The 144,179-nt window shown below is 46.6% G+C and overlaps 2 protein-coding genes and 1 long non-coding RNA gene across 3 annotated transcripts in view; 2 read left to right on the forward strand and 1 right to left on the reverse strand.

Moving 5' to 3' along the window:
- Nucleotides 1-9,110: 9,110 nt before the first annotated feature.
- On the reverse strand, nucleotides 9,111-12,186 carry LOC134345860 (uncharacterized). Its single transcript, XR_010017781.1, has 3 exons — nucleotides 12,010-12,186; nucleotides 10,626-10,702; nucleotides 9,111-9,467 (listed from the first exon to the last, which is right to left on the reverse strand). It is a non-coding gene; the product is annotated as an uncharacterized LOC134345860 (long non-coding RNA).
- Nucleotides 12,187-14,115: 1,929 nt separating this feature from the next.
- On the forward strand, nucleotides 14,116-119,140 carry LOC134345859 (rab11 family-interacting protein 1-like). Its single transcript, XM_063047175.1, has 6 exons — nucleotides 14,116-14,757; nucleotides 85,333-85,802; nucleotides 89,214-89,859; nucleotides 101,416-104,094; nucleotides 111,567-111,747; nucleotides 116,964-119,140. The coding sequence occupies exons 1-6, from the start codon at nucleotides 14,402-14,404 to the stop codon at nucleotides 117,183-117,185; spliced, it is 4,554 nt and encodes a 1,517-aa protein (XP_062903245.1). The 5' UTR covers nucleotides 14,116-14,401; the 3' UTR covers nucleotides 117,186-119,140.
- A 17,079-nt stretch (nucleotides 119,141-136,219) lies between these two features.
- Nucleotides 136,220-144,179, forward strand: part of LOC134345861 (sideroflexin-5-like) — a 271,312-nt gene continuing 263,352 nt past the window's right edge. Inside the window, exon 1 of the mRNA XM_063047176.1 lies at nucleotides 136,220-136,373. Coding sequence (XP_062903246.1) covers nucleotides 136,320-136,373 — 54 coding nt within the window. The 5' untranslated portion in view covers nucleotides 136,220-136,319. The remainder of the gene's footprint in view (nucleotides 136,374-144,179) is intronic.

Genomic DNA, 144,179 nt, shown 5'->3' on the forward strand with positions numbered 1-144,179 from the left:
CCTGTACACCAGCTTGTTAATGCAAATGTCTAACCAGCCAATCATGTGGCAGCAACTCAATGTAGATATGGTCAAGAGGTTCAGTTATTGTTCAAAGTGACTTTGACCATGGAATGATTGATGGTGCCAGACGGGGTGGTTTGAGTATCTCAGAAACTGCTGATCTCCTGGGATCTTCATGCACAACAGTCTCTAGAGTTTACAGAGAATGGTGTGTGAAACAAAAAAAAATCCAGTGAGTGGCAATTCTGTGGGTGAAAACGCCCCCCCACCCCCTAATCTTAACTGCATTTTGCAGAAGCACCATTGAGAGCGTTCTGACAAGCTATGATCTGCATCTGGTGTGGGAGCAGCAGAGCATTGGACTGGAAGTCCCTAAAAAGGACCGTGAGAATGGCCAAGAGGATCATAGAGGTCTCTCTACCGTCCATCCAGGACATTTATCAGGAGTGCTGCATATGCAGGGCCCTCAGTTTTATTAAGGATCCCACCCATCCGTTCAGCACCCTCTTTGACTTTCTACCATCGGGCAGGAGACTCTAAGGCATAAAAACAAGAACAGTCAGGATGGGAAACAGTTTCTTCCCTCAGGCCACTAGGCTCTGAACTCCCTGCATTGCATTCAAAGTGTTACTGGTTAATCTGTTCTGTACCAGACAATATTCAATTTATGCACTTTACCACACACAACAAAGCTTTCATTGCAGCTCAGTGCACGTGACAATAATAAACCAATTTACCTCAAAGACTTGGTGCTTGGTTAAATGGAACAGAGAACACTACAACACAGGAAGAGGCTCTTCAGTCCACAACGTTTTGCCAAACCACAAGCTATTTATCTGTGCTGTGTACTACATGCCCATTTTTGTATAATATTTTATGAACTTATTCGTGGTAATATTTTGTTTTATGAGCTGTGTATGATATATGTTTTGTGGGTGCTGCAGGATCCAGTGGAACATTGCTTTGTTTGGTTCTATATACACTACTGTGCAAGCATCTTAGGTACAGGTAAAAACATTCTGTAATGTGAAGATGCTTTCAAAAATAATGAAATAAAACGTTTCTAAATATCAAAATAACTTACTATAAAGAACAGTAAACAGTAAAAAACTAAATCAAATCAATATTTGGTGCGACCACCCTTTGCCTTTAAAACTACATCAGTTCTCTTGTGTTCATTGTTGTGCAGTTTTATATGAAAAGCGTCTGGTGGGTTGTTCCTAGCATCTTGGAGAACTTGCCACAGTTCTTCTGCAGAACTTGGCTGTCTAGCTTGCTTCTGTCTCTCCAAGTAATCCCAAACAGCCTCAGTGATGTTCAGATGTTGGATCTCTGGAGGCCATACAATCTGAAAACCATATAAAAGAAAACTTTTGCACAGTACAGTCGGATGACAATAAATTTGGACTTGAACTTCAAAACACCATACCTTGTGCTCCAGTGAAACAGGTTCGATCTCAACCATAGAGCTGTCTGTTTGGACGTTGATTTGATTTTTTTTTGTAATTTATTTCTTATTGAAGTTCATCTTCAAACAAAACTTTCCATAAGATCTATTTCAGATACTGTACGTATATATCATAGTCGTATTTGTCACAAATCTCAACATATCTGAGGTATACACTCAGAGCCAAGCCCATTTAGTCCACAGAGTAAAAGAGTGTTACAGCACGGATACAGGCCCTTCGGCCCAATCAGTCCATGTTGGCAACATTATCCACCTGGCAAGTCCCAACTTGGAGTCCATTATTGAGGATGATATTTTAGGATACTTGGACGCACATGATAAAATAGGATGTAGTCAGCATGGTTTCCTTAAGGAAAAATCTTACCTGACAAATCTGTTGGAATTCTTTGAGGAAAAAAACAAGCAGGATCGACAAAGGCATGTTAGTGGATGTTGCTTATTTGGATTTTCAGAAGGCCTTTGAAAAAGTGCTGCACATGAGGCTGCTTACCAATAAGAGCCCATGTAGTAGCATGGATACAAGATTGGTTGACTGGCAGGAGGCAAAATTTGGGAATAAAGGAGACTGCCAGTGACTAGTGGTTTCCCACAGGGTTCACTTTTAGGACTGCATCTTTTCACATTATACATGAATAATTTGGATGGTGGAATTAATGGCTTTGTGCCCAAGTTTGCAGGCAATACTAAGATACAGTAGGTGGAGGGGCAGGTAGTGTTAAGGAAGCAGGGAGTTTGCAGAAGGACTTGGACAGATTAGGATAATGGGCAAGGAAGTGGCAGATGGAATATAGTGCTGTGAAGTGAGAGGAAATAAAAGTGTAGACTATTTTCTAAATGGGGAGAAAATTCAAAGATAAGAGGTGCAATGGGACTTGGGAATTTTGGAGCAGGATTCCCTAAAGGTTTATTTGCTGGTAGAGTCAGTAGTTGGGAAGGCAAATGCAAAGTTAGCGTTCACTTCGAGCGGTCTAGAATATAAAAGCAAGAATGCAATACTGAGGCTTTATAAAGCATTGATCAGATAGCATTTCAAGTATTGTGAGCAGTGTTAAGTTCCATTATCTAAAAATGATATTCTGGCACAGGAGAGGATCCAGAGGAGGTTCACAAGAATGATTCCAGGAGTGAAAGTGTTAACATATAAGGAATGTTTGATGACTCTGGGCCTGTTCTTGCTGCAGTTTAGAAGAGAGAGGGAAGATCTCGTTGATGCCTTATCAAATATTGAAAGGCCTAGACAGGATGGACGTGGAGAGGATGTTTCCTATAATGAGAGAGTCTAGGACCAAAAGATGCAATGTCAGAATAGAGGGACATCCATTTAAAACAAAGGAATTTCTTTGGACAGAGGCTGGTGAATTTGGAATTCAGTGTCACAGCAGCTATGGAGGGCAAATCATTGAGTATATTAAAGTCAGAAGTTGATAGGTTCTTGATTAATCAGTGCATCTTAGTTTACAGGGAGAGGCAAGAGAATGGGGTTGAGAGGGATAATAAATCAGTGACACGTACAAATAGTACATTATTTACAGGCAGTGCCCTTGGAAGGGACAAAGTTTGCAAGTGATCACCAGATATTGTATGACATTTGTGAGAAGGTTAGTGGGACAGCAGGGTCCCAAGGGCAGGCCAGTGGTCACAGACCTGTGGCTGTGTTTGCAACAGGTCCCAAGTGTCAGAATTCATTCAAGGTGCCAGCAAAGAGTGGGACAGTGTTCACAAGAAGACCTTGCAAATGTCCTTTTCCTGACTCATAGAACATAGAAATCTACAGCACATTACAGGCCCTTCGGCCCACAATGTTGCACCGACCATGTAACCTACTCTAGAAGCTGCCTAGAATTTCCCTACCGCATTTATATTCTTCCCTTCAATATTCCACTTTAATTCCCAATTATTTAAGGTTAAATGAAACTAGGAAGAATAGTTTAGGACCCCTTGGTGGCATGGTGGTTAGTGCAATGCTGTTGCAGGGGCATTCCGGAGTTTGGAGTTCAATTCTGACGCTGTCTGTAAGGAGATTGTACATACGCCCTTCTCCAGTTTCCTCACACAGTCCAAAGGCATACCAGTCAGTAGGGCATTGTAAATTGTCCTGCGATTAGGCTCGGGTTAAATGGGGGAGTGCTGGGCAGTTTGGCTTGTTGGGTCAGAAGGGGCCAAGGGATGGCAGGAGGAACTTAAATGAAACAAGTGCAACTTGATAGATTTTGGGAAGATAATAATAATAATAATGTTTGCACAATCAAATGGTAAACATGAAGGGATATCGTCTTATCATTCACCAAAATCTTGATTTAAAATACAAACTCATAAAAGACACCATATCTTACTATAAATACAAGCCTGATCCAGTTTTAGAGACAAAATCCTACATCCTCTGATGCCAATCAGGAAACGATCGACTTCCACCATTAATATACGCAGGGACCTGGCCTCCTCTGCAGTCTGTGACAGAGCTTTCCACAGGTCCACTATTCACTGGTGAAAAAAAAAATTCCTTTTTACCTCTGTTCGAAAAGGTCACCCCTCAATTTTGAGGCCGTGCCCTCTAGTTCTGGATGCCTCCACCATAGGAAGCATCCACCCAATCCAGTCCTTTCAACATTTGGTAGGTTTCAACGAGATCCAACGCATTCATCTAAATTCCAGTGAGTACAGGCCCAAAGCTGCCAAACACTCCTCATATGTTAACCCCTTCATTCCCGGAATCATCCTCATGAACCTCCACTGGACTCTCTCCAATGATAACACATTCTTTCTGAGACACGGGGCCCAGAACTGTTGACAATACTCCTCTTGCAGCCTGACTAGTGGCTTATAAAGTCTCATTGTTGCTTTTTATATTCTATTCCCCTTCAAATAAATGCCAACATTGCATCTGCCTTCTTTACCAGAGATACAACCTGTAAATTAACCTTCTGGGAGTCTTGCTCGAGGATTACTAAGTCCCTCTGCACCTCTGATGTTTGAACCTTCTCTCCATTTAGATAACAGTCCGCACTATTGTTCTATTTACCAAAATGCATTATCATACATTTCCCAACACTGTATTCCATCTGCCACATTTTTGCCCTTTCTTCCAATTTGTCTAAGTCCTGCTGTAATCACATTGCTTCCTCAGCACGACCTACCCCTCCACCTATCTTTGTATCATCCGCAAACTTTGCCATAATGCCATCAAATCCATAACCCGAATCATTGACAAACAATGAGAAACATAGCGGTCCCGATACTAAACCCTGAGGAACACCACTAGTCACTGGCAGCCAACCAAAAAAGGCCCCTTTTATTCCCACTCAGTGCCTCCTGCCTCTTAACCATTCCTCTCTCCGTGTCAGTATCTTTCCTGTAACACCATTGGATTTTATCTTGTTAAGAGCCTCACGTGTGGCACCTTATCAAATGCCTTCTGAAACCAAGTAAATGACATCTACTGCCTCTCCTTTGTCCACCCTGCTTGCTACTTTATCATTAGTCTCCAAGTACCCCGAAATCTCTTTCACAACCACCAAGGTTAGGCTAACTGGGCTATAATTTCCTCTCTTTTGTCTTCCTCCCTTCTTAAAGAGTGGAGTAATGTTTTCAAATTTCCAGTCCTTCAGGACCATGCCAGAATCAAATGATTCTTGAAAGATCATGACCAATGTATCCGTTATCTCTTTAGCAACCTCTCTCAGGATTCTGGGATGTAGTCCATCTAGCCCAGATGACTTACCCACTTTAAATCCTTTCAGTTTGCCTACCACTTTTTTCCTTTGTAATAGCAATGGCACTCGCTCCTGCTCCCTGACACTCATGGACCTCTTTCATACAGCTGGTGTCTTCCACAGTAAAGACTGAAGAAAAGTACTTAATAAGTTCATCTGCCATTTTTTCCCCCATTATTACCTCACCAACATAATTTTCCAGTGGTCCAATATCAACTTTCACCTCCCTTTTATTATTTATAAAATAATAAACCTGAGGAGAGCTAAGGTACTGGTGACCCCAGTTTCCATCCGGGGGTCAGTGTGGACATGGTGGAGGATTACAAATACCTGGGGATACGAATTGACAATAAACTGCACTGGTCAAAGAACACTGAGGCTGTCTACAAGAAGGGTCAGAGCCGTCTCTATTTCCTGAGGAGACTGAGGTCCTTTAACATCTGTCGGATGATGCTGAGGATGTTCTACGTGTCTGTGGTGGCCAGTGCTATCATGTTTGCTGTTGTGTGCTGGGGCAGCAGGCTGAGGGTAGCAGACACCAACAGAATCAACAAACTCATTTGTAAGGCCAGTGATGTTGTGGGGATGGAACTGTACTCTCCGACGGTGGTGTCTGAAAAGAGGATGCTGTCTAAGTTGCATGCCATTTTGGACAATGTCTCCCATCCACTACATAATGTACTAGTTGGGCACAGGAGTACATTCAGCCAGAGACTCATTCCACCGAGATGCAGCACTGAGCATCATAGAAAGTCATTCCTGCCTGTGGCCATCAAACTTTACAACTCCTCCCTTGGAGGGTCAGACACCCTGAGCCAATAGGCTGGTCCTGGACTTATTTCCTGGCATAATTTACATATTACTATTTAATTATTTATGGTTTTATTTCTATTTAATTATTTATGGTGCAACTGTAACGAAAACCAATTTCCCCCGGGATCAATAAGGTACGACTATGACTATGACTATAACTGAAAAATCTTTCAGTACCCTGCTTTATATTATTGGCTAGTCGGCCCTCTTATAACATTTTTTCCCTCCTTATAGGTTTTTAAGTTGTCTTTTGTTGGATTTTAGAAACTTTCAAGTCAGTCAACTTTCCACTCACTTTTGCTACGTTATATGCCCTTTCCTTGGCTTTTATAGAGTTCTTAACTTCCCTTGTCAGTCACGGTTGCTGAGCCCTGCCATTTGAGAATTTCTTCTGTGGGACATATCTATCTTGCACCTTGTGAACTATTCCCAGAAACCACAGCCACTTTTGTTCTCCCTAGCTCTCTAAATTCTCTTTTCAGGACCTCATTGCTTTTCTTTCTTATTTCATTGGTACCAATACATCTGGCTGCTCTCCCTCCAGTCCACCTGGGCAAGTTCATCTCGCATGCCTCTATAATTCCCTTTATTCCATTGCAATACTGATATATGTGACTAATGCTTCTCCCTCTCAAATTATAGTATGAATTCAATCATATTATGATCATTGCATCCTAATGGTTCCTTTACATTAAGCTCCCTAATAAGGTCAGGGTTATTACACAACACCCAATCTAAGATGGGCTTTCCCCAAGTAGGCTTGATCACAGGCTGTTCTTAAAAGCCATCTAGTCAGCATTCAACAAATTCCTTCTCTTGCAATTCGACACCAACCCAATTTTCCCAATCTCTTTTGCATATTGAAGACTCCATTACAATGATGACATTACCCTTACTACATGCTCTTTCAAGCTCCCTTTGCAATCTCAACCCTGCATCTTGACTACTATTTGGAGGCCTATATATGATTCCCATAATGTTTTATTTTACCCTTGCAGTTTCTTAACTCCACCCACAAAGACTCAACATTCTCTGACCCCATGTCATCTCTTTCTAAAGATAGAATTCCATCTCTTACCAACAGAGCCACACCACCGCCTATGCCTTCCTGTCTGTCCTTACAATACAAAGTATATCCTTTGACAGTACGCTCTCAACTATGACCTTCTTTCTGCCATGACTCAGTGATGCCCACATCGTCATACCGACCAACCTGTAAATGCACCAAGAGTTTGTCCACGTTATACTGAATGGTCAGTGCATTTAAATACAGCACCTTCATATTACATCATCTACTTGTAAACCTGCTGGCTCATCCTCAGCTCTGTCATACTGGCTCCCATCCCCCTGCTGGATTAGTTTAAACCACTCCCAACAGCTCTAACAAACCTGCCCTCAAGGTATTGGTCCCTCTCAGATTCAAGTGCAAACCTTCCCTTTTGTACAGGTTACATCTGTCCCAGAAGAGGTCCCAATGATCCAAAAACCGGAATCCCTACCCCCCACTCCAATTCTTCAGCCACGCATTTATCTGCCACCCACTCTATTCCTATCCTCACTGTCGTGAAACGTGTTGGGTCTGTTTTTACCTCCTTCTGGGTTGTCTTTGGGTATGAACAGTCTGAGTTCTGGAGTGTGCTCACAGTTCCCCCAGCATGGGAGCTGGGCAGGAGGGTAAAAGCAGCTGGGTATGTTCAAAACAGAGGCCACGCCTGAAGGCATTTTCCCCGAAATGTGCCGATGCTTCCATTCCCCAACTATCCCACACACCAGTCACTGGGAGCTGATGTTTCATCCAATCCAATCACTGTTTGCTCTGGAGTTCTGGTCCAATCAGCACACCTTACCCTAAAGGAATGGCATCAGCTGTCACCTTTGGCACTGTGGGATAGAATGGGAGGAAGTTTCAGGCTAGCGATGGGTGTCACAGTTCTGTCTGGTTGCTGGTCAAGGGATGGGACAAGAGGCACCGAGACAAGGCTCTGATCTCAGACGGAGAAAGTGGTCACTGAGCACATCACCTACAATATTGTTTCATTGTGATTTTAAAATAAAGTGGAAATGGCCATCTCTGGGGAGTGTTTGCTGATTTGAGTCCAGAGGGGTTGTGGGCAGCAGGGACACACACAACAATGATCAGTAGGCAGGGTAGCCAGGTAGCATAGTGCTTAGGGTGACGCGGTTACAGCTCGGGTCTTTATGGACTTCGTTCCATTCCAGTGCCACTACAAGGGGTTTGTAAGCTCCCCCCATGTGACCCTGTGCGTTTACTCCGGGTGCTCCAATTTGCTCTCACAGACCGAAGACATAGGTTGCAGCAAAGCAGCGTCCATGATCAGGGACCCCCTCCACTCAGGTCATCCTCTCTTTTCACAGACACCATCGGTAAGGAGGTACAGGAGCCTCAGGGCTCACACCAGCAGGTTCAGCAAACAGTTACTACCCCTCAACCATCAGGCTCTTGAACCAAAGGGGATAAATAACTTCACTGGCCCCATCACTGTACAGTGGGAATGGGCAAACTCCACTCAGACAACAGTGGAAGTCGGGATTGAACCTGCATCTCTGGAGCTAGCTGCTCCTATGTATTTGACTGATAATCGTGAGATTGATAAACTGATAAATGGTTTATTTATTAAAATACTATTTTACAAAAACGTTGTTTTGTATACCATGCATACAGACCGTTTCATCATACCAGTGCACTGAGGCACAAGGGGAAACAGGGAAAGGTCCAAAGTTTTGCTTTAGTTTTGTTGCATCCACACGGAAAGACACACAAAATACTGGAGGAACTCGGCAGGTCAGGCAGCATCTGTAGAAATGAACAAGCAGTCGATGTTTTGGACCGAGACTCTTCAGGACTGGAAAGGAAGGAGGAAAATGCCAAAATAAAAAGGTGGGGGGAGGGGAAAGAGGACAAGCTAGAAGGTGATAGGTGAAGCCAGGTGAGTGCGGGGGGGGGGGTGATGTAAAAAGCTGGAAGGTATTAGGAAGAAAAACCTCCCCCTCCTACCTGATTGCACCTATCACCTTCCCCACCCCCACCATTTTGTTCTGAAATCTTCCCCATTCCTTTCCTGACCTGATGAAGGGTCTTGGCCCAAAACGTCAGCTGTTTATTTCTATCCATAGATGCTGCCTGATCTGCTGAGTCAGTCAATGGGTCCTGATCCTGTTGCCTGTCGACGTTTCCCTCCCGAGATGCTGCCTGACCCACAGATCCTCCAGTATTCAGTGTGTGTTGCATGAGACAGCTCTCTGACAGATGGCAGAGGACACTATCTGCCAGGTAATTAAAGATGGAAAACTAGATTTATTTGAAAATAAATCAAATGGACTACCAGAGACTTAACCGGCTGGTGGTGTAGTGGTATCCATACCGGACTTTGGGTGGTCCTGGGTTCGAAACCAGCCAGCTCCTTGCACGTTTTCCATCTGTGCTGGGTTGAGTGTCGAGCTAGCAACTCGGCCTAGTAGAAAAAACAGACAAAAATGCTAAAGAAACAGCAGGGTTGCTGCCTAATGCACCAGAGGGCACGGAAAGGGACAACAGCAACTACAGACTTACTCCCAGGACAAAGTGGCTAGTACGAGGGGGCGTAATTTTAAGGTGATTGGAGGAAAGTATGGGGGGGGGGATTGTCAGGGGTAAGTTTTTTTAAACAGAGTGGTGGATGTGTGGAATGCACTGCCGGCAGTGGTGGTAGAGGCAGATACATTAGAGAGACTCCTAGATGGGCACATGGATGATAGAAGAATGGAGAGCCATGTGGGACAGAAGGATTAGGTTGATCTTTGAGTAGATTAAAAGGTTGGGTCAACATCCTGGGCCGAAGGGCTCGTACATGCTTTAATGATTGATGATTTACAAATGGCAGATGGAATTTAATTCAGACAAGTGTGCAGTGATGGACTTTGGGAAGTTAAACCAGGAGTGGGAGGGTCTGTAATGTTCTATGTTTAAGCCCTTTGCTGGTGGAAATGTGCACATGGGTTTACAATCACAGACAAGTGCAACGTGTTGCAGTTTGGCAGGACCAACCAGGGTGGGTCTTACACAGTGAACGGTAGGGCACTGAAGAGTGTGGTAGAACAAAGGGGTCTGGGAATACAAGTCCATAGTTTGTTGGAAATGGCGTCACAGATAGATAGGGTTGTAAAGAAAACTTTTGGCACATTGGCCTTCATAAATCAATGTACTACTGGGTACAGGAGATGGGATGTTATGTTGAACTTGTATAAGACGTTGGTAAGGCCTAATTTAGAGTACTGTGTGCAATTTTAATCACCTACCTACAGGAAAGACGTAAACAAATTTGAAAGAGTACAGAGAAAATTTACAAGGATGTGCCGGGTCTGGAGGACCGGAATTATCAGGGAAGATTGAATCGGTTAGGACTGTATTCTTTAGAATGTTGAAGATTGAGAAGGGATTTGATAGAGGTATACAAAATTATGAGGGGTACAGATAGGGTAAGAGCAACTAGGCTTTTTCCACTGAAGTTAGGTGGGACTATAACCAGAGGTTGTGGGTTAGGGTGAAAGACGAAAACCTTAAGGGCATGGCAGAGAAGATGCAACGGATTGAATGGCCTAATTCTTCTCCTATGTCTTACAGTTTTACTCACCTCCCATCAGAATGCCCTCTCTCTGATTTTCTGTGCTCTCTCTATCACTAGTCCTACTCGCTCTGTTTTACACATTCCTGCAAGACAAAGGTTTCCTCTGTATCTCAGTACATGTGACAAGCATAAAACAATTTCAATTGCAGCTCCGTCTGTTACTCAACCCCTTCCATTCATCAACGACTCTCCTTCTCCACCAGTCAACACTCACCCATTTCTCTATCAGTATCACACATTCACACACTCACGCTCTCTCTATCTCCCACTCCCTGTTTTTGTCTTTATCTCCCCCCTCTCTCCCCATCTGTTTGTCCCTCTCTCACACTCTATCTCCCTGGCAGCTTCCCCTGTTCCTTTCTTCTCTGCCTCTGCCTCTCTCCCTCCTTGTCACTCTCTCCATCTTTCTGTCTCTCATACTCTCACCCTCTCCGTCTCTCACATACACTCTCTCTCCGTCTGTCTCTTTAACCTCTCACCCTTTCTTTTACACCATCTCTCACTTCCTCTCATCTACTGTATCTCCCTTTCACTCTCTCCTCCTTCTCCCATCCTCTCTCTCCCTCTTTCTTCCTCCCTCTGACCTTCTCTCTCCCTTTCCTCTCTCCTTCGTTGTCCCTCTCTCCATGTCTTTCTCTCTCTCTCTCCTTCTGTCTTTCTGTCTCTTTCTCTCACTATGTGTCTCACCCTCTGTCTCAGAGAGTCTTTCTCTCTCCCCTCTCTCCCTCTCTCATTCTCCCTCCCTGGACCTGGAACAGCATTCTGCTGAAGAATTTAACAGGTGAAGCAGTATCTCTCTCATTTCTGCCATCGCTATTATAAACTTCACTCCCTCTATTCACTCTGTTTCTGTTCCCGCCCCCCCCCCATCATTCCCAAGGCCTGTTTTACTAAACTCTTCCCAACTGACTCTGCCCATTTGTACTCCATTGGATGGAGCACATTCCTGCACCCTCTTTTATTAAACCCTCCCTTCTTCACTGTATTTCCTCTCCCTTCTCTCATCCTCTCTCCCCTTTTTTCTCATCCTCTTTCTCTCATCCCCCCCTCTTTATTTCTCTCTCCCTCCATCTCCCTCTCTCTATCCCCCTTTCCCTTTCTCCCACATTCTCCAACCCCGCCCCAAGATCCTCTCTCAATGTACATTTTGTTCTTTTCTGATCACATTCCTGTAACGTCTCTCAACTCTAACCCTCCTTTCCTCCCCTCACTCGCTTCCTATCTTCCTCTCTCTCTCCCACATCCTCCTTCTCCTCTCTCTCTCAATCATTCCCTTCTCCCTTTCAGTGTGCAATTCATTTTTTCCTTCACCAATCAACTTCCCAGCTCTTTGCTTCATCCCTCTCCCTCCAAGTTTCACCCATTGCCTGGCGTTTCTCTCTCCCCTCACCTTTCAAATCTACGCCTCAGCTTTTGTTCTCCAGTTCTGCCGAAGGGTTTTGGCGCAAAATGTTGACTGTACTCTTTTCAATAGAACTCTGCCTGGCCTGCTGAGTTCCTCCAGCATTTTGTGTGTGTTGCTTATTTTTTTCTGATCACATTCCTATGCTCCTGTCATTAAACTCGCTCTTTCCCACTCTCTCTCTCACCCACCCTCCACCCCCTCTCATTCCCTTTCCCTTCTCACTATTATTTTCTGATCACAGTCCTGTGTTCCCTGTCATTAGACCCTCTCTCTCACCCTCCCTATCCCCTCCCTCCCCCACACTCCCTCTCCCCACCCTCTCTCCCTCCCAACCTCCTCTCACACTCTCCCTCTCCCACCCACGCTCTCTCCGTCTTCCACTCTCCCTCTCCCGCACTCCCTCTTCCACTCTCCCCCACCCTCTCGATCCCACACTCTCCCTCTCCCACCCACGCTCTCTCCCTGTCTTCCACTCTCCCTCTCCCACACTCCCTCTTCCACTCTCCCCCCACCCTCCCTATCCCACACTCTCCCTCTCCCACCCTCCCTCCCTATCCCACACTCTCCCTCTCCCACCCTCCCTCCCTATCCCACTGTCTCTCTCCCACCTTCTCTCCCTATCCCACCCTCCCTCCCTATCCCACTCTCCCTCTCCCATCCTCCCTCCCTATCCCACACTCCCTCTCCCTCCCTCCCTCCCTATCCCACACTCTCCCTCTGCCACCCTCCCTCCCTATCCCACTCTCTCTCTCCCACCTTCTCTCCCTATCCCACCCTCCCTCCCTATCCCACTCTCCCTCTCCCATCCTCCCTCCCTATCCCACACTCCCTCTCCCTCCCTCCCTATCCCACACTCTCCCTCTCCCTCCCTCCCTATCCCACTCTCCCTCTCCCTCCCTCCCTATCCCACTCTCCCTCTCTCCCTATCCCACTCTCCCTCTCCCTCCCTCCCTATCCCCCTCTCCCTCCCTCCCTCCCTATCCCACACTCCCTCTCCCCACCCTCTCTCCCTCCCAACCTCCTCTCACACTCTCCCTCTCCCACCCACGCTCTCTCCGTCTTCCACTCTCCCTCTCCCGCACTCCCTCTTCCACTCTCCCCCACCCTCTCGATCCCACACTCTCCCTCTCCCACCCTCCCTCCCTATCCCACACTCTCCCACTCCCACCCTCCCTCCCTATCCCACACTCTCCCTCTCCCACCCACGCTCTCTCCCTGTCTTCCACTCTCCCTCTCCCACACTCCCTCTTCCACTCTCCCCCCACCCTCCCTATCCCACACTCTCCCTCTCCCACCCTCCCTCCCTATCCCACACTCTCCCTCTCCCACCCTCCCTCCCTATCCCACTGTCTCTCTCCCACCTTCTCTCCCTATCCCACCCTCCCTCCCTATCCCACTCTCCCTCTCCCATCCTCCCTCCCTATCCCACACTCCCTCTCCCTCCCTCCCTATCCCACACTCTCCCTCTCCCTCCCTCCCTATCCCACTCTCCCTCTCCCTCCCTCCCTATCCCACTCTCCCTATCCCACTCTCCCTCTCCCTCCCTCCCTATCCCCCTCTCCCTCCCTCCCTATCCCCCTCTCCCTCCCTCCCTATCCCACTCTCCCTCCCTATCCCACACTCCCCCTCCCTCCCTATCCCACACTCCCTCCCTCCCTATCCCACTCTCCCTCCCACCCTCCCTCCCTATCCCACACTCCATCTCCCTCCTTATCCCACACTCCCTCTCCCTCCCTGCCTATCCCACTCCCCCTCCCTCCCTATCCCACTCTTCCTCCCACCCTCCCTATCCCACTCTCCCTCCCACCCTCCCTATCCCACACTCCCTCTCCCTCCCTCCCTATCCCACACTCCCTCTCCCTCCCTCCCTATCCCACACTCCCTCTCCCTCCCTCCCTATCCCACACTCCCTCTCCCTCCTTATCCCACACTCCCTCTCCCTCCCTCCCTATCCCACACTCTTCCTCTCCCTCCCTCCCTATCCCACAGTCTCCCTCCCTATCCCACAGTCTCCCTCTCCCTCCCTCCCTATCCCAGTCTCCCTCTCCCTCCCTCCCTATCCCACAGTCTCCCTCTCCCTCCCTCCCTATCCCACACTCTTCCTCTCCCTCCCTCCCTATCCCACAGTCTCCCTCTCCCTCTCCCTCCCCATGTCTTTCTCATCCCCCTTTCCCTCTCTCTCAGTGTGCACTCTGTTATTCTCCTGTGCCCCTGTCATTAAACTCCCCACCCTCAGCCGGCCAGAGCACCTTCCCCGCATGTAGTGTCCGCCCGGTGCGGTCTCCCCGCCCCGCCTGACGTCAGCGGCCCCGGGGTGGGGGCGGCTCCCGGTGCGGCAGCTGGGACTGGAGCGCGGGTAGCGGACACTCCGGAGGCGATGGCCGGTAGCCCGGAGGCGTCGGCGGGCCAGTACTGGCCGCCCAGCCGCGTCCAGGTGACGGTGCTGCGGGCCAGAGCACTGCGAGCGAAGGGCAAGCAGGGCAGCAGCGACTCCTTCACCATCATTCAGCTGGGCAAGGAGCGGTTCTGCACGGGGGTGGTGGAGCGGAGCCTGGAGCCGGTCTGGAGGGAGGAGTGCTGCTTCGATCTGCCGCCCGGCTGGCTGGAGACCGGCGCCGCCCTGCAGCTGCAGCTCACCGTCCATCACCGCTCGCTGATGGGGCTCGACAAGTTCCTGGGGCAGCTCACTCTCCCACTGGCCGCCGCCTACGAGGACAGCAGCAAGAAACCCAGGTGAGTGACTGTATCCCCCCCCACCGCCCCAAGCGTCCCAAGACAGGGGGAGGGAACGATCCCTCCCCCCCGAGGGATCTGCTCATCTCCCAACCAGGGATGGGCTCGCCCCACAGAACATCGAACAAAGTTACCCCAAAACTTTCCCTAGCCATCTTGCAACTTTTGCCCCAACCTGTTTTGAGGGCTGCTTCACCCCCTTCCACCCTCTTCTCAAAATATTTAAGGTTTGGGGGGGAAGGGGGTCTTAATCAGGAACATGGACCATGCCTCTATCAACACAGCTGCTCAGTATTTGTTCCATCTGGCAGGTTGTTGTTTATTCTGGGGGTGGGGTGAAGGGAGGGAAGGGTGTGTGTGGGTTTGGATTGTGAGGACAGCGATTACTTGCCCCCTCTCCTTTCCTCAATTTCCCCCCACTCTCTGCCCTGCCCCGATTCCACTGCCTCCCCTGTCCTTCACCCCTCCATGTCCGCCCACCCCTTCCACTCTCTACCACGTACTGCTCAATCTCTTCCTCCCTCCCCACACCATTGATTACCCCCTACCCCATCTCTGCTCCATCTTTTCCCTCCCCCACCCCACTCTTCCCCTCCACACCCCCTCCTTCTTTACTGACCACCTCCCATGTTGGGCACTGACCTGAAGCACTTGCCCTCTCATCCGGGCAACAGCCTGGTGAACTGCCTCTGCACCCTCTCCAGAGCCTCCACATCCCTCCTCCAGCGGTTAACCAGACTGTCCGTGGTGTTCGAAATGTGGCCTAACATGGGTGGGCTTGGGTCCAGTCAGATGGGCTGGGAGAGGCAGGACAGGGTGGGTGGGGAGCCAGGCTGCCAGGGGGTTTTCCACACTCTTGCCCCGTGTGCGCGGATCAGCTGGTTGTGTTCCACAGATGCTGTAAGTGAACATGTGAAGGTGACAGTATCAAGCAGTGTGCCACATGTAGGCAATGCCGAGCATAGAAACAACATGGACACAGGCCTTCAGCCCATCTAGTCCATGTCAAACTATTGGTCTGCCTAGTCCCATCGACCTGCACCTGGGACCATACCCCTCCCGCCCAGGTACCTGTCCAAATTTCTCTTAAATGTTGAAATGGAACCCGCATCCACCACCTCTGTGCTTCCAGCCTCTGAGTGAAGAACTTCCTGCTCAGATTCCTCTTAAACATTTCACTTTCACCCTTAACCCATGACCTCTGGTTTTAGTGCCACCCAGCCTCGGTGGAAAAAGGCCTGATTGCAGTCACTCTATCTACACCCCTCTATTTTGTGTACCTCTGTCCAATCTCCCTTCATTCTCTTACACTCCAGGGAATAAGGTTCTAAACTAATCTTTCCCTATAACTCGGGTCCTGAGTTCTGGCAATGTCCTTGTAGGCAGGTACTTTAATGCTGTGTTCACACACCGGGCGAGTACAGAAGCAGCCTGTAACCCACACCTCTGTCGACCTCGATCACCTGAGTCCTAGCCCTTGCCCGTTACTCCCTCTCTGGGTAAGATACATACTCACACACCTCTCCGAACTCAACACAGGGCTGTTGCGTCCAGTCCCACTCCATCCTCCCCCCTCTGTTCCAAAGAATTTAGAGGGATGTTGGTCAAAGGCTGGGAAGTGGGATTAATTTAAATCTATCTTGGTTGGCATGGGTCAAAGTTTATGCCAAAGGGCCTTTTTCCATACTATAGAACCCTGTGACACAGGACTCTGTGTCCCAACCCTCATTATTTTTCACTACCCCCCCCCAACCTCCTAGCCTCCTGCTTCCTCCAGTTCACTTTCTCTGTTCCCCCGCTCCCCCTTCCCCTTCTCCTCACTGTAGGGACATTTAAGAGACTGCTAGACGGGCAAATGGTTGGTAGGAAAATGGAGGGCCATGTGGGAGGGAAGGGTTTCAGGGGTTCCCAATGACTTTTTTATGCCATGGGCCAATACCCAGGTTTATCCTCGAGTGGGTTAAAGCTCGGTGCAACATTATGAGCCAAAGGGCCTACCTATGATTTTGTTCATTCTCCGGGATGTGGAAGGAATAAGGAGGCAGTGCTCAGGGGTTCGTGGGCTGGTCAGAAATGGGAGGGGAGGGTTAGATTGATCTGAAGATTAGGTCAATAGTCGGTGCAACATTGTAGACCTGTGCAGTACTATACTGTGAGGTGGATAGACTCTCCCTCACTGGAGGTGGTCATTGCTGGCATAACACTTGCCAGCCCATGCTTGAACGTAATCTAGGCCTTCCTGCATGCAGTCAAGTTCAAGTTTATTGGAGCTGCACAGTAGCGCAATGGTTAGCACAACACTTGAAAATACAGATGACCCAGGTTCAATTCCTGCCGCTGCCTGTAAGCTGTCCCGGTGACTGTGTGGGTTTTTGTCCGGATGCTGCGGTTTCCTCCCACAGTCCAAACGCTTACAGGTTGGTGGGTCAATTGGTCATTGTCCTATGATTAGAAGAGGAATAAATCGGTGGATTGTTGGGTGCCATGGCAAGAAGGGCCTGTTCCGCGCTGTATCTCAATTAATACAAAATAAATCAATCTGTCTGTACATATGTACAATCAAATTCCTCCAGGCCACGGTGCACCCACAATGCATATATCACACACAGCACAGAAAACAAAATATTACCATAAATAAGTGAATAAAATTCCATTCAAAGTACATGTAGTTCACAGCACGAGTAAACAGCCCTCATGTGCTTCATCAGCTGAGTTTTTGTAAATGGAATTGAACAGCGTGCAGGCATCAGCTCTTCTGACAGAGGGAAGGTCACATCCCCCGTATTGGTTTGTTATTGTCACAGGTGTAGCAGAAGGTCATCATCATCATTATGTGCCGTGTCATATGACATCATCATTATGGGCCTTGTCGTGTGTCATGGACAATCATGGTCTTTCCATTACCATGATTGTTCCTGGCAAATTTTTCTACAGAAGTGTTTTGCCATTGCCTTCTTCTGGGCAGCTTCTTTACAGGACTGGTGACCCCAGCCATTATCAATACTCTGCAGAGATTGTCTGCCTGGCGTCAGCGGTCACATAACCAGGACTTGTGATGTGCTCCAGCTGCTCGTACGACCGTCTGCCACCTGCTCCCATGGCTTCATGTGACCCTGATCCGGGGGGCTTAGCAGGTGCTACACCTTGTCCAAGGGTGACCAGCAGGCTAGCCGAGGGAAGGATCTCCTTTCACGTTCTTTGGTAGAGACGCATCTCCACCCTGCACCCCAGTACAGAAGGCACACAAGCCAAAAAGCTTGTACGACCAGGCTCAAGGACAGCTTTTATCCCACTGTTAACAAGCTCTTTTAGACTCTTGGCGTCGCAGTTTACCTCCTTATGACTTTGCACTTCCTGCACTGCACTTTCTCTACTCTCCAATCAGATTCCTTCTTCTCCAGCCCTTTAACTTCCCCTTTAACTCCCAGCTTCTTACTTCATCTCCCCTCCCCCACCCACCTGGCTTCACCTATCACCTTCAACCTGTCCTACTTCCCCTCTTCCCACCTCCTTATTCTGGCTTCCTCCCCTCCTTCCTCTCCAGTCCTGACGAAGTGTCTTGGCCCAAATTGTTGACTGTTTATTCACCTCCATAGATGCGGCCTCGCATGCTGAGTTCCTCCAACATTTGTGTGTGTAGCTCTGCACTTTTTTGGTAGCTTTTACCCTTTATTCTGCATTGTTATTGTTTTACCTTGTTCTAGTTCAGTGCTCTGTGTAATGATTTGATCTGTACGAGCAGCGTTGCAGCACCATCTCCATTGCGTATGCATGTGGTTGCCAGATTTAGCAATACGGCCTAACTTAATCTTGCAGCATTTCCCTTGAGTTGTTGCTCTACTCAATACTGGAACTCAGTGCCGCCCTCCTGGGGAAACCTGCGGGTGGCCGGTGGTAAGGATCAGCCAGAGAGACTGAATAGGATGCCGTGGTGGCGTAGCAGCTACCACGACACTAGTGCAGCTCGGGCCATCGGAGTTCGGAGTTTAATTCCAGCGTCCTCTTTAAGAAAGTTTGTACTTTCTTCCTAAGTGCGTATGGGTTTCCTCCCACAGTCCAAAGGTGTAGTGGTTCGTAGGTTAACTGGTGATTGTAAATTGTCCCGTGATTAGGCTGGGGTTAAGTAGGTGGCTTCCTGGGGGGTGCAGTTCGTTGAGCCTGAAGGACCTGTTCCGTGTTGTATCTCTGAATAAGTACTACGTAAATAATGAGACTGCGATGATCTGCAAAGTGCTGCTTGGAGGGGCGGTGAAAGCAGGCTCAAGAAGGAAGCAGAAAGGGCGGTCTACTTCTCTTGTGTGGTTTGGTGATGGGTGTACAGTACACCGATTACGCAATCGAGCTTTCATTCTCCAGGCACACACACTTGAGGAACGAGCCCTTGGGTGAGTCACAGTGGAGCAGTCAGTAGAACTGCCATCTGGCAACTCCAGAGACTTCGGTTCGAACCCGACTTCGGGCGCTGTCTGCGTGGAGTTTGCACGTTGTCCCTGTGACCACTTGGGTTTCCTCCACGGGCTTTGGTTTCCTCCCACGTCCCAAAGGCTTGTGGGTTTCCACAGTAAATTGGCAGTAGTGTATCCTGGTACGATAAGGTGGGCACTTCACCTTGCAATCGACCTCATCTTGACCACTCACCATTCTGTCTGCCTGCACTGCACTTTCTCTGTAACTGTAACACTCTATTCTGCATTCTGTTACTGTTTTCCCGTGTACTACCTCAGTGCACTGTTGTGACAGAATGATCTGTATGAGTAGCAGGGAAAACAAGGTTTTATTTGTTTACTGAGATACAGCGTGGAACAGGCTCTACCAGCCCTTTGAGCCACGCTGCCCAGCAAATCCCCTAATTTAATCCTAGCCTAATCTTGGGACCATTTACAATGACCAATTAACCTATCAACTAGTAGGTCTTTGGACTGTGGGAGGAAACTGGAGCACCCGGAGGAAACCTCCGTGGTCACGGGCAGAAAGTACAAACGGCTTACAGGCAGTGGTGGGTACTGTAAACCGTTGTGCTAACCGCTATCAAGTCAAGTCACTTTTTATTGTCATTTCAACCATAACTGCTGGTACAGAACATATTAAAAATAAGACAACGTTTTCCAGGACCATGGTGCTACATGAAGCAATACAAAAACTACATTTGACTACAGACCTCTCCAGGACTGCATAAAGTGCGCAAAACAGTGCAGGCACTACAATAAATAATAATAAATAATAAACAAGACAATAGGCACAGTAGAGGGCAGTAGGTTGGTGTCAAGCCAGGCTCTGGGTATTGAGGAGTCTGATGGCTTGGGGGAAAAAACTGTTACATAGTCTGGTCATGAGAGCCCGAATGCTTCGGTGCCTTTTGCCAGATGGCAGGAGGGAGAAGAGTTTGTATGAGGGGTACGTGGGGTCCTTCATAATGCTGTTTGCTTTGCGGATGCAGCGTGTGGTGTAAATGTCTGTAACGGCGGGAAGAGAGACCCTGATGATGATCTCAGCTGACCTCACTATCCGCTGCAAGGTCTTGCGATCCGAGATGGTGCGATTTCCGAACCAGGCTGTGATGCAGCTGCTCAGGATGCTCTCAATACAACCTCTGTAGAATGTGGTGGGGCTTGGGGGTGGGAGATGGACTTTTCTCAGCCTTCGCAGAAAGTAGAGGCACTGCTGGGCTTTCTTTGCTATGGAGCTGGTGTTGAGGGACCAGGTGAGATTCTCCACAGGTGAACAGCAAGAAATTTGGTTCTCTTAACGATCTCTACGGAGATCTATGCTACAGTGCTGCGCCGTGGTGCATGTGACAATAATAAACCAATTTCCCAATTTGGAATCAGGGTGGAGCGTAGTTGATAGGGACACTTAATGATATCAGAGATGAATGGGATAGATGTACAATTAGGGTAAGTGGGTGATAGATGGTCAGCATGGCCCCAGTGGCCTGGTGGTACGTGCTATCAGGCTTTTCTATCTTCTGCCTGATGGTGGGGAAGAGAGAATATCTGGGATGGGATGGGTCTTTGATTATGCTGGCTTGTTTACAGAGGCAGCAAGAAGTGTAAGACAGAAGCCTTGGAGGGAAGGCTGGCTCCTGTGATGAATGGTCACTATCTGAAATGTGTTACTAGTGGTAATGGAATCTGATGTAATTACTGTGGTTAAGAGACAATTAGACAGACCCTTAAAATAGTCAACACGTAGAATTGTACAGTGCTGACAGAGGCAAATGGGATTAGTGGGAAGAAGGTCATCATGGATGTGTGGGCTGAATGGCCTTCTGTGCTGTATGACTGAGGACTTGTGGTGTGTGGACAAACTGTGCTGTGGAACAGGGCAACGGGTTTCCGGGTCCAACAAGGAATGCTAGAAAATAATCAGATACCAAGTTGGCGGATTTGTGCTCTTTGCCCTTTGCCCTTCCACCCCCCCATGACCCTACTGAAGGTTTTGAGGTCAGCTGTAACACCCCTTTCCAGAAAGTGCTGGATATACTCAGCAGGTCGGGCAGCATCTGTGGAAAGAGAAACAGTCCACGTTTCATCAGAACTGGGGAAGAGAGAGAGAGAGAGAGACAGACGCACAGAGCAACACTCAAAATGCTGGAGGAACTCAGCAGGTCGGGCAGCATCTGTGGAAAGCAAAACAGTCCACGTTTCATCAGAACTGGAGAAGAGAGAGAGGGACAGACACACAGAGCAAGACTCAAAATGCTGGAGGAACTCAGCAGGTCAGGCAGCATCTGTGGAGGGCAATAAACAGTTAATGTTTCGGGCCGAGGCCCTTCATCAGAACAGAAAAGAAGGGGAGAAGAAGCCAGAATAAGAAGGTGGGGGAGAGAGTGTAAAGAGTACAAACTGGCAGGTAAAAGGTGAAACCAGGTGAGGGGGATGGTGGGTGGGTGGGGGAGGAAGATACAACAGCTTTCGTTGGTACAGAAGAAGTGGGGATGTACAGTAGCTCAGTGGAAGATTGCATGATTTGCATGTATGGGGCATCAGGTTCAATCCCCAGCATCTCCATGCAGTTGGTCTTGAATTTTTTATAGATAGTGAGTGCACGGAACACCCTGCCAGGGGTGGTGGAAGAGGCAGAAACGTTAGAGACTTTTAAACGAGTCTCAGATAGGCACACCCATGGTAGAGAAATGGAGGGGTATGTGGAAGAGAAGAGTTAGATTGATCTTGGAGTGGGTTTGAAGGTTGGCACAACATCATGGACTGAAGGATCTGTAGTATTCTATGTTCTAAGATGGTGGTTGGGTGTGTAGAACAAAGACGTTATCTATGATAGGATGGACGGCATGTCAGCATTAACCAATCTCATTATCACTTCCTGGTGTTCTGTTTGTCAATGATAAGGCGGTGGGATCTCCTTGTTGGGTTGGACTTGTGCGAATAGACTATCACGTTGGCTCACTTTTCCTTATCCTGCCATTAAAGGTTTCCTGCAATTGCGTTTAATGCTACTTATCTGTTTTTGTGCTCTTGTATCTTTAAATAAATCCCAACATCAGGCTCTTGAACAAAAGGGATAACAACACTCATTTGCCCATCTGTTGAGATGTTCCCATAACCAATGATCTAACTTTAACGACTCTATCTTGTTATTTCATGTTCTCATTATTTATTGCTATTTATTTATATTTGCATTTGCAGTTTGTTGTCTTCTGCACTCTGGTTGATCTTTCATTGATCCTGTTATAGTTACCCTTCTATAGATTTGCTGAGGATGCCCGCAGGAAAATGAATCTCGGGTTGTATCTGGTGAGCTATATGTACTTTGGTAATTAAATTTTCTTTGAACTTTGACCATTACTCTCAAAATCGGTAGTGGAGCAGTTAGCATAATCGCTTTACGGTGCCAGCTGTGAGATCAGAGTTCGATTCTCACTGCTGTCTGTAAAGAGTTTGTACGTTCTCTCTGTGACTGTGTCAGTTTCCTCCCGGTGCTCTGGTTTCCTCTCACATTCCACAAGTGTAGTGGTTAGGGTTAGTGAGTTGTGCGCATGTTATGTTGGCACCGTAAGTGTGGCAACGCTTGTGGGTTGCCCCCAGCACATACTTGGCCTGTGTTGGTTGTTGACGCAAAATGACACATTTCACTGTATGTTTCAATGTACATATGACATCATGTGTTGCGTTGTATGATGTGGGCTATCATGACCATCATTGTCTTGGCAAATTTTTCTACTGAAGTGGTTTGCCATTGCCTTTTGGGCAGTGTCTTTACAAGGTGGGTAACCCCAGTCATTATCAATACTCTTCAGAGGCTGTCTGCCTGGCATCAGTGGTCACATAACCAGGACTTGTGATATGCACCAGCTGCTCGTACAACTCACATGGCTACACGTGACGCTGATCAGCGGGGTATGTAGGTGCTACACCTTGCCCAAGGGTGGTCCCTGTGATTGCGTATGTTTCTCCCAAGCTCTCTGGTTTCATCCTACATCCCAAAGATGTGCAGGTTTTAGATTAATTTTCCTGAATGTGTGAGTGAGGGGTAGAAATGGCAAGGAGGGGGTTGGGTTGGTAAGAATGGGGGGTGGGGGAGAAAAGGTTACAAGGAAAATCAGTAGGGGAAACTTTTTCCCTGTGGCCTGGCATAGGTGCAGTGAATTGAATGGCGTCCTATGTTGTAAGGAAATGTGGGACAACTTGACGTAAACCCTGAAGAGAGCACTCTACTTGAATCTGTCTTGTCACTCATGGGATCTGATTACCAGTGATGATGGCAGAGTCAGATACATTAGGGACATTTTAGAGATGCTTAGACAGGCACGTGGATGAAATGCCACAAGATAATGTTTCAGCTCTATGAAACCCTGGTTACACCACACTTGGAATATTGTGTTCGGTTCTGGTCCTTCATTATAGGAAGGATGTGGAAGCTGGCGCAGAGAAGATTTACCAGGGTGCTGCCTGGATTAGAGAGCACATCTTAATGCAGATGGGTTGACTGAGCTAAGGCTTTTCTCCTTGGAGTGAAGGAGGATGCAGGGTGACTTGATAGAGGCGTACAAGATGATAAAAGGCGTAGACAGAGGGGACAGCCAGAGACTTTTTTCCAGGGTGGAAATGGCTAATCTGAGAGAACATAATTTTAAGGTGATTGGAGGAAAGTACAAGGGAGGGAATTTAGAAATAGGATATTTACACGAAGAGCGGAGAGTGTATAGAATGGCCTGCCTGGGATCGTGGTAGAGGCAGATGCATTAGAGAAACTCTCAGATCGGAACATGGGTGATAGTGAAATGAAGGGCTATCTGGGAGCAAAGGGATTAGATCTTAGAATAGGTTAAAATGCACAATAACATTGGTTGAAGGGCCTGTACTGTGCTGTTAGTGTTCTCTGTTCTGTGAAAGGAAAATAGAGACTATGTGGGAGGGAAGGGTTAGATGGATCTTGGTGTAGGTTAAATTGCTGGCACAACATTGTGGGCTGAAGGGCCTGTACTGTGCTGTTCTACAACCTTAACTCTGAACTCCTTCATACCCCTGGAAATCTTCCCCCACCCCTCCCTAGCAGATGAGAAATCTGGCTAAGGTTTGATTTGGTCAGTCATTTCCCTCACTGCTGTTGGCGGGATGATGAGGTCTGCATCTGGCTAAAGCATTGGTCACAAAACTAAAAAGTATCGTAGCTCTTGCATTTTATTTGTCTGCCTGCACTCTCTCTCTAACTGTAACACTTTAATCTGCAATCTACTTTCCTTTTTAGTACCTCAGTCTTAATTGTGGATGGCATGCAAACAAAAGCTTCTTGTGGTATCTGAAGAAAGGTCTCGGCCTGAAATGGCGACTGTTTATTCCTCTCTATAGGTGCTGCCTGACCTGCTGAGTTCCCAGCATTTTGTCTGTTCCTCGCTGTGTTTCAGTGCATAGAGTCATTCATCAATACAGCACAGACACAGGGTCTTCAGCCCCAACTATCTATGCCAACCACATTGCCCACCCAGCTGGTCCTGATTTCCTGTATCCATTTAAGCCCCTCTCCTCTTTGAACCTCTCCAAGTGTTCTGCAGCAGTAATGAACTAATCCAATACCGATGTGACAAAGACACCTTTGGAACTCTCCAAGGACACAAAAGCCACCATCCATTTCCACTGGGGGTTGCGTGCACTTAAAGGCTGATTTATACTTGTGCGTACTAGCTTACGCTGTAGCCTACACAAGTGGGCTACGCCGTTGTACACATTTATACTTGTGCGTTAGTGTGTCTGCGTCGCGCTGCAATTCACTGCCAAAACGTTAGTTGGCAGTGGGGTTTCTATGCCACTGCGTTGAGTTTCTTCGTGTTGAAACTCAACACGAAGAAATTCAAACTTCAAACAATGGCGACTGAAACTGAAGGAGGGTGAATTTTCTGTGCTTGTCCGGCCACTGAGAGACATGGACGAGGAAATGCATTTCAAATATTTTCGGATGTCGGCAGGTAGGTTTGACGATTTGGTTCATCGTCTCCAACTATTTATTTCGCATCAATGTACGCACAGTATACTCAGAGACTGTCAATCACCATTCGAGTTTTAGCTTCAGGTGGAAGTCAACAGGCTGTAGCAGCTAGCTACAAACTGGTGTCAAGCACGGGGTCCTCCATAATTTCGGAGGTCAGTAAAGCTTTATGGAAAGCATTACAGCCAGAGTTCCTTCCCTGCCCTTCAGTCGCCCAATGGGAAGCTATTGCAGCGTAGGAGGAAATGCGATGCTACCAAGCGGACCAATCACAGTTGTTGTGGTCTGCGTCACCACAACGCATAGTTACATTTTTGGGGAGATGTGTGTCAGGCTACGGCGTAGGGTACGGGGCTATGCCGTCGATTTGACGCACAAGTATAAATTGGCCTTGTGTAAATGGTCAGGGGACATTTAAGAGATGACGTGAAAATGGAGAGTGATGGGTTAGACCGATCTTAGTGGGTTAAGAGGTCAGCACAACATGTACGGGTGTTACAGTAGTATACTGGTTAGCACAATGCTGTTGGAGTGCCAGCAAACTGGGTTCATTTCTTACAGACTGTGGCAGGGAGTCTTCACGTTCTACCCATTACTGCATGGGTTTCCTCCAGGTGCTCCAGTTTCCTCCCACAGTCCAAAGACGTACTGGAGAATAGGTTAACTGGTCATTGTAAATTGTTCTGCAATTAGACTTGCGTTAAATAAATACGTTGCTGGAGTCGCAGTTCGTTGGGCCGGATGGGCCTGTTGTGTACTGTATCTCTAAATAAATAGAAATAAGTACATTGTCATGGGATGAAGTGTCTACCGTGCTGTACTGTTTTATATCCTGAACAGGCACATGAACGTACAGGGAATGGAGGGATATGGATCATGTGCAGGCAGGAGAGATTTAGTTTAATTCAGCATCGTGTTTGCCACAGACGTTGTGGGCCAAAGGGCCTGTTCTGTGCTCTCGTGGTTGGAGACAGAGGAACGGAGAGATTTGTCAGAAACCAAATCCCTCAGGGGTAAAGTTAGAAGGCATTTCTATATCCACATGAAAAACTAGCTGCTACAAACTGTGGCGGGTGATGCTTCAGCCGTTAACCCCAAGGCTTTTGATGGCCAAAGGTGTGGAAGGTCATGGGTTTAGTCTGGGGAAATGGGATTGTTGTAGATTGGGACAACATCGATAGGATGGGCCAGTGGGCCTCTTTCTGACAATGTCTGTATTGAACAAGATGCTGAAAAGGCCGGCTGTCTGCAAAGTTTACTAATCAGAATATAAAACCCAACACAGTACAGGCCCTTTGGCCCTGATGACCTTTAAACCTACTCTAAGATCAACCTAACCCTTCCCTTTTACATAGATCTCATCCATGTGCCTATTTAAGAGTCTATTAAATCTCCCTAATGTATATGTCTCTACCACCAACCCTGGCAGGACGTTCCACGTACCCACCTCTCTGACATCCCTCCAGTCACCTTAAAATTATGCCCACCCACATAGCCCTTCGTTTTTCTTTGATGCATGTGTCTATCTAAGAGTCTCTGAAATTTCCCTTGTGAATCAGCCTATCTAACATGTTGAACGAGGGGCAGGCATGAGGGGTGAAATGCCCTTCGGACTTTGCTGGTGGGGGATAGAGGAATGCAGTACATGGAGAGAATATCTGGGTCTGCAGTTTAGCAGAGCCTGGAGCTATGATGCGAAGGCCGTTAAGAGGATATTTCAGGCTCTTGGCTCACGAGGCTTTGGAGTGAAATATGTTTTGCTTCTCATAGACAGTGGCTTAATATTCTGAGTCATCGCTCCTGTCAGAGCCCTGCATTCAACACACTGACACAGGGCTGCTGACACAGTGTGTTAGTGCTGACTGTTTGACCGAACTGGACTCTGTCCAGCCTCTTCCTATTAAATGCTCTGCATCATGTGGCTATCTGTCAGGAATCTGGGAGGTTTTCTGAGACGGGCAGTGGGCTGGTGTTAAAACCCACAGACTGTGAACTTGTGCCAGCTATCGTGACACACTGCATAGAACAATACACACAAACTACTGGAGGAACTTGACAGGTCAGGCAGCATCTATGGATGGGGAATGAACAGTCAATGTTTTGGACTGTGGCCCTTTGTCAGGACTGGAAAGGAAGGAGGAAGAAGCCACCTTTCCATCTCTTCCCCCCAGTGCCTCTCCTCCTTCCCTCTCTCCCATGGTTCACTCTCCTCTCCTATCAGATTCTTTTTTCAGCCCTTTACCTTTCCCACCTATTGTCTCCATCTTATCCTCTCCATCCCCCTCCCCCACCACCACTTAACCAATTTCTCCCAACTTCCATTAATTTCTCCCTCCTCCCTCCTCCCTCCTCCCCTTCTCCCTTTTCCCATTCCCCATTCCGGTTATCCTCTCACCCTTTTCCTCACCTGCCGATCATCACCCTCTTGTTCCCCTTCTCTTTCCCTTTCTCCCTTGCTCCACAGTCCTCTCCTTTCAGATTCCTTCTTCTTCAGTCCTTCGCCTCTTCCACTTATCCCCTCTCAACTTCTTACTTCATAACCCCTCCCCCACTCACCTACCCTCCCCCTCACCTGGCTTCACTTATCACCTGGTAGCTTGTCCTCTTTCCCCTTCCCCCACTTTTTATTCCAGCTTCTGTCCCCTTTCTTTCCAGTCCTGATGAAGGGTCTCGGTCTGAAACATCGACTGTTAATATTCCCCTCTGTAGATGCTGCCTGGCCTGCTGAGTTTCTCCAGCATATTTTTTGTGTATGTGTGTTGCTCTGGATTTCCAGCATCTGCAGAATCTCTTGTGTTTATGATGGCCCGCCTGCCAGCTTATTAAGTCATAATGGTCAGGGATAACGTGGTGAGTCCGTGGAGATCCCTGCCAGGTCTGGTGGTAGAGGCAGATACTTTAGGGACTTTTAAGAAACTTAGATAGGCACGTGGAAAAATGGAGGGCTCTGTGGGAGGGAAGGGTTAGATTGATCTTAGAGTAAGTTAAAAGGTTGTCACAACATCATAGGCTGAAGGGTCTATACTGTGCTGTCATGTTCTATGTTCTAATATGGATGGTCTTAGTCCTTTCCCCAGCACTGGGGAGTCCAAATCTAGTGGGCACAGGTATAAGAAGGGAGAGACTTAGAAGAGGCCCAAGATTTAACTTCTTTACACAGGGTAGTGAGGACCTGGAGTGATTGGTAGATGGCTTATCATTGTCACCTCTACCAAGATACAGTGAAGAGCTCGTCTTTCATTGTAGCAGAAATTCGATCACTCGAGTGACCCCACTCTATGCTGCTGGTGACCCCACGCATAGTTATCCTTCAAATATGCACCCTCTGATTAATCCAGCAATAGCTCAACTCTCACTCAGTTCAGCTCATTCCTCATTCAACCGTACGTGAATACAGCCAAATGAGACAGCTTTACTCTGGGGTCAAGGTGCAAAACACAATACTAACAGTCACACACGTCACAAAGCACACACAAGATGGCCAGCACAACATGCGCACGATAAAACAGTCCCAGAACTTGCCATAGGGCACGTCTCCTGCCAAGCGAACACTGGAGGACAGCACGACTCCAGCCTGGACGCCGCGCCACACCAACCCCGCTGCCCCCACTCTCCCCCCCCCCACCACCACCCCACCCAGCCCAGGCGACAGCACTGCTTGAGGTCCAGTCCTCGCACATACAGACAACAAGCCTATAAGGAATATCAGTAAAAATACAACTTCACAAAATATCTACATGTACAGTCCAGACCCCCCAGCCCATCGAAATCTTCAGCCAACCACAATGGAGCTTGTCTTCTGGTGAGTGAATACTGGGGTCTGGGGGCCAGCACCGACTCCAGCCTCAACACCCAACTTCTTCAAGATAGAAGCGATGAAATTTCTGAAACTAAACCTAGTGATATCAAACATATTTAAACAGATTTAAGCAAAGTTAGGTAGAGGAAAGCGATTTCAAAGGTAATTAAACGGTCAACAAAAGATATGCCACCCGGCGATCCCTAGCTCTAACATTGCCCAAAGCAAAGCACGAACACAAAACTAAAACCTTTGCTTTCCATGCTCCCCCGCTCATGTGACTAACTACCATAATAAACGTGCAAGTCAGAATACAATGCAGATAGAAAACAGATGCATGGCTCTTCCAATTGCAGATCAAACCGTTACACAGTGCATTGAGCTAGAACAAGGTAGAACAATAAAAGAATGCAGAATAAAGTGTAAAAGCAACAGAGATAGTGCAACGCACACAAAATGTTGGAGGAACTTGGCAGGTCAGGCAGCATCTATGGAGAGAAATAGACAGGACTTGATAAGTGTCTCGGCCCAAAAAAACAGCTGTATACTCCCCTCCATAGATGCTGTCTGACCTGCTGAGTTCCTGCAGCATTTTGTGTGTGTTGCTCAAGATTTCCAGCATCTGCAGAATCTCTTGTGTCTGTCTGTGTAAACAAAATGGGGTGCAGGTAAATGATAGCATGCAAGATCACAACAAGGTAGGTTGTGAGGTCAGGAGTCCATCTTGTCATACAGGAGGTCCATTCGGGAGCCTGATAACAGCGAGGATGAGCTGCTGCAGGAAGTGGTTGAGGTGGGTACAATTGCAACATTTTGCAAACATTTCAATAGGTACATAGAGGGGTGGGCTTAGAGGGATATGGGCCAGACATGGCCAACTGGGACTAGCAGGGAGGAAGTTGTGGTCAACATGTATTTGTTGGGCTGAAGGGCCTTTTTCCATGCTGCACCACTCGGTGACTCTATGACTTTGTGTTTTCCACAGCCCCTCATCGACCCAGAGAGATCAAAAACTAGAGATCTGAAATAAAGGCAAAATGCAGGAAACACTCAGCAGGTCAGGCAGCATCTGGGGAGACAAAACTATTCAAATCGGAATCAGGTTTTTAATCATTGACGTATGTCATGAAATTGGTTGTTTTGTGTCATAAGTACAGTGAAATACACAAAATATGCTATGAATTATAATAAGAACTATAGGCATCCATTAGTCTCATGAGACCATGGATTTGCGCCTTGGAAGGTTTCCAGGGCGCAGGCCTGGGCAAGGTTGTATGGAAGACCAGCAGTTGCCCATGCTGCATGTCTCCCCTCACCACGCCACTGATGTTGTCCAAGGGAAGGGTGTTGGGACCCATACAGCTTGGCACCGGTGTCATCGCAGAGCAATGTGTGGCTGAGTGCCCTGCTCAAGGACACACAGCCAAGGCTTGAACTAGCAACCTTCAAATCACTAGGTGAATGCCTTAACCACTTGGCCACGCACCAACACAATAAGAAATATACTCTTACATAAATAGGTCATAGAGTTTCAGGGCAATACAGTAGGGATACAGGCCCTTTGGCCCTTCTAGTCCATGCTGACCACGATGCTCACCCAACTAGTCCAAATTTACTGTATCCTAGTAAGTCTTGTCCCTCAGATGTTCCTATCATAAGTGCGTTCTACTTGATGCCTCACTTGGACAAATGTTGCCTTGTCAAAGGTGTAACAGTACAAGAAGAGAGCAAAATGCTGAGGTACTGTTCACGGGTTCGTGCACCATTCACACATCTGTTGGTGGAAGGGAAGAAGCATTGAGTGTGAGTCTTCCGACACCTGTACCTCCTCCCTCATGGTACCAATGAGAAGAGCGCATATCTGAGGTGGTGGGGGTCCTTAATGATGGATGCTGCCTTTTTCGAGGCATGGCCTTTTGTAGATGTCCTGGATGCCGGGGAGTCTAGTGCCCATGATGGAGCTGGCTGAGTTTACAACTCTCTGCAACTTTTTCAGATCCTGTGTGGTGGAGCCTCCACAGCGACAGTGATATACAATGGTCAGACTGTCCTTCACAGCTCCTCTATAGAAATTTGCTCGAGTCTTTGAGTCTACCAAGTCTCCTCAAAGTCCGAATGGAATATAGCCTCGGGCATGCCTTCTTTGTAATTGCATCAATATGTCCGGCCCGGGATAGATCTTCAGAAATATTGACACCAAAGTTCAAAGTACATTTATTATCGAAGTATGTATACATTGTACAATTTTGAGATACGTTTCCTTACAGGCAGCCACAGAACAAAGAAACTCAAAAGAACCCATTAAAAAAAGAAGACCATCAAACACCCAATGTGCAGCGAGAGGGGATTAAAAAAAACAAATCGTGCAAACAATAAAAGTAAGCAAATAGTCTTCAGAACAAAAATTAGTCCATAAACATGAAGCCTTAGTTCAGTGCAGAGCCAAGCAAGCAGAACCGAACCAGCCTGACCCTCGCCTCTTGTCTCAACACCTGCCTTTTCAATCCATCTGGCCTGGTGTTTAAATCATCCAAAGGTCGTGTTGTCCCTCGCTCTCGGACCCAGGTCCTGTCGCTTTCATACACTCTGGGCCCGGACTGCACTGCCATGTTTCGGCCTGTATCCGAACTTTCCAAATCGGCTTGGCACTTAGATCGATCAAACCCCACTTTCAGTTCAGGTGTACAGGCCTTGAATTTGCCTCTCCCCCGCTCACCCAACTTTGCCTTGACCTCGCCTCGAATTTGCTCTGCCTCTGCACACTTCGACCCTCGGCCCAGCCTCGCCCTCGCTCTCCTCACCATTCTTTGCAGTGATTGTTCACCATAAATTTTAGAAGAAGCAGTGTTGTTAATGAAGTATTAAGTCGTATTCTTTGCCGCCAGTAGGTAGTCGCTGGGCTTCACCTGTGCCTCCTTAATCCAGATCCTATGTCAAAACTGGGAAGGAGGGAAACCCAGTCGTGATTACCAGCAGCAGTTTCCATTGACGACACGGTGTGCTGTCCCTACACTTTCTGGAAGATAGAACAGAGAACGCAGAACAGTACAGCACAAGGCAGGATCTTCGGCCCACAATGTTGTGTTGAATTGATTAAACCAATAACTCCTAATTAATCTCATCCCCTACCCTATACATCGACCATATCCTTCCCTTCTCTGTATATTCTTGTGCAGCTGTCTATTTAAGAGCATCCAAAGCTGTCTGCCTTCACCACCAGCCCTAGCTGTGCGTTTCAAACCCCCACCACCTCATTATTTTACTCACTTTTTGTACTGTTACACCTTTGACCTCCACCACTCTGTGTAAGAAAACAAAATTGCCCCTCACACCTATTTTGTACTCTGATCCTCTCACCTTAAACATGTGCTATATGCTTTTGTGGTGATTACTTGCTCAAAGACTGAGTCCTGGAGTTGACAGGTGCTTCCAAAATAACAAAGTTCCAAATTGGATAAAGTATGATTGATCCTTTATTACAAAGCACAAAGACGAAAAATCGTATAGCGATTGTTTTTTTTAAAAATGAACAAAACTAAAATTAGTGATATAACAAAATAAGCTGTCTAATGAACAACTCACACAAAATGCTGGAGGAACTCAGCAGGCCAGGCAGTATCTATGGAAAAGAGTACAGTCGACTTTTTGGGCCAAGACCTAATAACTTTCTAGTTAGTGTCGTAAGCATTCTAGAGAAATTAACATTCTTAAAAACAGCCAACAAAAAACATATCGTCCTGTGGCTCACTCCAGCTCTAACTAGACTAAACTGAGCTAATGTAGACAAAGGGTGAATACATAATTATACTCAATTGCTTCTACCACACTCCAACCCACAAGACAGATTACCTATAATAAACACCACAACATAAAATACTATACAGACAGCAAATAGATACGTCACCTACAGTATTTATGCTATATGGAAATGCACGTTTTTTTATTAATAAATGAGCTGCCAGCAAAGTGCTGCCTGCAAATTCAATTGCAACATTTCAGAGAAGTTTAGATAAGTACATGGATAGGAGGGGTATGGAGGGCTGTGTCCAGGTATTGGGTCGATGGGACGAGACAGAATAGTAGTTCATCATGGACTAGATGGTCAAAGGGCTATACTGGAGTGTTTCATGACATGTCCTCTAGTATTAGACATTTTCATCTGGCAGAAAGAATGTGGCTCTCTATTATATCTATTCCTCCCATAACTTTATAAACTGTTATCAAATCTCCTGTCAGTCTCTGCTGCTCCAAAGCAATAATTTCTAGTTTGTCTAATCTCTCTTTATTGCACAAGCCAGACAATATGCTGGGAAGCCTCTTCTGCACCCTCTCCAAAGCCCCCACGTGCTTCCTGCAATGAGGTGGCCAGAGCTGTGTGCAATACCTAACCCGAGTTTTATAAAGCTGTAACATATGTACTGTAACCTCCTGACTCTTGAACCCAACACCTTGACAAATGTGCCATGCCTTCTTTACCACCCTAACAATTCATGTGGCCATGTTTCTGGAACCATGTACCTGGGCAGCAACACTCCTCTGTTCATCAGCGCTGTTAAGAATCCTGTTTACTCTCCCTTATGGTGGATTTCACAAAGTGCAGCTTCTCACATCTAGCTATCACCTCCTCCTGGTACCCTACCTCCTTTCCCTTTCACCTACGGTCCACTCTCCTCTCCTATCAGATTCCTCCTTCTTCAGCCCTTTAGCTTTTCCACCTATTACTTTCCTGCTTCTCACTTCATTCCTCTTCCTCCCTCACCTATCACCTGCCAGTTTGTATTCTTCCCCACCCCCACCTTCTTATTCTGGCTTCTGTCTTCTGTCTTTCCAGAAGGGTTTTTAGATTTAGATGTTAGATTATGAGGACACTCAGTCCTCGTTTATTGTCCTTTAGAAATACATGCATGCATTAAGAAATGATACAATGTTCCTCCGGAGTGATATCACAAAAAACAGGACAAACCAAAGACTAACACTGACAAGACCACATAATTATAACCATATAATTACAGCAGTGCAAAGCAATACCATAATTTGATGAAGGGCAGACCATGGGAACAGTTAAAAAAAAGTCTCAAAGTTCCGCTAGTCTCCTGATAGTCCCGATAGCAGGTGGTAGAAGGGAGAAACTCTCTCTGCCATAAACCTCTAGGCATCGACAACTGTCGATGCATTGGAAGCACCCTACCACAGCCAACTCCAAGTCCGTCTGAAAACTTTGAGCCTCCGACCAGCCCTTCGACACCGAGCACCATCTCTGCCTAGTGCTTTGACTCCGTCCCGGCAACAAGCAAAGCCGAGGACTCGGGGCCTTCCCCTCTGGAGATTCAGGATCACACAGTAATAGCGGCAGCAGAAAGGGTTTCGGCCCGAAATGTCAATTGTTTATTCCCCTCCATAGATGCTGCCTGGTCTGCTGAGTTCTTCCAGTATTTTGTCTGTGTTGCACCTCACAGTTCCCACACCATCTCTATTCTTTGGCAATTTTCTACGCAAGCCACAACACCACCAATCTTTGCATAGTGTGCAACATCTCACAGAAGTTTTTACTGGTGGTGGGTTCTCGCTTGGCGGTAGAGGTCATGGGTGTGAGGTTACTGCGAAGAGACACATCTCAAATTCTTCCTGATTCATTGTTGAAATAATCCAAGGGCAATGTACTCGAGTGATTCTCCCTCCCCCCGCCCCCCCCATTTCTTGAGTTGGGAGGCTCAGAGAAGTGACGCGGAGATTATAACATCAAAACAGCGAGCTGCTGGTCTCCTGCTCTCATTATTGTAGAAGCGAGTTCTCTCTCCCTCACTAGTGAGAGGGAGCCTGTCTGAGGTACTGACGTGTTGGGATGGACTGTAGTTTTTGATGGACTTTAGATCAAGGTCGCTTTGGGGCCTTTGCTCTTTCTTGCATGGTGGGGGGGGGTGAGTGGGGAGGTGCTTTTGCTGGTACAAGTGGGGAGAGGGGAAAGGGAATTTTGGGGTTCTGATGCTTCTGTCTTTCATTCTTTGAGTTTTATTTTGTGGATGTCTGTGAAGAGTAAGAATTTCAGGTTGTATACTGTATACATTCTCTGATATTAAATGGAACTATTGAACACCATGGATCATCCCTTGCTGCCTCCTCACATCTCCTGCCCCCTTTACCAATGTGCTGGAAGAACTCAGTGGTCGAGCAGCCTCTGTGGAGAGAGTGGGATTATCAATGGTTTGGGTTGAAACTCCGTATTAGGATATTAATGTTTTGAAGCTTGTCGGATGAGATGTTTTTCAAGTATTATGGATCAGCTCTTTGCTTTATATTGGTTTACTATTGTCAGATGTACTGAAGTGCAGAGAAACACTGCCATACGTTCATTCGTTACGTGCCGTGTCGTATGACATGGGCGATCATGCTCTTTCCATGACCGTGGGCCGTATGACATAGGTGATCACAGTCTTTCCATGACCATGATTGTTCTTGGTAAATTTTTCTACAGAAGAGGTTTGCCACTGCCTTCTTCTGGGCAGTGTCTTTACAAGACTGGTGATCCCAGCCATTATCACTACTCTTCAGAGATTGTCTGCCTGGCGTCAGTGGTCAGATAACCGGGACTTGTGATAATATACCAGCTGCTCATACGACCATCCACCACCTGCTCCCAGGGCTTTACGTGACCCTGTTCAGGGGTGAGGGGGGAGCTAATCAGGTGCTGCACTTTGCCCTAGGGTGGCCTGCTGGTCAGCAGAGGGAAGGAGCACCTCACACCTCCTTTGGTAGAGACGTATCTCCACCCCACCATTAAAATTGGTAAACTTGTTTATTCTTGTCATATGTATCAAGGTACAGTAAAGCACCATGTTTTGCTTGCCATCCATACAGATCACTTAATTACGTAGTGCATCGAGGTAGTGCAAGGGAAAACAATAACAGAATGCAGAATAAAGTGTTACAGTTACAGAGAGAGTGCGGTGCAGGTGGACAATAATGTGCAAGGTCATAATGCGGGAGGTCGTGAGGTCAAGAGTCTATCTTATCGTACCGGGCAATCGTTTTATAGTCTGATAACAGTGGGGTAGAAGCTGTCCCTGTGCCTGGTGGTTTGTGCTTTCAGGCTTGTGTATCTTTTGCCTAATGGGAGAGGGGAGAAGAGAGAATAACTGGGGTGATTTAATCCTCCGGTTTAAGATGGCATTGGTGAAGCACCGTGACAACTTGCCGGTAGCAAAGAAAACAAGCGAAGCTACAAACTACAGGAATTCTGCAGATGCTGGAAATTCAAGCAACATACATCAAAGTTGCTGGTGAACGCAGCAGGCCAGGCAGCATCTATAGGAAGAGGCGCAGTCGACGTTTCAGGCCGAGACCCTTCGTCAGGACTAACTGAAGGAAGAGTGAGTAAGGGATTTGAAAGCTGGAGGGGGAGGGGGAGATGCAAAATGATAGGAGAAGACAGGAGGGGGAGGGATAGAGCCGAGAGCTGGACAGGTGATAGGCAGAAGGGGATACGAGAGGATCATGGGACAGGAGGTCCGGGAAGAAAGACGGGGGGGGGGGGCGGTGACCCAGAGGATGGGCAAGAGGTATATTCAGAGTGACAGAGGGAGAAAAAGGAGAGTGAGAGAAAGAATGTGTGCATTAAAAAGAGTAACAGATGGGGTACGAGGGGGAGGTGGGGCCTAGCGGAAGTTAGAGAAGTCAATGTTCATGCCATCAGGTTGGAGGCTACCCAGACGGAATATAAGGTGTTGTTCCTCCAACCTGAGTGTGGCTTCATCTTTACAGTAGAGGAGGCCGTGGATAGACATGTCAGAATGGGAATGGGATGTGGAATTAAAATGTGTGGCCACTGGGAGATCCTGCTTTCTCTGGCGGACAGAGCGTAGATGTTCAGCAAAGCGGTCTCCCAGTCTGCGTCGGGTCTCACCAATATATAAAAGGCCACATCGGGAGCACCAGACGCAGTATATCACCCCAGTCGACTCACAGGTGAAGTGATGCCTCACCTGGAAGGACTGTTTGGGGCCCTGAATGGTGGTAAGGGAGGAAGTGTAAGGGCATGTGTAGCACTTGTTCCGCTTACACGGATAAGTGCCAGGAGGGAGATCAGTGGGGAGGGATGGGGGGGACGAATGGACAAGGGAGTTGTGTAGGGAGCGATCCCTGCGGAATGCAGAGAGAGGCGGGGAGGGAAAGATATGCTTAGTGGTGGGATCCCGTTGGAGGTGGCGGAAGTTACGGAGAATAATATGTTGGACCCGGAGGCTGGTGGGGTGGTAGGTGAGGACCAGGGGAACCCTATTCCTAGTGGGGTGGTGGGAGGATGGAGTGAGAGCAGATGTACGTGAAATGGGGGAGATGCGTTTAAGAGCAGAGTTGATAGTGGAGGAAGGGAAACCCCTTTCTTTAAAAAATGAAGACATCTCCCTCGTCCTAGAATGAAAAGCCTCATCCTGAGAGCAGATGCGGCGGAGACGGAGGAATTGCGAGAAGGGGATGGCGTTTTTGCAAGAGACAGGGTGAGAAGAGGAATAGTCCAGATAGTTGTGAGAGTCAGTAGGCTTATAGTAGACATCAGTGGATAAGCTGTCTCCAGAGACAGAGACAGAAAGATCTAGAAAGGGGAGGGAGGTGTCAGAAATGGACCAGGTAAACTTGAGGGCAGGGTGAAAGTTGGAGGCAAAGTTAATAAAGTCAACGAGTTCTGCATGCGTGCAGGAAGCAGTGCCAATGCAGTCGTCGATGTAGCGAAGGAAAAGTGGGGGACAGATACCAGAATAGGCACGGAACATAGATTGTTCCACAAACCCAACAAAAAGGCAGGCATAGCTAGGACCCATACGGGTGCCCATAGCTACACCTTTAGTTTGGAGGAAATGGGAGGAGCAAAAGGAGAAATTATTAAGAGTAAGGACTAATTCTGCTAGACGGAGCAGAGTGGTGGTAGAGGGGAACTGATTAGGTCTGGAATCCAAAAAGAAGCGTAGAGCTTTGAGACCTTCCTGATGGGGGATGGAAGTATATAGGGACTGGACATCCAAGGTGAAAATAAAGCGGTGGGGGCCAGGGAACTTAAAATCATCGAAAAGTTTAAGAGCGTGAGAAGTGTCACGAACATAGATCGGAAGGGATTGAACAAGGGGTGATAAAACAGTGTCGAGGTATGCAGAAACGAGTTCGGTGGGGCAGGAGCAAGCTGAGACAATAGGTCGGCCAGGACAGGCAGGTTTGTGGATCTTGGGTAGGAGGTAGAAACGGGAAGTGCGGGGTGTGGGAACTATAAGGTTGGTAGCAGTGGATGGGAGATCCCCTGAGCGGATAAAGTCGTTGATAGTGTGGGAGACAATGGCCTGGTGCTCCTTTGTGGGGTCACGATCGAGGGGTAAATGTCTCTGTCTCTGGAGACAGCTTATCCACTGATGTCTACTATAAGCCTACTGACTCTCACAACTATCTGGACTATTCCTCTTCTCACCCTGTCTCTTGCAAAAACGCCATCCCCTTCTCGCAATTCCTCCGTCTCCGCCGCATCTGCTCTCAGGATGAGGCTTTTCATTCTAGGACGAGGGAGATGTCTTCATTTTTTAAAGAAAGGGGCTTCCCTTCCTCCACTATCAACTCTGCTCTTAAACGCATCTCCCTCATTTCACGTACATCTGCTCTCACTCCATCCTCCCACCACCCCACTAGGAATAGGGTTCCCCTGGTCCTCACCTACCACCCCACCAGCCTCCGGGTCCAACATATTATTCTCCGTAACTTCCGCCACCTCCAACGGGATCCCACCACTAAGCATATCTTTCCCTCCCCGCCTCTCTCTGCATTCCGCAGGGATCGCTCCCTACACAACTCCCTTGTCCATTCGTCCCCCCCATCCCTCCCCACTGATCTCCCTGCTGGCACTTATCCGTGTAAGCGGAACAAGTGCTACACATGCCCTTACACTTCCTCCCTTACCACCATTCAGGGCCCCAAACAGTCCTTCCAGGTGAGGCATCACTTCACCTGTGAGTCGACTGGGGTGATATACTGCGTCCGGTGCTCCCGATGTGGCCTTTTATATATTGGTGAGACCCGACGCAGACTGGGAGACCGCTTTGCTGAACATCTACGCTCTGTCCGCCAGAGAAAGCAGGATCTCCCAGTGGCCACACATTTTAATTCCACATCCCATTCCCATTCTGACATGTCTATCCACGGCCTCCTCTACTGTAAAGATGAAGCCACACTCAGGTTGGAGGAACAACACCTTATATTCCGTCTGGGTAGCCTCCAACCTGATGGCATGAACATTGACTTCTCTAACTTCCGCTAGGCCCCACCTCCCCCTCGTACCCCATCTGTTACTCTTTTTAATGCACACATTCTTTCTCTCACTCTCCTTTTTCTCCCTCTGTCCCTCTGAATATACCTCTTGCCCATCCTCTGGGTCACCCCCCCCCCATCTTTCTTCCCGGACCTCCTGTCCCATGATCCTCTCGTATCCCCTTTTGCCTATCACCTGTCCAGCTCTCGGCTCTATCCCTCCCCCTCCTGTCTTCTCCTATCATTTTGCATCTCCCCCTCCCCCTCCAGCTTTCAAATCCCTTACTCACTCTTCCTTCAGTTAGTCCTGACGAAGGGTCTCGGCCTGAAACGTCGACTGCGCCTCTTCCTATAGATGCTGCCTGGCCTGCTGCGTTCACCAGCAACTTTGATGTATGAAGCAACAAACTACTTCATTAATCACACTTTTCCTGGTAAACGGTCACTGCAATCAACAGCCTGTAACTTCCCTTTCTCGATTTGTTTTTTTTTTGTAATTTGGGCGTTTGACGGTCTTTTTTTAAATTGGTTCTATTTGTGTTTCCTTGGTTTGTGGCTGCTTGTAAGGAGATGAATCCTAAGGTTGGATGTAGAATCAGAATCAAGTTTAATATCACCTGTGTATCTCGTGAATTTTGTTAACTTTGCAGCAACAGTACAATGTAATACATAATAGAGAAAAAAGAACACTATCACAGTAAATACATAAAGTTAATTTAAGTCGTGCAAACTTAGTGTATGCGTACTTTGATGATAAACGTACTTTGTGATGGGCTGCTCAGATTTCTGAACAGTTCATGAACACAACCTTGTTATTCCTTTCTCGTACTATATTTTTGTAAGTTATGGTGATTTTTAAGTCTTTGCTGCCACAGAATTAATAATTCCACGTCATATAAGTCAGTGATACTAACTCTGATTCTGCTTACGTTGACTTCTTTACCCAAGCTGTGAGAAGTATCGGCAGGTGGCGGGGAGGCTGGTTTCCGTGATGCTGCATCGGGAGCACCGGACGCAGTATATCACCCCAGTCGACTCACAGGTGAAGTGTCGCCTCACCTGGAAGGACTGTCTGGGGCCCTGAATGGTGGTGAGGGAGGAAGTGTAAGGGCATGTGTAGCACTTGTTCTGCTTACACGGATAAGTGCCAGGAGGGAGATCAGTGGGGAGGGATGGGGGGGACGAATGGACAAGGGAGTCGTGTAGGGAGCGATCCCTGCAGAAAGCGGGGGGGGGGGAGGGAAAGATGTGCTGAGTGGTGGGATCCCGTTGGAGGTGGCGGAAGATACGGAGAATTATATGTTGGACCCGGAGGCTGGTGGGGTTGTCGGTGAGGACAAGGGGAGCCCTATTCCTAGTGGGGTGGCGGGAGGATGGAGTGAGAGCAGATGTGTGTGAAATGGGGGAGATGTGTTTGAGAGCAGAGTTGATGGTAGAGGAAGGGAAGCCCCTTTCTTTAAAAAAGGAGGACATCTCCTTCGTCCTGGAATGAAAAGCCTCATCCTGAGAGCAGATACGGCGGAGTCAGAGGAATTGCGAGAAGGGGATGGCATTTTTGCAAGAGACAGGGTGAGAAGAGGAATAGTCCAGATAGCTGTGAGAGTCAGTAGGTTTATAGTAGACATCAGTAGATAAGCTGTCTCCCAGAGACAGAGACAGAAAGATCTAGAAAGGGGAGGGAGGTGTCAGAAATGGATCAGGTAAACTTGAGGGCAGGGTGAAAGTTGGAGGCAAAGTTAATGAAGTCCACCTCCAACAGGATCCCGCCACTAAGCACATCTTTCCCTCCCCCCCCCAGCTTTCCGCATGGACCGCTCCCTACGCAACTCCCTTATCCATTTGTCCCCCCCATCCCTCTCCACTGATCTCTCTCCTGACACTTATTCTTGTACGTGGAACAAGTGCTACACATGCCCTTACACCTTCTCCCTCACTACCATTCAGGGCCCTAGACAGTCCTTCCAGGTGAGGCGACACTTCACCTGTGAGTCGGCTGGGGTGATATACTGTGTCCGGTGCTCTTGATGCAGCCTTCTATATATTGGCGAGACCCGACGCAGACTGGGAGATCATTTCGCTGAACACCTATGCTGTGTCCGCCAGAGAAAGCAGGATCTCCCAGTGGCCACACATTTTAATTCCACGTCCCATTCCCATTCTGATATGTCTATCCACAGCCTCCTCTACGTCAAGATGGGAAGCCACACTCAGGTTGGAGGAACAACACCTTATATTCCGTCTGGGTAGCCTCCAACCTGATGGCATGAACATTGACTTCTCAAACTTCCACTAATGCCCCACCTCCCCCTCGTACCCCATCTGTTATTTATTTGTATACACACATTCTTTTTCTCTCTCTCCTGTTTCTCCCTCTGTCCCTCTGACTATACCCCTTGCCCATCCTCTGGGTTTCCCGCCCCCTTGTCTTTCTCCCCGGACCTCCTGTCCCATGATCCTCTCGTATCCCTTTTGCCAATCACCTGTCCAGCTCTTGGCTCCATCTCTCCCCCTCCTGTCTTCTCCTATCACTTTGGATCTCCCACTCCCCCTCTCACTTTCAAATCTCTTACTAGCCCTTCTTTCAGTTAGTCCTGACGAAGGGTCTCGGCCCGGAACGTCGACTGTACCTCTTCCTAGAGGTGCTGCCTGGCCTGCTGCGTTCACTGGCAACTTCGATGCGTCAAGCTTTAAACTGTCGAGCTCCTGAAGAAAGTGTTCAGTTTTCCACACAGGCAAGCACATTCTCTCAGAAACAGCACAGCGTTTTGTGTTGGACCTCTGCACTTTTTTTTCAATGATGCTTAGTTGCTGGCCTTGCTGCAGAATACTTGACCTTATGTGCAGATAACCTTCGCAGCTGTGGATGATGGAGGGACTGACTCAGTTGGGCTGAGCTGTGTACGACAAGGGCAAGTGCTGCAATTAAAGAAAGTTTAAATAGTGTTTTCACCGAGCAGTGTTTTCACACAAGTCAGTTGTGTACTGGAATTACTGTGTGGGTGAGCAGTGGACCGTTAGAAACAGGACGAGAGAGGAAGGGCCAGGCAAGCAGCAGAATGAGACTGCTGGCGCAAGGGATACTGCAGATGCTGCAAACCTGCAGCACCACGAAAGATTAAACAATTAAACACAATAAGTTCTGCAGATGCTGGAAATCCAAAGCAACACGGACAAAAGGCTGGAGGAACTCGGCAGGTCAGGCAACGTCTATGGAAATAAACAACAGTTGACGTTTCAGGCCGAGACCCTTCTTCAGGGCTGGAAAGGAAGCGGGGAGATGCCGGGTGGGGGAGGGGAGGGAGGCTAGCTGGAAGGCGACAGGTGAAACCAGGTGGGCTGGAAAGGTAAAGGGCTGGAGAAGAAGGAATCTGATAGGAGAGTGGACCATGGGAGAAAGGGAAGGAGGAGAGGCACCGGGGGAGGTGATAGGCAGCGGAGGAGAAGAGGTAAGATACCAGAATGGGGAATAGAAGAAGAGGGAAGGGGAAGAGAAAAATCTTTAACTGGAAGGAGAAATCAATATCCATGCCATCAGGTGGGGGGCTACCGAGATGGAATATAAGGTGCTGCTCGTCCACCCTGAGGGTGGCCTCATCTTGGCACAAGAGCGACATGTTGGAATGGTACAGGGAATCAGAATTAAAATGCTTGTCCAACGGGAAATTCTGTCTTTGGTGGATGGAGCAGAGGTGCTCAACGAAGCAGTCTCCTAATTTATGTCAGAACTCACCAATATAGAGGAGGCCACATCGGGAGCAACGAGCACAATAGACAGCCCCAGCAGATTTGTGGGTGAGGTGCTGCCTCACCTGGAATGACTGTTTGGGGCCCTCAATGGAGGTGACGGAGGGGGTGAATGGGCAGGTGTAGCACTTTAGGCCACGTGCAAAGATAGGTGCCAGGAGGGAGATCAGTGGGCAGGTCAAGGGAATCACAGAGGGAGTGATCCCTGTGGAATGTGGAGGGGAGGGGGAGGTAAAGATGTGTTTGGTGGTCGGATCCCTTTGGAGAAAGATGTGTTGGAAACGATTTGCTTTATTTGTCACATCAAAATGTGCCATTTATATCAAATCAAATCAGCCAGGATTGTGCTGGGCAAGTGTTACCACACTTCTGCTGCTAAGATAACATGTTCACAACACACTAACCCTAACCCACACACACACACAAAATACTGGAGGAGCTCAGTAAGTCAGACAGCCTCTGTGGAGGGGAGTAAACAGTCAATGTTTCTGGCTGAGACGTTTCATCTGGACTGGAAAGGAAGGGGCATTAATTGGGGGAGAAGTACAAGCTGACAGGTAAGGGGTGAATCCAGGTGAGTGGGGAGATAGATGTGTTGGAGGGGAAGTGTTAATGAAGTGACAATCTGGGAGGCGATGGAGTGAAGAGGTAAAGGGCTAAAGAAGGAGGAGAGTGAACCATGGGAGAAAGGAAAGGAGGAGTGGAGCCAGAGGGTGGTGATGGGCAGATTAGGAGAGGAGAACCAGAATGGGGCATGGAAAAAGAGATGAGGGATCGGTAGAAATTACTGGAAGGAGCCAGAATAAGAAGGGAGGGGGAGGATTTACAAGATGGCAGGTGATGGGGGGGGGGGGATGAAGTAAGAAGCTGGCAGATGATAGGTGAAGGAGGTAAAGGGCTGAAGAAGAAGGAATCTGATAGGAGAGGAGAGTGGACCATGAGAGAGAGGCAGCAGGGGGAGGAAGGTTTGGGAGATGGGCAGGTCCTGAGGGTGGGGAAGGGAACGAGAAGGGAAAACAGGGCCTCAATGATAAGGGAAAAGCGGGGTGGCAGTTTAAAGTGCTTCTGTCTGGTGCTGAATTGAGATCACTAGCCAGCAATCATAAGGGAGTGGAAATTTTTTTACAAAACAGATGTTTTTTTCAGCAACAATGAGCTCAAAAGGGCGTTAGAGGGAAAGTCAGTGGAACACTTCAGAAATGAGCTAGATAAGTAATTGAAAGGAGGATAGAGCCATGGTGTAATGCAGAATAGAAACAGGCCCTTCGGCCCAACTCATCCATGCTGACTACGGTGCCTAGTGTAATTTGTCAGCCCTTGGACCACGTCTCTCAGAACCATTCCCGCCCATGCACCTGTCCAAGTACCTTTTAAATGTTGTTAATGTACGCCTGCCTTTATCCGTGGAGGCACTGAGTTTTATAAAACTGCAAGTCTAAGATCCCCTCCTCCCACTCACTGTTCCTCATCAGCACCATGTTGCTCACATTAGCAGCAGCTTGTGGGATAACAAGGTGAGTATTCTGAGCAGTGTTGGGCCCCTTTCTAAGAAAGGATGTGCTGGCATTGGAGAGGCCCCAGAGGATGTTTGAAACAATGATCACAGGAATGCAAGTGTTATTTTATGAGGAGCTTTTGATGGCTCAGGGCCTATAGAAGAATGAGTGGTTATCTCATTGAAAGCTATCAAATATTAAAAGATCTGCTCAGAGTGGACATGGAGAGGATGTTCCTTAGTAGGGAAGTCTCGAACCAGAGGGGACACTCTTCAGCCAGAGGGCAGTGAGCCTGCGGAATTCATTGCCACAGACAGCTGTGGAGGCCAAGTCATTGGGTATATTTAAGGCGGAGGTTGGTATGTTGCTGATTAGTCAGAGTGTCAAAGGTCACAAGGAGAATGGGGTTGAGGGGGTAATACATGATGAAATGCAGAACAGATCGACTCAGTGGGCCGAATGGCCTAGTTCTTACTCCTATATCTTATGGAATGTATTTGAGGTGAGGGGGTAGTTTAAAGGATATGTGCAGGGCAAGTTTTTTTTTTCCAGAGGGTGACAAGTGCCTGGAGCACACTGCCAGTGGTGGTAGTGGAGGCAGATTTGTTAGAGGTATTTAAGATCGGGCTATGTAGGCAGAAGGAGCTAGTTTGTAGGCCTTTAATTACTCTATGTTTCTCAGAATCAGATTTATTGTCACTGACTTGTATAACATGAAGGTTGTTGATTTGTGGCAGGCATACAGAGACCATGGATCTGCGCCTGGAAAGTCTTCACTCTCCAGGGCGCAGGCCTGGGCAAGGTTATATGGAAGACCAGCAGTTGCCCATGCTGCAAGTCTCCCCTCTCCACGACACCAATGTTGTCCAAGGGAAGGGCATTAGGACCCATACAGCTTGGCACCAGTGTCGTCGCAGAGCAATGTGTGATTAAGTGCCTTGCCCAAGGACACAACACGTTCCCTCATCTGGGGCTCGAACTCACGACCTTCAGGTCGCTAGTCCAATGCCTTAACCACTTGGCCACGTGCCCACACAGGCATACAGAACAAAGACATAAAATACTGTAAATTATAAAATTAAATAATGCCAGTATAATAGACTAATTCATACGTTCATGGAGCGTTCGGACACCCGATGACGGAGGGGTAAGAAGCCGTTCCTGAATCGTTGGATGTGGGTCAAAGAGTTTGGCACATCATCACGTGCCAAAGGGCTTGTTCATGTGCCGTGATCTGCACTCAGTGGTCACTCTATTAGGGGTCCTCCTGTACAGAATAAAGTGGCCACTCAGTGCATGTTCATGGTCTTCTGTTGCTGTAGCCCATCCGCTTCAATGTTCAACGTGTTGAGCATTCAGAGATGTTCTTCTGCACACCACTGTTGTATTTCAGTTACTGTTGCCTTCCTGTCAGCTTGAACCAGTCTGGCCATTCACCTCTGACCTCTCTCATTAACAACTTGTTTTCACCTACATAACTGCTGCTCACTGGATGCTTTATGTTTTTCGCCCCATTCTCTGTAAACTACAGAGACTGTTGTGTGTGAAAATCCCAGGAAATCAGCAGTTTCTGAGATACTCAAACCACCCCCTCTGGCACCAACAATCATTCCATGGACAAAATCACTTGGATCACATTTCTTCTCCATTCTGGTGTTTGGTCTGAACAACAATGGAACTTCTTGACCATATTTGCATGCTTTTATACATTGAGTTACAGCCCCGTGATTGGCTGTGCCAGTGTACCTCATAAAGTGGCCACTGAGTGTATGTGTTTGAGACCTTCCACACTGGGCCAGCAAGGCGATCAGCGAGACGTGGATGACGAGCGTCAGCTTTGCCCACTGAAAGGGAAACCACCCAGTCCTCTCCCTATCGCCACAGAACAAATTACATTTGGATTGGTCTTGGTGATTGTGAGGTGAGAGAGAGTCTATGTCTACAACACCAATCTCCTCTTCTCAGAAGTCAAACAGTCCCTGTTTGCCTTTGATAGCAAGGTGGCCTTTAGAGAAAGAGGGAGTGAGATAAATGTTTTCTTTCCAGTATTTTTATTAATTTATATGTATAAGAATACAGAGTACAGAAAAAAATATATACTGTATGTCAATACATTAAACTAAATCGCATGTAAAGACTCCTTACCCTATATTCGTACAAATCAATTATTGCATAACATTGAAAAATAATAATTTTTTAATATAAAAAAAATCTAACCCACTACCAAGACCGAAGCTGATTAATAGAGGAAATAAAAGAAAAAAGATTGTTAGTCATCATCTATGCTTTAACAGCAAATCAAAGGTTTTGAAAGTAATTCAGAAAGGGTCTCCACAATGTTTGAAAGTCTTGGTTAGATTCAAAGATTGAACATTGAATCTTCTCTAAATTTAAACATGACATCACATCTTGTAACCATTGGGTGTGAATAGGAGGGGCCACATCTTTCTATTTAAGCAAAAGTGTCAGATAAGAGACATTAAAAACCAAAAAGTGCAAATCAGTTGGCTCCAAAATAATATCCTTTCCTCCAACAATACCAAATAAGGTTTTCAAACGGAGTTTGTTCTGAATCTTATGTTTCTTCCTGATACATCAGAATCGAGTGTAATATTGCCAGCATGTCGTGAAATTAGTGGTTATGTGGCAACAGTGCAATGCAATACATAACCATTGGCGCGGACTTTGTTAATCCAGGTGACGTCTGAGCTGACCTGACTCTTCTCATTCTTGTCACTCTCATCTGGAGGTATTTGTGGGCAGATGTAGCGTAAGCACAAGGAATCCAGCCCAAGGCCCTACCAGACCACCACCACCGGGACCCGACCCCAGACCACCACACTGCGGCAGGGTGGTTCCCGGTGTTGGCCTCCGCTCGTGACAGAGCTAAGACCCTGTGGGACTACCAAATACAGACCAATAAACAGGTACTGGCCATCCAACCAGACACAGTAATACTGGACAAGGAACAGAAGAAAGCAACAGAAATAGATGCAGCAATCCCGAATGACAGTAACATCAGGAAGAAAGAATATGAGAAGCTGGAGAAGTTCCAGGGCTTGAAAGAGCAGAGAGAAAGGATGTGGAAGTTAAAGCCAGAGTAATCCCAGTGGTGATAGGAGCACTTGGAGCTGTGACACCTGGACTGGGAGAGTGGCTCCGACAAATCCCGGGAACTGTATATGTAAAAAGCTAAGTTCAACGAGTAGTGCAAAAAGAGAAAAAAATGTAGTGAGGTAATGTTCATGGGTTCAATGTCCTTCAGAAATATGATGGCAGAGGGGAAGAAGCTGTTCCTGAATCATTGTGTGTGTGTGTGTCTTTGAGCTCCTGTACCTCCTCGCTGATGAGGGCAAATGAGAGTCCTTAATAATGGATGCCGCCTTCTTGAGACATCGCCTTTTGAAGATGTCCTGGAGCTAGGGAGACTAGTGCCCATAGTGGAGTTGGCTGAGTTTATAACTTTCTGCAGCTTTTTCTGATCCTATGCTCTGCCACCTCCCCCAAACCCCGCCCCCCCCCGCTTGTATGAGATAGTGATTCAGCCAGTTAGAATGCTCTGCATGGTACGGCTGTAGAAATGTGTGAGTGTCTTCGGTGACAAACCAAATCTCAAATTCCAAATTAAATATAGGCTAAAGAAAATAAATACATTAGCCAGTAGGAGCAGAATTTGGCCTTTCGGCCCATCAAATCTGCCCTGCCATTCTATCATGGCTGATTTCCATTTGTTCGAGTTCTGTGCAAGCGGTATTCAGTGGTTGTGGGAGTGTGGCTGCTGGAGAGCGCACAGTCCCGTAATCCATGATGGGACGTGTCCTGGCATAAGGAAGCTCCCAAACATAATATTGGGGAGGGAAGGCAAAATCTACTCCGCCACCTTCTTATTCTGTCGTCTTCCCCCTTCATTTCCAGTCCTGATGAAGGGTGTCAACTCAAAACCTCGACTGTTTATTCCCCTATAAATGCTGCCTGACCTGCTGAGCCCCTCTAGCATTTTGTGCGTGTTGCTCTGGATTTCCAGCATCTGCAGAATCTCCTGTGTTTATGACTTGCTGCTCCACTGCGAAATCTTTTCGAGGTATGCCTACCCCGAAGAAGTTTAAATCTTCTCCTTGACTGGTGGTCAGTGAGACCCTCTCTCACTACTCTCCTACCGTGATCTCTGCTGCACTCCACCTCTTCAACCACGTGCACTATACTAACCCATGTATCTACCTCACTTTTTTCCTTTTTTTGCTCTTTTTGCACCACTTATCTAGTTTAATAGTTTATATATTTCTTATTGTAATTTGTGTTTTTACTATCATGCATTGCACTGTACTGTTGCCACAAAACAACAAATTTCATGACATATGCCAGTGATATTAAACCCTGTGCTCACTTCGACTCTCTCGTCTGTCACCTGCCAGCTTGTCCTCCTTCCCCTCTCCACACCCTCTTATTCTGGCACTTCCCCCTTCCTCTCCAGTCCTGATGGAGGCTGTTGTCCTGAAATACTGACTGTGTATTCCTGCTGAGTTCCTCCAGCGTTTTGTGTGTGTTACTCAGTGTGCGTTTTGAAGGCGATTTGTTGTTTGGATGTTAGAATGTCCTGCCCGAAGTTCTGTGTTTTATTTATATTAAACTGCTTGGTCCCTATTAATGTTTTTGGAAGCCTGAGGCCAGTGGGCTGTACCTGCCATCTGCTCTACTCTGCCCCGTTCTCTGAAACCAACCCTGTAATGATCAGAGAAGATGCCGTTGTGTGACATGCATAGAGAAAGGAGTTGTAAAGGGCCAGTAACACCATGAAGGATCCCACCCACCCTGCTCATGGACTGTTTGTCCCATCAGGGAGGAGGCTACATAGCATCCGCACCAGAACCACCAGACTCAAAAACAGTTACTTTCTCCAAGCAGTGAGGCTGATCAACGCCTCCACCCACTAACCCACCCTCCACACCCCCAACCACCCCTACTCTATCATTATCTTATGTATGGACACTCCTGTGTCTAGTGTCACATTCTAGGCATACAATCAATGTATATAAACTATTTTATTTATTTATATTTATTGTGTTTTTTCATGATTATTGTGTTCTTTATCTTGCTGGGTTTTTTAATGCTACGTTAGAGCTGGAATAACAATTATATTGTTCTCCTTTACACTTGTGTACTGGAAATGACATTAAACCATCTTGAATTTTTGAATCTAACCTTTTCAAAACTGGGGCAGCCAGCAAGTGTTGCCTCACATTCCAACATAACGTGTCCACCATGTTCAGCAGAACAACAGCAAAACAAGCCCCCTTCCTTCCTTCCTTCCTTCCTTCCTTCCTTCCTTCCTTCCTTCCTTCCTTCCTTCCTTCCTTCCTTCCTTCCTTCCTCAGGACTTTGCTGACCCTTGGGTACCGACCTCAGGGCTCACCACAGACAGACTCCTGAAATCATGTACCATTAAGCTCAAGGACAGCTTCTACCCCGCTGTTTATCAGACTTGAATGGACCTCTTGTTTGATAAAGGAGAATTCCTGACCTTCACAATCGTTATGATCTTGTACACTATTGTCTGTCAACACCACACTTTCTCTGTAACCGTAACACTCTATTCTGCATTCTGTTATTGTTTTCCCCTGTACCACCTCAGTGCACTGTGTAATGAATTGATTTGAATGAACTGTATGCAGACGTAAAGTTTCAATGTGACGCCAGGAACCCTAGACTCTGACGAGCTTTGCTTTGAACTTTGAATCTTGAATCTCGCAAATCTTCACTTGATTCTTGAACAGATTCTGCCTAGTCTCATTCCATATAAACATCTCTTCCATCTGTCCAACTATCTCTTCGACCTCCCCCCTCCCCCCTCCCACTTAGAGGTACTGTAGCAAATGGACAAGAACTGTTAGGATGAGAAACAGCTTCTTCTCCCAGGCTGTGAGACTACTGACCTCCCTACCACCACCCAGGTCTCATCGTGTATGAAGCACCAGTAGCACTATACTGTTTACTTTTTAACTTAAATGCATCTTATTATTTGTTAATTTATTTGTGATAATGTTACTTTATGTGTTGTGTGTGAGTTATATGCACTGTGCTGTGCACCTCAGTCCAGAAGAACGTTATTTTGTTTGGCCGTTTACATGTATACAATAAATTTGAACTTGAACTTGAGATATGCAGAACGAATTAATCAGCATTTCGAGTATTGTGAGCAGATTTGGGCGCTGTATCAAAGGGAAGATGTGTTGGTCCTGGAGACAGTCCAGAGGAGATGCACAAGGACAATGCCAGGAATATAAGAGGAGCATTTAATGGCTGTGGCTTGTACTCCGTGGAGTTCAGAGGGGATGGCTGTGGGGGCAGGGGAGCTCATTAAAATCTACCGAATACTGAAAGGTTTAGAGCGTGTGCAGTTTGTGCATGTTGCTCTGGATTTCCAGTATCCGATGCCCACATAAACACAGAAATTCTGCAGACATTGGAAATCTTGAGTAACACACACAAAATGCTGGAGGAACTCAGCAGGCTGGACGAATCTATGGGAGGGAATAAACAGTTGACTTTCAAGCCCAGGCCCTTCATCAGGAAAGGAAGGAGACAGATAAAGGGTCTTGGCCCAAAATGTATACTGTTTATTCCTCATGGGGGAACCATCACAAACTCCCACAGCCCCGATGACCTTGTGATTTCAGTCCCTGTGGTCAGTGGGAGAGTACCCTTTAGGAGGGTGAACCCACGGAAAGCATCCAGCCCACTTGGGGTATCTGGCCAAGTACCAAAGACCTGTGCTAATCAACTGGCTGAAGTGGCCACTGAGATCTTTAACCTCTCACTTTGGCAGTCAGAGGTACTCACCTGCTTCCAGCAGTCTTCAATTACACTGGTGCCTAAGAAGAGCGTGGTAACTTGCCTCACTAACTATCGTCCAGTAGCACTTACATCCACTGTGATGAAGTCTTGGTAAAGAAACACACGAAGTCCTGCCTGAGAAGTGACTTGGATCCGCTCCAATTTGCCTACTGGAGCCACAAGTCCACAGCAGATGCCACTTCACTGGCTCTTCACTCAACCCTGGAACATCTAGACAGCAAAGGTACATACATCAGGATGCTCTTTCGACTACAGCTCAGCATTCAATACTATCATCCCCTCAAGACTAATCAAGAAGCTTCAAGACCTTGACTTCGATTTCCTCAGTTGCAGACCTCAGTCAGATTGGATTGGCAACAACATCTCCTCCACGATCCCCATCGGCACAGGTGCACCACAAGGCTGTGTGCTTAGCCCCCTGCTCGACTTGCTTTACAATGATGATTGTGTGGCTCAGCATGGCTCCAATGCCATATTCAAGTTTGCTGACATCACCATTGTCGCTGGCCGAATCAAAGGTGGTGACAAATCAGCATACAGGAGGGAGAATGAAAATCTGGCTGGGTGGTGCTGTAACAACAACCTCTTACTTAATGTCAGCGTGACCCAAGGAGCTGATTATTGACTTCAGGAGGAAGAAATCGGAGGCGCATGAGCCAGTCCTCATCGGGACTCAGTGGTGGAGAGGATCAGCAACTTTAAATTCCTAGTGATATCATTTCAGCGGGCCTGTCCTGGGCCCAGCTCATGTTCAGTTACAAAGAAAGCATGGCAGTGCCTCAAAGTCCTGAGAAGTTTACAAAGATTTGGCATGACATTTACAACTTTGACAAACTTCTCTAGATGTGTGGTGGAGAGTATATTGACTAGTTGCATCACAGCCTGGTGTGGAAACACCAATGCCCTTGAATGGAAAATCCTACTGAAATTAGTGGATACGGCCCAATCCATCAGGGGTAAAGCCCTGTCCATCAGTCTGTACATCTGATGCAGTGCTGTCACAAGAAAGCAGCATCCATCATCAGGGAACACAACCACCCAGGCCGTTCTCTCTTCTCGCTGCTGCCATCAGGAAGAAGGTACAGGAGCCTCAGGACCCACACCACCAGGTTCAGGAACAGTTATTACCGCTCTGGCTCCTGAACCAGAGTTGATAACTTCCCTTGCCCCATCACTTAACTGTTCCCACAACCTATGGACTCACTTTCAAGGACTCTTCATCTCATGTCCTCAATATTTATTGCTCATTTATTTATTGTTATTGTTATTTCTTATTTTTTCTTTTATTTTTGCATATTTTGTTGTTTATTGCATATTGGTTGTTTGTCCGTCCTGTCAGGTGTGGTCTTTCACTGATTATATTATGGTTCTTTGATTTACTGAGTATGCCTGCAAGAAAACAAGTCTCAGGGTTGTATATGGTGACATATTTGTACTTTGACAGTAAATTTACATTGAACTTTGAACTGTTCATAGATGCTGCCTGATCTGCTGAGTTCCTCTAGCATTTCGAGTATGTTGCTGAGTCTACCTTTTCTCCTCAAACCTCTTACTGCTGAGAGCAGCTTAAATCTGGAGCCAAAAATTCTTTCTTGTATTTTCCTCAGTCGCTGTCATGGAAACCATCAATTTACAGCTTAACCCTTAACCTTCTGACTTGGCACATGGCTACCAGTTTAAGATTACATCAGCAGGAAGTTTTCTTGTGATTAGATTGTTCACTTTATGTTTAAGAGCGCATTTGGAGTGTTGCATGCTTGGGCAAAGTCAACAGGTTTCAATAAAAGTTATTTTGGCAAAATACTACTTTCTGTAATTGCTGGGAAAAGGCATGAGTGAGGTTCATATGAATCCAAGGAATCAGAATCAGGTTTAATATCACTGACATACAGGTTTCCTCCGGATGCTCCGGTTTCCTCCCACAGTCCAAAGGCGGACCGGATAGCTAGTGGTAAGTCATTGCAGGTTGTCTTGCGATTAGGGTTAAATCGGTGGGTTGCTGGGTGGCACGACTCACTGGACCAGAAGCACCTGTTCTGTGCTATACCTCTGAATAAATAAATATGTTGTGAAATTTGTTGTTTTGCGGCAGAAGTACATTGTCGTTTCGTATGACGTTCGCACTTCTTATTGAAGTGTGGTCCGGGAGGGACAGATGCAAGTCTTTCATTCAGGAGCCAGGGTTGGATCAATCTTCGTTTGGTATCTCATCCACAGCCACTCCAACATGGGTGGTCCTGAGTTGGCATCGCCTGATGGGGTCTTTGAGGCACACAAGCCTCCACATGACATTAATGTGTTGATCCAGGTCATAGAGGAGAAGTACATGGAAATGTATAATAAAGCATGTGATAAATTGCAATAAGAAATGCATACAGTATTTAAGTTGAGCAAAAAAAGAAATAACACCTACAAAATGCTGGAGGAACTCAGGAGGTCAGACTGCACTTATGGAGATGAATAAATAGCCAATGTTTCAGGTTGAGACCCTTCTTCAGGACTGAGAAGGAAGGAGAAAGATGCCAGAATGAAAAGGTGGGATGTACATGGATTCATTGTCCATTCAGAAATATGATGGCGGAGGGGAAGAAGCTGTTCTTAAATTGCTGGCTGTGTGCCTTCAGGCTCCTGTACCTCCTCCCTGATGGTAATAATGAGAAGAGGGCATGTGCTGGATGATGGGGTCCTCAGTGACAGATGCAGCCTTCTTGAGGCATCAGCTTCTGAAGATGTCCTCGAAGCTGGGGAGATTAGCCCATGACTGAGCTGCCTGAGCTTCGTCCTCAGCTGGAAAGGCCAGGCTGATCTTGGAATATATGGATCCTTTTGCCGATAGGTAGGAGGTAACTAGTTGACAATGGCAGGGATCAGTTGTTGGCCCATGATTGTTCACTGATTACATTAAACCTGGATTAAACTTTACAAAATTTCCTGGTGGTGGAAGATCATGTGAAACACACTCAACGATTCAGGAACAGCTTCTTCCCGTCTGCCATCCGATTTCTGAATGGACATTGAACCCATGAACACTACCTCACTACTATTTCTATTTTTTTGTACTACATATTTAATTTAACTATTTTATATACACTGTAATCCAAAGTTTTTTTTCTCTCTATTATTATGATTATGAGGACACGCAGTCCTCTTTTATTGTCATTTAGTAATGCATGCATTAAGAAATGATACAATGTTTCTCCAGAATGATATCATAGAAACACATGACAAACCAACTGAAAAACTGACAAAAACCACATAATTATAACATTTGGTTACAACAGTGCAAAACAATACCGTAACTTGATAAAGAACAGACCATGGGCACAGTAAAAAGTCTCAAAGTCTCTCAAAAGTCCCATCATCTCACACAGACGGTGAACCTCCAGCGCCGCCAACTTGCCGATGCAGCATCCCAGAAGCATCCGACCACAGTCCGATTCTGAGTCCGTCCGAAAACTCCGAGCTTCCGACCAGCTCTCCGACACCGAGCACCATCTCTGCCGAGCGCTTCGACCCCAGCCCTGGCAACAGGCAATAGGCAAAGCCGAGGATTTGGGGCCTTCCCTTCCGGAGATTCTCGATCACACAGTAGCAGCAGCAGTGAAGCAGGCATTTCAGAAGTTTCTCCAGATGTTCCTCCATGTTCTCACTGTTGTCTCCATCAAGTCAGGATTGTGCACGGCCCCCTAGTTAACACATATGATATAATATATTATCATATTTTGCACTGTACTGCTGTCACAAGGTTAACCAATTTCATGACATACGCCAGTGATATTAATCCTGATTCTGGTTAGGATAGATTCAATCTGCAATGGGATATGGATAAGAGGCAGGGATTAAATGGGCAGCCGGAGACTTTTTCCCCAGGGTGAAAATTGCTAATACGAGGGGGCATAAATTTACGGTGATTGGAGGAAGGCACAGAGGGTTGTCAGAGATAGTTTTTTCTTCACAGAGAGTAGTGAGTGCATGGAACTCGACAAACATTATCTTTTTATCAGGGCTGAAAGTCTAATACCGGGGGCGTGCCTTTAAGATGAGAGGGGGTAATTTCAAAGGAGATGTGAGGGGCATGTTTTATACACAGAGAGTGGTGGATGCCTGGAATACACTGCCTGGGGTGGTGGTAGAGGCAGATATATTAGGGATGTTTAGATTGGCTCCTCAACCTATCGTGCCCCAGACTATGATGGTGGAGGGGAAGAAGCTATTCCTCAAACACTGTGTGTCACTTCACTCTCCTGTACTTCCTCCTGATGGTAGTAATGAGAAGAGGGCATGTTCCAGATAGTGGTGCCACCCTGGATACTACGCTAGGGACAATAGAGGGAGGCTTTGCTGCATTCATGTTGAGTGTTGAAGAGACCACACCTGGAATGTTGTGTACAGTTTTGGTCCCCTAATCTCATGAAATTGAAAGTCATACAAAGGGGGTTTCCCATGGTAATTACTTGGATGAGATGGCAGGCTATGTGTTCCTTGGAGTTCAGAAGAATGAAGGGTAACTTGGGACAAAGGACTCCTTCCTGCACTTGAAGGCCTACGCCATGGACGGATCGTGAAGGACATGTGGATTTCGAGCTATGCCAGATCAGTGACCCCCAGGATCGGTGAGTCAATAAGCCCATTCAATGTCTCATTGGGGAGTTATTAGCGAAGATCAAAGCCTGAAGGATGAGTGGAAATTGAAGCCCAATGGCTGGGGGACCGGAGGCTGGAAACTGGAGGACTGTCACACCCTTGGGTGTGTCGCTTGTTAACACAAACAGCACTATTCACTGTATGTTGCAATGTACATGTGGTTTAAAGAAAGTACAAACCCCTAAACACAAGAGAAATCCAGAGTAACACGGAAAAAAATGCTTGAGGAACTCAGCAGGTCAGTCAGTGTCTATGGAGGTGAATACATGCTCCTCAGGAAAGTTGACAGTGTAGATATTGGGATACTCTCAGTGACGGTGAGAGTCTTTTTCACACAGAAGGTGTTGAGTAAGAGGAAGTTGTTGAGGGAAGTACAATATTATCGTTTAAGAATCGGAATCAGGTTTATTATCACCGGCATATGTTGTGAAATTTGTTGTCTTTGTGGCAGTAGTACAATGCAATACATAATAATAGGAAAAAATGTGAATTACAATAAGTGTACATTTGTGTTTGTGTGTATATGTGTATTATATATAAAAATCAATTATACTTAAATATGTAGTGCAAAAAAAAATAAAAGAAATAAAAAAGTAGTGAGATAGTGTTCAGGGTTCACTGTCCATTCAGAAGTCTGATGGCAGAGGGGAAAGGCTTGGATAGGTACATGGAAGGACAGGGATACGGGCTGTACGCAGGAATTTGGGACTGGCTGAGTGGGCACTATGGACTAGTTGGGCCGAAGGGCCTGTATTCATGCGGTATTACTCCATGACTCTAAGACGGAAGAAATCATATTAACTAAATGGAAAAAAAAAATCCGTGGGCAAGCTGGTCTACGTGCCAGGATAGTAGTTGTAATTTTCCAACGAGCCTTAGATTCTGGAAAGGTCCCAGCGGAGCATTCTGCAAAGAAGCAAGTTTAACTGCAGTTCATGGAATGAGAAGAAAGGAGATAGTGTTCTACTAAACAGATCACTGTTTGAACATAGAACTTGGGATGTAGACCAGTTCAGTACAGGAACAGGCCCTTCGGCCCTCAATTAAATTAATAATCAAATGGTTAACTCTCTTCTACCCAGACAACGTCTATAATCTTACATTTTCCTCACATTCATGTGCCTATCTAAACATCTCTTAAAGTCCCTGATGTATCTGCCTCTATCACCGCCTGGGCAGTGCATTCCAGACACCAACCAGCCTCTGCATAAAAAAAAAATTGCCCCCTTTTGTCTTAAATCCATACCCTTTGGTATTTGGTATTTTGACCCTGGGAAGAAAGATGCTGTCTCTCCTGCATTTATGCCTCTTATAATCTTGTGAACCTACGTCAGGCCTTCCTTCAGACTCTGACGTTCCAGAGAAAGCAACCCAAGTTTGTCTAAAGGTTCAAAGGTCCAAAACAATATACATGCTGAAATGCTTTTCCTTCGCAAACATCCACAAAAACAGAGGAGTGCCCTGAAGAATGAGCAACAGTTAAACGTAAGAACCCCAAAGTCCCCCCCAGCTCCCCTCCCTCCCGTGCGTAAGCGGCAGCAAGCAACAATCTCCTGTCCCCCCCACCGGCAAAGAAAACATTGGCACCACTACTGAGCACTCAAGCGTGAGCAAAGCAACAGCAAAGACACAGACCTGCAATTGCCCCAAAGACTTCACCCGGCATCTGACATACCGCAGGTTCTCTCTCTCACTAATAAGGGAAAAGGAGGTGTCTTTGTTTTTCCCAGCGAGCGGGAAGACGTAACAAACAACTCGCTGGTTTACGATGTTAAAAGTCCGTTATGTCGCTTTTTCCAAGCTCTGTTCCCGAACAACTCAAAAGATCCCAGGTCTTTGGGCACACAGCAGTAGATTTTCCGACTCCCCCGATCACACACGGGTCTCCTGCCGTGACACCGATCCTCAATCCGTCCGCCTCCAGAGCCCCGAGATCTTAGGCTTCCAAATCTGAGCTGGACTCTCAGGCTGAACCCTTGGCATGCCGAACAACGGCCAGTCCTGAAACCCCGAGAATGGGTTCCATTCCCACAAAGAACCGAAGTCAGCATTTAACTGCAGCTCAGGGTCTTCAGAAGAATAAAGATATTAAAGATAGAAATAGAGCTGTTTCTGAAGATGCAAGCAGAGGAGTCGCCATTTAGCACCATCTTAACTTGGCTCTGCCTCCAGAATAAACTCCAACCTCTCATTATAGCACTTTCCCTCGAATCCAGGCAGCATCCTGGTGAACCTCTTCTGCGTCTTCTCCAAAGCCTCAACATCCTTCCTGTACTGGGGTGACCAGAACTGTACGCAGTGCTCCAGAGTACTAACTAACTTATTATGATCTTGCATCTCGTTGTCTGCCTGCACTGCACTTTCTCTGTAACTGTAACACTTTATTCTGCATTCTGTTATTGTTCTTCCCTTGCACTGTTGTAATGAGCTCGTCTGTAAAGGTAAGATAAAGATTTTAAAAAACTTAATTTGTCACAGGTTCATCGAGACATTCAGTGAAATGCATCATTTGCGTAAAGTCAAATCGGTGAGGATTGTGCTCGGGCAGCCCACAAGTGTCGCTGATCTTCTGCCGCCAAGGTAGCATGCCCACAGCTCACTCACCCTAACCTCTACGCCCTTGGAACGTGGTTACTGGAGAATCTGGCGAAAACTCATGCAGTCATGGGGTGAACTTACAGACAGCGGCGGGAATTGAACCATGATCACTGGCTCTGTAAAGTGATTGTGCTAACCATGGCGTTATAGTGCTGCCCTAACCTGTGGGTATGGTGTAGGTTGCTGTGAAAATGTTGAATCATGCTACTTAGGATGTTCACAAGAGTATTTAGAGTTTCATGTGTTTTTGCAGCGTCTATGTGTTTTTGTAGAAGGGAAAGAAAATAACCTTTTGATGGTGTCCCTTGTGGTTTGAGAAGGTGGATGTAATTTGGTATTGATTTTGTGAATAGATTGGTAAAGGTGCTGTGTGGAAGAGCATCACTTGTTTACAGAAATAGAGGGTTGGTTGAAGGACGAGAGAGAGGAGGTTATTCACTTTTTTATTTATTAAGTGCAATCGTGAACAATAGCCAGATCAGAAATGCTGATCAAGTCAACTCGTCCCCAAAGAGAACCCTGATGGGCCATTCAGATGTTTCACTGCTGCTCAGCGATAGAACACAAAACAGGCACAAGGGTCGCTAGCCCCCTGTACCCCAGAAACACACCGGAGCGGTGCGGCGGACGTACGTGCTATGCATGACCTGATCTGAAAGCATCATGTTGACTCGTAACAGATCGTGTTCACAGTGGAACAGCTTAGTCAAGGATGGGATGATCAGCACGGATGGACAAAATATACCTCCTCTACCCCTTCCTACTTTGGTAGGAAGCAAAGAGAGACTCCCACACCCACCATCCTGGGCGCGAAACAGTCTTCCAGCTGAGGTGGACATTCATGTGCAAATCCTCTGGCCTTATTTATTGTGCCTAGCCTATCCAGGGTGGCCCCGCCATCTGGAACATGTCCTCTTCTCATTACTACCATCAGGGAGGAGGTACAGGAGAGTGAAGTGACACACAGTGTTTGAGGAATAGCTTCTTCCCCTCCACCATCATAGTCTGGGGCCCGATAGGTTGAGGAGCGGCCTTATAATTCTTAGAAAGAAATGTAACAATAGAATTGAAAGCCATGTTCTACTCTGATCTGTAATGGGTTAAATTCTCACCCTACATAAACATAGAACATGCTACTGTATAAATACTGTGCCAGCTATTTGACCCAGGGTGTTCTGCCAACCTTTTAACGCTCTCCACAATCAATCGAACACTTCCCTCCTACACAGCACATAGTCCTCCATTTTCCTTACATATCTCTGAAATGTCTCTCATCAGCTTCTATACCCACGCTGGTGGTGTGTTCCAGGAACCCACCATTCAGTGTTTTTTTTTTAAAAGAAAGACTCGCATCTGATGTCAGCCCTAGGCTTTCCTCCACTCACCTGAAATGATGTCCTCTGGTAGTGGCTGTTGTTGACCTGGGAAAAACACGCTGGCTGCCCACCTTGTCGATGCCTCTTGGGATCTCCAGAAAATCTGAGAATCTCAGGTTACTGCCCGGAGCGTGTGAGACTGAGGGGTGATTTGCTAGAGGTATACAAATTTATGAAGGGCACAGATATGGCAAATGCAAGTGGGCTTTTTCCATTAAGGTTGGGTGTGACTACAATTACAGGTCATGGGTTAAGGGCGGAAGGTGAAATGGTTAAGGGAAACCTGACGGGGAGCTTCTTCACTCAGAAGGTGGTGAGAATGAGGAACAAGCTGCGGGTTTGATTTCAAAGATCACAGTAAGTTTATTATCAAAGTACATATACGTCATCATATACAACCCTGAGATTCATTTTCTTGCAGGCATTCTCAATAAATCCATAACAATATAATAACCATAATAGAACCAATGAAAAATCGCACCATGTGGACAGTTAACCAGTGTGCAGAAGACAACAAAATGTGCAAATCCAAAACAAAAGAAATAACAATAATAAATAAGCAATAGATATCGAGAACATGAGATGAAGAGCCCATGAAAGTGAATCCATACATTCTGGTAATAGTTCCACGTTTGGGTGAAGTTATCCCCTTTTGTTCAAGAGTCTGATGGCTGGAGAGTAATAACTGTTCCTGAACCTGGTGATGTGAGTCCTGAGACTCCTGCAGCTTCTTCCTGGTGACTGCAGCAAGAAGAGATCATGTCCTGGGTGGTGGGGGTCCCTGATGATGGATGCTGCTTTCCTGTGACAGCATTTCATGTAAATGTGCTCAATGCTGAGAGGGCTTTACCCGTGATGGATTGGGCCATATCCACTACTTTTTGTAGGATTTTCCGCTCGAGGGCTTTGGTGTTTCCATACCAGGTTGTGATGCAGCCAGTCAATAAAATGTACTCTCCAACACATATCTATAGAAGTTGTCAGTCGTTTAGATGCCATATCACATTTAAAGGAAATTTGGGTAGGTACATGGATGGGAGGCATATTGAGACTATCGTTACAGTAAAGGTTGATGGGACTAGGCAGAGCATTCTAGAATGAAGGAGATGTCCTCCTTTTTCAAAGACGGGGGCTTCCCTTCCTCCACCATCAATGCTGCCCTCAATCACAGCTATTCCATTTCACGCATGTCTGCTCACACCATCCTCCTACCACCCTATCAGGGGTAGGGTTCCTTTTCATCTCACTTCCACCCTACCAGCTTCTTCATTCGGCACATAATTCTCCAAAACTTATGCCACCTCCAACGGGATCCCACCACTAAGCACATCTTTACCACCACCACTCCCCCCCACCCACTTTCTGCTTTCTGCAGGGATCGCTCCCTACGTGACTCCCTTGTCCATTCATCCCTCCTTGCAAGCGGAACAAGTGCTACACCTGCCCCTACACCTCACTACCATTCAGAGCCCCAAACAGTCCTTCCAGGTGAGGCGACACTTCACCTGTAGGACTGTTGGGGTCATTTACTGTGTTTGGTGCTCTCCGTGTGGCCTCCTGTATATTGGTGAGACCCGACGTAGATGGGGAGACGGTTTCACTGAGCACCTATGCTCCATCTGTCAGAACAAGCGGGATCTCCCAGCGGCAGCCCATTTTAGTTCCACTTCCCATTCCCATTCTGAAATGTCCATCCATGGCCTACTCCACTTTTGTGATGAGGCCACACTTAGGTTGGAGGAACAACACCTTATGTTCCATTTGGGTAGCCTCCAACCTGATGGGATGAGCATCGATTTCTCTAACTTCCAGTAATGCCCCACAAACCCCTTTCACCATTTCCCATTCCCTTTTCCCTCTCTCACCTTCTTGCCTGCCCATCACTTCCCTCTTGTGCTTCTCTCCCACCCACCCCACCTTTTTCTTTCTTCCACGACCTTCTGTCTCTTTCACCAATTTCCCAGCTCTTTACTTCATCTCCTCCCACCTCAGGTTTCACCTCTCACCTTGAGTTTTTCTCTCTCCCTTCCCTCTACTCCTCAGCATATTTTCCCCCAGTCCTGCCAAAGGGTTTCGGCCCGAAACGTTGACTGTACTTTTTTCTATAGATGCTGCCAGGCCTGCTGAGTTCCACCAGCATTTTGTATGTGTTGCTCGGCTTTTCAGCATCTTCAGACTTTCTATTACTTGAGAACAATAGCTCAGCAAGGATTCGATTTGCCAAAGGGTCTATTTCTTTGGTTTAGTGCTCTATAATTTATGGCTGGGGTTTACTTTTGCCTAATGTTCACTGCGACTGCACACAGAGTCATTGTGGTGTTTCGGGTATTTGATAATTGTGTCAAACAATTATCGCTAAATCTTAAATCCTACAGCAGATTAAAATATACCCAGCTATTGATCGCATGTTGTTATATCATCGCTTGGTGTGTAGACCGAGTCTCTCTAAATATCATTTTGCTGGGTGAGTTAAGTTTTATCACATCTTCAGTCTGCTCCCGTTGACCTTCACAAATTCTCAGGTTGCACCGGAGACTAAATATTCTGTTCCCAACTTAATGTTAAACCGCCTTCTGCGTGTGTAAGTTATGTGAAGGAGGCAGGCCCAGTTACACGGTCTTGTTTTTCTGATGGCAAATCATCCAAATTGTGCTTCTATGCAGCTGCTTCTTTAGTCTAACATAAAATGTCAACATAGTTTCTGTCTCAGGCAGTGAGCTTGGAATAATTTCACAATCTGGAGACTCTTTGTGAAGAGATGATGTTACAGTATTGTAAAAAGCGTTTGACATTGGGGCGTGTGAGGACCAATGGAAGGTAAAGTACACTCAGTGGTGAGTTTATTAGGCACCCCCTGTACCTAATGAAGTGGCCACTGAGTGAATATACTCAGGGTCCTTGGCTGCTGTGGCCCATCGACCTCAAGGTTCACATGTTGTGCATTCAGAGATGCTCTTCTGCACACCACTGTTGTAACATGTGGAGGAAACCAGAGCACCCGGAGGAAACCACTGGTCACTTCCCTGGCTTCCCACACATTGCCTTCCTGTCAGCTTGAACCAGCCTGGCCATTCTCCTCTGACCTCTCTCATTAACAAGCTATTTTCATCCACAGAACTGCCACTTAATGTCTTTTGTTTTTTTGCACAATCCTCTGTAAACTCTAGAAACTATTGTGCGTGAAAATCCCAAGGGATCAGCTGTTTCTGAGATACTCAAACTATCCCTTCTGGCACCAACAATCATTCCCCAGTCAAAATCACTTAGATGGCACCTCTTCCCCATTCTGATGTTTGGTCTGAACCTCTTGATGATATCTGCATGCTTTTAATGAGAGGCATACCTAATAAAGTGGCCACTGAGTGTATGTGGTTAATGGCAGAACTCTAATAGCATGGATATATAGAGGGATCTTGGAGTCGAAGTCCATAGCTCCCTGAACATAGGCAGCAGGTTGATGGAGTGGTAAAGAAGGCTTAAGGCGTGCTTGCCTTCATTAGTCAAGACAATAAATATCAGGATCAAGATGTCTCATTGCAGTTGAATAAAACTGTGGTTGGGCAGCACTTGAAGTATTCAAGCAACACACATAAAAGTTGCTGGTGAACGCAGCAGGCCAGGCAGCATCTCTAGGAAGAGGTACAGTCGACGTTTCGGGCCGAGACCCTTCGTCAGGACTATTCAGTTCAGTTTTCAGTTATTGTCATTTAGAAATGTATGCATTAAAAAATGATACAACATTCCTCCAGAGTGATATCACAAGAAAACACAGGACAAACCAAGACTAAAACTGACAAAACCACATAATTATAACGTATAATTACAACAGTGCAAAGCAATACCATAATTTGATAAAGAGCAGACCATGGGCACGGTAAAAAAAAGTCTCAAAGTCCCGATAGACTCATCATCTCACGCAGGCGGCAGAGGGGAGGACCTCTTCCCGCCATGAACCTCCAAGCGCTGCCAACTTGCCGATGCAGCACAAGTATTGTGTGTAAGTCTGGTGACCCCATTACAGAATGGATGTGGAGGCTTTGGAGAGGATGCAGAAGAGGTTCACCAGGATGCTGCCTGGATTAGAGAGTAGGAGCGATATGGAAAGGTTGGACAAACGTGGGTTGTTTTTACCGGAGCGGCAGAGGCTGAGGGCAGACCTCAAAGTTGAGTGTTTTGTCATCTGCATGAATACGTGTATGCACTGCTGCAATGAAAAGCTTACTTACAGTGAAACCTGAGAGAGGTGATGAAAGAATCATTTTCCCAGAGTAGAAATGTCTGTAGATGAACATTCTGACTGGTTGCATCGTCAGACAGTATGGAGGGCTGCCGCACAGGATCGGAAGAGGCTGCGTAGGGTTGTAAACTCCGCCAGCTGTATCATGGGCACTGGCCTCCCTCGCATTGAGGACAGCTTCAAAAGGCGATGTGTCAGCATTCATCGTTAAGGACCCAATCACGCAGGACATGCCATCTTCTCAGATCCCCATCGTTTCACTAAGCTCCAGCAAGTACAGGCCCAGAGCCATCAAACTCTTACATTAACTCTTTCAGTCCTGGAATTATTCTCATGAACCTCCTCTGGACTCTATTTTCTTAGATAAGGGGACCAAAACTAATCATAATACTCCATGCAGGCTGACCAATACCTTATAAAACATCAGCATTACATCCTTTCTCTTTTAATCTAGTCCTCTTGAAATGAATGCTAACATCGCATTTGCCTTCCTTACCACCGACTAAACCTGCAAATTAACTTTTAGGGAATGCTGTATGAGGATGCCAAGTTCCTTGCACCTCTGATTTTTCAATTTATTCCCTGTTTAGAAAGTAGTATACACCTTTATTCCTTCTACTAAAGTGCATGACCATTCACTTCCATACACAATGTTCCATCTGCTACTTCGCTGATTCTCCCAATCTAAGTCCTTCTGCAGACATCCTGCTGCTTCAACACTACTCGCCCTTCCATCTAGCTTTGTATCATGCCACAAAGCCATCAATTCCTTCACACAAATCATTGACATATACATGAAAGGAAGCAGTCCCAATACCAACCCCTGTGGAACACCACATGCCATTGGTATCCAACCAGAATTGGCCCCCTTTTATTCTCACAAACAACAGGAATTCTGCAGATGCTGGAAATTCAAGCAACACACATAAAAGTTGCTGGTGAACGCAGCAGGCCAGGCAGCATCTCTAGGAAAACGTCGACTGCACCTCTTCCTAGAGATGCTGCCTGGCCTGCTGTGTTCACCAGCAACTTTTATGTGTGTTGCTCCCCTTTTATTCTCATTCTTTGTCTCCTGCTAATCAGCCAATCTTCTGTCCATGGTAGTATCATTACTGTAATACCACAGACTCTTAGCTTATCAAGCAGCCTCACGTGTGGCACCTTGTCAAAGGTGTTATGAAAATTCAGGTACACAACATCCACAGACTCTACTTTGTCTATCTTGCCTGTTATTTCCTCAAAGAATTCCAACAGATTTATCAGGTAAGATTTCCCCTTAAGGAAACCATGCTAACTTGGGCCTACTTTGTGATGCGCCTCCCAGTACCCCAAATCTCAACCTTAATAATGGACTCCAACATCTTCCCAACCGCTGAAGTCAGGCTAACTGGCCTATAATTTCCTTTCTTCTGCCTCCCTCCCTTCTTAAAGAGTGGAGTGACATTTGCAATTTTCCAGTCCTCGGATCTATTCCAGATTCTAGTGATTCTTGAAAGATCATTACTAATGCCTCCACAATCACTTCAGGTACCTCTATCAGAACCCTGGGATGTAAACCAAATGGTCCAGGTGACTTAGTTACTTTCAGATCATTCAGCTTCCCAAGCATCTTCTCTTTGGTAATCGCAACTACACTCATTTGTGCCACTTGACACTCGTGAATTTCGGGCATACTGCTAGTGTTTTCCGCAGAGAAGACCGATAAAAAGTACTCATTCAGTTCATCCGCCACTTCTTTGTCCCCCAATACTACCTCTCCAACATCATTTTCCAGTGGTCTAATATCCACTCTTGCCTCTTTTTATTCTTTATATATCTGAAACAACTTCTGGTATCTTTTCTGTCCTTATGGATTTTTTAGTTGCCTCTTGTTGCTTTTTAAAAACTTTCCAATCCTCTAACTTTCCACTAATTTTTGTTAGATTGTATGCCCTCTCTTTTGCTGCCTGTCCTTTTGATACAAGGTGCGTTTTTGGATGTTAAACCCCCAAGCATGATCTTCTTTCAGCCATGTCTAAGTGATGCTTCCAACATCTTACCTACCAATCTCTACAATGCGCTACAAGATCATCTACCTTATTCCGTATACTGCTTGTATTCAAATGTAACAACTTCAGTCCTATGTTCATCTGCCTTTTTGACTTTGCCCCCATGTTACACTTGAACTCAGCCCATTGTTGCCTTATCATCTCTCTGTCCTTCCTCACAGTCCCAACTTGTTTAACAACTGCCCCAATCTCAACCTTATCCATCTGGTCCCTATCCCCCTGTGAGAGGAGGAGGAGGAGGAGATGGCGGCGCGACACAGCGCGTGCGGCCGCTCCGGAATGATATCTGTATTTGTTAAGTAGGTACCGTGCACAATTCTGATTTGATGGAGACAGACATGAGAGCGTGGAGGAACATCTGGAGAAACTTCTGAAATGCCCGCTTCGCTGCTGCTGCTACTGTGTGGTCCGGAATCTCCAGAGGAGTAGGCCTCTGAGTCCTCGGCTTTGCTTGTTTTGGTGGCCGGGACGAGGTCAAAGGTGCTTGGCAGAGGATGGCGCTGGTGAGGCTGTATTGGAGGGGTTGGTCAGAGGCTCGAAGTTTTCAGACAGACTCAGTTGGCTGTGGTTGGGTGCTTCCAATGCATCAGCAGTTGGCAGTTCTCGGTGCCTGGAGGCTTATGGCAGGGGAGTTTCTCCCTTTTTGCCGCCTGCTATCGGGAACTATAGGAGTCGATCAGGACTTGAGACTTTTTTTTACCGTGCCCATGGTCGGCTCTTTATCAAATTATGGTATTGTTTTGCACTGCTGTAACTATATGTTATAATTATGTGGTTTTGTCGGTGTTAGCCTTTGGTTTGTCCTGTTTCTGTGATATCACTCTGGACGAACATTGTATCATTTCTTAATGCATGCATGCATGTATTTCTAAATGACAATAAATGGGGACTGAGTGTCCTCATAATCTAAAATTAGTTTTAACCCTTCCCAACAGCTCTAACAAGGATATTGGTCCCCTTCTGATTCAGCTGTAACCCATCCTTTTCGTTCAGGTCGTACCTTCCCCAGAAGGGATCCCAATGATGCAGGCACACACACAATGTTTCAGTCCATCAAGTTTAAATTATATGGGCCGAATGGCCTAATTCTGCTCTTATGTCTCAATGTAATTTTGAGTTTTTTATTATTAGATATTCACAATGTACTGCTTCCGCAGAACAATAAATTTGATGACGTGTCGATGATATTAAATCTGATTCTGATGCTACGAGAGGACATTGTTTATCTTCTCCCTGGGGTTGCCTGTTCCCTCTGCAGAGCTCCAGATTCCCGGGAATCAGCCGAGGGAGGGGACTGACCCAGGGTTCTGCTGGGATGGGAGGGAATAACTCCTAATGTTGTCTTGCAAAGATGGGTAGGGTGGAGGGAGTTGCTTTATCTTTGACAGCCAAAAGCCATCGTCACTTTAGAACAAAGATGAGGAGGAATTTCTTTAGTCGGAGAGTGGCGAATCTGCAGAATTCATTAGGTATATTTAAAGCGGAGGTTGATGGGTTCTTGATTAGTCAGGGTGTCAAAGCTTAGTCAAGGGGAGAAGGCAGATGGATAGGGTTGAGGGGGAAACTTAATCAGCCATAATGGAATGATGAACAGGCTTAGTGGGATGAATGGCCTAATTTTGCTCCCATGTCTTAGGATGTCATGGAGGTGGCATTTTTTGTTTGTGTTCAAGTTTATTACAAATGATATCAGATATTGGACCACTGGAAAACAATGCTGAAGAGGTAGTAATGGGGACAAGGAAATGGCGGATGAACTAAATAAGTATTTTGCATCAGTCTTCACTGCGGAAGACTCTAGCAGTATCGTGGAAGTTCCAGGTGTCGTGGGCATGAAGTGTGTGAAGTTACCATGACTAGGGAGAAGATTCTTGAGAAACTGGAAGGTCTGAAAGTAGATATCACCTGGACCAGATGGGGTATACCCCAGAATTATGCAAAGAAGGCTGAAGAGATGGTGGAGGCATTAGTAATGGATCTTCCAAGAATCACTAGAATGGTTCTGGAAGACTGGAAAATTGCAAATGTTACTTCACTCTTGAAGAAGGGAGAGAGGCAGAAGAAAGGAAACTACAGGCCAGTTAGTCTGATCTCAGTGCTTGGGAAGATATTTGAGTTGATTACGAAGGATGAGGTCTCAGGGTACTTGTAAGCACATGGTAAAATAGGCCATAGTCAGCATGGTTTCCTTAAGGGAAAAATCTTGCCTGACAAATCTGTTGGAATTCTTTGAAGATGTAACGAACAGCATAAACGGAGGAGAATTGGTTGATGTTGGATTTTCAGAAGGCCTTTGACAAGCTGCCACACGTGAGACTGCTTAACAAGCAACGAGCCCATGGTATTACAGGAAAGATTCTAGCATGGACAAAGCAGTGGCAGATTGGCAGGAGGTAACTAGTGGGAATAAAGGGAGCCCTTTCTGGCTGGCTGCCTGTGACTAGTGGTCTTCCACAGGGGTTGGTGTTATGACCGATTCTTTTTACATTATGTGTCAATGGTTTTGATGATAGAATTGATGGCATTGTTACAAAGTTTGCAGACGATATGAAGATAGGTGGAGGGGCATGCAGTTTTGAGGAAGTAGAGGGGCTACAGAAGGATTTAGACAGATTAGGAGAATGGATAAAGAAATGGCAGATGGAATGCAAGTGTCAGGAAGTGTATGGTCATGCACTTTGATAGAAGAAAGGGGTGACTATTTTCTAAATGGAGAGAAAACACAAAAAACTGAAGTACAAAGGGACTTGGGTGTCCTTGTGCAGGATTACCTAAAGGTTAATTTGCAGGATGAGTCTGTGGTGAGGAAGGCAAATGCTCACATACTCACAGGCTAGCATTCATTTCAAGAGGACTAGAATATCAAAGCAAAGATGTAATAATAAGACGTTATAAATACTGGTGAGGCCTCACTTGGAGTATCGCGAGCAGTTTTGGGCCCCTTATCTTCAAAAGGATGTGCTGAAACTGAAGAGGGTTCAAAGGAGGTTCACAAAAATGATTCCAGGATTGAATGGTTTGTAATATGAAGAGTGTTTGATGGTTCTGGGCCTGTATTCACTGTAATTCAGAAGAATGAGGGGTGAGCTCTTTGAAATCTATCGAATGGTGAAAGGCCTTGATAGAGTGGATATGGAGAGGATGTTTCCTATGACCAGAGGACACAGCCTCAGAATAGAGGGCCATCTTTTTAGAACAGAGATGAGGAGGAATTTCTTTAGCCAGAGAGGTGAATCTGTGGAATTCTTTGCCACAGGCAGCTGTGGAGGCCAAGTCTTCATGTATATTTAAGGCAGAGGTTGTTAGATTTTGATTGGTCAGGGCATGAAGGGACACGGGGAGCAGGCAGGAGATTGGGGCTGAGAGGAAAATTGGATCAGCCATGATGAAATGGCGGAGCAGACTCGATGGGCCAAATGGCCTAATTCTGCTCCTAAGTCTTATGGTCTTGTGGTTGAAGTGATATAATACTACATTGACAATAAAGTGTGACAATGAACAACAAAAATTAAATTAAAATATTCCAATATTCCCTTCCTCATCCCTGATGCACCCTCTCCCCTGCCACCCTCGGTGGTCCTGGAACACCTCCATGGTGCCTGCGGACACTGTGTCCTCTTTCCCCAAGGATATCCGGGCAAGAACGTGCCCCTGGAAGACTGGCAGGCAGTCAGGAAGAAGGCAGGTTTGAGGGATTACTGTCTGCGAATAGCAGACAGCATTTTCTGGCACCCCTTTCCACAACCACCCCCCCCCCAGCCCCCGGGGGAATCTAAATTATTGACTTGGCAAGCAATCCCAGTCTCAGCAGGAAGTTTGCTAACTGTTCGTCTGCAGGCTGACACGGACTAATCTCTCTCCCTCTCCTTTGTTATTTTCCCCCCACCTCTCCTCCGTCGTGCTCTCCCCTCCGACTCTCGGCACTTCCATTGTTTAGGACTTTTAAAATTCTACCTACAGGTTTGACGAACTTTTGACCTTCAGAGAGGTTGATGGGGTGGGAAAGGGTCTGGTTTTCCTGTTGTTTTGTTGCTGCTCTATGTTGGTGATGTGGTGTTCTATTGAACATGGTGGGCCTGTTTCGTTGGCACCAGAATGTGTGATGACATTCGTGGAGTGCCCCCAGCACATCATTGAGTGTGTTGGTTGGTAACACAAATGACACATTTCACTGTATGTTTTGATGTACGTGTGAGATATATATAATATCTGAATCTCAATTGCGATTTACCTCGCTATGCCCTTGCATCTTAATGTCTGCCTGCACTGCATTTCCTCTGTAGAGGCTTTTTCTCCCATAAGTTGGGTGAGCCTAGAACTCGAGGTCATAGATCAAGGTTGAACACTGAAATATTTAAGGGGAACCACTTCACTTAGAGGGTGGTGAGAGTGTGGAATGAGTTGCTACAGCTTCTCTTATGAAAAGTAAAAGAGAGACGAGAGTGGATATCGGATCACTGGAAAATGACGGTAACAAGTTAGTAATGGGGGACAAAGAAATGACAAAGGAACTTAACTTTTTTTCTATCAGTCTTTACTGTGGAAGACACTAGCAGAATACTAGAAATGTGATTGCATCAGGGGGTAGAAGTGAGTGCAATTGCTATTACTAAGGAGAAAGTGCTTAAGAAACTGGAAGGTCTGAAGGTAGGTAAGTCACGTGGACCAGATGGTGAAAGAGGTGGCTGAAGAGATTGTGGAAGCATCTTTTAAGGATCACCAGATTCTGGGTTCGATCCTGAGCACTGGAAAATTGCAAATGTTACTCCACTCTTAAAGAAGGGAGGGAGGCAGAAGAAAGGAAATTATAGGCCAGTTAGCCCGACTTCAGTGGTTACGAAACTTTGGAGTCGATTAGGACGTGGTTTCGGCAACTTGGAGGTGCATGATAAAGTAGGCCAAAGTTTCCTTAAGGGAAAATCTTGCCTGTCAAATCTATTGGAAATAACAATCAGGTTAGACAAAGGAGAATTGGTGAATGTTGTGCACTCGGATTTCAGGAAGGCCTTGGACAAGGTGTCACCCATGAGGCTGCCTAACAAGATAAGAGCCCGTGGTATTAGAGAAAAGACACAGTTCGACAATTCTCATGATGTGGTGACATGTCTTCTTTGAGACCGTGTCCAACCTTGGACTGTTCCTGCTGGTTGCCCAGTACTGTGTGGCCAGTTTCACTGCTCTGTGACAGCATCGCGTTTACTCGGGAAGTTGGCTAGCCGAACCGTGGTTTGGACTCTCGTCTCTGCTTCCTGCAGATAAAGTGAGCTCTGTGTCATTAACCACACCCTCCCACACCCCGATTGGAAGCTGCAGTATATTTAATCTCGGTCCCAATGTAACCGGTCAGTATTGTTTGCACAACCCCCCTGCAGTGATACCTCCTGGAGCTCGTCTGCAGTGTAACGGCAATGCCTGATCTTGAGAATCAACGGGTAACCACGGCAATAGCGCAGAAGATCCAATTAATGAACCTGGAATCCTACCAAGTGGAGGGGTTCATGGTTACAATCCCTACTCTCAGCTCTGGTTCCTTGAATAATATTCTGAACAAAGAGATTCCACAGATTGATAGCAACATGCTGGAGGAACTCAGCAGGTCAAATAACGTCTATGGAGAGGAATAAACCATCCTGATGAAGGGTCAGGGTCGGAAACGTTGATTGAATGATATTCTGGTCTTTGAATCAGAATGTTATTGATTAGCACTGTACAGGATTTCCCAGTGCAGTATGAGAGAAGACTGCCGTGAGGTGGGAAATATTCCTAAGGTCAGGTAAAGATTCTCTTTACTTGTCACACCTCTGTTGAAACATATAGTGAAATGTGTCACTTGTGCCAACGACCAACACAGTCTGAGGATTATACTGGGGGAAAGCAAGTGTTACCACGATTCTGGTGCTAACAACTTACTAACCCTAACTCGTATGTCTTTGGAATATGGGAAGAGACTGGTGCACTGAGAGGAAACCCACTTGGTCATGGGGAGAATGCAGAAACTCCTGAAGACAGCAGTGGAATTGAACCCCAGTTGATGATTGCACTAACCCTGTGCTACTGTGCCATCAGATATTGTGTAAAACTGAGGTTCCAAGATGCATCAAAATGCCCCCTCAAAGCTAATTTGAAGAGCGGCCGAGCTCTGATTGATGCCTGTCCAATCGCTCAATTAACATAATTGAAACTACTGGGGGCGTGTGTTTCTAATTGACAGAGGTTCTGAGGCACAGTGAAAAGCATTAGACAGCATGCAAAGCATCCAGAGGTAGTACGAGGGAAAACAATAACGGATTGCAGAATAAAGTGTTACACTTTACAGAGACAGGGCAGTGCAGACAGATAATAATGTGCAAGAATCCATCTTATTATTCTAAGGGATCATTCAATAATCATTAATTTAGATTTGGAGATACAGCACTGTAACACGTCCTTCTGTACCACCCAATTACACCCGTGTGACCTACCAACCGGTATGTCTTTGGACTGTGGGAGGAAACTGGAGCACCTGGAGGAAACCTATGTGGCCATGGGAAGAGCATACCGACTTCTCACAGGACAGCGGCAGAAATTGTATCTGGGTGGCTGACGCTAACTGTTGTGCTTGCTTATTTGGTTGCCGAGCAGGGTGCCTGCTTGCTGTGGTCCTGACGAGGCTGCGTGCCTGTCAAAGTTATCCCGAAGCAGTTCAGTGCTGATAGCAGAGCAACTGTGGGAAGGGCGGGGATTGGCAAATGTAATCCAAAGGCTGCGGTGGTTATCTCTGCTACAACATGGAGGGGTCGGGGGAGGGTGGGGATGCGGGGAGAGGAATAAATAGTGACCCTGATGCTGCTCTTTGCTAGCATGGGCATCCTTTGCATTTATCTGAAAGAGCATGATCGTTAACACATCTCATAGCAAACCTTCGGAACTGCCTTGCAAGAGTCAGCCTCAAGAGTTACAGCTCTGGAAGAGGCCCTTCAGCCCTCCAACTCTGTGCCAACCCACCAACCACCTGTTTACCCTAAACCTACATACTCACCAACTTCTACCCCCCCCCCATATTCTACCCCTCATCGACACAGTTGGGGGCAATTTAAAGCAGACCTATTCACCCAATGACCCTGCTTGTCTCTGGGAGGTGGGAGGAAACTGGAGAACCCGGAAGAAACCTGGGAGAAGACCACAAGATGTCGGAGCAGAATCGGGCCATTCAGCTCATCAGCTGGAACGTAGAAGAGTACAACGCAGGGACAGGCCATTCGGTCCACAACGTTGTGCCAAACCAAGTAAAAAGAAAATCAAAATCACCCAGACACTAATCCCTCCTACCTACACCATGTCCATATCCCCTCCAGCTTCCTTCCATCCATGTGCCTATCCAAATATCTCCAAAAAGCCCACCACATCAGGCAGCATATCCCAGGCATCCACCACTCTGAGTGAAAGCACCTACCCCGGCCCCCCGCACCTTCAATGAATGCCCTTTGGTGTTAGACATTTCTACCCTGGGAAACAGACACTCCCTGTCTGCTCTATCTATGCCTCTCATAATCATGTAAGCCTGCAACAGATCTCCCCTCTGCCTCTGCTGCTCCACAACCCAAGTTTATCCAGCCTCTCGATCATAGCAATACTCCAGATGTGGCCTAACCAGGGTTTTATGAAGTCTGCTCTGCCATTTGATAATGGCTGGTTTACTTTCCCTCTCTGAGAACTGATGTGCTGGAATTGGAGCAGGTCGAGAAGAGGTTTACAAGAATGGGTCCCAGGCATGAACAGGTTAACGTACGAGGAATGCTTGTTACTCTGGGCCTGAACTCGGAGTTTAGCAAGATAAGGGGGACTTTTCAGAGAAACGTACAGAATATTGAATAGTTTAAATAGCGTATTTCACTGTACTGCAGCGGCCGAAATTCCAAGATATATGTCACTGATAATAAACCTGATTATGATTCAGATTCTGGTCCTGAGTGGACATGGAGTGGAAGTTTCCAGTAGTGGGAGAGCCTAGCACCAGAGGGCACAGCCTCAGAATAGATGGGTGTCCCTTTAGAACCGAGATAAGGAGGAATTTCTTCAGTCATATGGTTGTGACTCTGTGGCGAAGGAAGATAGAACCATAGAACACTACAGCACAAACTTTAATTCCACTAGTCCTATTGACCTGCACCCAGTCCATAACCCTCCAGACCTCCCCCGTCCATGGATCTATCCAATTTATTCTTAAAACTTAAGAGTGAGCCCGTATTTACAACATCAGATGGCAGCTCATTCCACACTCCCACCACTCTCTGAGTGAAGAAGTTCCCCCTAAACTTTTCCCCTTTCACCCTAAAGCCATGTCCTCTCGTATTTATCTGTCCTAATCTAAGCGGAAAGAGCCTACTCGCATTTACTCTGTCTATACCCCTCATAATTTTGTAATTCCCCCCTCATTCTTCTGCGCTCCAAGGAATAAAGTCCTAACCTGCTCAATCTTTCCCTGTAACTCAACCCCTGAAGACCCGGCAACATCTTAGTAAATCTCCTCTGCACTCTTTCCATCTTACTGATATCCTTACTGGTTAGGTGACCAGAACTGCACACAATACTCCAAATTTGGCCTCACCAATGTTTTATACAACCTCACCATAACATCCCAACTCCTATACTCAATACTTTGATTTATGAATGCCAGGATGCCAAAAGCCTTCTTTACAACCCTGTCTACCTGTGATGCCACTTTCAGGGAATTATGTATCTGACCTCCCAGATCTCTTTGTTCCTTCGCACTCCTCAGTGCCCTACCATTTACTGTGTATGTCCTACCTTGATTTGTCCTTCCAAAATGCAACACCTCACACAGGTCTGCATCAAATTCCATCTGCCATTTTCTGGGCTTGATTAGTCAGGGTGTGAAAAGTTACAGGGAGAAAGCAGGAGAGTGAGGTTAACGTCTATAGTCCAGCCACGGATCAGTAATAGTATGTGGATGGTAGGAGCATGAAAGGCTATGGTCCTGGTACGGGTCACTGGGAGAAGGCAGTTTAAATGGTTCGGCACGGACTAGATGGGTCGAAGGGTCTGTTTCTGTGCTGTACTTCTCTATGACTCCGAATTATTCCTAATGATTTAGGAATTCTCCTTGGAGGTAGGGGCAGAGAATTCCAGAGATTCATCACCCACTCAGAGAAGAAGTACCTCTGCACCTAGTTTTAAATGATACGGTTTTAAATGTTCAGTTGTAAATGGCTGGTTCATTTTCTTGCAACTAATATTTGCTGTTAATGGCTAAGTCAGTGAATGCATAACTTATGGCCCAACCCCAACAGGATATATTTTAAAATAAAAATGTGGCCCGTCGCAAGATGTGAGCCGGGTTAATTGAGCTGGAGGAGCACAGGAAGTCTCAGTGTTCATTTGGACTTGTCCCAGTTTCAAGTGGATGTCACTGAAGATAGATTAACATCAATCACTGACTGCGCATTAGGCACTGGCGGAGAGATGGGGCGATAACTGCGGTGTTAACTCTCTCTGATCTCACCACGTGCTTTCTCACCAGTAAACATCAGACCCAGACTGCACATTGCTACAGCTTGATACTGCTGCCTGATGCCTCCACTGATCCCAGCCCCCAGTGCTTGTCTGTGTGGAGTTCGCACGTTCTCCCTGTGCCCGAGATGTCTCCACAGTCCTGTGCAAAGGTGTTAGACAGAGCTAGTGCGCCGAAGATTTTTGCCCAGTTCTGTATTTGTCAACGTGGAGCAGAGAGCGAGTTTGTAAATCTGGCGGGAGCAAAGGGTGTTGCAACTGGCAAGGGTGGAGCGCCATGGGAGGGTGGCAGAGGAGTGCCAGGGGTGAGGGGGGTGGGTAGCGCAGGTGCCACCCAGCCCTGAGACACCAGGCAAGGTAACTTGATTCCAAACAATTGGTTTATTGATCACTACAGTATGTCCGCCTGGTGCTTCCCGCTCCCTCCCCTCTCCTTTCCCCTTTTCCTATCCATGATTCCCCTCTCCCTGCTGCCTTCCCACTCTCAATCTACAATAGAGACCTATATCAGAATCTGTCATAAATGTGGGGTTTTTTTTGGCAGCAGCAGTACGGTGCAATACATAAAATTACTACGGTACTGTGCAAAGGTCCCGGCACTCTAATTATAAATATGTGCCGAAGAGTTTTGCACAGTACTTTGGTTCTATCCTGATGTCCTCCCAACAACAAAATCCAACCGGCCATTTGACTCCCTGGTTGCTCACTGAGGATCATTGTTTTATATTTCCCTCTAAGCTGTGCTCGTGTGCGCGCGCACACACACGTTTTTCAGCCAGCGCACAAAGGAAATTAATGTGCTGTGGCGGCCCACACACATGGGACTCAAACCGCCATCGGGAGCCGCGGGCAGACACGCGGTAGCGCGTTTGGAACTATCCACTCGGGGCGGACCTTCCGGGGACAGTCTGACGTCATGTCTGCCCCACGGGTCGCAGGGGCCCACGGCAGGGGAGATTTAAGTGCGCGATTTTGAATCAGTAAAGGCATTCTGAGTTCGGCTCTCTCTGCCTCCGTGTGTTTCTTTAGTAGCGCGTTTGTGCGTGGCTACATTGGTGACCCCGGCGTTCCAGACGGCATCTGGAGCCGGCGACTCAGCGACCAGCCGTGAGTTCGAACAACTCGCATAGCACGGTCTCTCTGAAGCTCCCGACTTTCTGGGCCACTCAGCCCCACGCTTGGTTCGAGCAGGCTGAGGCCCAGTTCAATATCAGAGACATTACAGCCGACGCCACACGGTACTACTACGTGGTCAGCACGCTTGACCAGGAGACGGCAGGCCGGTCATCGACTTCCTACGCCAGTCACCAACGGAGGACAGGTACACTAAGCTTAAGGTGCTCCTGATCCGTACCTTTGGACTCTCCCGCCGCGATCGGGCCACGCGGCTCCTACACATGGACGGCCTGGGCAACCGCACGCCATCCAAGCTCATGAATGATATGCAGGCGCTCATGGACGGCCATGAATCGTGCCTTTTATTTGAACAGTTGTTCCTCGAGCAAATGCCAGAGGACATTCGCCGCCTCCTCGCGAGTGAGGATTTCAGCGACCCACGCAGGGTCGCGGCTAAAGCATTCGTCCTTTGGCAGAGCGAGCAACATGAAGCAGCCTCCATTGGCCTAGCCACAATTGTGCGCCCCAAAGCCCAGGCCCCGCAACCGAAGCCGTCAAGACCCACAGGGGAAAAAGATGAAAGTTTGGAACAATGGTGTTTCTATCACCAAAGATGGGGCTCAGGCGTGCACCGCTGCCGTCCACCATGTGCTTTTCCGGGAAACGCCGAGGCCAGCCATCGCTAATGGCTCTGACGGCTGGCCACCGAGACAGCCTCCTGTACCTCTGGGACCGACACTCCGGGCGGCGCTTCCTGGTAGACACTGGGATCGAAGTCAGCGTATCTCCCCCCCACCCCACCCCAAACATGGACACTCGTAACGCGGTCCCAGGCCCCGAACGCACCGCTGCAAATAGCACCAGTGTTCGGGTGTACGGCCCGCGAACTATCTCACTGCGTTTTGGGTCCAGCCGTTTCTCTTGGACTTTCACATTGGCAGCGGTGTCACAGCCACTACTAGGGGCAGATTTCCTACGAGCCAACTGCCTCCTGGTCAACCTAAAAGGCCAGCGCTTGGTCTACGCCGAGATGTTCCAGACTTTCCAGCTCGGTGAAGCCAAGCTACCGGCCTTCCACCTGGATTCCGTAACCCTCTCGGGTAACGAATTCGCCAGGGTGTTGGCGGAATTCCCCTCCATAGTCACCCCGCAGTTCTCCGCAGCCGACCCCAAGCACAGTGTGCAGCACCACATCCCCACACAAGGACCGCCGCTGCACGCCCGGGCTCGCAGGCTCCCACCCGACAAGCTCCACCTCGCCAAGGAGGATTTCCGTAAGATGGAAGAGATGGGAATCGTGCGCCACTCAGACAGCCCGTGGGCGTCCCCGCTGCACGTGGTGCCCAAGTCCGCAGGAGGATGGAGGCCCTGCGGAGACTACAGAAGGCTCAACAACGCCACAACCGCCGACAGATACCCGGTACCCAACATCCAGGACTTCATGGCGAACCTGCATGGAGCGACCATCTTCTCGAAAATTGACCTGGTCAGGGGATACCGTCAGATCCCAGTGCACCCCGACGACGTGCCCAAGACAGCCCTCATCACCCCGTTCGGCTTGTTCAAATTCCTGAGGACGCCCTTCGGTCTCAAGAATGCAGCCCAAACTTTCCAAAGGCTCATGGACTCAGTGGGACGCAGCCTGGATTTCGTTTTCATTTACTTGGACGATATCCTGGTGGCCAGCAGTTCGCACCAAGAGCACGTGGCACATTTGCGCTAGCTTTGCCAACGCCTGAGCGACCACGGACTGGCAATCAATCCAGCGAAGTGCCAGTCTGGGCTGACGGAGATCGACTTCTTGGGCCACAGAGTCAACCGACATGGCGCAGTTCCCCTACCGGACAAGGTCCAGGCCATCCGCCAGTTCCCCAAGCCCAGCACGGTCAAGGGCCTGCAGGAGTTCGTAGGGATAGTCAACTTTTATCATCGGTTCGTGCTGGCGGCGGCACGCATCATGAGACCCTGGTTCAGCCTGATGGCCGACAAGGCCAAAGAAGTGGCACGGGACACGGAGTCCACGGAGGTGTTTGAGCAGGCCAAGGAGGCACTGGCAAGGGTGGCCCTCCTAGTGCACCCGAGAGTCGATGTACCCACGGCACTCACAGTCGACGCTTCTGACACGGCAGTCGGTGGAGTCCTGCAGCAGCTCGTCGAGGACCAGTGGCGACCACTCGCTTTCTTCAGCTGGCACCTACGGCCACCGGAGGTGAAGTACAGCGCTTTCGACAGAGAGTTGCTAGGGCTCTACCTGGGTGTCTGGCATTTCCGGTACTTCCTCGAGGGAAGGGAGTTCACAGTGTATACGGACCACAAGCCCCTCACCTTCGCACTGGCCGAGGTATCAGATCCACAGTCGGCTCGGCAGCAGAGGCACCTGTCCTTTATTTCAGAACTCACCCCGGACGTCCGCCACATCGCAGGGAAGAACGACGCCATTGCCAACACACTGTCTCGCCCCTACCTCCACTCAGTAGGCATATCATCCTCAGGAATAGACTACGCAGCACTGGCGGAAGCACAACGGTCGGACACCGAGAACCCGGCTTACCGCACCGCCGTTTCGGGGCTCCAGTTGGAGGACGTCTCCATTGGCAGGGCAGCGGATCGACTCCTGTGCGACGTGTCCACCGGCAAACCCCAACCCGTGCTACCAGCAGCATGGAGGCACCGGGTGTTGGACACGCTGCACGACATGGCCCACCCGCCCATCTGGGCAACCATCAAGCTGGTAGCGGACAGATTCGTCTGGTACGGTTTGCACAAACAGGTTGGACACTGGGCCAGGACCTGCGTACACTGCCAGACCGCCAAGGTCCAGCGGCAGGTGAAGGCTCCCCTCCAGCAGTTCCAGCCGACGCACAGGAGGTTCCAACACATCCACGTGGACATCGTCGGCCCCCTGCCAGTCTCCCGGGGCGCCAGGTATATCTTTACCATGGTAGACAGGTTTACCAGATGGCCAGAAGCCGTACCACTCGCAGACACGTCCAGAGTCCTGCGCCAGGACGCTCACTGCAAACTGGATTGCCAGGTTCAGCCTCCCAACAGACATCACCTCCGACAGAGGGGCGCAGTTCACGTCTAGTTTGTGGGCAGCACTGGCACAGCTACTGGGCACCCAGCTGCATCACACCACAGCGTACCACCCCAGTCCAACGGTTTGGCAGAGCGATTCCACTGGCATCTCAAGTCGGCCCTGATGGCGCGCCTCAGGGGCCCCAGCTGGACAGATGAGCTTCCCTGGGTCCTACTGGGTATCCGCACAGCCCCCAAGGAGGACCTGGACACCTCCTCGGCGGAACTGGTCTACGGCGCCCCCCAACCGTCCCAGGCAAGTTCGTACCAGAGGCCCAAGGTTCAGAAGAAACTCCAGCAGTGTTGCTAATGAGGCTGTGGGACAAGGTAGGAACCCTGGCACCGGTCCCGACCTTCAGGCATGGTCCCACGCCATCCTTCACCCCTAAAGACCTCCGATACTGTGAGTATGTTTTTATTCGTAGGGGCATGCACAGGTCACCTCTGCAGCGGCCATACGAGGGATCTTTCAGGGTGATCCAGCACAACAGAACCACGTGTATCGTGGAGGTGGGTGGACAGGAAGAGACTTTTACAGTGGACCGCCTCAAACCGGCACACTTGGACATTGAGCAACCAGTGAGGGTACCCGCACCGCGCCGGCGAGGTCGGCCACCCAGGCAAGCCACGCAAACTGGGGTCTCCACTCCCCCGATGGACGTATCTGGGGGGGGGGTGTGGTGGCCCGCACACGCGGGACTCGAACCGCCATCAGGAGCCGCGGGCAGACACACGGTAGCACGTTTGGAACTACCCACTCGGGGCGGACCTTCCGGGGACAGTCTGACGTCACATCCGCCATGGGCAGGGGCCCATGGGAGGGGAGATTTAAGCGCGCGATTTTGTATCAGTAAAGACATTCTGAGTTCAGCTCTCTCTGCTTCCATGTGTTTCTTTAGTAACGCCTTTGTGCACGACTACAGTGCACACAAAAAATTAGTTACCTAAAATAATGTAGTAGTTAATAATTATACTTATTGAAAATAATCTTTTAGCTAACTGTTTCTGTTAACTAGTTAGTCGGTTTTTGAAATATCACAATGCACGTCGCTAATTCACGTCACCTCACCTGTCCTGTTCCGGTTTGTACAGCTGCATCACAGCAGCAGCTATGTTTGGCGGACAGTGGTCATATCGTAAAGTTTACAAAGATCTGTTTCAAATCCTGTAGATAGCTTACTAAGTTTTTATTGGAAGAAATATTGATTCACTACTGTATGTTGAATTCAAAAGAAGCGAAGGGTGTGAAGCGCAAAAGAACTGCAAATTTGTTTAAAGTTGAACGGCTTAACAAAATAGTAGAAACTGCTGCACCGAAAGCTCATGAGGTCATGAACGTTCAGCTGCGATAAATATTTATGTATGATTCAGAAACTGGAGTTATCTGTTTGTATAGTGATGTGAAAGTTGCTGGAGAATTTGTTAGTGGAAAGAAGTGGGGTGATATTTGGAAACTTGACTTTTTGAAGCGTCATTTGGCAAGTAAATCACATTCAGACAGTGTACAAAAGCTTAGACAACAGTACCCGTCATTACCCGTTACAGGAGTGCTACGCATATTATGGTTGAGTGCACATGAGCGAGAGTGAAAATGATCAAACCCAGAGGAGATCAAAGTTGAGGTACAAGAATGCGGCCTTGCACAGTTGATGGACATTGGGGGAACTTTTCTTGCGTCCAGTGTAAACTGTGAACAAGGTTTTAGCCTAATGAATCAACTCAAATACAAGCTGAGAAACCGTTTAGGTGAATGTCATTTGAATATGTTAATGAGAATCAAAAGCTATTAATGGGATAGAAGTACTATTAGTCGAGATAGGAATTACAAAGAATGGGTAAATGCCAAAGACAGGAGAGAGAAAAAATAACTGAGTGACTTAAATATGATAAAAATTAAATATCTCCAACCTGATGGCATAAACATTGACTTCTCTAACTTCCGTTAATGCCCCTCCTCCCTTTCGTAGCCCATACCTTATTTATTTATTATTACGATTTTTTTCCTCTCTTTTTTCTCCCTCTGTCCCTCTCGCTATAACTCCTTGCCCATCCTCTGGGCTCCCCCACTCCTTCTTTCTCCCGAGGCCTCCTGTCCCATGATCCTCTCCCTTCTCCAGCCTCGTATCCCTTTTGCCAATCAACTTGCCAGCTCTTAGCTCCATCCCTCCCCCTCCTGTCTTCTCCTATCATTTCAGCTCTCCCCTCCCCCTCCCACTTTCAAATCTCTTACTATCTCTTCTTTCAGTTAGTCCTGACGGAGGGTCCCGGCCCGAAACGTCGACTGTACCTCTTCCTATAGATGCTGCCTGGCCTGCTGTGTTCACCAGCATTTTTTTGTGTGTGTGACTTAAATATGTATGTTTTTTTGTTGTTGTTCTGTGCAGTTTTTATGTCAAATATTTTGTAAACCTACATAAACTGTCCCATGCGTGCACTCAGTGTGCACGTACTTTTGTCACAGGAAAAAAATTTCCACATCATAAGATTTCTGTGCACACTGACTACTAAAAATTAGAGGGAACATAGCTGAGGATGCAGACTAATTTTCAAAAGGCAGCGTCCATCATTAAGGACCCCCACCACCCAGGACTTGTCCTGTTCTCAGTACTACCATCAAGGAGGAGGTCACACACTCAATGTTTCAGGAACCGGTTCTTCCTCCCCCCGCGCCCCCACCCCCCCCGCCACCAGAGTTCTGTTCCATGCACCACATTAACTGCTGCTCTCTTATTTGTTTTGCTGACTGCATTTTTCATTGAAATCCCAATAGACTTGTGCAACGTGATTTCTTTTCTATAAATTACCAACCTTATCATGTTTACTCAGGCAGAGATCAGTGTAGACAGACTAAAGCAGCCAGCATAATCAAGGTCCCCACCCAGCCTGGACATTCTGTCTTCTCCCCTCTCCTATTGGGCAGAAGATACAAAAACACAACAAAATCTGCAGATGCTGGAAATCCAGAGCAGCACACACAAAACACTTGGAGGAACTCAGCAGGTCATGGAAATGAATAGATTGTCAGCGTTTTGGGTTGAAACCTTTCAGGACTGAAAGGGAAAAGGGGAAACACCAGAATAAAAACGTGTGAGAGGAGAGGAAGGTGGCTAGCTGGCAGGTGATGCGTAAAGCCAGGTGGGTGGGAAAGGTAAAGGACTGGAGAAGAAGGAATCAGATGGGCAAGGTGAGTGGACCATGGAGAAAGGGAAGGAGGAGGGGAAGTGATAGGCAAGTGACATGAAGCAAGAGGTCGGGGAGGGAATAGAAGAGGGGATGGGGAAGGTAACAATTTTTTACCAGGGAAAGAAATCAGCATTCATGCCATCAGATTGGAAACCACCCAGATGGAGTACAAGGTGTTGCTCCTCCACCCTTAGTGGAAGTGAATAAAGAGTTGACATTTCAGACCAAGACCCTGCTTTAGGATTCTCCTGAAAGCAGATACCACCAGGCTTAACGACAGCCGCTAGCTCACTGTTATCAGCCTAGTCTACGTTCCCCTTGTAAATTAAGATGAAGTCTTGACTTAACAATGTACGCGTTCTGGTCTGCCCACACTACACTTTCTCTGTAGCTGTAACACTTTATTCTACACTCTGTTATTGTTTTCCCTTGTAAGATTAAAGATTAACTTTATTTGTCATGTACATGGGACCATCAAAACACACAGTGAAATGCAAGGCAACACTTTACTCTGCACTGGGTGTTGTTTTTTCCCTTGTAATGAGACGATGTGTATGGATGGTGCGCAAGACAAGGGGTTAGAGCACACTTGGAATATAGTGTCCAGTTCTGGTTGCCTCACTATAGGAAGGATGAGGAAGCTTTGGAGAGGGTGCAGAGGAGATTTACCAGGATGCTGCCTGTCTTATGAGGAGAGGTGGAGCAAGCTAGGGCTTTTCTCTTTGGAGCAAAGAGGGATGAGAAGCAAATTTTTTTTATGCAGAGTGCAGTGGGTGCCTGGGATGCACTGTGTGGGGTGGTGGTGGGGCAGATGCGATGTGGATGTTTGGGTGGTTCGTAAACAGGCACTTCAATATGCAGAGAATTAAAGAATATTGACATTATATAGGCAGAGGGAATTAGATGGGCCTGTACTCTCATGTTTGTTTTTCTATTTTTATATTTATTTAGAGATGCAGCTGGTAACAGGCCCTCCTGGCCCAGGAACCCGCATCACCCAATTAACCCACATAACCACTGAACCTACTAATCCGTAGCTGCGTCTTTGGACTGTGGGAGGAAACTGGAGCACCTGGAGGAAACCCGCACAGTCACAGGGAGAACGTACAAACTCCTTGCGGGCAGCAGTAGGAATTGAACTTGGGACACTTACACTGTAATAGCATTATGCTGAGTGCTATGCTACTGTGCCTCCCCATTGAAATTCTGTGCCTGAGGCATTGGGAAAGAGTGAGTGGTTGGGCATTGAGGAAGTTCAGGGTTTATGCTCCCAATCAGCTGCCTCCCCCCACCCCCCGGCCCCTTCGCTATCTTTCCTCAAACACTCACGTGGTGACGCAAATGAAAGTTGTGCCTGCTACGTCATGCATCGCAGAGCAGCAGCTCACTGTCTGGGCTCCCAAGTGAACAGCAGAACCAGGGGTGGAGGTGGGCACCATAGAAATGGAGACGTAACGAAGTTGTGGTCAGGAGGCTGCAGTTGACTCCCTGGGTCGTGATCATGCCAGAGTGAGCCACGACAGTGCTTATATCAAATGACAGATTTATCATTGATCTTGTCATGGGCAGAGGCTCCTCAACAGTATGACTAAAGGCTCAGGGACCTGACAACACCGGTGCTTTAAACCTACATAAATTCCTCTCATCGCTCACCTGCCCTGTAATCCTTTTAACGCTAACCGTTACGCCACAATGCCACATTCACATGATTTTCTTCTCCCTCAAGTTGTAAACTCAGCCAGGTCCATCATGAGCACTAGTCTTCCCAGCCTCAAACTCAGCCAGGTCTATCATGGGCTCCGCTCTCCACCCTCACCTCCCCAGCATTTAGGACATCTTCAAAAGGCGATGCCTTAAAAAGGTGGCAGCCATCATTAGGGACCCCCGTCACCTAGGGCATGCACTCTCCTCATCACTACCAGCAGGGAAGAGGTATAGGAGCCTGAAGACTCAATGATTGAGGAACAACTTCTTCCCCTCCACCATGAACCATGAACACTACCTCACTACTTTTTTTTCTTGCTCTCTTTTTGCACTACTTACTTAATGTTTTAATGCATGTTTCCTACTGTAATTTATTTTTTACTATGTCTTACTCTGTACTGCTGCCGGAAAACAACAGATTTCACGATAAGTGCCAGTGATATTAAACCTGGTTCTGATTCTGATTCAGGTGGTATAAGCTGTCCTCGAAGCCCGGTCAGAAGGAGAAGGAGCGAGGTGAGATCCAAGTCAGCATTCAGTTCGTCCGCAACAACCTGACGGCCAGCATGTTCGACCTGTCCTCGAAGGAGAAGCATCGGTCAGCCCTGGACAAACTCAAGGACAAGGTCAAGGGCAAGAAGAGGCACGAGAGCCTGTCGGTGGAGTCTGCCTCGGCCATCGTGCCGAGCAGTGTGATGCAGATAACCAGCGACGAGGAGTTCAGTGAGAAGGGAACACCAGAGAAAAAGTCCAAGAAGGGCTTCTTCTCAAAGCACAAGCTTCAAAGGTCATCACTGACCAAGTCCAATTCCTCGCTGAGCTCCCAGCAGAGCGTGAAGTCTTTGGAAAGTATGAGTAGTAACACCGGGATAACCAACCTGCCATCTCCGAAATCCACCACCGCTCCTGGTATCTTCCATCCTCCACAAACCAAGCCAAGTAAGGAGAATGGAGAAATATCCGTGTAATGGGTCCTGTCGATCCACTCGGGATAGTGATGTCAGTGAGTAGCTTTCCGAGGGCATGGACATCATGGGTTGGACACAGAGTGAAGTTGCTTCTACCCCTCCCCATCACACACTCCAGGGGTCAGACAGAGTGTGAATCTACATCTACACTGTCCCTTCACACACCCCCAGGGTCAGACACAGAGTGAAACCCTATCTGCACTGTCCCTTCACACACTCCTGGGGTCAGCCACAGAGTAAAGCTCCCTCTCCACTGTCCCATCACACACTTCTGGGGTCAGGCACAGAGTGAAGGTCCCTCTACACTGTCCCATCACACACTCCTGGAGTCAGACACAGTGTGAATCTCCATCTACACCGTCCCTTCACACACCCCCAGGGTCAGACACAGAGTGAAACCCTATCTGCACTGTCCCTTCACACACTCCCGGGGTCAGACACAGAGTGAAACCCTATCTGCACTGTCCCTTCACACACTCCCGGGGTCAGACACAGAGAGAAACTCCATCCACGCTGTCCTATCACACACTCCCAGGGTCAGACACAGAATGAAATTCCATCTACACTGTCCCATCACACACTCCCAGGGTCAGACACAGAGTGAAACACCATCTGCACTGTCCCTTCACACACTCCCGGGGGTCAGACACAGAGTGAAATTCCATCTACACCACCCGATCACACACTCCCGGGGTCAGACGCAGAGTAAAACTCCATCCACATTGCCCCATCACTCACTCCTGGGGTAAGACAGATAAGGAACTCCTTCCACACTGTCTCATCACACACTCCTGGTGCCAGACGCACAAAGTGAAGCTCCCTCTACACCATCCCATCACACACTCCCAGAGTCAACCACAGAGTGAAGCTCCCTCTACACTGTCCCATCACGCACTCCCAGGGTCAGCCACAGAGTGAAGCTCCCTCTCCACTGTCCCATCACGCACTCCTGGGGTCAGCCACAGAGTGAAGTTCCCTCCACACTATCCCATCACACACTCCCGGGGTCAGACATAGAGTGAAACTTCCTCCACACTGTCCCATCACACACTCCCGGGGTCAGACATAGAGTGAAACTTCCTCCACACTGTCCCATCACACACTTCTGGGGTCAGGCACAGAGTGAAGGTGCCTCTACACTGTCCCATCACATACTCCCGGAGTCAGACACGGAGTGAAGCTCCCTCCACACTGTCCCATCACACACTCTTAGGGTCAGACACTGAGTGAAGCTCTCTCTACCCTATCCCATTCACACACTCCTGGGATTAGACACGGTGAAGTTTCGTCTAACTCTCTCCACCATCAGGCAGTCTAATGTAACCAATTTGGAAGGGAAGAATTGTAAATAAAATGAAGAAATCCTTTCAAGTAGTGAGAGGCACAGAGTTCTGGGCTCAGGGGCATCCGAATATCTGGAACATGATTCACAAAAGGCTGGTATGCAAATATTGCATAGTAATTAGGATAATTATCACAACTATTGACAAATGTTAGGGGATTTGAAGGTAGTCTAAACTTTAATTATAGACAGGCCTTTGGTGAGACCACATCTTATGTCATGATGATGGCTTTTGAAAGATGTAACAATGTTGAAAACAGTTTAGAGGTTTACCAGACTTCTGTCTCATGAAGGAAAGCTGGACAGGCTGTGCTTGTATCTGCTGGAGTTGACTTGATGGACTCACAACATCCCGAAGGGACTCAACAAGATGGATGTGGGTCGCAGAAAAATGTTCTGACATTGGCCTGGATCCACAGGCGGTTCACAAAAATGATCCCAGGAATGAAAGAGTTAACATATGAGGACCCTTTGGCTCTGGGGCTGTACCACTGGAGTTCAGAAGAAAGAGGAGGTATCTCATTGAAACCTCTTGAATATTGAAAGGCCTAGAAGGAGGGGATGTGGAGGGGACGTTTCCTATGGTGGGAGATTCTAGGACCAGAGGGCACAGCCTCAAAATAGAAGGACGTCCCTTTAGAACAGAGATGAGGAATTTCTTTAGCCAGAAGATGGTGAATCTGTGGAATTCAGTGCCACAGATGGCTGAGGAGGCCATTGTTGGATATTGGATATATCTAATGCTGAGTTTGATAGGTTCTTGCTAAGTAAAGACATCAAAGGTTACAGGAAAAAGGCAGTTGAATGGGGTTGAGAGGGATAATTAATCAGTCATGATGGAATGACAGATCAGACCCAATGGGCCGAATGGCCTAATTCCGCCCAATGTCTTATAAAAAGGAGGCCTCATTTGTGGAACGCTGTCTTGCCTCTGAGTCTGGTCGTAGTATGTGCTGCCAGGGTGGTGGTAGAGGCAAATACATCAGGGGCATTTAAGAAACTCTTAGATCGGCACATGGATGATAGAAAAATGGAGGTCGATGTGGGAGGAAAGGGTTAGAATGATCATAGAATAGGTTAAAAGGTTAGCCCAACATCGTGGGCTGAAGGGTCTGTACTGTGCTGTAATGTTCTATGTTTTATCTTTAAAGTGGAGGTTGATATGTTCTTCTTGGAGTTGTGGATTAGTTTTAATAGGTTCTTGATTAGTCAGGGCATTAAAAGTTCTGGGAGAAGGTAGGAGAATGGGATTGAGACGAAAAATAAATCAGCCAATTTAAAATGGTGGAGTAGACTTGATGAGACAATAGCCCAAATTCTGCTCCTATGTCTTATGGACTGTAGACCCCTGCCTTTGTAGTTCTGGTGAGCTTGAGAGATGGCTATGTCATCCGGCTGGAATTCACCCACATTGATGATTGATAGCTATTTTATTTGGGTGCTCAGCATCAGTATGGGGAATTATGGACAGAGGGTGTATTCTATACAGGGGACAAGAAGCTAAGAAGGTCTGTGTGGGTGGTAAGTGGGGTAAGAGAATTTCTTTAAAAACGCAAACACGAGGAATTCTGCAGATGCTGGAAATTCAAGCAAATTCAATCAAAGTCGCTGGTGAACACAGCAGGCCAGGCAGCATCCCTAGGAAGAGGTACAGTCGACTTTTCGGTCCTGATGAAGGGTCTCGGCCCGAAAAGTCTTTTCCCAGGGAGCTTGGTTTCTGTGCTATGCTGAGCTGTTTCCACAATTCGCTGTAGTTTCTTGTGTCACGTGCAGAGGCAGTTACTATACCAAGCCATGATGCATGTAGAGAGGAGGCTTTCTATGGTGCAACGATTAAAAATTAGTGAAGGTCAAAGGTGAGATGCCAAATTTCTTCAGCCTCCCGGGGAAGTAGGGGCATTGTTGAGCTTTCTCAACGTGGTTGGAGCAGGTGATGGGATGGGTGCTGCCCATTGTGACTGACTGACTGACTAAACTAAACTGAGAAATTTGCCAGTGTCTAACCAGGAATTGGTCATTGTGTTCCCTTTCCTTATACAGTAGACACCAATCCATCCTTAGCCAAGGTTCTGACACACAAGAGAGCTCTCAGCGATGAGGTGACCCAGGCACTCATAAGCAATATGGATCACTTGGCTCCCAAGACAAGTCCCATCTCCAGATCACTGGTCTGCATCAATGGCAGTCACATCTACAGCGAAGAGCAGTTCTCAAATTCCACCTCCAGTTTATTCCCAAAGTCTTCCCCTCTGTCCCGTTCCTTCCAGAGTGTTGCCGCAAAGGCTGGGGAACCTGGACGGCGGAATTCATTCACGGGACCTAATAAGAAGCAGGAGGAAGTGGGCAATGGGGAGAATCCGGAGTTCAAGATGGCGCCTCCGGTCATCACGGTGAACGATGAGGTCCAGGTTCTGGGAGCAGAGGGCCGGAAGAAGGAGGCGGTTGGAGGTGCACAGGGGACCAAGCCGGTGCACATCGCTGCTCCCATTATGTCCACCGTGGAGCCCACGATAAACAGCGCCCCGCCCCAAGCCAAGAAGAGTGGCATCCTGCTGTTCGGAAGCGACAGCAAGGACTCTGAGGCCAGACGGTCCCGGACGCCATCTCCTGTGAGGAAAAGCAGTTCGTTGGCTGAAAAAACAAAACACAGTGGATGGTTTCAGAAGGAGGCCAATCACAGACCAAGGTCAGTGAAGTCATTAACGTTCTGGGTAAATTGTAAATATGACTAACTATCTTTGTGGGTGAGGTCAATTGTGTCCATTGTTGACTGAGAGTAGATTTGATCCTTCAGATTTATCAGACCTCCTTTAAAAACAATGGTGTAACTTTCAATATATTATTTCCAAAGTTAGACCACACTTGGCACGTCATGTTTAGTTCTGGTCACTTCGTTATAGGAAGGATCTGGGAGCTTTAGAGAAAGTGCAGAGGAGATTTGCCAGCATGCTGCCTGGATTAGAGAGCATGCCTTATTGAGGATAGGTTGAGTGAGCTAGGACTTCTCTCTTTGGAGTGAAGGAGGATGAGAGGTGACTTGATGGAAGTGTACAAGATGATACGAGCCATAGATCGAGCAGGCAGACGGAGACCTTGATTTTTCCTGGGTGGAAATGACTAATACAAGGAGACATAATTGTAAGGTGCTTGGAGGGAAGTATAGGGGGATGTCAGAGGTAAGTTCTTTAGACAGAGAGTGGTGGGTGCGTGGAACGCCCTGCCAAGGGTGGTGATAGAGACAGATACGTTAGGGACATTTAAACAACTTTGGATAATAGAGAAATGGAGGGCCAGATTGATCTTAAGAGTTTGTTAGAATCAGCACAACATCATGAGCCGAAGGGTTTGTACTGTGCTATTAAGTTCAATGTTCTTAAGTGACTATACCTGATCTTGTCCTATCCATTTTAGACTCTCCCCCTTGTGCAGGGGTTCCCAAACTTCTCATGCCACGGACCAATACCAGTAAGCAAAGGATCCGCGGACCCAGGTTGGGAACCCCTGCTCGAGAGAAAAATCTCCACATCAAACACCCATAGGATCTATGTCTTTGTGCTTTCTTCCAAATGTCAAAGACTATTGACTTACCTTCTTTAAGCACGTTTGATAGGCCACGTCTCCCATCCCAAGAATGAGCCTGGTGAATCTCTCCTGGGCAGCTTCCACAACCAGGATATCCTTTCTTAACAGAAAGTGGCCAATAGTATTTTGTTCTTGTGGAAAATTTATCTGAATAGTGTTGTGGAAGGGTGGGAAGGAGATAAAAAGTTGAGGATATCAACAGAAGAAAATTCACTGTTAATCAGAATAAGGTTTATTATCACGGACGCATGTCATGAAGTTTGTTGTTTTGTGTCAGCAGTGCAGTGCAAGAAGTTTAAAAAATATATAAATTGCTTTAAGAATGCATTAAAATATGTATTATAAATTATGTATTATATATACAGTACTGTGCAAAAGTCTTAGCCACACACAGTATAAGTAACTAGGGTCCTACAACTTTAGCACAGTACTGTATTTGTCAACATGGAGTAAAGTAAGTTTGTTAGTGTGGGGGTAGCAAATGGCGAAGGAGGAGCGCCGTGGGAGGGGTGCAACAGGTGGCAAAGAAGGAGTGCCGGGGGCACAGATGCAGGCACACCCACCCCTGAGACACCAGGAAAGGTCATTTGATTCCCAACAATAGCAGAATGTCTCTCTGGTGCTTCCTGCTCCCTCCCCTCTCCCCATTTTCCCAACCATGATTCCCCTCTCCCTGCCCCCTTTCCACTTTCAGTCCACAATAGAGACCCATATCAGAATCAGGTTCATCTGTATATATCAATCATGTTCAGTCTCATAACTGAGGAACACTGGGAGAGTATATGGGAGAGAGAAGCATCCCATAACACCAAGTCTGAAAGACCTACAAGCAAGCCTCTGTAACCACCCACAGGAAGAACCAGTCACCATCACAGCCGTAGATGTCCAGCAACAGGTAGCAAGTATGAAGAACTGGACGTCACCAGGGCCTGGCATGATCCTTGCCTGTTGGCTGAAGACACTGATAGTATTACATACACGGCTGGCAGCTCAGATAAACCAGCTGCTTGAAGCAGGCTCCCACCCTGACTGGCCAATCCAAGGAAGGACAAAACTCACAATGAAAGCTCCTCACAAAGGATCAACACCATCAAACTACTGGCCTATAACCCGCCTGTTAACATGGAAGCTCCCTCCAAGCATCATAGCCACCAAGCTGAGGGAACATGTGTGTAAATTCCTGAACCTGCTCAGAGGTTCCAAGCATCAACTACTGGTAGACAAAGCATTCATGCAAACTCAAAGACCGGGCAAACAAACCTAAACACAGCCTGGCTCGAGTACCAGAATGCATATGACTCAGTGCCCTACATGTGGATCTTGGAATGCCTGCCTCTGTACAAGGTCAACAAGACATTAAGGACCTTCATCAAGAACTCAATGGGCTGTTGCAGGACAATGCTAGAAGTAAACTCCAAGCTAATAGCACGAGTGACCATCAGATGTGGAATGTACTATCCCCACTGCTGGAAGTGGCAGGGCAGAGGGACAGCACAGAGGCACTGCTCATGGCTGCACAAGAACAGGTGCTGAGCACACGAGCAATAGAAGCAGGGGTCTATCACCCCAGACAAAACCCAAGAGATATTCTGGGCAAGGAATCCAGCAGGTAGTAGCAGGGTGCAAGATGCAGGCAGGAACAACGTACACTGAACAGCACAACCAAGTTGCAGGAATTGTGTACGGGAACATATATGCTGAGTACGGATTGGACACTCCAAGTCCAAATGGGAAACACACAAGAAGGTCGTAGAGAATGACAGAGCTAAGATCCCTTGGGACTTCCAAATACAGACTGGTAAGCAGGTACTGGCCGACCAACCAGACATAGTAATACTGGACAAGGAACGGAAGAAGATAGAGGTGGCTGAGCCTGCGTCCCTCTGCAGCATCTTGCGGTCCTGTGCATTGGAACCTCAAAGCAGTCTTGATGCAGCCAGTCAGAATGCTCTTCATGGTACATTTGTGTAGAAATTGCTAGAATATTTGATGATGCTTCAAATCATTTCCACTACAGCGCGTGCTTTTAAGGTTAGAGGATGAAACTTTAAGGGCAGCATGAGGGGTGAGATTTTTACCCAGAGAGGTAGGTGACTGGAATGGGTTACCAGGGGTAAGAGTGGAAGTGGGCAGTGTCGTGGTGTTTAAGAAGCTGTTAGATGGGCAGATGATGATGAAGGGAACAGAGGGAAATGGATGAAGAACTGTAGTCTGTTTTCAGGAAGTTCTCCCTTTTCCTACCTATGTTGTTGGTATCAATATGTACCACAACCTCTGGCTATTCACCTTCCGGGTCATTTAATTTCATTCAGCTCCTATTGTAATTTTTACTTATTGTATTGTACTGCTGCTCCACAATAACAAATGACATGACACATGCCTGATTCTGATCCTTACAGTTTGACTGAACCATTGGCTCATTGATAGGAGTTCGGAAATTCCGTTGAATGCAGAATAGTCCAGATTAACTCAAGATTCTGCAGATTTTGGAAACCAAGAATAATACACACAAAATACCAGAGAAACTCCACAGGTCAGGCAGCATCTACAGAAAGGAACAAGCAGTCGTCAATTGAGGTGAAAAACGGGGTACGATTTAGGTTCTCTTCCGCACCGGACACAGCGATTCAGTTTGATAGGTTGGTTGAGAATCTCAGAAGCAGAGGTGGAGGTGTATGCCTCCTGATCAATTCCTCATGGTGTACTAATGTGTCGGTGACGTCCCAATTTTGCTCACCAGACCTGGAATATCTTGCAATTAAGTGCTGTCCACTTTACCTGCAGCGAGAGATTTCAACAACTATTTTTGTGGCGGTGAACATTCCACCTCAGGCCAATGTTAAACAGGCTCTGAATAATCTCAGCAATGGGATCAACGTGCATGAAACAGCACACCTGGACGCCTTCACCATCATTTAGGGGGATTTTAACCAAGCCAGCTTGAACAAGTCATTAAATAATTATCATTAACAAATCATGTAGTACCAGAGGAAGCAACACACTGGACCACTACTACACCACCTATCAAGAGTGTCTACCGTGCTATTCCACACCCTCACTTCGGAAAGTCTGATCACCTGGCTGTACTTCTACCCCCTGAGTATAGGCAGAGACTGAAGACTGCAGCACCAGTAGTGAGGACCAAGAAGATTCGGACAAGGGAAGCACAGGAGTGCCTACAGGACTGCTCTGGATTAGACTGTATTCAGGGATTCATCTTCGAACCTGGATGTGTATGCTGCAGTTGTTATTGGCTTCATTAAAACCTGTGTGGATGAGTGTGTGCCTACAAAGACTTACTGTACATTACCAAACCAAAAGCCGTGGATGAACCAGGAGGTACGTCATCTGCTGAAGGGTAGATTTGTGGCATTCAAGTCTTGATGACCCAGGTCTGTACCAGAAAACCAAGTATGACTTGCGGAGGGCTATTTCAAGAGTGAAGAAACAATTCCGAGTAAGGTTGGAGGTGACATTGGATGTATGTCAACTCTGGCAAGGTTTGCAGGACATTACATCCTACAAAGTTAAACCCAATAGCATGAATGCCAGCAATGCTTCATCACCAGATGAACTCAATGCCTTCTATGCCCGCTTTGAAAGAGAGAGTATAATTGCAGCTGTGAAGATCCCTGCTGCACCTGATGACCATGTGATCTCTATCTTGGAGGCTGATGTCAGGCTGTCTTTAAGGAGGGTGAACCCTTGCAAGGCATCAGGTCCCAATGGAGTACCTGATAGGCTCTGAAAACTTGTGCCTTCCAACTGGTGGGAGAATTCGAGGACATTTTCAATCTCTTATTGCTACAGTCGGAAGTTCCCACTTGCTTCAAAAAGGCAACGATTTTTGCCCAAGAAGATTTTTGCCCAGTGCCCAAGAAGAGCAGGGTGAGCTGCCTTAATGACTGTCGTCCAGTAGCACTCACATCTAAGGTGATGAAAAGCTTCGAGAGGTTGGTCATTGCTAGAATCAACTCCTGCCTCAACAACGACCAGGACCCATTGCAGTTTGCCTGTTGCTACAATAGGTCAACGGCAGATGCTATCACACAGCCTTAGACCACCTGGACAACACAAACACCTATGTCAGGATGCTGTTCATCAACTATAGCTCAGCATTTAACACCATCATTCCCACAATCCTGATTGATAAGTTACAGAACCTGGACCTCTGTACCTCCCTCTGCAATTGGATCCTCGACTTCCTAACTGGAAAACCACAATCTGTGGAGATTGGTGACAATATCTCCTCCTCGCTGACAATCAACACTGACAAGCCTCAGTAGGGTGTGCTTATCCCACTACCTCACTCTTGCTGTATGCATGATTGTGTGACTAGGCATAGCTCAAATACCATTTATAAATTTGCTGATGATACAACCATTGTTGGCAGAATCTCAGATGGAGACAAGAGGGCGTACAGGAGTGAGATATACCAGCTGGTTGAGTGATATTGCAACAATGGCCTTGCACTGAACGTCAGCAAGACCAAAGAACTGATAGTGGACTTCAGAAAGTATAGGATGAGGGAACACAAATCAATCCTTATAGAGGAATTAGAAGTGGAGAGAGTGAATAATTTCAAGTTCCCTGGTGTCAAGATCTCTGAGGATGTAACCTGATCCCAACATATTGATGCAGCTATAAAGAAGGCAAGGCAGTGGCTATATTTCATTAGGAGTCTGAAGAGATTTGGTTTGTCACCAAAGACACTCAAAAACTTCTCCAGAGGTACTGTGGAGATCATTCTGACTGGCTGCATCACTGTCTGGTATGGGGGGGGCGGGGGGGGGCTACTGCACAGGATGGAAAGAAGCTGCAGAGGGTTATAAATGTAGTGGGCTCCATCTTGGGTACCAGCCTACAAAGTACCCAGGACATCTTTAGGAAGCAGTGTCTCAGAAAGGTGAAGAACCTCCAGCACCCAGGGCATGCCCTTTTCTCACTGTTACCATCAGGTAGGAGGTACAGAAGCCTGAAGGCACATACTCAGCGATTCAGGAACAGCTTCTACCCCTCTGCCATCTGATCCCTAAGTGGACATTGAACTCATGAATAATACATCACTTTTATTATTTCTGTTTTTGCACTATTTTTAATTTAACTATTTAATACATATGCACCTACTGTTATTGATTTACTTGTTTAGTTTTTTCTGTATTACATGTATTTCATTGAACTGTTGCTACTAAGCTAACGAATTTCACAACACATGCCAGTGATAATAAACCTGATTCTGATTATGAGAACCTTTATCAGGACTGTTGAAAGGTCTCGGCCCAAAATGTTAACTGTTTATTCCTGCCCATAGGTGTTGCCTGACCGGGTGAGTGCCTCTGGCATTTTGTGTTTGTTGCCATCAAATAGTACAGTACAGGCTCTTTGGCCCACAACACTGTGCCGACCCTCTTGAAAACCTCAATCAAGTCACCTCTTATCCTCCTTCGCTCCACAGAGAAAAACCCTAGTTCACTCCACCTGTTCTCCTAAGACGTGCATGACAAAGGATAGAAGAGGATTTATTTACGCTCAGTTCTCCGGGTTTTGGAGGGACTGGTGAGATTCATGTGGGTCCTGCAGACTCACCCACACGTGAGGTAGATGGATCTGGGGGGATGGTGTGGGCGCTTGTGATTTTTCCGTCGTTTATGTAGGAATTTTTCATGGTCCACAGCAAATGCAATGTTAGCATTCATTTTTAGTGGATTAGAATTTAAAAGTAAAGATGTAATGCTGAGGCTTTCTAAGGCATTGGTCAGACTGCACTTAGAGGATCGTGAGCAGTTTTGGACCCGTTATCTAAGAAGAGATGTGCTGGCATTGGAGAGGGTCCAGAGAAGGTTCAGGAAAATTGTTCCAGAACTGAAAGTGTTAACACACAAGGAGCACTTGATAGCTCGGGGCCTATACTTGCTGGAGGTAGGTGGAGATGAGTCCATGGCCAGATCAGCCATGATCTTATTGGATGGCAGAGCAGGCTCGACGGGCCAGATGGCTGACTCCTGCTCCTGTTTCTTATGTTCTTGCATTCTTATGACAGTGGATATGCAGAGGTATCCAATAGTGGGAGAGTCTTGGACCAATCAGCACATTCTCAGAATAGAGGGACGGTCAGTTAGAACAGAGATGAGGAAGTATTTTGTTTTAGCCAGAGATGGTGAATCTGAGGAATTCATTACCACAGACGGCTGTGGAGGCCAAGTCATTGGGTGTATTTAAAGCAGAGTTTGATAGGTTTTTGATTAGTGGGGGCGTCAAAGGTTATGAGGAGAAGGTAGAAGAATGGGGTTGAGAGGGATAACAAATTAGCCATAATGGAATGGTGGATCAGACTCGAAGGGCTGAAAGGTTTAATTCTGCTCCCATGTCTTTTGGTTTTATGGTCTCCGAGATCTTCTGCGCTATCCAGAATGTTCCTCCTCCGCTTTGAGTGAGCGAGGAATCTCGAGAATTCACTGGGAATGTGGCATTTTTTCCCAACTATCCTTGAATCTTTTCCTCTGTCAGCCTAGAAGTCTCTTTCCTGGGAAGAGCTCAGCAGCCAGCTTCAAGAGTCGAGCTTGTGAATAACGTGGCCTCCCAATGGGGCGTAGCGGAGAATGCAGCCCCCGTCCATTATGGAAACCAGCCTCCCTTCCATGGACTCTGTCCAACATCCCACTGCCTCAGCAAAGCACCCAACATTCTCCCCCCTTCCTCAGGCAGTAACTACGAAAATTTGAGTGCACACCCCTCCTTGTTCAACAGACGGCTTCCATCCCACTGTTATCAGACACTTGAGTGACCTTCTTGTGTACTAAAGATGAACTGATCACTTAAGCTACCTTGCGATGGCTATTGCACCTCGCTTTCCTACCTGCACTGCATTTCCTCTGTAACTGTGACACTATATTCTGCAAGCCACCCTCAGGATGGAGGGGCAACACCTTGCCTTCTATTTGGGTACCCTCTAACCTGATAGCATGAATACTGATTTCTCCTTCCACTAAAAAAAATTATACCCCTCCCCTCTTCTTTCATTTCCCATTCTGGCCTCTTACCTCCCCCTGGGTCCCCTCCTCCTTCCCTTTCTCCCACAGTCCACTCTCCTCTCCTATCAGATTCCTTCCTCTCCAGCCCTTTACCTTTCCTACCCACTCGGCTCCACCTATCAACTTCCAGCGAGCCCTCTTAACCCCTTCCCCAACCTTTTTATTCTGGCGGCTTTCCAGTCGTGAAGAAGGGTATCAGCCTGAAACGCTGATTGTTTATTCATTTCCATAGATACTGGCTGACCTGCTGAGTTCCTCCAGCATTGTGTGTGTGTTGCTCTGCATTTCCAGCATCTGCAGACTTGTTTGTGTTTATGGACTACAGTGAGATACCAAGGTAATCTTGAGGAACTCAGCAGGTCAGGTAGGATCTATGGAGGGGAATAAACTGTTGACGTTTGGGGTCAAGACCCTTCACTAGCACTGTCAGCAGGAGACCTGATGAAAGGTTTCAGCTGGAAATGTCGACTGTTTTGCCTGACCTGCTGAGTTCCTCGGGCATTTTTGCGTGTATTGCTCTGGATTTCCAGCATCTGCAGAATCTCTTGTGTTTCTGATGCTGTAAGCTGTTTTGCTTTCCTTTTCCGCTCCCTCAATTTACTTACAAACAAGAGAAAATCTGCAGGTGTGGAAATCCGAGGAACACACAAAAAATGCTGGAGGAACCCAGCAGGCCAGGCAGTATATATAGAAAAGAGTACAGTCGACATTTCAGGCAATCTGTCTGGCATGCAAACAAAAACTTTTCACTGCTTGTGATATCAATAAACCAATTACCATGGGTTTAGAAGATTTTGAAACTGTGGCATTTGTGGAATTCAATGCCACGAACTCCTGTGGAGGCCAAGTCATTGGTATGTTTAAAGCAGAGTTTGATAGGTTTTCAATTAGTAAGGGTGTCAAAGATTACACGGAGAGGTAGGGGATTGAGGCTGAGGGGGATAATAAATCCCTCTCAGCATGGCACGCTAGCATAGTGGTTAGCACAAAGCTTTACAGTGCGGTCAACCCAGGTTCAATTCCCACCACTGCCTGTAAGAGATTTGGACGTTCTCCCCATATCCGCGCGGGTTTCCTCTGGGTGCTCCGGTTTCCTCCCACAGTCCAAAGACTTACCGGTTGGTAGGCTAATTGGTCATTGTAAATTGCCCTGTGTTGGGCTAAGATTAAATTGACGGATTGCTGGGTCATGTGGCTCGAAGGGCTGGAAGGGCCTGTTCCACACTATATCTCAATAAATAAATAATAAAATCAGCCATAATCGAATGGCAGAACAGACTTGGTGGGCCAAATAGCCTATTTCTGTTCCTATATCCTTATGGTCTTATGGTCTACAGTATTTTGAAGCAACAGTAGTTTGTCTCAGATATGGTAATTCCTCCATCTGGAAAAGCCAGGAGGTTCGCATGGAGTTCTGGGTCACACCATTACAGAAAGGGTATAAAGGTTCTGGAGAGGGTGCAGAAGAGGTTCACCAGGATGCTGCCTGGATTAGAGAGTAGAAGTGATAACAAGAGGTTGGATAACCTTTGACTGTTCTCTTGAGTGCACTGGCGGTTGAGGGGAGACCAGATAGAACCTTAAAGAGGTTTTCAAAACTTATGAGAGGGTAGACAAACAGAATCTTTTCCCCAGGGTAGAATGAGAATCAGAATCTGGTTTAATGCCACCAGTATATGTTGTGCAATTTGTTAAACACCAAATGGCAAACACCAGAGGACATGCTTTTAAGGTTAGATGGGGGAAGCCTTAAAGGCATTTTTTTTTACATAGAGAGTGACAGGTCCCTGGAATGTGTTACCAGGGTAATATTGGTGGAGTTTATCAGGCTTTTAAACACGTGACTCTGAAGGGAATGGAGGGATATGGATGATAGATGGGAGGAGGGCATTCAGTTTAAATTGGCATCAAGATCGGCACAATGTTGGGGGCTGAAGAGCCTCTCCTCTACTGTATCGTCCTGTGCTCATTGTTGCGGTCTATGTTTGAGGTCGTTCATTCATTATGTACCATGTCATATGACGTGGGCAATCACTGTCTTTCCATGACCATGATTGTTCTTGGCAAATTTTTCTACAGAAGTGGTTTGCCATTGCCTTCTTCTGGGCAGTGTCTTTGCAAGACGAGTGACCCCCGCCATGATCAACACTCTTCAGAGATTGTCAGCCTGGCGTCAGTGGTTGCATATCCAGGACTAGCTGCTCGTACAACCATCCACCACCTGCTCCCATGGCCTCACATAAACATTTATGTGAATGCTGTGGTTTGTTGGTGAGGCATACAACAAAAGAAAACAATATTCAACTATTGGAGAAAATATATATAGGCATCCGTTAGTCTCATGAGACCATAGACTTGCACCTTGGAAGGTTTCCAGGACGCATGCCCGGGCAAGGTTGTATGGAAGACCAGCAGTTGCCCATGCTGCAAGTCTCCCCTCTCCACACCACCGATGTTGTCCAAGGGAAGGGCATTAGGACCCATACAGCTTGGCACCAATGTCATCACAGAGCACTGTGTGATTAAGTGCCTTGCTCAAGGACACAACACGCTGCCTCAGCCAAGGCTCGAACTCACGACCTTCAAATCACTAGACGAACACCTTAACCACTTGGCCACGCGCCAACACTTATAGAAAATAAGGAATTATATATAATAATATATCTATTGAAAATTGAAATGGCCTTGACAGAGTGGATGTGGAGAACATGTTTCCTATAGTGACGGAATCTAGAACCAGAGGGCATAGCCTCCAGTTCAAAGGAAGTTCCTTTAGAACAGAGATGAGGAGGAATATCTTAAGCATGGGGTGGTGATTCTGTGAGATTCATTGCCACAGACGGCTGTGGATGCCTAGTCACTGGGTATATTTAAAGTGGAGTTTGATACGTCAGGGTGTTACAGGCTATGGGACAAAGGTAGGAGAATGGGGTTGAAAGAGGTAATAAGAAAGCTGGAGCAGTCTCGATGGGCCAAATGGCCTAATTCTCCCTCTATGATGGTGGTGTGGTCTAAAAGTGAAGGAGAACAGACATGGAATAAAATGTACACAAATACAGAAATGTCAGCATTCATTTAAAATGTAAACAGCATTATAAAAATGGTTTAAAGAGTTTACGTTCCAGTGCAGCGATTACAAACGTAGCTGTAAAAATTGGGGTGCCAAAGGGAGCAGTTTTAAGAACAAAGACTGTTCTTGGGTATTTCACTGCCAAATTCTTTAACAGAAAGTTATTAGAATTGTGATTGTCTGGAAAGAAAGGTTGAAATATGACTGTTGTGTTTGGCCCTAACGCAGTACTAACCAGGAGGACTCTTCTGTCTTCCCTCTACAGCCTGGAAGTGTCTCCTGTGGTAGAAACCAGTTCCGATTCTCCCTCGTTCTCTCCTTGCTTCCCAATGCATCCTCCTCCTGAGCCTCTCCTCCTTCCAACTCCTCCTCAGTTATCCACCCACCCTGACTCTCCGTCTAACACTAATCCGTTCGCGACTGCGGAGGTAGGGCCTGTGCCGTCCTCAAAGCCAGCTACAAACCCTTTCTTCAGTTCTCTGCAGAGTAACCCATTCTTTCAGGACCTCTTAGCTGACCAGATATTAAAGTCTCCTCCATTCACGTCCTCTCTCTCCAGTTTAAACTTTGGAGCTCAAGAGATGTCCGACGCATCGATGCCTTCTCCAAGCACCGCCGGGTCCATTGGAAGAGGCTGGTCGGCCGTTGAAGCATCTGCAGCAGAAGAATTGATTCCTCCTCCATCTACACCGGCATCCGCTGCGGCCACAGCAAGTGCAAGCTGCGTTCACGTACTGGACCCATCAGCTATGTCCAGTCCACCAGTAGTCCCAGACATAGCCAAGCAGTCTGCTGCCTTCCTTTCCCCAGGACTTGATGCTGAGGTCAAAGATCAAGAAGTGCTCTCACAATGGATCCCCACGAGTGCTGTGCCAGTGGGCGACTCAAGTGTTCAAGTGGCTTCTACTGTGCCAAGGGAAATTAAAGCAGCAAGTCCGGAGGAAGGTGATTGCTCCTCTACATTGGTGCAAAGGGCTGAACTTAATGTTAAAATGAGTCCTGTGGTTGCCCAAGTCCACGCCTGGCCCAAAAGTGGCAGCTGTCCGATGAACTTGTCTGGCTTAAGGACTGAGGATGATGAGTCCTCAAATGTGATTGGGGACAATGAAGCTACAGTGGATGCAGATTTGAAAACCCATTCTGTATTGAATGCTTTACCGCCAGCCGTGCCTCCCATGATGCAAAACAGCACCTTTGGTGACAAGGGCCTCGAAACGAAAGCCAGCCTCGATTCCCTCACAGCGCATCTTGAAGAGATTCCGGGTGAACGACCTGGACAGAGTGATGCAGATATGTCTTCAGTCCGGCCGGAGGGGGGCAGAAGTGTGAGCGACACGGCCAGCGAGGCTGAAAGTGAGCTGCAGGTCGTACCCACATCCCCGGACAAAGCCCGAGGTGACGTGTGCCCAGATTCTCCACCTGTTTTGTTTGACAGAGTTGGTGTAGGGTGTGAGGGTGGACTAGAAGGTAGATCGCAGGACGCAGCCGTGCCCCATGAGGAGCAACCCCAGCTCAGTGCGGATCAAAGGAACGTCATTCCTCACCTGACTGGCCCACCGCCCCCGAAGCCACCCAGGTTGCTCGTGTATACCAGCCAGGCCGAGGGGGACGGGGACAGGCCCGGCATGCCGGAAGATCGACGGGAGATAATGATGCCGTTTGGCTGTGTGGCAACAGCTCTGCAGTTATCAGAGCAACAGGTGGACCGAGGGTTCGAACAAAGGGCCTCCCTTGTGGTCTCCAGCCCAGCTGCTGATGAGGTAAATCCTGAAAGGACTGACTCTTCCTCCACACCGTCTGACGCTGAGGAACCAGTTAGACCATCAAATGAGGTGGTAACCAAGGGGAAGACCTCTTGTGGGACCTTTGAGCTGAGCCTAAATGAAGGCACAGGGTTTGAGCACTACAAGACCTGCCTTTCGAAACTCTCTGCAGAGGGAATAGACGTGTCAAGTGGCAGTGACGGAAGTTCAAACAAATGGGATGTTTTTCAGCAAACTCCATCTTTGGGGCTAATTGAAGTCCACCAGGCATGTCAACTTGTCAAAATACAGCCGGCTGCGTTGAAAACAACTGCTGGTGTAAACTCAGAGGAGACTGTTTCAGTGGTCGAGGAGAGTCTGCTGACAGGTCTGGAGAGACGGGAGACACTTCCTGAAAGGCAGAGCGGCATGGCCTGGCCTGATCAGACTGACCATTCGGAGCAGGTTTTCCTCTCGGCCATCGAGGGTCTGACGGGCACGTCTGATCCCCCACTAAATGAGCGCGAGGCAAGCAGGGAGGAGTTCTCCGGAGAGCTAAAGACTCAGGTGGATGATGGCACGGGGAAGGAAGGGGAGCCTTCTGCGCAGAGGAACTCGATGGCAGTGCTCACCATGAAAATGGAGAGGGGATGCCAGCAGGACGAGGCTGCGAGTCTCGAGGCCGGGATCGGCCCTTCACTGTGCAGTGAGCCATTAACAGCTGGGATGGAAATGGAGCAGCACATTGGGGGAGTAACATGTGTGTTGGAGCCCTGTGCCGGGGGAGAGGATTCTGCGTTGAAGCAGTCCGGAGAGGGAGAGGAACTTACCTTGGAACGGCCTGCTAGGGGAGAACAATTTGCCTCGGGACAGTGGCCCAAGGGAGGGGAGCTCTTGTTGGGGCAGCGAGGCAGTGAAGAAGAACTTGTTTCACAACAGCAGCCCGGGGAAGAGGAACCCTTCGTGGCAGAGAATTTCCCCACTGCTTCATGCCCACCTTTGACCATAAAACCGAACCAAGGACGGGTAACAGGAAAGGCAGGCATCTTGCCACACGGCGGTGATCTGTCTGCCGACGACACTGACGTTCAAGCCTTTAATGGCCAGAAGCCCGAGGTGCAGGGGGATTCCTCAGCCGGATCCGTCAGACTTTCCGCTGGCAGTGAGACCTCCTTCGAGGAGGGGCGAAGCTTCAAGGACCTTCACCTCCAGTCCGCGCCACCCCCGCTGCATGCCACTAACCTCACTGTAGAGCGGACGGGACCTCCTGCACGAAGTAACAAGCCTGTGGCCTTCTCCACTCCTCACCCCGTGGCCGTCACTAACCCTAGAGTAACCGACCTACCCTCCCCCATCCTGCCCCCCTCCAACGGTGCCCTGCCCCCCGGGGCCACCCAACGCTCGCTGCAGTCCGGTGGTTCGAACGTGGCGCCGCTCACGGTTTTACCTCGGGAGACACGGCCAGCTGAGATACCCTTCCCGCAGCAGCGGATCAGGTGAGCACCAGCCGATTAAGATGCACCATTGCGAGACCGATGTGCTCTTCTCAGCTGGGAGGGTGTTAATGGTGAAGGTACAACACTTTCAGCACTGAGGACTCTCATTAACTGTCACGCGCACATTGAAACATACGGTGACATGCATCGCCTGTGCGTCAGCGACCTGCACGGCCAGAGAATGTGCTGGGGGCAGCCCGCAAATGTCACCGTGCTCCCGGCGCCAACATAGCATGCCCACAACTTCCTAACCCTCGCCCTCTACGTCTTTGGAGTGTGGGAGGAAAGTCACACCGTCACGGGGAGAATGTAGCAACTGCAGTGGCAGGAATTGAACCCCAGTCTTACAGCTGGTGCTGTAGAACGTCATGCTAACTGCTACGCCATTGTGCCGCTGGGCAGGCCATTCAGCGCAAACTGTTGTGCGTTTATATGTCTGTTTATGCTAAATGTCCTCCTCCCCATTATTAACTACATCGCTCCATTCCTGTCATGTCCACGTGTCTGTATAAAAGCCTTTTAAACTCAACAGCACTGATTGCTTCCACCACTAGCCAGTAACCCACTCCAGGCACCTGTCACTCTCTGTGTGAAAATACTTGCCACTCACCTTGCCTTTCAATTTCCCCGCCCCGACCTTAAAAGCATCTCCTCTGGTGTCTGCCACCCTGGGGAAACAATTCTGACACCTTGCTGTATGTCTGCTTCTCATAACTAAAAAAGCTATGAGGTCTCCCCTCAGCCTCCAGCGCTCTAGGAGAGCATAACACAAGTTTGCCCAACGCCTCCTTACAACTCGTACACTCTAATCCAGGCAGCATCCTCGTGAATGACTCCTGCAACCTCACTACAGTCTCCAGGTCCTTCCTTTCACGGGGTGACCAGAAATGTACACAATATTCCAAATGCCCCATCCACACACTCAACAATGTAGGAACAGCTTCTTCCCCTCCGCCATCAGATCTCTGAATGGTCCATGAACCCACAAACATTACCTCATGACTTTGCTCCCTTTTTGCACCACTTGCTCATTTGTTCATTATGTGCCGTGTCGTACGTCGTGGGTGATCATGGTCTTTCCATGACCTGGATTGTCCTTGGTAAATGTTTCTACAGAAATGGTTTGCCATTGCCTTCTTCTGGGCAGTGTCTTTACAAAATGGGTGACTCCAGCCATGATCAATACACTTCAGAGATTGTCTGCCTAGCGTCAGTGGTCACATTACCAGGACTTGTGATGTGCACCGGCTGCTCACACGACCGTCCACCACCTGCTCCCACGGCTTCTGTGATGCTGATCGGGTGGGGGGGATGGGCTAAGCAGGTGCTACACCTTGCCCAAGGGTGACCTGCAGGCTAGCGGAGGGAACCATTACCATAGGCCTTATTTACTATAGTTTCTACTTCCATAGCCACGCTCAATGAATGTTGGATCTGGACTCCAAGATCCCTCCATACCGGGGTGCTATTTAGGGGCCCACCATTACCTGAAAGTGGCTGATCAGGTCCAGTCTCCTGGCTTCGGCCCCTGAAACCAGAGTGGCAGGGTGGTGTAGTGGTTAGCGTAACACTATTACAGTGCCAGCAACCTGTGATGAATTCCCGCCACTGTTTGTAAGGAGTTAGTGTGCTCTCCTTGCGACTGCATGGGTTTCCCCCAGGTGCTCCAGTTGCCTCCCATGTCCCGAAGACACCCACATTAGTACTGTGCGTTAAATGGTCACATGAGCGTAATTGGGTGATGCAGGCTCATTAGGTTGGAAGGAGGGTCTGTTACGTGCTGTATCTCTAAATAAGTAAACCTCCAGCAAGTTGGGTTTTGGACAGTGGGTGGGCTGATTAGCGATCCTTGTTCTGACAGGCGGGAAGGGTTGCAGCAAGGCTTCAGCTCTGAGGGCCGGAGTGGCGAGCGGTCGAAGATTGAGGGTGAAACGCTGTCTCGGTTTCCTCAGAGGTCTTCACGAGGTTTATTCACTGAGTTACCGGATGGAGATTAGGGACAGAAAACCTTTATGCGCCTGCAGTTGTGGAGTCAGACAGCAGTGACGTAGGCCCTTCCACCCTTTGTCTCCATGCTGACCCGTCCATTCTGTTTTTCTGTCTTGTACGTGCAAGTTGCATGTCCTACGAGAATAGGTTGAGTGAGCTAGGACTTTTCCCTTCGGAGCAAAGGATGATGAGAGCTGAAATAGAGATGTACAAGAGAACAAAAGGCATGGATAGAGTGGTCAGCCGGTGACACTTTTCTCAAGGTGGAAATGGCTAGGGTTAGGTTAGAGTTAATCAGGGTTGTGGGGTTGCTGGGGTATCATGGCTCAGGGGCGAGAGGGCCTACCCCAAGCTGTATCGGTAAATGCAATAGACCTGTGAAATGCTGCATCTTGTTGGGTGCTGGAGTGCTCTGCTGTGTGGGGTATGATGCTGCCTCCCACAGCTCTGTGATGAGGGAATTAACAGTACAGGAGTGGTGACCCTGATACTTTACAGCGCTGGCAATCTGGGTAAAATTCCACCGCTGTCAGTGAGGAGTTTGTACGTTCTCCCTGTGACCGCGTGGGTTTCCCCTGGGTGCTCTGGTTTCCTCCCACAGTCCAAACACATACGGGTTAAGTTTGGGTATGCTATGTTGGTGCTGAAACCATGGCGACGCTTACAGGCTGCCCCGGCACATCCTTGGATGCAGACGGCGCATTTCACCAATCAAGAAAAGAGAATCAACAAACACAGGGAATACCACCACCTACTTGCCAGGGTTTAGCTCCCTGTGTGTCTGCAGTCCCCAATCTGGATGGGTTAATGGTACAGGTCAGGAGGTTAATTAGCCACATGGGTATAATTGGGTGGTGTGGTCTCACTGGGACATTCGGGCCTGTTACCGTGCTGTATCGCTAATGAACTAATGTGCAACGCGACCTGCAGACCTGCCCTTACTCAGTTCCAGTTGCCCCAGTATAGGAAGGATGTCGAGGCCTTGCAGAGGGTGCAGAAAGGATTCACACCAGGATTAGAGGGCACATGCTATAAGGAGAAGTTGGACAAACTTTGGGTTGTTTTCTCTGGAGCGTCGGAGGCTGAGGGGAGATCTGATAGAGGTTTATGAGATTATGAGAAGTATAGAGTGAGTAAACAGAGAGAATCTTTTCCCCAGGGTTAAAATGTCTAAAACCAGAGGGCATGCATTTAAGGTGAGAGGGGGTAATTTTCAAAGGAGATGTGAGGGGCAAGTTTTTTTTACACACAGAGAGATGGGAGCCTGGAATACACTACCTGGGGTGGTGGTAGAAACAGAAACATTAGAAACTTTTAAGAGACATTTGGATAGGCCTATGAATGTGAGGAAAATGGAAGGATATGGACATTGTGTAGGCAGAGGAGATTAGTTTAGCTGGCCATTTGATTACTAATTTAGCTGGTTTGGCACAACACTGTGTGCTGAAGGGCCTGTTTCTGTATGGCTCTATGTACTACCTTCTCTCCTCAGCCAGTCCTCAGGTGGGTGGCAATTGTGAGCAGAACCCTGGCTGCCTGGCTTCAGGGTGCAAAGGCTAGTTGTGGGGCCCAGGGTGGATTCTTTGCTCATTAAATTAGAACTGAAATTTGATTTGTGTATTTTCTTTCAGTTTATTGGAAGTGAAGACTGTTTTTATAACAGTTTGATTCTCACCCTGTGATGGTGTAAGGGCCACTGATGTTGATATTATCATGTTGACGTTACAATAAATTGGACGAGAAACTCAGCTCACTCTAAGTTCAACTTTATTCAGCAGGTCAGGCAGCATTTATGAAAATGAATAAGCAGTCAATGTTTCAAGCTGAGATTACATATATAAGAGAGTTCTGCACAGTACTCTAATAATTTTATGTATTGTGCTGTACTGCTGCCACAAAAACAACAAATTTCATGACAAATGTGAGTGATGATAAACCTGATTCTGATCTGGGACTCTATTGTAAACTACCTGTGGGAAGGGGCAGGGAGAGGGGAATCATGGTTGGGAAAAGGGGAGGGAACAGGAAGCATCAGAGAGACATTCTGTAATGATCAATAAACCAATTGTTTGGAATCAAACGATCTTGCCTGGTGTCTCAGGGCTTTTTAAAATATATATATATATATATATATATATAATGTGTGTGTCTGTATATACATATGGATATATAGATATTGCTGTGGTGTGTTGGTCAGGGCATGACATGGAACAAAAATAACAACATTCAATGATTATACAGAATAAAGAATTATTTAAAAATAAAGTTTGAGGTTAAAGCACAGATCTAGAATAAAATGTTCATATATACACACACTATGTATTTACAGTGTAAACAGCATTATAAAAAGTGGTTTAGCATGTTATCAGTGCAGTGACTGGGATAAAAGATAGAGAATCAGAATAAGAATCAGGTTTAATATCTTTGGCACATGTCGTGAAATAAATTGTTTTGCGGTAGCAGTACTTTGCAATACATAATAAAAAATCTATAAATTGCAATAAGAAATATATATATATGCAAAAAGAGAGCCTAAAAAAAACAAAAGTGAGATAGTGTGCAATGTCCATTCAGAAATCTGATGGCAAAGGGGAAGAAGCCGTTCCTAAAATGTTGAGTGTGTGTCTTCAGGCTCCTGTACCAACTCTTTGATGAGAAAAGGGGGTGGGGGCTAACTGGAATGATTGATCAGTTTAACTGCCCGGGGGAAGAAACTTTTAAGATGGCAAGTTTGTTTTTGTTATAGAGCTTTCCAGAAGGGAGCTTTTGGAAAAAAGGGTTAGTGGCCGCAGTAATTATTCCTGCCTTTTTTTTGTCCTTGACACATAGAAATTCTGTAGTGATGTTAGACAACAGCCAATGTCCTTTCCCACTGTCCTGACAGTTCTCTGTAGTTTTTGTACTCTGTGAGAGGATGCTGCACTTAACCAGACAGTAATGGCTGATGTGACGATGCTCTCTATGATGGCAGTGTAGGATTGCAGTTTCCCAGTGGTAGGCAGGCCACCTCCTTACACTTTGTGTTGTACACACACTTTACCTCCTCACTACATTTCTCTGGGGCCTGTAACAGGTCTGTAGGATTGACAACTTACTAGACCACATTGGAAGAAAAATTAATGTTTGATCCTCGGGGAATGTCCCCAAGGAAAAATCTGGTATCACCCTGGGCAGCAAGGTCTCGTCCTGAGGGAAATCCCAGAGATTCCCTCCAGTTCCAACTGCCACGGATCTTGGTCTGATTTGGATTTGTAATGAGCTTCCTAGCATGAAGCAGGCTGTTGAGAAGACATGGTGTGTTTAATGAGAAGCAAGGTGAGTCCATGAGGGAGAAGGCTATTTGCTGATGGAATGTCTGATGCCATTAATGGCAGACCAAACCAATTAGGCTCATTGAGATGCATCTGCTGTTTTCAACAAAAATCCACATAGGTTCGGAGTCAGATTTAGTTATCACACGTACATCGAAACATACGGTGAAATGTGTCGTTTGCATTAACAACCAACACATTCAGGGATTGCTGGGGGCAGCCCACAAGTGTCCCCATGCATTCCGGGACCAACCTATCCTGCCCCAACAGCAGAGAACACCGAGAAGCAGAACATACCGTGTGACAATAGCAAATCGAGCCCTGTTCCTTGTTACGTGCACAGTCCTCCAACCCCAGAACAGATCACCTTGTCTGACCCTCGAATAGATGATATCTAGACTAACTTGTGCTTTGTACTCTTGTCTTGCAGAACTGTTCTTTCTAAATGCCTGACTTAGTTCATCTTCTGCTATTCTGAATCCTATTTTGCTTATAATTTTCCAAAATGAGTTGTGTACAATTTGATGTGTGTTAACTCTCAAACTCAGTAATTCCATAAGGAATGCAAAAATAAGGTCTTTCATGCCCGGGAATACTTCCCTCAGAAATATCTTTGCCCAATACCTTTACAAGAACATCGTTACAGGAGGGGAGATGTCAGAGGTACATTTTTTTTATACAGAGAGTGGTGGGTGTGTGGTATGCCCTGCCAGGGGTGGTGATAGAGGCAGGTACATCACGGACACTTAAGAGACTCTTAAATAAGCACATGGATGATAGAAAAATGGAGGGCTATGTAGGAGTGAAGGGTTAGATTAATTTTTAAGTAGATTAAAAGGTTGGCATGACATCGTGGGCCGAAGGGCCTGTACTACACTGTAATGTTCTATGTTCTATAGGCAGGCAAGACTGAGATTATTCAGCGAGTTAAGAAGAGAGGTGACAGAGATGTTGAAAACATTGTGGGCTCTGGATCAAATGGATAGAGAGAAACTATTCCATAGAGCAAAGGGGATAGGTAGAGCTTGTTCTGTGCTGTATCTCAATAAACAAATAAATGAATAACACTTTTAGAGCCATAGAGCTATTCAGTATGGAAACAACCGCTCTAACCATCTCTTCCGTACTGACTAAGTTGCCCAACCGACCTGCCCCTATTTGCCTACGTTTGCCTCATGGCCCTCTAGACCTTTTGTAGCCGTGTACCTGTCCAAATGACTTTTGAATGTTGCAGTCGTACCCACCTCCACCTCTCCTCCACCACTTCTTCTGATTCAAGATTCAAAATTGTTCTTCTTCAGCATACTAGGGTAAAGAAGAATGAATGAATGTTACTCTGGAAATGATGCAGCATTATAAAAACGCTAAGCATAAAGAACACTTTAAATATAAATACTTAAGATTAGATTAGTTTATGTACAAAGTCTGATTGTATGTACATAAAGACCATAGGACTCTAAGACATAGGAACAGAATTAAGCCATTCAGCTCATCGAGTCTGCTCTGCCATTCCATCATGGTTGATTTATTAACTCTCTCAACCCCATTCTCCTGCCTTCACCCCGCAGCCTTTGATGCCCTGACTAATCAAGAATCTATCAGCCTCTGCTTTAAATATACCCAATGACTTGGCCTCTACAGCCATCTGTGGCAATGAATTTCACAGATTCACCACCTTCTGGCTAAGGAAATTCCTCCTCATCTCTGTTCTAAGGTGATGCTAGACACAGGAGTCTCTGTACATAAGGTGACTGACAGGAAATGATAGAGTAGTGGTGGTTGGGCGTGTGGAGGGGTAGGTTAGTAGGTGGAGGTGTTGATCAGCCTCACTGCTTGGGGGAAGTAACTTGTTTTGAGTCTGGTGGTCCTGGCATGGATGCTACGTAGCCTCTTCATTTGATATACTCAACTCCCACCTCGTGTCAAAAAAGTTACCCCTCAAGGACCTATTAAATCTTCCCCCTCTCACTTTTGATGTGTGCCATCCAGTTTTAGAATCTCTTACCCTAGGCAAAAGACTATTCACCTTATCTACGCCCCTCATGGTTTTATAAAGCTCTACACGGTTTTCCCTCAGCCTTCTGCACTCCAGGAGATAAAATTGGACAGGTTTTCAACATGTGGAGTGCCAGCACATTTACGTGAGTGATCTCCTCTTTGTTCTCCCACTAGCCCTCACCCCGTGAAGCCAATCACTGCCACGACCCTAGAGGTGACAGAGAAGAAATCTGGCCGATCGTGTATCAGCAACACACTGTCCAGTGGACTGGAGAAACTGAAGATTGTGACCACTGCGAATAGCAGCCCTGGTAAATTTCCTGTGGCTTGGCAGGAGGATCGGGAAGAAGTAAAGGTAATTGGATGACATGAGTTTCATCCATCTTGTGTTAAATGTCAACAGCGATGAATGTGGAAAGTATACTCAGTGGTACTTCCCGTATCTAATAAAGAAACCGCTGTGTGTATGTTCATGGTCTTCTACTGCAGTAGCCCATCCACGTCGATGTTCAACATGTTGTGCATTCAGAAATTCGCTCCTGCACACCACTGTTGTATTTCAGTTACTGTCGCCTTCCTGTCACCTTGAACCAGTCCGGCCATTCACCTCTGACCTCTCTCATTAACAATCAGTCTCTCATTTTTTTGCCCGAGGAACTACTGTTCACTGGATGTTTGTTTTGTTTTTCTCACCGTTATCTGTAAACTCTAGAGCAGGGGTTCCCAACCTTTTTTATGCCATGGCCCAATACCATTAAGCAAGGTGTCCACGGATCCCAGCTTGGAAACCCCTGCTCTAGAGACTGTTGTGGATTAAATTTTCAGGAGATCAGCAGTTTCTGAGATACTCTTGTCTGGCACCAACAATCATTCCACAGTCAAAGTCACCTCGATGACATTTCTTCCCCAATCAGATGTTTGTCTGAACTGCAACTGAACCTCTTAACCACATCTGCACTTTTATACATTGAGTTGCTGCCACATGATTGGCTGATTGGATATCTGCTGTAATGAGTAGGTGTACAGGTGTACCTAATAAAGTGGCCACTGAGTATGTTTTCTGAATCAGAATCGGGTTTCATATCACCAGGATATGTTGTGAAATTTGTCAACTTAGCGACAGAGGTACAATGCATGATAATATAGAAAATACATAAATGAATTTCAGTGTGTGTGTGTGTATGTATGTAGATATCTACAATAAATATAGGCAGCCTGGAGTAAATGAGGTGCTCGAGGAATATAAAGAATGTAAAAAGAATCTTAAGAAAGAAATTAGAAAAGCTAAAAGAAGATATGAGGTTGTTTTGGCAAATAAGGTAAAAATAAATCCCAAGGGTTTCTACCGTTGTATTAATAGCAAAAGGATAGTGAGGGATAAACTTGGTCCCTTAGAGAATCAGAGTGGACAGCTATGTGTGGAGCCAAAAGAGATGGGAGAGATTTTGAACAATTTCTTTTCTTCGGTATTCATTAATGAAAAGGATATTGAATTGTGTAACGTAAGGGAAACAAGTAGGGAAGTTATGAAAACTATGATGATTAAAGAAGAGGAGGTACTGGCGATTTTAAGGCAGATAAATGTGGATAAGTCTCCAGGTCCTGACAGGATATTCCCTAGGACCTTGAGGGAAGTTAGTGTAGAAATAGCAGGGGCTCTGACAGAAATATTTCAAATGTCATTAGAAATGGCATGGTGCCAGAGGATTGGCATATTGCTCATGTTGTTTCATTGTTTAAATAGGGTTCTAAGAGTAAACCTAGCAATTATCAGCCTGTAAGTTTGACATCAATGGTGGGTAAATTAATGGAAAGTATTCTTAGAGATGGTATATATAATTATCTGGATAAACAGAGTCTGATTAGGAACAGCCAACATGGATTTGTGCGTGGAAGTTCATGTTTGACAAATCTTATTGAATTTTTTGAAGAGGTTACTAGGAAAATTGATGAGGGTAAAGCGGTGGATGTTGTCTATATGGACTTCAGTAAGGCCTTTGACAAGGTTCCACACGGAAGGTTAGTTAGGAAAGTTCAATCATTAAGTATTGATATTGAAGTAGTAAAATGGATTCAACAGTGGCTAGATGGGAGATGCCAGAGAGTAGTGGTGGATAACTGTTTGTCAGGTTGGAGGCCGGTGACTAGTGGTGTGCCTCAGGGATCTGTACTGGGTCCAGTGTTGTTTGTCATATACATTAATGATCTGGATGATGGGGTTGTAAATTGGATTAGTAAGTATGCAGATTATAGTAAGATAGGTAGCGTTGTGGATAATGAAGTAGGTTTTCAAAACTTGCAGAGAGATTTAGGCCAGTTAGAAGAGTGGGCTGAAAGATGGCAGGTGGTGATAAGTGATAATGCTGATAAGTGTGAGGTGCTACATTTTGGTAGGACTAATCAAAATAGGACATACATGGTAAATGGTAGGGCATTGAAGAATGCAGTAGAACAGAGGGATCTAGGAATAATGGTGCGTAGCTCCCTGAAGGTGGAAACTCATGTGGATGGGGTGGTGAAGAAACCTTTTGGTATGCTGGCCTTTATATATCAGAGCTTTGAGTATAGGAGTTGGGATGTAATGTTAAAATTGTACAAGGCATTGGTAAGGGCAAATTTGGAGTATTGTGTACAGTTCTGGTCACCGAATTATAGGAAAGTTGTCAACAAAATAGAGAGAGTACAGAGAAGATTTTCAAGAATGTTACCTGGGTTTCACCCCTGAGTTACAGAGAAAGGTTGAACAAGTTAGGTCTTCATTCTTTGGAGTGTAGAAATTTGAGGGGGGACTTGATAGAGGTATTTAAAATTATCAGGGGGATAGATAGAGTTGACGTGGATAGGCTTTGTCCATTGAGAGTAGGGGAGATTCAAACAAGAGGACACGAGTTGAGAGTTAGGGGGCAAAATTTTAGGGGTAACACGAGTGGGAACTTCTTTACTCAGAGAGTGGTGGCTGTGTGGAAGGAGCTTCCAGTAGAATTGGTAGAGGCAGGTTCGATATTGTCATTTAAAGAAAAATTGGATAGGTATATGGACAGGAAAGGAATGGAGGGTTATGGGCTGAGTGCAGGTCGGTGGGACTGGGTGAGAGTAAGTGTTTGGCATGGACCAGAAGGGCCGAGATGGCCTGTTTCCATGCTGTAATTGTTATATCGTTATATGTGTGTATATATATATTTTTTATATATATATGTTTAATATACATTTAATATATATATATGTTGAATAGTTAAAAATAGTAATGCAAAAACAGAATTAATAATTTTAAAATAGTGCAGTGTTCATGGGTTCAGTGTCCATTTAGAAATCTGATGGTGGGGGAAGAAGCTGTTGCTGAATTGTTGAGTGTGCACCTTCAGGCTCCTCTACCTGAGAAGAGCGGATGTCCTGAGTGATGGGGGTCCTTAATAATGGATGCCGCCTTTCTGAGGCACTGTTCCATGAAGATGTCTTGGATACTGTGGAGGCTAGTACCCATGGTGTGCTGACTAATTTTACAACTTTCTGTAGCTTTTGGTCCTATGTAGTAGGCCACCCCCCACCGCCACCCCCGTTCAGTGAGACCGTGATGTCCGTCCGTTCATTAAGTCCTTGTTGGCCTCGATGCTTCTTGCATGCCAGTTTCCCATAACCCTTAATTATTACTCTTCCAATAATTTATCTCTCTCCATTGTAACTGCATTTCATCACCTCCCAATCCCAAATTCAGGGGAAGAGATTTCCTTCTCTGAGAGATGAAATTTCTTGGCACCTCATTTTAATAGACCATCCCTTTATTTTGTCGTTACCTCCCTTTGTTTATTAATCTCACACTGGTGATAACATTTCAGCAATATTCCTGTGAGGTCCCTTAGGATCTTCCATGTTCTAATTAGGTCACCCTTCATTCTTCTAAACTCCAGAGAACAGAAACTCAAAAAGTCTAGGCTCTCTTCACAGGACAACTCTCAAATCCAAGGAATTAGCCTGTGAATCTCCTTAGGGCTGCCTTCATTGCTACCGTGGGGCAGCACGGTAGTGTGGCAGTTGCCATAACGTTTTAAAGATTAAAGATTGGCTTTTTTGTCACATATACAAAAACAAAACAGACAGTGAAATGCGTAATTTTGCATTGAATCAAATCAGCGAGGATTGTGCTGGTCAGCCAGTGACTGTCACCACCATAGCGGTGGCTAACGCACTACTTCACAGGGCCAGCTGTAGGACCAGAGTTCCTGTTGTGGATTTAATATTTGAGTAACATTGTGAACAGATTGTTTAATTAAGCATTCTTTGTTTAAATAGTTTATTGTGAGTTATATGTAAAATACATGAATGGTGTACATTGTTGCATAACCCATAAGGGTGCACTTCACTAATGTGAAAAACCACTGAGCACACGAGTTATCCCTGGCTCCATGTTTTTCTTTCAATTAGTTTTATGTTTTGAAATTATGAAACATAACAGTTCCATTCTCACCACTGTCTATAAGGAGTTTGTACGTTGTCCCTGTGATCACGTACGTGTCGTCCGGGTGCGCTGGTTTCCTCACACGTTCCAAAGACATACAAGAAAGGGTTACTAAGGTGTGGGTTTCCTGTGTTCGCGCCTGAAGCAGTTGTGGGCTTCCCCCAGCACATTCTCAGACTGTGTGGGTCACTGTACGTTTCAATGTACTTGTGACAAATAAAGTTAATCTTTAGCTATATGCTTTAAAAAAAAAGTTACCAGAACCAAATCCATGCACAGTATTCCAGTGTGACCTCACTGTGTAGAACTGGAACAAATCAACCCCTCTTCTCAAATTCTAGACTTCTTGCATTTAACACCAACATGCTGTTTGATTTCTGGGAAGAAGGGGCTTGTGTTGCTGTTTTGTTGCTTGTTGTGTTCTGTGTTGTTCTGCTGAGGTATGTTCTGTTGGCGCTCCAGAATATGTGGCCACACTTGCAGGCGCCCCCAGCATATCCTCAGGTGTGTTGGTTGTTAACGCAAACAGTGCCATTCACTGGATGTTTTTGTGTACATGTGATGAACCTGAATTTGAATCTGACTATAACTACTTGATGTTTTTGGGAAGGGAGAAATTGCTTTTATATCCTATTGGTAGAAAGTCACGCTAACTGAGACAAGTTAATATTTATGAAGAAAAAATTTGGCATATTAGTTTGGGACACTGCAATGAAATATTGTGATGAATAGATACCTTTCTCTGAAGTACTAGAACAGTTTAGCTAGAGAACTGTAAATAAAAAACATTCCAATGTATTATAATATCTCAGTTTAAACAGACTTTGTTGCATGCTGCAAAGACACAGGAGGCCACATGCAATGCCGGGCTAGATAATTCTGGTATCTATTTGTGCTTGGGAGTGGAGGGGGGGGGGTGGGGGTGGGGGTGTGGGTTGATGTTCTCGTTGCCATTTACGTGATTTGTTTTTTTGTGCGAGTGGCGGGGTTGATGTTTAACTGGTTTTCTTTGTTTCGTGGCTGTCTGGAGTAGGCGAATCTCGGAGTTGCGTACTGTGTATATACTTTGATCATAAATGTCCCTTGAGCCTATTTGTAACGTTTTCTTCGTTTTGCAGGAATCTAAGGTGGTGGACCCCGCAGAGCACTACTACCACCTCACACATGACGAGCTCATCAAAAAAGTCCTGCAGCAGGAATCGGAGCTGCGGAAGAAGGAAGAGCACGTGCGAGATCTGGAGGAGTATATCGACCTCTTGCTAGTGCAGATTATGGAGCAGAATCCTAGCATTCTCCAGTCAGTCAGTGAGAAGATGAAGAACAAGGCATTGACCAAATAATCCATTGTGCCTGACTGGGTGCTTGTTGGAATGACATGCAAATACCACAGCAGATATAAAATAATGACATTCTTGGTGCAAAATGATCTATTGAGGATCATTTTGCATTAAGAGGGGGCAGCGGTGAAGAGGTGGGAAGGAGGAACGAGGTTCAGTAAAGTCTCGGTTTGAGACTTTGTTTTCACGATTAATACTGGAGGCAAATTGCTTAGATTTATATGCATAAAAAGTTCTGACATAGAGCAACTCTTTCTTAGCTGGCATTGATGAGTATACTACAAAACAGAAATGATCAATTCTTCTTTTGCCGTGGCCACAGTATGACTGCTTTGCGAAATGAAGCGAATATTTGGGGAATCTTCCAAGCGAGATATCTTCGCTAGGCGTGAGGAAAACTTGCAGGTGTTAAACTGCATCTAACCTGGCCCCCGTGTCTTTGCAAGCCTATTTAAACTATCTGAGATATTATAATTTAATGGATTCTTTCTCATTCACACCTCTCCAGCCAAATAGTTCTAGTAGTTCGGAAAAGGTATCTACTGTTGGCAAGATTAATTCCAGTTACCCAAACTAAGCTGGCCTGGTGATTCTCTTTCTTCAGTTTGTTCAGGCTGGAAAGCCCTTGTAAATAACTAGGAATGAGAACTATCCTCTATGCAATATTGATGCCACACTATTGTGCTGTAAAATTAGTGGAATGGGTGCTACCAAAGACATACTGAAGCTGATGCTTTGCCTATCTGGCCCGACACCAGGCACTGCTTAAAGGAACAGCATCTCAGTGACTGCAGTTTCCTGTGCCGACCTTTGGATGCACTAGACTTTATAAAGGTACCAAGATCTGTTCAAAGACTGGTCCTTTGGGATGGTGAGAGAGCATGAATTTGCCACTGTCAGACGTCAGAGCACTTTCCAGCAAGGTCTGAATTAGCAGCGGAGCAAGAGCTTATTTTTGCCCCTTATTGCCCACCACCAGCCCCTGGCATTGTGTAGTGTCTGTGGCGCAAACCCACTGGCTTCTGGTCTAAATGGTCAAGTCGTGCATGTTGGGATGGTGGGATAGTGGAAGAACACAACTATCCTTTTGAGTTCAATTTCTTCTGAGGCAGTTGCGTTTATTGGAGAAAGAGCTTTGTGGTGGTGCACCTGCCTTCCCATCGGACGCACGCACACACACTTCAGCAAACAGTCAAGAATCTGATCTCGTGAAGAATAGCTTTTCTGGTGCTTTTTCATCTTGAAGAAAAAGATTCACGTTTCAACAGGAACTGTGTTCATGAGTAGAAGACTGTACCAAGTCTCTCAGGAAATTGATGGGTATTACAGCTGCAGTTATTTTTGTAAGGGGATGGGTGGGTGGGGTGGGGAGAGTTTGCTTCAGTCTCTATGCTGAACGCCATCTATAAAGATTACTTAGAGCACGGTATTTTTTGCCTTATTATATTTTGTATACTCTTATCACGGATTTAAGTATTTAAGAGCTGGCTGTTCTCAAAGCAAATACATCGAGATAAAGTTAAATCCGAGTTAATTAAAATTAAAGTTAGAGATTCGATATCCTGAACGATATCTTGCAGCTGCTTCTCTGTAGGTCTTGTTATTAAATAGCATTGTGCAGAAGCATTCAAGAAGCAAGTTATGATCACCTGCAAAGTTTCATTGTCGATGTATTGTCTGGAGTTTAAAAAATAAATAAATACATAATTATCGCAAGGGTTTGCTTTGAGGTGGGAATATTCTGAATCATTCTCCACTTCCTTAAAACCTCAGTGTCCACTGTAGAGAGCCCTACCATACTTCGCTGCATACAGCTCATTGGCATCTGCCCTATTATTAGGTGTAGAAACCTATTTCTCCAATTGCCTTTGCTGTGTAACTGGTGTATATAGAAAAGAGCTTTCAAGATTGCTACCTGTTAATAAAAATATATTAAGAAATAATAAAAGTAGCTTTTTTCCAAGATAAATGTGTGAGTGTATTAATAATAAAAATTCCTTGACACTTCCCGTGAATTGGAATGCATCCAAATGAAGCCTAGTCACAGGATTGGAAATTTCCACCTTGCATGGTTGATGAATTAAGCGTGATTGCACCACAGTAGCGTAGCGGTTAGTGTGACACTATTACAGCTCAGGCATTCGAGAGTTCAGAGTTCAATTCCAGTGCTTGTCTGTAAGAGGTTTGTATGTTCTCGCCCGTTAACCACATGGGTTTCCTCCCACAGTCCAAAGATGTACCATTTAGTAGGTTAATTGGTCATTGTAAATGGTCTTGTGATTAGACAAGGGTTAAATCGGTGGGTGCTGGGCAGTGAAATTGTTGGGCTGGAAGGGCCTGCCCGTGCTGTTCCACTAAATAAGTTCATTTTGCCTTTCCTGCATCAGCAGCAGAAAGATAACTCAGTTTTGACTGTCACATTTCATTTTCTAAAAGGTTGGGAGATAGAAAAATAGAAAACCTACAGCACAATACAGGCCCTTCAGCCCACAAAGCTGTGCTGAACATGTCCTTACCTTAGAACTACCTAGGCTTACCCATAGCCCTCTATTTTTCTAACCTCCATGCACCTGTCCAGGAGTCTCCTAAAAGACCCTATCGTTTCTACCTCCACCACCGTCACCGGCAGCCCATTTCATGCACTCACCACTCTCTGCGTAAAAAAACTTACTCCTGACATCTCCTCTGTACCTACTTCCAAGCACCTTAAAACTGTGCCCTCTCGTGCTAGCCATTTCAGCCCTGGGGAAAAGCCTCTGACTATCCACGCGATCTATGCCTCTCATTATCTTGTACACCTCTATCAAGTCACCTTTCATCCTCCATCGCTCCAAGGAGAAAAGGCCGAGTTCACTCAACCTATTCTCACAAGGCATGCTGTCCAATCCAGGCAACATCCTTGTAAATCTCCTCTGCACCCTTTCTATGGTTTCCACATCCTTCCTGTAGTGAGGAGACCTGAATTGAGCACAGTACTCCAAGTGGGGTCTGACCACAATCCCATATAGCTGCAAACTCTCAATTCTTAAACTCAATCCCATGGTTGATGAAGGCCAATACACCGTATGCATTCTTAACCACAGAGTCAACCTGTGCAGCAGCTTTGAGTGTCCTATGGACTCGGACCCCAAGATCCCTCTGATCTTCCACACTGCCAAGAGTCTTACCATTAATGTTATATTCTGCCATCATATTTGACCTACCATAATGAACCACCTCACCCTCATTTGGGCTGAACTCCATTTGCTACTTCTCAGCCCAGTTTTGCATCCTATCAATGTCCCACTGTAACCTCTGACAGCTCTCCACACTGTCCACAACACCCCCAACCTTTGTGTCATCAGCAAATTTACTAACCCATCCCTCCACTTCCTCATCCAGGTCACTTATAAAAATCACCAAGAGTAGGGGTCCCAGAACAGATCCCTCAGGCACTGACCTCCATGCAGAATATGACCCATCTACAACCACTCTTTGCCTTCTGTGGGCAAGCCAGTTCTAGATCCACAAAGCAATGTCCCCTTGGATCCCATGCCTCCTTACTTTCTCAATAAGCCTTGCATGGAGTACCTTATCAAATGCCTTGCTGAAATCTATATACACTGCATCTACAGCTCTACCTTCATCAATGTGCTTAGTCACATCCTCAAAAAATTCATTCAGGCTCATAAGGCACGACCTGCCTTTCACAAAGGCATGCTGACTATTGCTAATCATATTATGACTCTCCAAATATTCATAAATCCTACCTCTCAGGATCTTCTCCGTCAACTTACCAACCACTGAAGTAAGACTCTGGTCTATAATTTCCTGGGCCATCTCTACTCCCCTTCTTGAATAAGGGAACAACATCCGCAACCCTCCAATTCTCCGGAACCTCTCCCATCCTCATTGATGATGCAAAGGTCATCGCCAGAGGCTCAGCAATCTCCTCCCTGTGGAGGTGTGTCTGTGGTTGACGTTTCTAGACCTGCAATAATGTGGACTTCCATTGTTACTGAGGTTGGAGGAATTTGACCTATTGTATTATGATACCATTTTCACATATCTTTCTCATTTGGAGATATACAAAAAATGCAAGCAAGCTTTTTCCACTGAGGCTGGGTGACTAGAACTAGAGGTCATGGGTTAAGGATGAAAGGTGAAAAGTTTCCGGGGAACATGAAGGAAACTTCTTCACTCAGGGACGTGAGTGTGTGGAATGAGCTGCCAGTGCAAGTGCTGGATGTGGTTTCGATTTCAACATTTAAGAGAAGTTAGGTTAGGTACATGGCTGGAAAGGGTACGGAGGGCTATGATCCAGGTGCAGGTTTTTGGGATTAGGCAGAAAAATGGTTCAGTATGGACTAGATGGGCTGAATGGCCTGATTTTGTGCTGTAGTTTTCTATGACTCCATTAACAGCAGGAAGTCCAAATTTATTGTAACTCAACACCCTAACATGATTTCTGGGCTAACACTTGGCCCAACAAAACAAAACTGTATTGACCCATTATGACACAATAACAGGTAATGGGAGACACCCATTCTGACAAAGAGCAGGATTACTCCACTTGGCCTCAAGAGCCTGCTCTGCCATTTGGTAAAATTTTGACCAGTCTCTGACATTGGTTCTGTATTCTCACCTTCACTTGGTAACCATTCACACCATATTGAGCCCCCTCCCTTAAAAATATTCAAAGATTCATCTTCCACGCCTTTGAGGAAAAGAGTTCCAAAAATCTCAATCCCTTTTAGGTAAATAAATTTGTCTTGTCATTAAGTAGGCCAAATGACCATAAGACACAGGAGCAGAATTAGGCCATTCAGCCCATCGAGTCTGCTTCGCCATTCCAAGATAGCTGATTTTTTTCCCTCCCAACCCCATGCTCCTGTCTTTTCCCCAAAGTCTTTGACGCCTTTACTAATCAAGAACCTATCGACCTCAGCTTTAAGTATACTCAATGACTAGGCCTTCACAGCTATCTGTGCCAATGAATTCCACAGATTCACCACCCTCTGGCAAAAGAAACTTCTCCTCATCTCTGTTCTAAATGGATGTCCTCCCACTCTGAGGCTGTGCCCTCTGGTCTTGGACTCTCCCACTTTAAAAATCATCCTCTCCACATCCACTCTTTCTAAGCCTTTCAATATTTGACAGGTTTCAATGAGATCCCCACCTCATTCTTCTAAACTCCAGCAAGCACGGGCCAGAGCCATCAAATGCGCCTCACACGTTAACCCTTTAACTCCCGAGATCATTCTCAGGAATCTCCTCAACACTGTCCCTAATGCCAGTACATCTTACCCGATTTTTTTTTAAAACAGTGACTCAAGTTGGCGATTGTTCAGCTTTTGTTTCAAAAGAGGGACCATCCTCCCCGCATCAGTTAAGAGCAATTCTTGGAAATGATGCTCTGCATTGAAAAGTGGTCAAATTTGATTGCGTCTCTGGGAGTATTAAACAATCTGCTGGAGGAACTCAGAGGCCCAAACAGCATCTGTGGGGATCGGGGGAAGTGCAGAGTATTGACTCTGCTCCTCACCCCACAGACGCTGAGTTGTGTCAGCAGATTCCAGTGTCTGTAGCCTCACGTCTGCATCTCTGAAGTATTTTTCTCATGTTACTTGAGTAATGAGGACAATGTCATTCCATGCCTAATGTACTCCAGGACCAGATATTCAGGCAATGGAACACCTTGTTATAGGAATGCTGAATATTTTCTTGGAGGGCATTTACAGGAAGGCAAAATCAGACGGTTAGGAACACACACAAAATCTGGAGTCAGGCAGCATCTGTGGAGGGAAATGTACAGTTCTTTACCTCATCTCCCTTCACCCACCCGCCTTCCCCCTTACCTGGTCTCACCTATCACCAGCCAGCTTGTACTCCTCCTCCTCCCTTCACCCCCCCCCGCCCCACCCATCTTCTTACTCTGGCTGCTTCGCCCTTCTTTTCCCGTCTTAATGAAGGCCTTTGGCCCAAACCGTCAACTGTTTATTCCTCTGACTTGCTGAGTTTATTTTCATTGGGAGATACAGTACAGTAACAGGCCCTCAGCCCACATCACCCTATTGTATCCATGTGACCACTTAACCAACCAACTCCTACGTCTTCGTACTGTGGGAGGAAACCAGAGCACCCGGAGGAAACCCACGAAATCGGGGAGAAAGTACAAACTCCTTCCGGACAGCGGCAGAAATTCAACCCGGGTAGCTGCCGCTGTGACGACGTTACACTATGCTACCGGGCTGTCCATATTCACAGAACACTTTGTAAACACCTTTGCCTCCTTTTCCTCTGCCAGACATGATGCTGCTTCACTAAAGCCACTGCTCAAAGTTCCTTCAGCATTTTGTGTGGGCTGCTCAAGATTTACAGTACCTGCAAAATTCCTTGTGTTTATCATCAGACTGTTAGGGTACATACTGTGATGTGGCTGTATCCATTTACCAAGTGGAAGCCAATCACTATGGTTATAGATATGGGCCCTTATAAAACCTGGAGCACTAAAATGCAAAAATAAAAGAATAAAATTGAACCTGAGTTTAATTATCAACTGTGACTGGCAATTTGGAAGAATGAAGAAGGACACGCATGGTTGTAAAGATGGGAGATTGAAATTATCATCATCATTACTGCATAGGTTATGTCATATGTCAGAGGCAATCATGGACTTTCCGTGACCATGATTGTTTTTGGCAATTTTTTTCTACAGAAGTGGTTTGCCATTGCCTTCTTCTGGGCAGTGTTTTTACAAGACAGGTGACCCCAGCCATTGTCAATACTCTTCAGAGACTGTCTGCCTGGTGTCAGTGTCACATAACCAGGACTTGTGATCTGCACCAGCTGTTCATACGACCATCCACCACCTGCTCCCATGGCTTCACATGACCCTGAGCTGGGGGCTAAGCAGGTGCTACACCTTGCCCAAGGGTGTTGAACCTCCTTTGGTAGGTGTAGAGATGTATCTCCACCCCACCACCAGAAATATACCAGAATTATAATCAGTCAAAGTAGAATTTTTAAGTTCAAAGTAAATTTATTATCAAGTTACATATACAGATATCACCATATACTACTCTGAGATTCATTTTCTTGCAGACTTTCACGGTAGAACAAAAATTACAACACAATCAAAAACTACACAAATATTGATAAATAACCAACGTGCAAAAGACAAACTGTAAAAAAAAACAAATAATTAAGAACTATTAATTAATTAATGTCATAAACATGAGTTGCAGAGTCCTTGAAAGTGGTGTTCAGTGATCAGTTTAGTACTGAGGTGAGTGAAGTTGTCCATGCTGATTCAGGTTAAAGGCTAATTTATTGTCATATGCACAGGTACAGGTGCAAAGAAGAACTTGCTTGCAACACTGCACATAGTTCAAAGTTCTAAGTACATTTATTGTCAAAGCACGTATTTGTCAATGCTGAGATTCATTTTCTTGCATGCATACTCAATAAATCCATAATAGAATAATAACCATAATAGAATCAATAAAAGACTGCACCAACTTGGGCATTCAACCAGTGTGCAAAAGACAACAAACTGCAAATACAAAAAGAAAGAAATAATACTACTAATAATAAATAAATAAGCAATAAATATTGAGAACATGAGATGACGAGCCCTTGAAAGTGAGAAAGTATAGGCTGTGGGACCATTTCAAGGATGGGACAAGGGCATAGTTTATAGAAGCTGCATTCACCATGAAAACAAATTAAACATAACTTATGTATGATTACCACGAATAAATTATAACCAAGTACCAAGATGAGGGTGCAGAGGAGATTTACCAGGATGCTGACTGGATTAGCTAGCATGTCTTATGAGGATAAGTTGAAAAGCTAGTGCTTTCCTCTTTGGACCGAAGGAGGATGAGAGGTGACTTGATGGAGGTTCACAAGATGATAAAAGGCATAGATCTAGGGGACAGCCAGAGATTTTTTTCAGGGCAGAAATGGCTAGTATAAGGGAACATAAGTTTAAGCTGATAGAGCAGAGGTCAGAGGTAATTTTTTGTTTTCACAGTGATGGATATGTGGAATGCCCTGTCAGGGGTTTAGTAGAGGCAGATAGATTAGGGGCATTTAAAATGAAGGGCTACATCAGAGGGTAGGGTTCCATTGATCTTAGAGTAGGTTAAAAGATCGGCACATTGTGGGTCAAAGAGCCTGTACTGTGCTGTTATGCTCTATGGTCTAATGTAGAAAGCATGAGATCCACTCACACCCCAGAGTGGTATTTCTTACACCAGGAGCTTTTTTAAAGAGCCAGGGTTGATCAGAAACTCAAGAGTCTGGGTTATAAATGTGAAGCTGACTGACCCAACAGACCAGTAGCAGTTGATGCATGTGTTCAGTGATTCTGATACTGCACTGTTCGTTCTTTCAATGTTCAAACCTGAAAGCAAGTTTATTATCTAATATGTATACCATATACAACTTAGAGATTTCTTTCTTATTTTGCTGAGACACAGTGTGGAACAAGCCCTTCCGACCCTTTGAGCCGTGCCCCCCAGCGACCTCCAAGGTAACCCTAGCCTAATCATGGGACAATTTACAATGACCAATTAACCTATCAACCGGTAGTCTTTGGAATGTGGGAGGAAACCAGAGCACCTGGAGGAAACCCACATGGTCATGGGGAGAATGCACAAGGTCTTTGCAGGCAGCAGTGGAAATTGAACCCTGGTCACCTGTTCTGTAAAGCGTAGTGCTAACCACTATGCATCTGTGCTGCTCCCACATTTTCTTGCAGACGCCCACAGGAAAATAAAGAAGTACAACAAAATCCATGAAAACCCATTCATAACGAGCACTGAGTCCCTGAAGGTGAGTCTACCGGCTGTGTAGTCAGTTCAGCACGGAGACGAGTGGAGCCAGCCACGCTGTTCCAGGAGCACAATGGTTGCAGATCTGTTCCTGAACCTGGTGACATGGAAGCCAAGACTCCTGCACCTCCCAGCTGATGGTAGTAGTGAGAACAGAGGGAGATGTGTCAAACGCAGGCAGCGGGGACAGGCTCAGGTGGGGGAGCTTGGCTGACAAGAAGTAATGGGCTGAACACCAGTTCATTTCCCGCTGTTGGGCCTTGACACTTTAATCTGGCTTTAAGTCTGCCTCAGTCAACATACATCAAAGTTGCTGGTGAACGCAGCAGGCCAAGCAGCATCTATAGGAAGAGGCGCAGTCGACGTTTCAGGCCGAGACCCTTCGTCAGGACTAACTGAAGGAAGAGTGAGTAAGGGATTTGAAAGCTGGAGGGGGAGGGGGAGATGCAAAATGATAGGAGAAGACAGGAGGGGGAGGGATAGAGCCGAGAGCTGGACAGGTGATAGGCAAAAGGGGATACGAGAGGATCATGGGACAGGAGGCCTAGGGAGAAAGACGGGGGGGGGGGTGACCCAGAGGATGGGCAAGAGGTATATTCGGAGGGACAGAGGGAGAAAAAGGAGAGTGAGAGAAAGAATGTGTGCATAAAAATGAGTAACAGATGGGGTACGAGGGGGAGGTGGGGCCTAGCGGAAGTTAGAGAAGTCAATGTTCATGCCATCAGGTTGGAGGCTACCCAGACGGAATATAAGGTGTTGTTCCTCCAACCTGAGTGTGGCTTCATCTCTACAGTAGAGGAGGCCGTGGATAGACATGTCAGAATGGGAATGGGATGTGGAAGTAAAATGTGTGGCCACTGGGAGATCCTGCTTTCTCTGGCGGACAGAGCGTAGATGTTCAGCAAAGCGGTCTCCCAGTCTGCGTCGGGTCTCACCAATATATAAAAGGCCACATCGGGAGCACCGGACGCAGTATATCACCCCAGTCGACTCACAGGTGAAGTGATGCCTCACCTGGAAGGACTGTTTGGGGCCCTGAATGGTGGTAAGGGAGGAAGTGTAAGGGCATGTGTAGCACTTGTTCCGCTTACACGGATAAGTGCCAGGAGGGAGATCAGTGGGGAGGGATGGGGGGGACGAATGGACAAGGGAGTTGTGTAGGGAGCGATCCCTGCGGAATGCAGAGGGGGGGGGAGGGGAAGATGTGCTTAGTGGTGGGATCCCGTTGGAGGTGGCGGAAGTTACAGAGAATAATATGTTGGACCCGGAGGCTGGTGGGGTGGTAGGTGAGGACCAGGGGAACCCTATTCCTAGTGGGGTGGTGGGAGGATGGAGTGAGAGCAGATGTACGTGAAATGGAGGAGATGCGTTTAAGAGCAGAGTTGATGGTGGAGGAAGGGAAGCCCCTTTCTTTAAAAAATGAAGACATCTCCCTCGTCCTAGAATGAAAAGCCTCATCCTGCATCCTGAGAGCAGATGCGGCGGAGACGGAGGAATTGCGAGAAGGGGATGGCGTTTTTGCAAGAGACAGGGTGAGAAGAGGAATAGTCCAGATAGCTGTGAGAGTCAGTAGGCTTATAGTAGATATCAGTGGATAAGCTGTCTCCAGAGACAGAGACAGAAAGATCTAGAAAGGGGAGGGAGGTGTCGGAAATAGACCAGGTAAACTTGAGGGCAGGGTGAAAGTTGGAGGCAAAGTTAATAAAGTCAACGAGTTCTGCATGCGTGCAGGAAGCAGCGCCAATGCAGTCGTCGATATAGCGAAGGAAAAGTGGGGGACAGATACCAGAATAGGCACGGAACATAGATTGTTCCACAAACCCAACAAAAAGGCAGGCATAGCTAGGACCCATACGGGTGCCCATAGCTACACCTTTAGTTTGGAGGAAATGGGAGGAGCAAAAGGAGAAATTATTAAGAGTAAGGACTAATTCCGCTAGACGGAGCAGAGTGGTGGTAGAGTCTGCCTCAGTGCCTTCTCTTCCAGCGACGGCTAAACTGCTTCAAGGAGCTGTACCTAGATTCATGACAGTTAAGTTCGCCAAATCCTTCAGGAGTTTGTAAAATTGCTAGTTTGTTTAGATGGTTCGAAAGTACAGTGGATTCTGGTTAATTGGGACATAGGAGTACATTTGGCTCAATTAAGCAGTTGCCCCAGTTAGCCAAAGTGTCATGGAAATATATAAACAGGGCAAACTAGTTTAACTGAATTACAACTTATATATTTAAATGAAATACAAAACAAATTAGAACACTACCAATGGTACTGGTGGTTGTCCATTGTATCCAATGACCACAACAAATGTGTGAGGGAGAGTTTTTAAAATGGATCAGACATTGCACTGGGGCAGTTACACTCTCTCGACCTGGGTCCAGTGTATGAGTAGACGTCACAAATGGGGTCTTCCATGGTTGCAGTGGATGACCCTGATTTAACGTTCAGACCTACCTGTCATGGTCCGGTCCATCGATCCTTGTTCCGGGTTTTCCTGTTTTCTCCCTCGTTCTGTCGAGTAAACCTGGTTCTCATTTTGGGCTGGCTACATAAATAGCTCCTGGGTTCAGCTTCATTTGCTGGACTGTTCCCTTCTCTTCCCCTTCCTTCTGAAGCCTTGCCTGCGTCCTCGCCTGTAACGCCATCAAGTTCAACCGCCGGAGCGAGACCGGGGCCTTACTGTGTCAAGATAAGGAACAGCCTGTCGTGGTTTGGAATTGCCTCTTTGTGTCCTCGCCTTCGCTGGGTAGATCCAGCCATTTGGGGCTACGCTGAGTGGAGAACTGTCTCTTCGTGTTCAGTTAACTGTGTATAGAAAGAGTCCTGGCCCTTGCTCCTGTTCCCAAGGAGGGGGTCCTGGCTCTGTGCTGTGTACGAGTCCCGGCCCTATGTCCTGCTCCCAAGGAGGGGTCCCAGCTCTGTGTTCCATGTTCCAGTGCTCAGTACCAAAGCTCCGTGTTTCCCGTGCTCAAGACCAAGGCTCCGAGGTTCCTGAGTTCCAAGTCCAAGGCTCCGAGGTTCCTGTCTCCCAAGACCAAGTCATGGCTTCATGTTCTCGTCCTGTCCATGTTCCTCACCCAGCCCGGTGCTGGAGATTCCTAGTCCTGTGCTGGGGTACCTTGTCCTGTCCTGTCTCATCTAGATCCGGGGTCCAGCCCAAGCCATGTCCTAGAGCCTCGTCCTGTCCAAGTGAAGGCATTGTGTTCTCGCCCAGGCCTGTGCTGGAGTTCCCTCGTCCGGTGCTAGAGTTCCCTCGTCCTGTCCAGGAGTTTCACGTCCTGTCCTGTAGCCACGTTTTGTCCTAGCTTAAACCCAGATTCCGGTTCCAAGTCAAGATCCAGGTTCCTAGCCCTAACCAAGACCCAGGTTCCTAGCCCTAACCAAGTCCCAGGTTCCTAGCCCTAACCAAGACCCAGGTTCCGGGTCCTTGTCCAGGCTCTAGTTCCAGAGTCCCATGTCCCTAGTCCAGGCTTCTTGTTCCTAGTTCCTTGTCCGGGTTCAGTGTTTCTTGTCCATGTCCTAGCCCAGGCCCTGCATCCTAGTCTCATCCAGGGCCTATGTCAATGTCCAGTGTCCTTTCTTCCCCACTTCCCTTGCTTTCTTGTCAAACCTAGTCCTGTTCCTAGTACTTCAGTGTCTGTGTCTTGCATTTGGGTCCGCCACCAATGTCCCCCTTATGACACTGCCCTCCTGGCCACTGAATCTCACTGTAGATCTCATCCACCCAGTCTGCCAGACCTGACTTCGCATGCTAGGACAGGCATGTCCCTATCTTGCCAGGGCACGAGGCCGGCCGTCTAACCTCACTTGGTTTAGTCTTGCTGTTGTAGTGGTATAATGGGGTGTGGCCACAGTCTCATGCAAACAGCTACTTGGAGCCACAGGTGAGAGCTGAGTGTCCGGTGGGGACCAAAGGTAACATTCAAGATCATTGTCGATACCTTCAAATTCTTCATAGTATTTAATTTGTTGAAGTAATTAAATTGTTTCATTTTCACTCCCGGCTGTTTCTGATACTGTATCTCCAAGCCTGAACTCTTGAAACCGCAGGAAGCAAAACAGTTCTGAATTGTCTTATTACTTGCCAAAACATCACTGCTTTTTGAACACATGCACCAGACATTATTTAAAAACTGTTCACTCCAAGCACGGTGTCGTGTCTAACGGCCACACAAGCGCACGTGATTGACGCTAGTTAAAAACTGTTTCCTGTCCCAATTAGGTGGCATAGTGTCCCAAATAAACAAAGGGAATCCTAGCTTTTTTCTCAATCTCCTACAACCCAGAGTACATTGTTGTGGGAAATGGTTGCACCTTTGCTCAAAGTTCAAACTACATTTATTATCAAAGCACGTAACCTTGAGATTTATCTCCTTACAGGCAGCCACAAACCCTCAAAAGAATCCACCAAAAAAAAGACTATTGGCAGGCTTTGCTTGCGAGAGGCTCAATAGTGAAAATCTGCAAACTGACTGTGATTACTGCATGTATGTACACTACTATACCTTTTTTTAAAGGTTGTATAGCCAGGGGTGGTACTGGGGATAAGCTCCCAATGCCTTGCGCCTCAAGTAGCCTTCGACAACCAAGTCCAGCTCCTGGCCTTCATGGCTAGTTCACCTATTAAGCCCGGCAGAACTGCTTCCACTGACTGGAGAAGGTGCAAAGGCAGGTCACTGGTGCCTTAAAACCAGTCACTTCAAGGAGCTGCAGTTAGCAGCTCAACTAGGAGAAAGGAAACTCTGATCGCAAACCTTAGCTGCCTTACGCCTGTAACCCTTTCATGGGGCAGGCTTTGGGAATAAACCCTGAAGAAAAATCCGGAGCTGGAGTCCCTAAGGCAGTCCTACGTTGAGTTCAACGCTGACTGGCAACTCCCGAAAATCCACTGGTGTCAAACTGTATCAGACTCTGTCATTCCTTTGGATTTATCAGTTGCGTGGAGAGGGGGAGCCTGCTACATGGGAGACAGCTTGCTCTCCGTATCGTACTGCCCTGGCTTGAGCATCACGTAGACTGCTGGGTCGCAGCATCCATAGTCGACCCCAACAAACGAAGGGCCTCATCACACTGCTTACAGATTGTTCTCAGGAATCTAAACTATTTAGTTTGTCCAGCCAAGTGCACCATGTTAACCGAAGCATGCATTTGTAAAGCTAACTTGAACAAGACTGGTCATGGACTCTCTGATGTGTGATACACAATGGTGGGTGGCAAGTTAGTCATTTTGCAAAGGTTTTACTCAATTAGAACTATCAGCAGTGGCAATCTTTGTACCCCAGCTTGTGACCATTACTGAGAGAAGTGAAACTGATTCTTAAAACAGTTTGAAATGATAAATAAAAATGGAAATATCTAATTTCTTAAATGAAAGTGTGAAAAATCTCTAATAAGATTTCTAAGTGGTGTCCCTTAGTGCAATCTCCATCAATTTTTCCAAGGAAGAGAGAATGAGAAAGTGTTACGAGTGTAATAAAAGCCGTGCTGGAAATAACCAGCAGGTTAGGCCGCAATCATGATGAGAATGAAAGGACTAGTGTTTCAGGTGAATGCCACTCATTAGAACATAGATCATTACAGTACAGTACAGGCCCTTCGGCCTACAATGTAGTCCTAGTCTTCTAAACTACCCTCAGATCAAACTAACCCTTCTCTTCGACATAGACCTCCACTTACCTTTCATCCATGTGTTTATCTAAGTCTCTTTACTGTCCCTAATATATCTGCCTCTACCACCATCCCTGGCAGTTTATTTCACACACCTACCACTCTCTGTGTAAAAGCTACCTCTGACATCCCCCACCCCCCATACTTTCCTCCAATCATCTTAAGTTATGCCCTCTTGTATTAGCCTTTTATAGCTGTCCACACTATCAATGTCTCTTACTGTCTTGTACACCTCGATCAAGTCACCTCTCTTCCTCTTTCACTCCAAAGAGAAAAGCCCTGGCTCCCTCAACTGATCCTCATGAATCATACTTTCCAGTCCAGGCAACATCCTGGAAGATCTCCTTTGCACCCTCTCTAAAAGCTTCCACATCCTTCCTATAATGAGGTGACCAGAACTGAGCACAATATTCCAAGTGTGGTCTAAACAGTGTTTTATAGAGCTGCAACGTTACCTCGTGGCTCTTGAACACAATCCTGTGACTAAAGAAGGTCAGACACCATTTGCCTTCTTAACCACCCTTGCAATTTGAGGTGCAACTTTGAGGGATCTATAGGCATGAACTCCAAGATCCCCCTGTTCCTCCACACTATTAAGACCCTGCCTTTAACCCTGTACTCTGTTCATTAGCTTGAAACTAACTCTCTTTCCCTTTCTACAGAGTCTGTTTGTCTTACTCAATATTTCTAGCATCTTCTGTTTATATTTCATATTTTCAACAAATGTAGTATCTTGCTTTAGTGTTACTGATCTGCGTGCTTTAAGTTGCAGACATCAATAGGATTGTCATTGCTGAAAGTCTGTGTAAACATGTACAACCTGCACTAGGTGGCAGACAATGTCCTGTCTCTGAATAGCATACCAATCACTGTACGTGATCAAGATCAGAATCGGGTTTAGTATCATTGACATATGTTGTGACAATTGAGGCTTGGCAACAACAGCACAGTGCAAGACATAAAAATCACTGTAAATTTCAAAAATAAATAAATATTGCAGAAAATGAATAGTAACTTGGCTTTAAAAACGCAAACACGAGAAAATCTGCAGATGCTGGAAATTCAAGCAACACACACAACATGCTGGTGGAACGCAGCAGGCCAGGCAGCATCTATAGGAAGAAGTACAGTTGACGTTTCAGGCCGAGACCCTTGGTCAGGACTAACTGAAAGAAGAGATGGTAGGAGATCTCTTACCATCAATATGTTGGGCCCGGGAACTTGATGCTGCATACCCTTTCCACCACCGACCCCTCAATGAGGATTGGTGCCTGCTCTCCCAAATTCCCCGAAGTCCACAGTCAATTCCTTGGTCTTGCTGATGTAAAGTTTGAGGTTAATACTGAGACAGCACTCAACCAGCTGATCTCTCTTGCGCTGTATACCTTCTCGTTGCCATTTGTGATTCTGCCAACAAAAATCTTTCTTAACCTCACGAAAATCTTTAATTCCATCATCTGAGAGAGGCTATGGAGAATACAGTATCTCAATGTTGGACTGTCGTCATAAATCTGCCTTACTGCTCCAGAGACCCTGGTTTACTGGAGGGCACTCCCGTGTTGTCCGTGTACAGTTTGCACATTCTCCATAGCTGCTTGGGCTTCCTCCTGCGTCCCCATAACAAGAAACTTTATTTATAAAGCACTTTCTTTACAAATGATGCAGTTTACAATGGGATAATGTGAAAACAACAATAAAAGACAAAATTATGTTAGTTGAAAGCAAGGTTAAATAAATGCCCAACACCAGCCCCCTAGGCCTGAGTCGACGTAGTAGTAAATAGGGGTTGAGCTGACATTTATAAGTGTCGGTTGAGTCTCCCTCACTGATAGTTTTAGGTATTGAATTTCAGTTTAGAAGAGCTGACCTGCCTGTTCTCTTTTGAGGAAGATTTAACAGACTAGCGGAAGAAGCCCGGAGAGTTCGAGCAAGTTTATAAAACAAAAGTGATTCTATGATGCCCACACCACTGACAGCTTTAAAAACAGATTAAGAGAACTTTAAAATTCTGGAAGATACAGGACGCTAATGCAGAGAAGTTAGGATGGGTGTAATATGCTGGTCTTAGTGGAAGCTGTGAAGGTGGATTTAATGGCCTAGTGTGTAGGTGAGTCATAGAAGCTGGAGGAGATGGTGAGACTGTGTGGACAACATAGTGTATATTTGGGGTAAATGGATGCTCTGTAGTTAGCATGGACCTGGTGAGCTGAAGGGTGTGTAAGTCTTTTATGTTACTGTGTAGGCTAATTAAAATGGCTTCTTTGTTATGTTATACTTGGGAATGCTTCTTCGTTATGTTAAACGCTGAGAAAGTTCTTGCGCTGGCAGTTTGTTTCGGATTATCCACTGATAAGACAACAAATGAACCTATTGGGATAGTTGTTATGATTTTGGTCTATCTGGAAGATTGTATGTGAGGGGTTTTGGAGGGAGAAGGCGGGAGAGAGAGAGAGAGAGAGGATGGACCAGGTGCTGTGATGTCTGCTAACGGGGTCGGACCCTGAGGAGGGCGTTCAGGGAGGAGGGAAGACGGAGACGGACTCGTATGGAGCGTCCGGTCAACCACCGTTGTTGGTCCCAGGCGGCCGGTCGAGGTGGTCTGGGGGGGTCGCAGGGTGAAGGAGAAGGGTCTTGAGCTCCAACTGTTTGTGCACGAAGAGATTGAACTTTGATAAGTGTGGCGCCTTTTATTTTCCTTTTATATTTTATTCTCTATTAATTATATAGTTCCAGTAATATCTATAAACTGTAAATTATTTAATCGTCTCTGGTGTATTGTCTGTTATCTGGGCGGGGTGGGGTACATCACACAGCATCCACACAAACTAATTACCCAGTTTGGCGGGGCCGAGGGCTGTTTCCCTGGACGACAGTGAGCCGAGCGACCCTGAGGCTGGCCAGGGGGGCTACGGGTGTATTTCCCTGCTGTAATGCTCTCCAACACTGAGCCACAAGTAAGAGCAGTAGCTCACCAAATTGGTTCTCTGCACATGTAGTTCATCTTTTGGGTCCTATCAAAGAAAGGGTGTGCTGGCATTGGAAAGAATCCAGAGGATGTTCATGAGAATTGTCCCAGGAATGTAAGAGTTAACATATGACGAGTGTTTGTTGGCTCTGGGCCTGTAGTTGTTGGAGCTTGGAAGAATGAAGGAGGAATCTCATTGAAACCTATTGGATATTAACAGGTCTGGACAGAGTGGACGTGAAAAGAATGTTTCCTATAGTGGGGAGTTTAGAATCAGGAACGTCCATTTAGAACAGAGATGAGGAAATATTTCTTTTGCTAGAGAGTGGTGAATCGGTGGAATTCTTTGCCACAGATGATGTGCCAGCTAAGTCATTGGGTATATTTAAGGTGAAGGTTGATTAATCAGGGTGTCAAACGTTATGAGGAGGAGACAAGAGAATGGGGTTGAGAGGGATAGTAAAATCAGTCATGATAGAATGGCAGACTCAATGGGCCAAATGGCCTAATTCTGCTCCGAGTTCCTACGGTCTTATGTTCGTAAGCACTCTTCCAATAAAATCAACAACAGAGAGGGTGCCGAGGAGATTTACCAAGATGCTGCCGGCATTAGAGAGCATGGCTTATGAGGAAAGATTGAATAAGTTACAGCTTTTCTCTTTGCAGCAAGAGGATGAGAGGTGATTTGATAGTGGTGTAACACAAGAGATTCTGCAGATGCTGGAAATCCAGAGCAATACACATAAAATGCTGGAGGAACTCAGCAGATCAGGCAGCATCTATGCGCTTACCAGGTTATCAGAGACATAGATTGAGTGGACAGCCAGCTCTTCTTCCCCCCAGGGCAGCCATAGCCAAGACTATAAGACAACTGTTTAAGGTGGAGGGAAGTTTAGACGTCAGAGGATTTTTAAAAAATAGGCCAGGAATGGGGTGGAGCAAGAACAAGCAGGTGATAAGTGGATCCGGGTGAGAAAGTGGGGTAAATAGTCAGAAGAGGCCAGGAATGATGTTAGAAGCTTAGAGGAGATAGGTGAAAGCCACAGGTTTGAAGATGATGCAATATGACAGGAGAGGGAAGTGGAGCATGGGATAAGGGGATGATGGGGAACTATTGGGAATCGTTTACAGATAATGGGCACATAGGGTACAAGAGGTTGGGATAAGGCGAAAGACATAGAAGTTAGTTCGATTAGAAGATTTACAAACACAAACAGGCACGTAATTCACATAAATTGTAGTTAAAAAGAAGATCGAAGATTCTGGAAATCTGGATCAACCCACACAGGTTTCCCACAGTATTTTTGTGTGTTGATGTACATTTAGTGTCGGAAGTTTCCAGAGTAAAGTGAGGAAGGACATGGAACATTCCCAGTGCTGCTGCTTATTTGTGAAGTAAAGTTCCAAGCTGCCAAACTTCTTGGCCGCAAAGTCCTCCCATAACGTGGCTCTCAGCCAGCTCCCTCAGCACGACGTATGTGCCAGGTGACAACGTCGGTCGGGAAATGTAGTTCAACCTTTGCGCACTGTGCTTTAAACTACAAGCTCTGGTGAACACGTAGGCAAATAGACTACAACTCCCAATACACTTCGGGTGACACGCATTTCCGGGCGTTAGCTCTGCCCACCCAGGGCGGGAGATCCCGTGGCTTTTAAAAGTGGGAGGAGAGTTAAGCGCTTCCAGACTAATCATGGCAGTGGCAGACTATCCACCGTTCGTGCTGGGCAGAACACGATTTGATCAGGTACTGTTGCCTCAGTTAGCGCGGCTGTCTTCGTACCTGTCTCCTCCACTGGCCCTTGCCCAGGTCACGTGATAATTTCGAGCCCAGTTCAAAAATAACAGAACACAGCCCTGCCCCCTCTGTCATCCTATTGGTTGAGTTCGGCACCTGTCCTGTGCGCAGCTTCCCATTGGCTGCTGCGCCTGTCAGTCACAAGACCACAAGATAATGTGAGAGTGTTGGGCCATTTGGCCCATTGACTTTGTTCCGTCGCGAACGGGGAAGTCTGCAGGTGCTGGCGATCCAAGCAACACGAAATGGTAGAGGAACTCAGCAGGCCAGGCTGTATCTATGGAAGAAAAATATAGTCGACATTTCGGTCCGAAACCTTTCGGCAGCACTGGAACTTTTAAGGATAATGTTAATAGTTGCGTGCACTCCCTTTACATTTGGCCTCTCAAAGAACAGCACCCCACACTTGAACTCCATATACCACTTCTCTGCGCACCGCTGTGCATTATAAACATTTTAACCACTTTTGTCCTGATGAAGGGACTCGGCCCGAAAGTTGTCTGTACTCTTTCCATAGACGCTGAGTTCCTCCAACATTTTGTGGTGTTTGAAGTTTCAGCATCTGCAGATTTTCACGTGTTTGCACTTTTTATAAACCTGTTTGCATTGTAATTACAGCCTGCTGTTCGTGTACTTCAACCCTTAAAGTTTTTAATATAATTCTTTGTAGTTGAATATTGTGTTTTTGTTCCATGTCATGCCAGTACCTCACAGCAAATTCCCAATCCTGAGTAAAGTTGATCCTTGAAATCTACAGAAGGGACCATCTCGCCCCTGCCATCCGATTTCTAAATGCACATTGAGCCCACGAACTATGTTTTTTAATTTCTGTTTTTGTATTACTTATTTTAATTTAACTTTCATAAACAAATATAAACTTGCTGTAATTCAGTTTTTCGAATATAATTATTATGTATGACATTGTCCTGCTGCCGCAAAGTCAACCCATTTCGCTACATATGCTGGTGATATTAAACCTGATTCTGATAAAGCCTCCCCGACTTTCAGCATAACTTTCTCAGTCGGCGTGCTGAACGCGGGCCTCAAGCAGCAACGCTTACACTGTGTTTACATTTTACACAATTAATTAATTGAAATGTTCTTGTTTTTACTCTGCTAGTTGACTTCTGTCAGCCTCCTGGTTTGATCGTGAAATTAAATATAAAGATTAGATTTATTTGCTACATACAGTACAGTGCAAACTCTTAGTCACATACATATATCTAGGGTACCTAAGACTTTTGCACAGTACTGTATTTGTCAACGTGAAGCGGAGAGTGAGTTTGTAAATCTGGCCGGAGTAAAGGATGTTGGAATGGTGAGGATGAAGTGATGTGGGAGGGGTTTGGGGGGGGTGTGGCTGCAGACACACCCTGCCCTGAGACACCAGGCAAGGTCGTTTGATTCCAAACAATTGGTTTATTGATCATTATAGAATGCTTCTCTGGTGCTTCCCACCCCCTCCCCTCTCCCTTCCCCTTTTCCCAATGATGATTCCCCTCTCCCTGCCCCCTTCCCACTCTCAGTCCACAATAGAGACCCACATCAAAATTGGTTTATCATCACTCATTTATGTCATGAAATTTGTTTTTTTCGCAGCAGTACAGTGCAATATATAAAATTACTACAGCACTGCAAAAGTCTTTGGCAACATAGCTAAAGCCTAAGACTTTTACACAGTACTGTAAACATCAAATCATACAGTGAACTGTGTAATTTGTGTAAACATCCAATATAGGGAGTCGCTACTCTTCTGGCACTAACATGGCATGCCCACAATTTCCTAATCGTAATCCGTGTTTCTTTGGAATGTGGAAAACCAGGGTACCCAGAACAAAGCCACAGGGCCGCGGGGAGAACATACAAACTCCTTTGTGGTGGGATTTGAACCTCAGTCACTGATCAATGGAGATGTAGCAATGCTATACTAACCGCTAAACTAGTATGCTGTCCCCAGATTAAATCCAGAAAGACAAAATCTGTGCGGATTAAAACCAATTTGAATTTACAGCCAACATTTTAATTAGGTTATAAAGTCTTTATAAATCTATTCAAAGTCTAAGATGTGATCCATCCCACAGAGCTGTTTATACTACATGTGAGCATCTTCCCATACCTTTCCTCTAAGCCTCTGGCCTCTGCTAACTAATTCTGCCTCCCTGCGTGTGCTAATAAAAATCTTTCGTTTGGCTTTACATCTTGTATTATTCTGAGCCATAGGGCCATGGGCTTAAGGCTTCCACTCTAATGCTGAGTGCTGTTTTGAGCTGCCATGCTAACCTGCTCCATTCCTCCTTGCAGACATAAAATTCCTCGGTTACTGCTTGGCTAGCTTGGTTTATTATTGTCACATGTCCAAGGCACAGTGAAAAACTTGGTTTTGCCTGCCATCCATACAGATTAGTTCATTATAGCAGTATGTTCAGGTAGTACAAGGAAATACAAAAAGAATGCAGAATATAGTGCAGGTAGACAATAAAGTGCAAGGCCATAATGAGGTAGATTGTGAGGTCAACAATCTGAATCGGGTTTATTATCACTGACGTGCCGTGAAATTTGTTGTCTGTGGCAGCAATACAGCAATTCATAAAAAAAACTTTCTGTGAGTTACAATAAGAAACAGGTACACAATAAATAAATAGTGCAAAAAGCGAAAAATAGTTGCTGGGTTCACACACTGTAGCGGAGGGAACGAAGATGCTCCTAAAACAGTGAGCATGCGTCTTCACGCACACTTCTCTTCTTTTATAAGATGATGTGGGTCCTTCTTGATGGAAGCCACCTTTTTAAGACGTCCTGGTGAGGAGGCAAGTGCCCTGGGTGGAGCTGGCTGAGTTTAGAACCCTCTGCAAACAGGAGGCCCTCTCCCCGGGCCTCCTGTCCCATAATCCTCTCATATCCCCTTTGCCAATCACCTGTCCAGCTCTTGGCTCCATCCCTCCCCCTCCTGTCTTCTCCTATCATTTTGGATCTCCCCCTCCCCCTCCCACTTTCAAATCTCTTACTAACTCTTCCTTCAGTTAGTCCTGACGAAGGGTCTCGCCTGAAACGTCGACTGTACCTCTTCCTAGAGATGCTGCCTGGCCTGCTGCGTTCACCAGCAACTTTGCTGTGTGTTGTTAGAACCCTCTGCAATCTTTTCCAATCTTGTGCATTGGAGCTTACACAACAGGCAGTGATGCAACCAGTCAAAATGCTCCCCACTGTACATCTGCTGAGATGTGCTCAGGTCTTTAGTGACATGCCAAATCGCCTCAGACTGCTAAAGAAGTATAGCTGCTTGCATACCTTCTCTGTGATTGCCATACTGTTGTAGGTTCTATGTTATAAGACTACTGAATAAATTGGGCCCAGGATAGATCCCCTCAGATGGTGATACCCAGAAACTTGAAGCAGTTCACCCTTTCCACTACTAACCCCTCAATGAGGACCAGCGTGCCTTCTCCTGACTTCCCCTTCCTGAAGTCCGTTGTACTGCACTTGGGAACCATTAAGTAGTCTTATAACATAAAATATACAACAGTACAGGCCCTTCGGCACATGATGTTGTGCTGACATTGAACCTACTGTAAGATCACCCTAACCCTTCCCTCCTAAACAGCTCTCTATTGTTCTTCCATTCATCTACCAGTCTCTTAAATATCTCTAATTACCTGCCTCTACCACCACTCCGGCAACATGTTCCATACACCTACCATTCTCTATCTCAAAAGAAAACTACCTCTATCCCACTATACCATACTTTCCCCCAATACCATCTCCTACACTTTCCTTAAATTACCTTAAAATTGTGAACTCTCATATTATCCATTTCTACCCTGAGAAGAAATAATGGCAGGCAGTAGTAGTTCTTGAGCCCTGTGATAAGTGAAGCAGATCTCTTCTGTGTGCTGGCCAATATTTTTCCCTTTTAACACATTATTAAGTCAGAAAATGCTGGAAATACTTAGCAGGTCCGGCAGTATCATGTAGAGGATGAAATATTCAACATATCAGGTCCTTAACCTTTCTTTAAAATATTTGTTACCTCAAGGGATTCTGCAGAAGCTGGAAATCCTGAGCAACACACACAAAATGCTGCAGGAACTCATCAGGCCAGGCAGCATGGACGGAAATGAATAAACTGTCGACATTACGGGGTGGGACCCTTCCTCAAGACTGTCTTGCTGCTGTTTGTCCACAAATTACATTCAAAATTTCCTTTGTGCAGCACTTCCAGGAGTATGTTTTGACCTTGAAGCACTTGGATGTTGGACAAGATGCTTTATAAATCCAGGTTTACTGCTCTTTGACCCTCTCACACATTCCCTTATCCAACTGATCGTACTGTTTGACCTCATGCTGGATATCCAGCACAGTGGCACAGCCATTAGAGCAGCTAAAAAAATCTGCCACAAACCCACTTCAATTCTGACTTGCGGGCTATCTGTGTGGAAGTCTGCACGTTCATCCTGTGACCATTCGGGTTACCTTGGATGCTCCAGCTTTTTTCTCCATTCAAAGTCATATAAGTTGGTAGATTGTAAAGTGCCCTAGCATGGAGGATAGTGGTAAAATTTTGGAGGTGTCTAAAATTCACACTTCAGCCGAAGAAGTTTCTCTTCAGGTTCCCCTTAAATATCTCACCTTTCGCCGCTAACAAGAAGCCTACAAAGGGTGGTGGATATAGTGCCAGTCCATCACAAGAAAAGTCCTCTCCACCATTGAGCACACCTACAAAGAGCATTGCCACAAAGCAGCATCCATCAACAAGCAACCACACCATCCAGGCCATGCTCTCTTCTCACTACTACCATCGGGAGGGAGGTACAGAATCCTTGGGTCCCACACTACCACGTTCATCCTTCAGCCATCAAGGTCTGAACCAGCGCGGATAACCTCATTCACCTCAACACCGATCCCTGAACACAACCTGTGGACTCACCTTCAACAGCTCTGCAACTCTTGGTCTGTGTCATTTAGTCTGTTTTTAAGTTATTTATTGAGAAATAGCGCGGAATAGACCCTCCTGGCCCTGTGAGCCCAGCAATCGCCGATTTAACATAGAACATAGAATAGTACAGCACAGTACAGGCCCTTCGGCCCACAATGTTGTGCCGACCCTCAAACCCTGCCTCCCATATAAGCCCCCACCTTAGATTCCGCCATATACCTGTCTAGTAGTCTCTTAAACTTCACTAGTCCAAGCCTAATCACAGGACAACTTACAACGACTAATTAACCTACCAACTGGTATGTCTTTGGACTGTGGGAGGAAACTGGAGCACCCAGAGGAAATCCATGTGGTCACAGGGAGAACGTACAAACTCCTTTCAGGCAGTGGTGGGAATGAACCTGGATCACCGGTACTGTAAAGCGCTGTGCTAACCACTACGCTACCATGCTGCCCCTAAATTATTTGTTTTTATATAAACACAAAATACTCTGCAGATGCTGGGGTCAACGCAACACTCACAACACGCTGGAGGAACTCAGCGGGTCGGGCAGCATCCGTGGAAAAGATCGGTCAACGTTTCGGGCCGGAACCCTTCGTCAGGACTGTAGGGGGAAGGGGCAGAGCACACACACACCTCCCTCTTGGTTCCGCCTCCTTCTACTACCCATTGTGTTTTCCCCTATTCTTTCTTCACCTTTCCTGCCTATCCCCTCCCTGCCTCCCCTCCCCCACCCCTTTGTCTTTCCCCTTACTGGTTTTTCACCTGGAACTGACTGGCCTTGTCCTTCCCACCCTCCCTCCACCTTCTTTATAGGGCCTCTGCCCCTTCCCCCTACAGTCCTGACGAAGGGTTCCGGCCCGAAACGTCGACCGATCTTTTCCACGGATGCTGCCCGACCCACTGAGTTCCTCCAGCGTGTTGTGTGTGTTGTTTTTATCTATATTTGTGCACAGTGATGGCTCGTTAGTCTTTGATGGAATGTAGTTTTTCATTGTTTTTCTTTGTTCCACTGTGAATACCTGTAAGAAAATGGTGACATATTTGAACTCTCATTCTAATCTCACCCAATCTTAGTGGAAAAATCCTACTTGCATTTGCCCTATCTGTACCACTCATAATTTAGTATGCCTCTATCAAATCCCCCCTCATTCTGCCTCCCTGATTATGTGTGGTGAAGTACAAATTTGTTCATCCCTGATCTCCAAATCCACCATTGGTGGCAATGTCTTGTATTTCATATCCTTGTACCTGGATTTCTCTCAGCTCCTGAGTTTTATTGCATCTCTCCTGCCCTTTAATCAACTCATATCTTTCTCACCGTGTTTTTGATTGTACAAAGTGCCCAGGGCCAATTTTATGTTATATAAATGCAAATTCTCGGTTCTGAATATTGTGCTTGTGGAATACTAACTGAATTACATTGTTTATTGAGATTTCAACTGCAACACCCTCAGTTTTTCCATATGCAAGCAAACTTCGTAATTTTGTAAATGGAAAATTTTAAATTTTATTGTCATTGTAAACCATCCTATGATGAGGTTGGGGTTAAATAGATGAATCGCTGGGTGGCACGGCTCGTTGTTCCTGAAGGGCACTGTATCTAAATAAATAAACAAATACATTTTTTTATACTATAAGCCTACTATAAGTCTACTATAAGCCACTGACTCTCACAGTTATCTGGACTATTCCTCTTCTCACCCTGTCTCTTGCAAAAACGCCATCCCCTTCTCGCAATTCCTCCGTCTCCGCCACATCTGCTCTCAGGATGAGGCTTTTCATTCCGGGACAAAGGAGATGTCCTTTTTTAAAGAAAGGGGCTTCCCTTCCTCCACCATCAACTCTGCTCTCAAACGCATCTCCCCCATTTCACGCACGTCTGCTCTCACTTCATCCTCCCACCACCCCACTAGGAATAGGGTTTCCCTTGTCCTCACCTACCACCCCACCAGCCTCCGGGTCCAACATATAATTCTCTGTAACTTCTGCCACCTCCAATGGGATCCCACCACCAAGCACATCTTTCCCTCCTCTTCCCCACCCCCCGCTTTCCGCAGGGATCGGTCCCTACGCGACCCCCTTATCAATTTGTCCCCCCCCCCATCCCTCCCCACTCATCTCCCTTCTGGCACTTATCCTTGTAAGCGGAACAAGTGCTACACATGCCCTTACAGTTCCTCCCTCACCACCATTCAGGGCCCCAGACAGTCCTTCCAGGTGAGGTGACACTTCACCTGTGAGTCGACTGGGGTGATATACTGCGTCCGGTGCTCCCGTTGCAGCCTTCTATATATTGGCGAGACCTGACACAGACTGGAAGATCATTTCGCTGAACACCTACGCTCTGTCCGCCAGAGAAAGCAGGATCTCCCAGTGGCCACACATTTTAATTCCACATCCCATTCCCATTCTGATATGTCTATCCACTGCCTCCTCTACTGTAAAGATGAAGCCACACTCAGGTTGGAGGAACAACACCTTATATTTCATCTGGGTAGCCTCCAACCTGATGGCATGAACATTGACTTCTCTAACTTCCACTAATGCCCCACCTCCTGCTCATACCCCATCCATTATTTATTTATTTATATACACACATTCTTCTTCTCTCTCTCCTTTTTCTCCCTCTGTTCCTCTCACTATACCCCATGCCCATCCTCTGGGCTCCCCCCTCTCCCTTTTCTTTCTCCCTAGGCCTCCTGTCCCATGATCCTCTCATATTCCTTTTGCCAACCAACTATCCAGCTCTTGGCTCCATCCCTCCCCCTCCTGTCTTCTCCTATCATTTTGGATCTCCCCCTCCCCCTCCCACTTCCAA

The sequence above is a fragment of the Mobula hypostoma genome, chromosome 4 (genome assembly GCF_963921235.1).
Source record: "Mobula hypostoma chromosome 4, sMobHyp1.1, whole genome shotgun sequence".
Lineage (NCBI taxonomy): Eukaryota > Metazoa > Chordata > Chondrichthyes > Myliobatiformes > Myliobatidae > Mobula > Mobula hypostoma.

Excerpts from the sequence above, each read along its gene's own strand:
- LOC134345859 (XM_063047175.1), top strand. The coding sequence starts at position 14,402 with ATGGCCGGTAGCCCGGAGGCGTCGGCGGGCCAGTACTGGCCGCCCAGC. Across the intron at positions 85,803-89,213 it reads TCCTCCACAAACCAAGCCAA|TAGACACCAATCCATCCTTA; the intron begins GTAAGGAGAATG and ends TTCCTTATACAG. Across the intron at positions 89,860-101,415 it reads GAGGCCAATCACAGACCAAG|TTTAAACTTTGGAGCTCAAG; the intron begins GTCAGTGAAGTC and ends CTCTCTCTCCAG.